General features: G+C 38.7%; 1 protein-coding gene across 2 annotated transcripts; it reads right to left on the bottom strand.

Moving 5' to 3' along the window:
- Positions 1-15,509: 15,509 nt before the first annotated feature.
- Positions 15,510-104,788, bottom strand: LGR5 (leucine rich repeat containing G protein-coupled receptor 5). Of its 2 annotated transcripts, XM_068999047.1 has the most exons (18): positions 104,384-104,788; positions 68,086-68,157; positions 54,086-54,157; positions 52,437-52,508; positions 41,402-41,617; positions 38,971-39,042; positions 36,526-36,594; positions 34,206-34,277; positions 33,317-33,388; positions 33,140-33,208; positions 32,936-33,007; positions 29,976-30,041; positions 29,709-29,780; positions 28,764-28,835; positions 26,752-26,877; positions 21,756-21,901; positions 20,000-20,083; positions 15,510-19,478 (listed from the first exon to the last, which is right to left on the bottom strand). In XM_068999047.1, exons 1-18 carry the CDS (start codon positions 104,596-104,598, stop codon positions 18,388-18,390), a joined length of 2,730 nt encoding a protein of 909 aa, XP_068855148.1. In that variant the 5' UTR covers positions 104,599-104,788; the 3' UTR covers positions 15,510-18,387. The 2 variants fall into 2 exon arrangements, with proteins under 2 accessions (XP_068855148.1, XP_068855155.1); XM_068999054.1 differs by lacking the exon at positions 26,752-26,877.
- Between the last annotated feature and the right edge of the window lie 9,779 nt (positions 104,789-114,567).

Here is a 114,567-nt window from a genome sequence, read left to right as displayed (position 1 = left end):
GACACATCAGGATGAGCAAAACATTCAGCTGCATTTATGAGGAAGAATAAATGGAAATCTGTGTTTGTTTTGTTTATCTTCATCTAGGTCTACATTGAATCTACTAGTCTCACTTGGTGTTGGTTATTTTAGTGCTCACTAGTGCATGTGGGACAGCTCTTAACATGTTATGTTGGTGCTCTTATACTGTGCTGTGGCAAAGGCCATTGTCCCCCTCCTCTTCTCCATTAGGAAAGACATCTCCAGCAGGTCCAGCAAGGTGATCCTTCTCATCAGCACTGATGAAGCCATTCCTGCAGTCAGGCACCCTAGTCTGGCTTCCCAGTTCAAAAGAGATATGGAGGTACTGAAGAGAGCCCACTGAGTGGCCACAAAGACGAATAAGGGATGAGCATCCCATATATATGGACAGGCTGCAAGAGCTGGGACTCCTCAGCCTGAAGAAAGCTCGGGGGAAGAGCTTATCAATGTGTACAAAAGGAGGATGTAAAGAGCCAAGCTCTTAGTGGTGCCCAGTAGTAGGGCTAAAACCATTTGGCATAAACTGAAATGTGGGAGGTTTTGGGTGAAGGTCAGGAGACACTTTTTTACTGTGAAAGTGAGTGAGTACTGGCACAGGTGCCAAGAGAGGTTGTGGAGACATGAAAAAGCTTGCCTGGATGTGTTTCTGGACAACTGGCTCTAGATGTCCCTGCTTGAGCAGGGAGTTGGAGCAGGTGATTTCCAGAGATCCCTTCCAGCTTCAGTGATTTCATGATGCTGTCATGTTCCTGGTGTACGTAAACCTGTGCTTTCACCACCTTTGTCTTACCAACCTCACCTTCCACCCTAGTTGTCTCTATGCTCCTTTAGTCAAGGGCAAAAAGCACAGGGCCAGGCCAGCAGTGTTGGTCCTTTCTGACCATCTCTGGCCAAGGCTGAGCTATGAGTATGTGGTCTTTTGCACTTACCTAACTTTGTGAATACTCTTGCTGTAGTATATCCAGGAGCTGAAGAGCTAGCTATGGACTTCATAGTGTCTTTAATGTTTTTATTGAGGTCTTCCCCCACTGCACCTTTTGTTTTATATAGTGAGTGCACTGATTGCAGTTAGTGGTAGAGACTTCCCGCCTGGCTTTATTAATTCTGGATGAAAGTTGTATTTTAGGGTGGTTTTTTTTTATTTTTTTGTTAGTTTTTGTTAAGATGATTGTCAGAAACAATAAATGGACGCTTTAAATTGAGAAGATTAAGGAGGTGTTGATCTTGTACAGCAGGTGTCTGAGACCTTACCTCATCTCTGGGAGGGGAAGGTGTAGAACAGGCTTACTTTCAAAATCCTTCAGGCATATTCCTTGTGCACCTGTACTGCTGATGCTGTGCTCAGTAACTACTCAAAGGAGTAGCTAACTTCTCAAAGTGGCAATATCCCACCAAACATTAGAAATACACATCATCTTCAGAGGAGCTAAGTGAAAAGGGGCTGTGAAAACTTCCACATCCTGCAGCTTCCCTGAAGAGCCCAGTACTGCTCAAACCGCCATACATTGACCAGTCTGTGGTGCTGTCCTGCATTTGTACCATGTCCAACTGGATGCTTGGATCCAGTTTCACAGTATACCACGGTCAAGATTGTGCTCATAATGAAGACAGGGTGTTTTTCCTTAGCTCCCTTTTCTCCTGGATTTTAGTATAAATGTTCTGTGAGATGAGTTTGTGTCCCTGAGGATCCAGAGCACTCACATTGACTTGTTAAGGTTGGAAAAGACCTGCAAGATCATCAAGATCAACCTTTGCCCTCGTACTAGCATGCCCACTAAACCATTACCACAAAGTGCCAAGTCCACTCATTTCTTCCAGGGATGGTGACTCCACCACTTCCCTGGGGAGCCTGAATCTCTCCTTATGCTGGTCAGACCTTGACTAAGCCCATTCCTCCTCACAGGGAATTTCAGTTGACATCCCATTAAATGTCATTTGGAATTACAGGGCAGTGAGCTGCATCTTACCTGCGGAATCTAGACTGTGTCCTTACATGACCTCCCATTCACCTGAGACTGGGAAGCATCCTACCGCTTATTTTAGGGAGCAGTCAGAAAGGAGGTGAGAGCAGAAAAGGTTTGTTTTCCAGAGCAGAGCAGAAGTGTTAGCTTATCCTTATCTGTGAGGTGGCTTAATGTTTGCAAGGAGCCCAAGATCAAAATTTGGCTTAAAAGTGGATATAAACGTTAACTGCTACTTTTCTTTTTTATTGCATGCAACTATTTGTTGTTGTCCTACCAGAGTAGCAGATAATAAAGCAGAGTATGGCCCGTAACTGAAACTTAAACCTTGTAAAGCTGTTGGCAATGAATTATCAATGTGTCTGTTTGTTCTCTGTTAATGGGAGCGTAAAATGCCACCGTAAAGTTTGCACTGCTGCACCTGGGGTACTGGCAGCAGTGACTGTATCATGGCTCAGTAAAATGTTGACAAAGATTAAATGGGAAGAAGCCTTTCAGTGCAGTCAGGAGGGCCTGGTCTAGCAGAAAATAGCACAGAAAACGCACTCATGTTGTTCTGTAAGTGACTTGCTTCAAAGAGCCTGAGCAGGGAAAAACTCTGTGTCTTTGGAAAAGGTAATGATTTTTAATTTCACACTGTTGCCACAACATGTGATGGCCACAGGTGATCTGTGAGGAACTGCTCTTTTAGATAATGCTCATTGATTTCTCTATTTTCATGACAGCTGTCAATCCGGCTCTCATTTGTGACCCTTGGAGTTAGATTTTCTGGTCAGTTTGGGAAAACTGTGGCTGAGGAAAGGTTCTTGGGGAACTTTTAAGAATGAGTCTTGAGGGCAGTGATGTTTTTGCTTGTGTTGACCAGAGTTAATACAGCATTAATGGGAAGACAGAACTGCTTCTACTAGCTTCTATGAGGAAGTTTTAGTTGTGATTTTATGTGATGTGGAAATAGCCCATATTTTTTCAGCACCTACTTTCTGTAATCATAGTAGCTCTCACCTTTCCCTCCTGAGGCTTTCTTCTTCCTCTGTGTTATGGTTTAACCCCAGTCAGCAACCAAGTACCACACAGCCACTTGCTAATACTGCTCCCTTTCCCATTGGGTCGGGGAGAAAAATGGGAAAGAAGGTAAAATCCAGGGGTTGAGATAAGAAAAGTCTAATAATATATAATAGTTTTTAGTATTTTCCTTCCTTTCTCAAAAGATTCCGCTGCTTAGTGCTCCACATGATGACATCATCAATGTCATCAATGCAGGTGTTCCAGAGTTTGGAAGGTGATCCCAGCTGCTCTAATTCCTATCCTTTAATTCCATGGTACTAGCCCTGTTACTCAGCATTTGGGCAGTCAGGTGATCACATGCTCACCCCTTCTGCCTCTTCCTCCTGTTCTTGTGATGGCCCTGCTTTGTTCTCCTTCACTAAACAAGCTCTCTCGCGTCCATTTCTTCTGGTGGAAAGGGGTGACTGATATCAGCAGGGGTTGGTGCTCTGGTTCAGCCACAGGGCCTGGGGACAGGGTTGGAGTAGCTGCAGCGCCTGTCACTTTGTCATCAAATCCAGGGAGATTCTTTTCCCTTGAGGATCCTCAGTAGTGTTGAATAGGGCTTGGTAGGCCTGGGCCAGGACCCAGCATGTTGCAGTGATTTGTGTCACTCACTCTGGAACTGCCAGGCTGATGGCATCCTTTTCCCAAATATTTTCCTTTTTTTTTGGACCCTGCACTTGTTCAGGGGAAGTTCCAAAATGCTGGAGGTACCCACTGTCCTAGCCATTTGTCCATACTATCCCACACACCCATCCACTCAGAGCTGCCCAATCTCAGTGCAGATTTCTGGGTGGTTTTCTTAAGCAGTTGTTCAACAAGACCTGGAACACAGTCAGAAGACAGCAATAAAACCGTGCTGGTTTGCACATCCCAAAGATATTTGAAATTTGCAAGAGCTGTAGTATTAGCCTGGAGGAGAAGAGAAAGATGAATGGAGGTGTCTCTCCCACGGATTGGGTCTCACAAAGAGAAAAGGTAAAAGATACCATTAAAAATAATTTCCAATAATTGGCTCACACAGTATGAAGATGACAGCAGTGCTGAGTACAAATAACAGATTAGTTTCACAACCAGCAATTCTGTCATATCATAAGCCAGCATTAAAGTACAACGATGCAACTCAGATAACAAGCACAACAGCTCTGAGAGCAAGTAAATCAACATTGTGATCAGTGACTATTAGTAATGAATGTTTATAACAGGTTTGTTCTAACATGTTGTAATCATATTTGTCGTTATCTCAACCCTTCATTGCCACATGTTGGGCAAAAAAAAAAGGACTGTTGTGGTTTAACACCAGCCAGCAACTCAGTACCACATAACTGCTCAGTCACGCCCCCTCCCTCCCTGGTGTGAAGGGGAGGAGAATCAGGAAGAAGGTAAAACCATGGGCTGGTGTAAGAACAGCTTGAGAACAAATTGACTTTAATAATTGAAATAAAATATAGTATGCTAACAATAACAGTGACATGTTATAATAAAAAGGGAGAAAACGAGAAATAGCCCACTCCCCCCCCGCCCCCCACCCAAACTCCCAAGTGATGTACAATGCAGTTGCTCATCACCCACTGATGGATGGCCAGCCTGCCCCTGAGCAGGGATCCCCCCATCCCGACCAGTTACAGTTTTATTGTTCAGCACGACACCATACAGTCTGGAATATCCATTTGGCCAGTTTGGGTCAGCTGTCCTGGCTGACCAGGAGAAGCTGAAAAGTCCTTGACTTTGTATAGGCATTACCGGGCAACAACCAAAACACCAATGTGTTACCAATATTATTCTCATACTACATCCAAAACCATACCACCATACCAGCTAGTAAGAAGAAAATTAACTCTACCCCAGCCAAAACCAGGACTTTGAAACATTCTGTGAACTTCATTTTTCTTCTAGAAGACATCTTAAGGCACCTTTCTCTGACAGGATAGATTAGGTAGATTTCAATAGGAAGATTAACACCATGAGCTGCACTGTTCAAGCCTCTGTAGAGTCAAGAAAAGTCAAACTTCATCTGAAAACTCTTGTTGGGACAGCAGGAAAGAGTGGCAGTACATTCCTTACATCACTGTACGTAGACCAAGAAGACTGAAGCACGCTTTCAAAAGAGCAGTGGCTCCAAACAGTGCAATTTTAAGTGTGATACCATCATTTCTAAAGTGATTGTGAGAGGATCAACTAAAAATCTCTACCCAGAGGACAAACTCCACAGTTAAAAAGTTATTATCACAGTAGTCTTAAGGCAGCTGAGGCTATGCCTAAAGACAGCCATGCAGTCTGTGCTGAGGGTTTAATGATGGATGGAGGAGACAGCGAATAGCAAGACCAAGTCCTGTAACAGGTGCATCCTACAGTGCTATGTTGTCAGAAGCCAAATGTAGGAGACTTGGATAAAGCTAAAGCCTGAATTGTGGGTAACAACCTTGTTCAGACTGCAAAGAACTTGGTTTTAGAGTTCATCTGTTTGCTTCAGCTGAGAAATGCCAAGGACTGGCATGTGGTGCTTGTGCACCAGCTCAGTGGAGTAGTTTTGACTCTGTAAGTAGGAAGTCCTGCTTCCACATGTTTTCTGGCTGTGAAGCCACAGCATAATCTGATGGATTGTCTGGAGATTACTGTGGAGAGAAAAAGATACCACACCATATATAATATAAGTGGATTTATAATTACATGGTGGGAGGCAAGAAAATGACCAGTGGAATTCATCTTGGAGGCAAAAAATAAATGGTTTTTGTCTGAAATCAGCACATGAGAGGGTCAGGGTCTGTAAAGTGCCAATGAACATAAATGCTTTTATGCTTTAATACGAAAGTGCTTTTATCACTTGTTCAGCATAATCCTTCCAGTTCTATATTGAGTTACTTTTGAAAGCCTTGTGCCAGCGCTTTATCAGATGAACTGAGATCAAAGGTTAGGCTTGATTATTATTTTTGTGTGTCTTTCTGCCTTTTTTTCTGCCCAATTCTACTAGGCAGTCCAGAGGCTTCAAGTAATGAAAAGGTTTTGTAGAAATGGAGCAATGAAAACTGTTTCAGCCTGACCTTCTCAACTAGCACTTAGCACAGAACATGCAGGTACAACGCCAGGACCTGAGCTCACTCCATGTATTGAAAACTGATTTTTGATGAAGTGGAAGTTGTAAGTTGTAATATGTAGAAATGGTGGCGTAGAGAATCATCCATAGAAACCTGGAGTCAAGAAGCCTTGATCCAGTCACATAGCATCCACTGATGAGGTGGCTACTGGGCCTTATCCAGCACTGGGTTTTGTGTTTCCTAGATTGCAGGCAACTGGACAATGGAGTGGGCTGGAAAGTCTCTAAGCCAAGTCAAGAAATACACCCAGTACCCTTGGATATCCTGCATCCAGTTCTGCTGGACACACTGATAAAATACTAAGCCTACACCCTGGACTCTAGTCCTCTGAACCATTGGATTTGTGCCAGAAACTCCAGACACATCGGTTGTGGTAATGGGATTGGGCAAGATACAGACTTAAGCTGAGGCTAATAGTTCAACCTGCTGTTAGCAGGCTCCCTGACATGGTTTTGGGCCATACAGCATCTGTCCCAGTTTGGTGAATTAATGTGTATATCAGACACTGTTCCTGAGATTGTTTTTGGAGAAGACCATTCTATTTTGGGATAAAGAGGGATTGGAGTGAGCATGTGTAGACCTGGATAATGCTTTGAGGGCAGACAATAACCCCAGACAGTTTAATTCACAGTACAGAAGTAGCCACTGTGTCTAGAGGCAAGTGGCAGGTTGTGTGGTGGGACACCAGAGCCAGAGGAGCTCACAGAACCAAGCACACTGACTGAAGCCTCCTGGCTTTTTGCTGAACAGAGCTGGGATCCTGGAAGTCCTGAGTGCCCAAAGTGCTGAAGATGGGATCCTGATGCCTTTTCCTGGAGGCAGCAGCTGGGCCATTGGCACTGCCTGAGTGTTCTTTCAGCTGAAGCTCTCCAGTGCAGCTCACATCTCTTTTCCTCTGAGCTAGCATGACATGTCAACCTTCCCAGGACTGTATATTAAGAACAAGTATATTAACAGTTATACAGGGTGAAAGAGGGGATGCTTTCCTAATAAAATGATTGGTTTTCTGTAAGGCCTATAGAAACTGTGGTGGTGGTGATGGCAATAAGATTCCAGTTTGACTGAGCAGTCAAATATGTGCAGATTGAGCTCTTTTCTAGGACATTTCTGCTTTTGAGGAGTGTAGGAGTCTCTGGTCATACATCCTTACTGTAATTTGCCCACCTGCACATTTGCTGGGCTGACAGTATTTAGGTTGTGCACATGGGATATCAAAGTCAGCTGCAGTATTGACCACCTCCTTGGCTTCTCCAACATACTTTCTAATGTCCCACCTGCTGTATGCTTTTGGAATTGTGACTGTAACACATCAATAGATTCAGGACATCCCTGTCCTACCTTCAGCCCTCCAAATACTCTGGATTTACAGCTTACCTTTTTAGATAGCTGAAGAAAGTAGGAATGTGTGCCTTTTATAGAATAATAAATACGTAGATAAGAATAACAGTGTCAATACATTTAGTTTCCTTGATTTCCTGACCATTCTTCTGTATGGACATGGGAGTCCTCTGCACATGATTTCCTAGCCACTGCTTTCCCAGATCTGCTTGGTTGGGGTCTGTTTTCTGTGCCTTTGACTTTCCTGATGTAATTTTCCTTGTGCTGCTTATGAGATCCTTTTCTCTTATAATGCTGGAGCCCTTTGATCAGTTTATCAGTTGATCTATTCTTTGATTGTTTCCCTTCTGCATGTAAAAGGTTTTGCTGTGATTTGAAACCACCTTGCCGATCAAGGATGCTCTGTTTCAGATTGGAAAATCATTGAAGCGGAAGGGCTCCCATTGCCAGCCTTTTGTCCGTCTCCACCACCACCAAGGCAGGAGAGGCTGGGAGCCTGCCTTCTCCCAGAATTCCTCAAATTTGCACGGGGAGTTTTCTCAAACTGTCCCTCTGAACCCTTCAGAAAAGGGAGGACTCGCTGAATCAGAAACTGAAAAGAAGTGTTTCCCAGCGGCAGTGAGGCACACTTGGGCACATGGTGGCACTAAGTGCCTGGCAAAAAAAGGCTGACTGTCTCCATCCAGCCCTGACTGCCTGCGACCTCAGAGCTACACCCCTGATGGAAGAGGCAAAAGGCTGAGTATTGCAGGGCAAGACAAAGTAAGAAATCTAAGCTTCCAATAGGATGTCTGGGAATACTCTCTTAGCAAGTGTCTTCCTCTGTCTGTCATCTGTCTTGCGAATTCTGCTTCTGGTCATATTACACCCTCAAATCCCTTGGGGCAAGCTTTTCCTGGAGTGTTTTCTCATGTCTCCCTTGAAAATAAAGCCAGGACACATTTCTGCTCCCTTATTAAATGATCTATGACATTTATTGAAAATCTCGCTCACATTTTAAAAATACATTATTTTTAAAAGGTGATGGCTTACTTTTTAGTTTGAGTCCTTCTTCTGAACTTTTAATGGCTGGTTAACATCACATTGGCAGCCTAAACTTCTGAGCCATAAAATGTGAAACTTTCAAATTTTTTCCTTATGACAGAGGTATTTGGGCTAGAAAATCTGAATGACACAAAAGGAGAAATTTGCCAGGGAGCTCTAAGAGGGAAATAGAGCTGAACAATCTTTTTCTAATTATTGTAATAAGAGTGCCATTATCAGAAATGCTCTGTGCTCTGTCGGGAAAGAGAGCTATGTTAATAGGAAACAAAGATATTTGATCCTTCGTAGATCAAAGCACTTTTAAGATGCTGCTGTCATTATGAAAGGTTCTTGGTGTAAGAATGGTACTTAGCGGACAATAGCTCTATTGTTTGTCACTTATTTAAAAAAAAAAAAATTAAAAATCTAGACCTAATGTTTTATTTCTGAGGTCCAACGTTTGATGAGAAATGCTTCACTCTACCATAAAGCAACAGTTTTTAGGAGTATGGTGTAGTTAACTGCCTATAAAAGTGAGAAATTTTACTGTGCAAATAGGAATATTTGGCGTGGGAATAAATACTTGCTGAAATCCACTGAAGGGAAGAAGGTCCTTGGAAAGCTTCTGAATTCTACACTGCAAAGGTCTGTGGACTTTTTACCCATTTTTCTCCTTTCTCTTTATGCTCACGTGTGTTCAGGATATAGCTCTGAGAGCTTCCAAACAGGCTTTTTCTTTTTGTGTTTTTGCAGTGCTTAGAACAGTCAGATTCTGGTCTGAGACCAAAGCTCCAAAGTGCTCTCCTAACACAGATAATAATAAAAGTAGAGAAAAATTGATACTGATTCACCTATGGATCACAAAATGGATTTCTTACAGTTGTAAAATTCTTGGGGGGGGCGGGGTGGGAAATTGCTTAAAGACCCAGAAAGACCTACATACACCCACAGTCTTGTGTAAAGAATAGTGTCAAGAGAATGGGAAAAGGAGAGAGATGTTTTTCAAGGTAGAGCAAATCAGTTTCTGTAGGTAGAAAAGCAGTATTCAGGGATAGAAACTAAATTATAAATACTGATATTTTACTTTGATGTGTATTTAATTTCTGTCCAAGCTAGCATTACCTATTCCTATTTAAGTGGAGTGAATAGAAGAGTAAAGCTATTTGAATTTTGAATAGTCTGTCAGTTCACCAAACTTAACACTTGATGAACCCAGTAAAACACAATTATTTATTGTTTTGTTTGCTTTCTACCATTTCTGTAATACCAATAAAAGGTATTGTTACAATCCTCCCGTGTCCAGCACATGGGGCCAATACATGGTTTGCCCACTGTTATTTTGGTTTCTCTTTGCTGCTTTTTTTGAATGAGGAACTTGATGATGATGATATTTTTAAAGTGCTTTTGCTCCACCATCTTCAAAGCGTGTCTTCTCTTGTGGTTTTTTCCCACAAAAAGAAAATCTCTATACAACCTCTCTATGTTTGCTCTCTTAGAGATGGGAAAACTTAGTTAAATGATCTGCTTGTGGTACTTTTAAACCTAGAGCAAGGAGGGCTCAGAACTTTCAGTTGCAAAGCAGCTTTTTTCAGGATGCCACAGAGGCTTCTTTCAATTCCAGAGGTGGCATTTCTGGAGGCAGATATTTTGGCATCACTCACTGCACAAACAAAAGCCTCCTACATGAGAGCTTGGGCTGGAGAGCTGGGGCACTTGCTCTGAAGAAAACTCCAAAAGAATATTTTTCTGATATGCAGTCTCTTTTTTTCTAAGGTAATTGCAAAAGCTTTCTGGCCCATGGTGATCCTAGAGAGTTTCCAGTCTGCCCTGACTTTACCTCTCTGCCAAGTGAAAGTATTTTTCTCTGACAGAGCTCATTGACTCCTTGTCTTTGTGATAATGAACATATGCCAAACTCTGCTGTCCATCCTGTGTGCTTTATTGCCTTATTTCAGCTCAGCAAGAACGTCATTGTCCCTTAGAGACATATTCCTCAATGTCTTAGGACTTGGTGTCTTTAGCTCTCCAAGTCCTCCAGAATAGGATGGAGAAGCCCACCTGGGTGGCCAGGTTGAGCAGGACTGGGTATCCGGGGGAGTAGTTTTTCTAGAATATGTCCTGTTGTCCAAACCTACCAAAAAACCGAGAAAAAACACAAACCCCAGCAAAACCCCCCTAACAAAAAACCCATGGGAAATTCCAACAATTTTGGGAATTATCTGCATACTGGGACAAATATATATCAAATTAAGCAAAACTCCTCATACTTTGCATTCACAGTAAGGCATTCAATTATGTCAGGAAACTGTTTTCCCACTTTGGGTATTAAGATGTTGTTGTGTCCCAATCCATTCCATGGGTTTAGGGGAACATTTTTGATTCACTCTGGATGGTGCACAGGAGAAACAACAAAATTCTCAGGAGGTTCAATAACAAGCATTTGCTTGCAAACTTCAGAACATTAAGGTGGACTAAGGTACTTGTTACATTTTAAAACAAAATCCAGACAAAGTAAGGAACTTCACAAACTTTAGCTTCGCAAACTTAAAGGTAGCCACCTTTAACTTATCCAGACAAAACAAGGCACTTACTAAAGCATTGATTCGAATTTTTTAGTCTGGCTTACAGTATGTTTTCAGAAGAAGTTAGGAGAAGAAAGGGAAAGAAAAAGAAAGAAAAAGTAGAGAGGAAGAAAAAGAAGGGAGAAAGGTATACAGTCACCATCCTCAGATGCAGCAATGAGACTTGTTTGCTGCAATTTAGACATCTGTTGGTTGAATTGATGGTGGCAGTCTTGATCTGCCAGGGGTGGGGGAAGCCCATGAAACACAAAGGCCAATGTGTTAATATACACTCAGGCTCAGTGGCAACGCCCAGGTACCTCCCCTGGGGGTGGCAGTTTTACAATGTCTGATGCAACACTGTGGGTCATGTGGCACTTGAGGGGTCTTTGATGGTTTATGACACCTTCTAAGACATGACAGCTGCCTCTCACATCAGCACAATTGAGCCAATTATGCCCCATCACAAGGGATGAACCTTCAGACCTACCTGTGAATGTCCCATTATCTCTCTCAGAGGGAAGTTTTACACCTGAGCCACTTATGTAATGTAGGATATTGGCATGATAAAAAGCACTATCCCATCTCCCAGGATCTGCTTCTTACAAGCCTCTTCCCCTATGTGGCTCAAAACCCTGTTTGTAGCCTCTGGTGGAGGGTGTGCACTCCCTCTGCACCTGGGTTGTTCCCTTGCATGTCATTGTCAGCAAATCGCCCACTACTTTTGCAAGTGGCCAATTGTTTGAGCCATTCACCATCAGTATTTCAGTGTCTCACACTGAAGCACTGATTTCATATTCTAGAATTCATTCTCTGGCCACACAAACCTCTCTGGAATTCATTTTCATAGTCAACCAGAAAAGAGACCTAGAAGGACTTCCCAGAAGGCTATGGTACTTCATATGGGAGATGAAACACCTGTTTTGAGTAGAAAAATCTCCCCTATTACTTTTTTCTTGGAAGACTGGGAGAACTCCTTCCTCCAGGAATAGGTTAGATCATAAATGGGAAATGCTGATAATAACTGCAGTGACCTCTATAGATAGTCCTGAGAAGCTGTTGTTATGCATGGAACCAAATTAATAACTGCAGACACCTGTCAAAACACTGATTGCATATAGAGAATGATACCAGATGCAGAAGGAGATGTTTGAAACTTCCTTCAAGAATTAGTTTTGGAGTCCTGAGACCTTCAGGGCTGACTGCAGAAGACTCTGGTATGTGCATGCATAAAACTTAGTGGAAGTATTTAGATTCACAGATGGACAGTCTTCCTGTTGTAAACAAAGCATATTTTTTACTTGACAAGTGGAAATGTTGCCACCTGTGAAAAAATTAAGTAGGGATTTTGAGCGGACTCTTTGTGACTAAGAATTTTAGAAATCCTGGCTGAAGGCCAGCTCTCAAGAGGAATATTCTTAGTGTTTTTTTTTTTCTTATGACTGAGATTGGACTTTAGATAATTTTGACAATGCCACAACAGATTTTTTTTATGGAGAGAACATACTCATGTTTCCTATGTCTCCAGAGTCACTGGAGCACAAGTCTGTGATTCTCATTATATGAACAAGATGTTCTTAATGTTGATAATGCCTTTTCTTCCCAGTATACTTGTAAGGGTTGGGTATAACACATGGAGTCTCTTCTGCTTTACTTATTAGCATGGGTAAATTTGCATTTTTCTTTAAAATTTCTAATCTAATGTAGCTGGCATTCGGTTCAAGCAAAGACATATAAAGAGTTCAGTCAGTGTTCTAGGCTTAGCTTCACATTATTTTTTACAATAACATTGTGGCAGAAGGACAGACTAGTCCCTTACTTGGCACATGTTAATGAAAGAGAACATGAGGTGGTTATTATGGCTGGTGGAGATACTGCCCTCCCTTGCTGGTGGAAGCAGTACAGCTCTCCTGGAGTTTGAGAGCTGTCTTCTGCAGCACCTGAGCATCTGCACAATTACTATGCATCATGGATCTGGAAAGAATTTTCTGACACTACTACTGCTGCTAGTGTGATCTTACTTCTGTTTTTATATTGTTAGCTTTTCATATCCATGTTCTTACTCCTCTGTCTCCACTTTCTTGTCTTCCAGTGTCTTCCTAAGGAAGACATTACTTTTGCTACATTTTTAAATTATTTGAGCCCTTCTTAAAGTGATTGATCAGTGAAATTTTCAGCACCTTAACTTTCATATAGCAACCTTAACTGATGACAGAGAAATGTCTCATTATGATATTGTACTTCATACAATAGTCAGAGGAAATAAGTGGTGCCCCTGTTAAGCTGAAATTCCTATTACAGATGAATTGGATAGGAGATAGTTTGATACTTTATATGGTAGTAGCTCTCTCACTGTCTAGTATATATAGGTCACTGCTGTCTAGTGTATATAGATCATGGAGACAGGAAGCAGATATGGAGCAGCAGCAACAGCAAGGACTGCACAAGTGGCTGGTCTCCATTTGAGTTCAATTATGACCACCAGATTAGTCAGGGATGTTCTCCCCTCTTTTAGGGGTGGAGACTGAAGCTGCACACCTACCTGATACAGCATTACTTGTGTGGTGTCATTCTCTGTGCTTCTCTGCTAGTGTCTGCTAAGGCTTGGCCTTTATCCCCATCCATTATTTTACAGGTGATCCCATGTTCTTTATGGCTTTCACTGTATCTCTTACTAGCTCTTTTTTCTTGGCCATCTGAAACTTCTCTGAGGACAGAGCTCCCAAATAAAACTCAGTAATGTATCTAGTGAGCCAGAGTAATGGCATGCTCTGGCTTCTTTCCCTAAATAACCCGTTGTATGAGCCTGCAGTAAACTCTCCTTCAGTTGTTACTGCAGAGAGCACTACATGTCTGTGGCACGAGTGCTTTCAGGGAGAAATCCCCTGTGTATGCGTGACAGCACATTGCCCAGAACACTGAAGTTGTGACCTCAAGCACTACTGCTCACTATTTGGTACATAAATTAATAAGAGTCTTTCTTCCATGTATCAAGATGTATAACCTTGGTGCCTGTTTTTTCCTTCTGCACTGAAGCTCTCATCAACCAGCTCATTCTTCCTTTGTAGGTATTCTCTTTCCCTTCATTATTCAAGTTGTAATATTTTCCTCCTAAAATAACACAATTTCATTCTTCTTCCTTATGGTTCCTGGCTCTAATATTGCTTACCCTGTGGTGCACACATGCATGTGAAATCATCTTTACTTGTTTGTTTTCTCACCATTTCAATGTCCCAGCTATCACAATGCTTCCATCTTTTTGTATCCACTTTGAGCTCTCCAACCTTCACAAAACTCCATCATGCTTCTTAGTATCTCATAAAACTCAACCCATTTGCATCCTGTCTCTTGAAGCCCTCTGTTCTCCCTGATTTATGCACTCCCCTATGCTTTGTCACGCTTCTGTTTTTTTCTCCTAAAGATAATTAATGGCTTTCTTATTCCTGTTCTCTGCTGGTCCTGTCCTATCTCAATAAGACTATTCTAAAACTCACCCAACAAACTTACTTCTTCTCCACAGGCCCTTCTGGCAGAAATGAGCTTCTCCAAACTAGCCTCCTCATCTACTCTGGGAACCTGAATGCTCCTTGCTAAAATCCATTTACATATAGGACAATTTTACTTTCTTTTTAAAAAATCTTTGTAATTTGTTACTTGCCATATGAAGTCCTGACTAAACAATTGCTTTCTCTAACTGTCCTGTGCTGCAGAGCCTCTTAACAAGAATGCATGCACTGTTTCACCTCTCCCTGCTGCCTACAAAATGACACGGCTGTGCTTAGCTGCTGCCTGCCTTTAATTCAACTGAGCTGGAAATTCTGGTGCAGCCTGAGCAACCTGGCTCTTGCCAAGTCCTGTGTTTTAAGCCCCACCTTTCATTTGCCCTTAGCAACTGCATCCACTTCAAACCTGATGGTGCTACTGCCTCTCTGCCAAGATGAACTTTGCCAGCTCTTTGGTTTTCCCCTCACCTGCTTCACCTGCCAGATTAGGGGTCAGAGAGAAAATAAAGGAGGATGCAGGAGAATTTGCTGTCTCATTAGAAGCAGCAGCCTAATGCAGTTGAATTGCACCTCTCATGTCTGTGGTCTGAAGGTTGTGGGTAACTTGTGCCTGACCTGATGCACACCCTTGTCACACAGCTGGAGATGCTGGTCTCACCTGTGGCAATTTTGAGACGTCATCAGAGAGACACGGCAGCATGCACAGGGAGCAGGATCTGTTCGTAAGGGTCTGCGAGTGAAGTTTTGGTAAAAGATTCAGTATGTGTTGAAATGAAACACTATTATTCTTTTTTTTTTTTTGTTTTGTTTTGTTTTGTTTTGTTTTTTTACAGCACACAACCTGTAACTTATACTTCGTCAAGAATTTCAGACACCTGGGGAGGTTAGTGTAAGTATTACAATAACTCAGGAAGGATTAATTGAGAATGCACACCATTTTGTGAGGTGTTAGGTCAGGATTAAATGCTCTTTACTGTGGAGTCACATTTTATTACAACTTTCTTATGTTCAGAACACATAGAAAAGAAAGCATGTCACCTATTTACAATCACTACACATTTACATTATATTATTTACAGATAATGAATTTAGTAACATATATGAGCAGAAAATATAGCAAATATCAATAAGAAACTGTACAGGGCTTAATCTCATGTCCTTTACTGTAGTTGCATTTCACTGTAATAATAAATACAGTTCTATATTTACACATTTTACTTTAAAAATCTATTAAATGAATTTTAACAATTTCAAGTTTAAAATATCTGATCAAAATATTTCAAACGTGCTTATAAAAATAAGACACAAAGCCTTTAGGACCTTCTGCAAGCTATAAAAGTTCTGATAAAAGAAGCTTTCTTTAACTAGTCTTTAGAATTATAACATTATTTTGCTTCTCAAATTTCTTTACAAACTTCTTAAATATAGCAAGCTGAAAGGAACTTCACTGACATCCAGCAGAGCAGCACAGATGGACCCCAGTTAAATTAAAGCTAAGTAAACATGGTAATAGGTATTGTGCAATGGTTGACTGATCCTCTGTTTAACCCAAAGTGGTTTCAGGCATCATTTCTGCAGCTGTGTGCTGCACTGCTTCAAAAGCCACAACAGATAAGGATTAAGATAAGTACCCAGCTGACTTTATCATACACAATTCCAGAACTGGTTCATTTCTTTTCCCTGAAGGATGAATATGTCAGCCAAAGTCAACTGATGCCATCTGTAACTGCAAAACTAAAAATACGCCAGTGTGAATGGACAAGAAAATCAAGGCATATGCATTGTTGGCAGCAAATTCTTCATTGTGAAAATCCATCCTTGGAGTCCCAGGAATTTTTATATACAGGAACAGATGAACAACAGAGATCATCTGTAACTGATTACCTTAATTGCTGGGCCTAGCCTAACCTTCGTGATGTTAAAAAATTAGTCTCATTCACCTGGAGGCTGAGTGGTCATTAACTGAGCAGTGAGTACTGGGTTATTAAATGTTACTCCTCAGGGAGCTCTTTCTAACAACAACAAAAGCTAAATTTGTGCATTTTTCTGTCTTAAATGATCAGCTTACTTAAGCAAAAGGTGCCAGCTCTGAGAAAAGAATACTGGAATATTCCCTGATGACTTGGACAAGGTCAAAGAATTATATTCTAGGTGGCTCTGTTTGAGATATTTAAACAGTAGACTTGGCAAGGACGTGAAGTCTCTTCTTTCTAACTGGGATGCTTCTGATGTGTAAACATACATGCCTTGATTCAGCAAAGTATTAACAGATTCAAAGTCAGAGAACTCTGTTAATCTAATCAAGCCTTTTCCTAAACTGAAGCCATCAGAAGTCCCTGAATTTCAACAGCTGCTCCAGTATCTTTTTTGGCCATATATCCAATATGAATTTAGAGATTTTTGGTGACAGATAATTTCACTAGCTAATGACCATCTCTATCAACAACTTGCACCTTTATTTCTATGATGCTTATCCCTAATGTCAATTTCCAGTTGACCTTACCAGATTCTTCTCCTCTCAGATGAGTAGTCCTCTGCCTTCAAACTTCTGTATCCCAGAAGCAGCTACTTATAAACTGTGATGAAATCACTTATTTTTTAAGTTCCTTTAAATTTGATATTCATATCCTTTTCAATTTCACAATGTTCTTTCCAGCATGCAAATGTAATAAGTGTTTGAAATATCCCAGGAGTGCTTGCATCAGTGCTAAGACAGATCACACAACCTCTTCACTCCTACTTGATATTGCCTTAGCTAAGGATGTTGGCTATCCTTATCCAAAAGGACCCAGTGACCTCTAAATCTTCAACTGACTAGTGACTATGAACTAGCAGCTTTCTAGAATCACTGTTTCATGAGACAGACCTCATTCCATGAGCAGGACTACAGTTTTTATTCCTGTACAAACTACCTTAAATGAATGTTTCTGTCTGAGTGCCTTTGGTATCCTTTAATAGTTCTCAGCATGCCAATTTTTTTATATCAATGACTTTCTATTTAGTATTTTCCACCTTCAAATTATATGAGTCATCTGCCAATTTTATCGTCAGTAAATCTGGAAGTAATTCTACCAGCATGAAAGCAATTCAGGACCAAACTGTGCAGAACCTCATTAGAAAAATACCCATGTGACAATGCCTTGCCATTTACAATTACATTTTAAATGCTTAACAGGATTTTGACTACCTTCTTTCACATCATGCTAATTTTTAGCTTTCGCTGACAATTAAAAATGCTTTGTCAAGTTAGATGACTTCCAAAATCCAAACCCAATGCCAGTTAAACCATTTAATCGGCTTTATCAAACATGGAACTTCATCAAAGGGTATTCTGCAGAAACCTTTAGGACTTCAACAGGATTACTCTTCCATTTAGATACATTGCTGAACAAAGGCCATACACAGATGCTTATAAAAACAACCATGGCACTGAAAAATTATTATTAAAACCAAATTGCAATAAACACGAAAAAAAAATAACCCAACCCCTGAAAACATCAGGTGATGCTTTGAAAAAATGTTACAAATTTAATATGCTATTTTTGCTCTTGACCAACTGATGCCCTTTCTGAGTAGTGCTACTTTAAAAGAGAACAGCCGATACAACTGCACAAACTTCAACAGCTTTCATTTCCTCTCTTCATCCCAGCATTCTGGGAGCAGGCTGAGCAGTCTCAAGTATTGGATTTTCAGCCTGTTGCAAGTTTTGTCATTGTCTGTTTTCTGATGCGTGTAACAATAATTTAGAGGCAGTCTCTAAACTCGTATGCACACATCCACGCTTACTTTTGGGATTAAACTTCTGTAAACAAAGATATTTTCTGTACTGCTACTGCAACTAGCGACAGGGAACAAATGCAACTGACGAAAGATTGCAGCCTTCTGTCATTTGATAAGATGGTGGCATTAATGAACTGCTGGTGGGCATGTCATATGATATGCTGGCACTCGTGAAGGTTACCAATGCTTGTGTTGAGTCACAAGACTGTTTTTCTATGTCTTCTGAATTCACAGAGATCAGACTAGCATGTTTTGATCTCCTCCACATCAAAGTTTGCTTTCGCAGACTTCCCAAATCCTCCTTAAAATGTGGATTGAAAAGTATATAGAGCAGTGGGTTTAGACATGCTGGCAATGGGACAATCACTAGAAGTACTGACTTAATCACTTCTGGGCTGATAAAAGTGAGGTTTAGTAAGGAGGAAAAAGATAAGAAGGCCACAGGGCAATACAGAATGCAATTAGTAAAAAGTAGCAGGGCTATATGTTTGACCATGGAGCAATCCCAAATGTTGTCTAGTTCTCCCTTTTCTAAACTACAGTAGAGCTTTGTATAAGCAACAGTCATTACCAGAAAACAAAGGGAGTTGAGCAGTACCAGTGCTACCATGTAGCCCATAGCAGTGGACTCTCCAAATGGGAGTGGCAAACAAAGCGGAGAAACCCCATACTCGCTTCCAGTGAGGAGGGGTATCACTGCAATGATTAGTGCCAACATAAAGCAAAAGGAAATGGCAATTTTTACACTGGCAATGGAGGATTTTGTTTCAAATTTTGAAGCATGCTTTACAGAGAATGCTCGTTCGAGTGCAGCTAGGGTGAGGAGGAATATGGAAGCCTCTGAAGCAAAAATGGAGAGAAGGCCTGTTATTTGGCAACCAATTCCACTTTCCCACTGTGCTCCGTACCGAGCAAAGCTACCAAAAGTGGATGCATCCACGCTAGCCAGCACTCCGCTGGCCACACCCATTAAGGCATTTACAATAGCTATTAAACCAATCAGAAGTTTTATGGAGGACATATACAATGAAGATCTGAAAACTGTAGCAGACACCAGTGCATTGCAAGTAAAGGTCAAACCCACTATGGTCCACACTCCAATTCTGATCAGCCAGCTACCAAACAGATGCTCACATGGTTTGAAGGGACCTGAAATGACAAAATAAAAGGGTAAGGGGAACCTAAGTAAACCAAAAAAACCTCGTGCTTTCTAAGACACTAAGTTCATGCTTCTTGCAGATTCTCAGCACAGCCAAACAGTGGATGTTAGTCTAAAAAGTGAGCTGGAAATCTGCTCTTTCTTTGGAGTAATCTGAGACTTTGATAACATGCTGCTAAATGTGTGATGCATGTTGCATTACTGGTGCATGTAAGTCTTTGTCCTTCATCATGAGTAGTCTGTGAGTTTCTTTTTGTGCCTGGCAGTACTGCTGTGAGTGTCAACTCCTGTAGTTTCAAGAAATCCTGTGATGTTTGTCAGCATGTGAAAAAAGCTGAGAACGTTGCCTCTCACTAAATGAGAACAGGTTCCTAATGAGTCCTAGTGAAGTGTGATGGAATGAGTACAAACAGATGTACTTTGGCTACCTTATAACATGTCATTACACAGTCCAAGAAAATTGTGTCTCTCTTTGCATCTCTCTTAGGGTTGCTGTCTGGCAGTTTCATACCTGGAGAAGGTGAGCATTGCACTGAATGATGGGATTTCAAATCTTCTTCAAAGTCAAGAAAAAAGTCCTCAAAATCACGTTCATCTATAGGGGAGAAAATACCCAGAATTGTTACTGCAATGTTCAGAAGAGTTTTCTTAGTAAAAGTTGCAAAAACGCCTGTGGTATTTAAGGCCTGGTCTTGTCCCTTTGCCTGCCAAACTGTGAGCAGAAGCAGACATATGCCTACTCAGTTTTAAATTAGTGTACTTGGGATTATTTTAAAAGTTGTCATCTTTACTTCTCTGAAAATAATCACTTACAGGTACATTCTCTATTGCCTAATTTGCAGTGTGATGATTGCCTAGGAAGGAGTTTAAAATATGCATTCTGCTGTTGTGCCATGCTACTAAGAATTAATAAAGTTTTCTGTGTTTTTTATGTCATGACTCTACCACGTATTCTTGGCTCAATTCTTGCTGAACTCTGAGACTGGTTTGCAAGAGCAGAGATAGCACAGAAAGCAACAGGGTCGTATAAATGTATGTGTGCTCCTACACAGCAGATCAAGTAACAGATCTAGTGCTGAAGGGGAAGAAAAATATAGTCTTGTGTCCTAGAGAACAAATGCGCTCTCTGGAAACCCTGGTTATGTGCATAGACTGGGGAATAAGATGCTGAAGAGCAGCCCTGCAGAAAGGGACCTGGGGGTCCTGGTTGATGGCAAGTTGAACATGAATCAGCGGTGCCCTGGCAGCCAGGAGGGCCTCTGTGTCCTGGGGGGCTTCAGGCACAGCATCACCATCTGGGCAAGGGAGGGGATTGTCCCCTCTGCTCTGCACTGGGGAGGCCTCACCTCGAGTGCTGGCGGCAGTTTTGGGTGTCACAATATAAGAAAGATATACATCTATTGGAGACTGTCCAAAGGAGGGCTATGAGGATGATGAAGGGTCTGGAGGAGAAGGTGTATGAGAAGCAGCTGAGGTTACTTGGTTTGTTCAGCCTGAAGAAGAGGAGACTGAGAGGAGACCTCATTCGAGTCTTCAACATCCTCATGAGGGGAAGCAGAGGGGCAGGTAAAAAACTCTTCCTCTCATGATCAAGACTCAAGGAAATGTCATGAAGCTGAGTCAGGGGAGGTTTGGGCTGGATATCAAGAAAAGGTTCTTCACCCAGAGGGTGGTTGGGCACTGGAACAAGCTCCCCAGGGAAGCGGTCACAGCACCAAGGCTGTCAAGAGTTCAAGAAGTGCTTGGACAATGCACATGGCGTGACTGTTGGGGCTGTCCTGTGCAGGGTCAGGAGATGAATTTGATGATCCTTGTGGGTCCCTTCCAACTCAGCATATTCCATGATTCTATGAAAAAATATGCCAAAGTAGCCACATACTTTGGCTATGACTCATCCTGAAGTGTGTGGGTAAGCCAAGGATGTGTTCCATTCTGAGGCTGGCAAGAAACTACATCTCTGCTGGCCTGCTCTCATATGGAGTTACATACCAGCTGAACTACCCTGTCTCTCATATAAAGGCAAGATTTAATTTACCCCATTACTATAGCTATTATTTGGATGAAAAGATGAGTGCATGAGTGACTGAGATTTTTGAATGGCAGACCTAAAATAATGAGTTTGCTAAGCACAGGAATGCTTAAATAACATTACTGGGCAAGAGGGAGGGAGAGGCCACCTCTGTGACTGTAAAGAGTATTGGATTTATTTAACATCACAGGTTGCTCCCAGCCTTCAGGCAGACCTAAAAGCCTAAGATGATGGTTACCTTGAATTTGTAACAGTCCAGCATCCTTTCTATGAAAGTCATCAATGCTGCTATTCTCATCTTTGCTCCACTGGCTGGAGATTCTGTAGTGGTTCTCACAAGCTCCAAAGGCACAGCACTGATAAGCATAAGGCATTTCCATAACCCTGCAGAAGAATAAGGAAGCATGCCATGATACTGGTTAAGCACCAGAGTTACTGGATTGTACCGCTCCTCTACAGTTAGCACAAAGGAAAGTAAAACTATCTCCGGGTAAAAATCCATCATGATAATACAAAATGAGGATTCACAAATAAAAATTCCTCATCAGAAATGCCGATGGTTTTTAGGAAAGACACAATGAAGTTTTCTTACGTGTTTTCATAGGAGACATGAAAGTGGGAGATCTGTGTCTTGCTGTTGAGTGAATGTTACTCAGAGTTGTATTTCTATTTTTATGATTATCAATGACTTTACTGTGTAAATCAACAGTTTCTCCAACAGTTACTTTCTACTTTCATAATGGTTTGTTTAAAAAAAAAAAAAAAAAACACATCCAAAGATAACAACCTGTCTACCGGGCAAAACCAAAACACTTCCCAAATTGAATTTCTCCACTTTAGGGAGAATGAGATCTTTTGGAAGTCAAGCTTTATTCACCTCTTTCCACATTCAAATCTTTTCACAGTAAGATGGCAAAAAGGAGATTGTTTCTTTGCAGAAGATCAAGACAGCAGTGTTCTAAACCAAAAGGTGAGTGAATCAGGCACTGTATGTGAAAATGGATGTCACTGAGAGAAAGGTTTTACTTTATTAATTGTCTTAAAAATGAGAACAGTCATTGCAGGACACAGGATACTAATTCTTAATTCTTTTTAGATCATGGTTATTCCTAACATAACATTGACATAACAATATATGTCAGTCAGTTCCAATCATTATGAAGGCTTCTGTTGTCAAAAAATTGCATATTTCTGGTATGCTGTGAATTTAATTCCTTTGGGAATGTGCAAGTTCTGGGGGAGCATAGAAGAGCTACTATCTGAGTTCTACAGACTACTTCTATTCCATAGATATATTTTATGCTTCGGAAGCAGAGAGATTTAATTTGCACAGTTCACCAATAGCACACAGTAAAACCTAACTACTCACCTTAATTCTGAAAGCCCAATAAACCAAAAAGTTCAAAGATAAAGAAGTGATTAGAAGTTATTCTGAGTTAACTTAAAAGGAATAAAGTAGAACTAGATCCTCCTATCAGATTACTTTCAACAGGTTAATGATGTAAATTAACATAATGAGTGTAATAAGCAACCTCTAACCCCCAGGAAATCAGAGAAACCAAGCTGAATCAGGCCCAGTGCCAACAAGACTTAAACTTGTGCACTAGCCAAAAGCTTGGTACAAAAGGAAACAAATGGAATGTTAAGTTCTAAAGTGATGTTTAAATTAGTGCATTTGGGGGCATTTAGATTCCATGCCCTTACACTTCTGTTGGAAATCAGCCACAATAATCTGTACCCTTGTACCCAATACAAAATTTTTATGGTGTTCAATAACAGTTCAAGAGAACCAAGATCTAGCTGTCAAGCAACCTCAGGCCAGCAGATTTAAGTATTTAATTTCTAACTCATTCATCTGCATGCCATCTTTTAACATGAGATTATCTTGATTAAACATTTTTGAACGCATTTCCCAGAAGCCCTTCTTAAATAAACTACTATTAAACCCACCGATTACTAGACTAACCCATAGCTAATCATCTGGGATAAACCCAATCCCAATCCCCAAATAGAAATTTCCTTTTTATGGAAAAAAATTATCAAAAGTAACACTGACAGTTCTGTGAGGTGATCCCTGCAACTTGTGGCTTCAGACCTTTGGAAGGACATTGATATAGCTGGGGGAATGAACAGTTAATGGATATTTTAGGCACAAGAGACTAACAGAAATATATTCTATTCTCTGGTTATTCAAACAGCTCTATGTACTTAATAATGACAGATTTCCAGATGCTCTTGTGCTTCTACCAACCTGCTGGTCCGTCATACACTGGAAATGTGGATGTCCCACATTGTACTGGTCCACTACTTTGATGATGTAGCAAAAAACATTCATGGCTTTTAAATGATCTTTAAAGAGCAAGACTCCAATTCCTTATCCTTTCTGTAGGTATTTCTAGCATCCATTCTTAAATCTGAACAGTTTTTGTTTGTTTTTCCCCCTAGCCTGTGTTATTAGGATATACACATAATCCTTAAATTAGCAAATTGCTTAATCTGTGTGCAAAGCCCAACTGCACACAATGGCTGCAACCCAGAACACAGAGGACAAACCATACTTTGTGAAGTGGCTAATAAGTATCAGATCTTCTTGGTGACAGAGGAGCTTTTTGTCGCAAAAGCTACATTGAACACAAAAAAAAAAGAAAAAAAGAAGGAGCTCTCAGGCGTACAGTGCTGGAGGCAGTCCTTTTTATGGCTGGTGCTTATTTGATGTGGGTGATTAGATTTGGACTTTGTCAAATTAAACTCTTAGAAATACTGGCTAACTTTATTTTTATATACTCCTTATCTTACTAATGATATCTGTATCCTTGATAGTTTTTTTCCTCTATCAAGGAATGCCTCTTTTTTCTGTTTTTAGATTAAGCAGCAGAGAACACAAGGTCGTGTTTTCCCTCACAAAGGTGTGGAGTTAATGGTGAACAGGAAGGCACAGTTATGATGAATGGAGCCAAGCACTGAGTTCTTTTCAGCGCTGAATCAAAGCATCAGATAAAGAAGGAAGGAGTGGCTGGCAGCCTGACTTTGCTTCCTCAAGGCTTGCTGTAACAGGCTGGGCTCAGCTTTGTAGAGTGTCCTAGTGCTATTGCTGATGATGGGGAAAGGGATGCTCAGCTCTTTGATGTGTCTGTATTGATGAATTTAGATGAGTAGGAAGTTTTTATACAGGAATTTGTCTTTAATGTTGTAACCATTGGCTAGTTACAACAATTGCAAAAGGTGAAATTTCATTTTGTTTTAGATCTCTGTTCAAGTTTGGGGCTTTGTGCATTATCTGTGCAGTGATCCTGTGTGAAATCCCAACCTCATTTTGATTTATGGTAAAAGTCACACAGACTGTAGGTCAGGATTTTACCCTATTCTCTGCTGACTGGATATAATTTGTTCTTACAGATGTAATTGACTCTAGATATATTAATCATACTTTGAATACATTTTTTAAAAGAATTTAGTTTGACACATCCTTGTTAACAATTGTTACACCGAAATACACTGTACTTTCATTTGAGCAATGTACACCATTTTGCTGATGGGAAATTCATATAAAGTATAATTTGGAGAAAAGAATTTAAAAAATCTTAGTTATACATAATTCAGTTGAATAATGGATTTTTCTAGGATTACTGCAGCACCTCTTATGCCTCTAGGTCATGGTATATACATCATTACATACTTGCCAGGTTGGAAGTAATCCATTTTCTTGTGTGTACATTCTTTTAAAGAAACTTCAATTATTTTAGAATTGTCACCTGCATTTGGGCAAAGCCAGTGAGAGAAGAAAAAGTATGATATAAGCCCAGTCTCAACCAATCATGATTTTTATGGTACTTGTTCCTTGGCCTCTGAGACCTATCTCAAGATCTCCAATGTAAAAGAGACCACTAGTACTTTGAATGTTAACGTTATAGTTAACATAACGTGCAACATTTTCTTGCACTTGATGAAGTCATTGCCTAATCTCCTCTGAGACAAACTATCAATTTTGGGTTTATTAAGACTTTTAAGGCATTGTTTCCTAACCTTGGTACCATTTTTTGCAGCTCTTATCTCAGTTTGTATTAAAGAGCCATCACAGAATTGTTCTAGGGTGGATCCCTCCAGTGCTGTACACAGAGCTTTAATCAGCTCCACACTTCTATTCATCATTCCCTTATTGATAACTCCAAACACTTCAGTCCTTGTCATTACTGGTCACATATTGAACTGTCTGCCTGCTAAGACTCTTGGGCCTTTTCCAGAGCAAAAGGAAAATCCAGTGAAAACATAAGGATGGACTCTCTATCTTTGGAGATACTCAAAAGCTGTCTGGATGTGGTCCTGACCAACGGGCTCCAGGTGCCCCTGCCTGAGCAGGTGGTTGGACAAGACAGCCTCAAAGGTCCCTTGCAACCTCAACCACTCTGTGATTTTGTAACTATGTGCACACTGTTTAGTTGTTTCATATTTTCTGATACCAAACTTTTTACAGTAAAATGTAATAAAATATATGTTGCACTTAGCATCTTCTAATTAAAATATAAAAATGAAAGGCGAGTTAGGGGACACTCCCAAATACCCTGAAGTTAGAGACAAAATCCTCTTTGCTGTGACCCTGAAGTTAGTTCAGTTGGTTATAGCATGGTGCTAACAATGCCAAGGTCTTGGGTTCAATCCCCACATGGGCCATGGTCACCCAGTGACTGGCAGAGCTGCAAATGATCTTTAGAGGACGCTTCCTTCCCGTATTGCAGAGGACCCGCAGAAATTATTAGTATCAAAGTGTGTTAGTAATACTGGCAAAGTATTATCTGAATTTTAATCAAAAGATTACAGAAAAATCATGTTCAAACAAAAGAGGTCAAATCTTTTGGTCTTTCAGGTGTATATTCTTCCCTTGTATTTGCTGTGTTCTCATTACATATAATGGGAGTTCTGTAAGCACAGTCCAGTAGAAGAAGGACATATCACTAAGCTGCCAGTGATATTGTTTTAACAGCTTTTGAAACATATCACCAGGAAGCAGATGTGGCTCGTACTAAGCAAGTACTGGGGTTAATATTTCAAAACCTTCACAGTTTCTTCAGTTGAAAGTGAGCATAATAAAATAAGTCTATCATTTTTATCATATTTGCTTTACTTTTAATGGCACAGATCAAAGACTGACAGTACGAAGTAACATGCGTTACACACTGACACACCTTCCATTGCACATGAACACAAATGTGGCTTATTAGTTTTAATGATATACTCACTTGAGTTCTGGAAAATTTTCAGATGTTATCAAACTTTGTAGGGCATGATTTCCTGTTAATTTTAAATGAGTTAAACCATGTAGCCCAGTCACAGGAAAAGATGACAAAAGGTTGGATGACACATCCCTGCGTAACAGCAAATAAAAATCAGCTTATGGTTTTCATTTTTTTTTTAGCACTAGAAGTGTCACATTGGAAAAACAGGTTAAAGTTTTCTAACTCAATAAAAAATGCCTGTATTAAACAGAGGTCCAGTGAACGCAGCAAAGCTGCAGCACTGCTCAGGAGTACTCACCTTTATGTCTAGCAGAAAGCTAACAGTAACATCTAGCAGTTGGTTGGGACTCTGTTCCCAGATTTTGACTCCAAACATTCATACTGCCAGTTTTGAGACCAGCAAGTGAATTTAAAATCTTCTCACTTGACTGAATTCAAAGGAGCCAGAACAGCTTCCCACAATTTAAAAGGTTTAGTGGGATGCTACAGGGCATGGCTGCCCTGAAAGCTCCCCAAAGAGCAGGTCAGGTGTATGGGGAAGATGTGCATTTCAGGAAAGGACAGGTTTGGGCTGGAGGAGAGGGAGATGACATTTCCAAGCTGAGGTTTGTCTGACTGGCTGAGGGAAGACAGAGCAGATGAACACAGATACATAACTTGGGAAAAGTAAAACAGGTGAATGAAAAAGTGGTAAGTGATCAAGGAGATATTGCAAAGCTGTGAAAGAAGGGGAGTCCAGAGGTACTGTTTTCTACTTTGCGCTCTCTCTCCCCCATTTATTCAATGAGTCTTTTCAGTCCTCCTCAGAATTATCTACTCTGCAATATTCTAGATGGTCAACAGTCAAGGAGAAAGAAGTGGAATCTGATGCAGTTGAAATGCTTTTATGTCCAAGGCTGAACAGCAAAGTCTGGACTATACACTGAAATCTAAGGCCTAGGCATAAAATAAGGTAAATAAGGTATGTTGATGGACTGGGCTTCTACCTATCTGATTTAGTGTGTGTCTTGCACATAGCACCATTAAACACCAAAGGTGAAATTCAGGTCCTGCTGCAATGGTAAAAATGATTGAGTCGGACCAAGGTTAGAGACCAGCATTTCAGGAAACACTGGTACACTGTGTTACTGTCTGTGTGTTTGAGGGCTTTTTTCTTTAACCCCCTCTGACTGTCATATGTTATTGTCCAAAGCTACAATTTACTGCTCACCTCACAAGGTAGGTAAGCTCTCAGGAGGGCCCCAAAAGGGATATTATAGACAAAATTGTCTGTGTGGACATTTGTCAGTGCACCATTCAGAGAGCTTTGCACATCAACAGAAATGAATACTTCTCCGAATTTAGGCTTTTTAGCAGCTACCAAATTATCTGAGAGCAAATGCCCAGCATCATATCTTTGTGACAACCATACAGCACAATGACTCCAGGGGAATTTCTTTTCACATCTTCCCCATACAGCCAAAGCCTCAGGGATTCATATTAAAAAAGCATTACAGTGACAGTTGGAAGAATGAAAAAAATTAATAAGCACTGAGAAGTGCTTGTGAACAAAGCCTGCAAAAATGGCTGCTGATGTTTTGACCACTAACTGCTCTGGCTGCACTAACTAAAGAAGGAAAACTATTTCATCAGATGAGGAACAATGAAATAAAGACACATTCTGGAAAAAGTTATTTAATTTTTAATTCAATTCCTGAGGCCTGAAACACAACTAACAGGAAATATTTCCCACTGCTAAAACAGACTAAACTGCTAACAAATTGAATGAAAAGAGGCAGATGCACTGATAATCTTCATGGACCCCAAATCACACAGTGTTGGATGCAGCTTTGCTGTTATACCTACATGAATTGGGGAAGTACAAGAAAGCAGACATTTAGATATGGATTCAACAGACCAGATGATTAGAACAGAGAAACCCTTCATTTCTGCTGGGGCACCCAAGTTACTAGATTTTTGTATACTCTTGCAAGAAAAATGGTAAATTTGAATGTATAAGATATACAAATACTTACAGTTTGATCAGAGATGGTAAAGAGGAGAAGGCATTGGGGTGAATAATTTTAATTTTGTTCCAAGCTAAATCCCTACAAGAAAAGTGAGTAGAAAATTACATACCCACTGAGTGAATATGGAAGTTTTCAAACACTTGATTAGGAGGCCTAAATATAAAAAAGGTATTAATTACATGCCAATATTTTCAATAAGCTCCTGCATACCTCACAGTGCAAAGTATTTTTTTCATTTTTTAATTGTTAGTCAGCTGTGGTGCTATTAAACTGACAATTTAAAATGTCTTAATGCTCACCACAGCCCAAGGCTTTTCAATCTCCTTTACTGCCTCTTAAGACAGCAGAAAGAAGGGTGGGTTATATGGACTAAGTCTTCTAAAATATTCTCATGTGACTAAGAACAGCAAACCCATGGTCAATAGGCTTAACTTCCTAATCTCAATTTTCACCGCCCCTGAAAAGTCAAAAAGACTGAGAGCAACTCTTAAAAAAATGTATGGGTTCAATTCTGCAAAAAGTTACAACCATGAGTAATTTCTTGACAAAATTACTCCTCTAGCACGTGTCTGTGTGAAAACTGGAAACCTGCACGTGACTGGACTCTATGTCTTAAGATGATGTTCTCTGTATAAAGATTTCCCACTCTCTAGAGCTGATTATAACGTGAACCTGCCAACAGATACCAGCTCTGGCTCAGTAACTTTCTCCACCTCCATTAGAAACATTTAGAAATAACAGTTTTTATGGCTGTAAGCTTAAATATTTTAATTTGTTGCTGCAGATGCTAAACTTCACAATGTTTGCTCTCCTTTCACAGTTAAGAACTCAGGGCAAAAGACCATAGCAAGGAAAAACTGAAATAAGGATCTTTTGGGGTACATCATGAGCAGACATTGTATACCCCATATTTTTGAGAACCTGTGTGAATGTCTGCTAGGGGGTACTCACAGAGACCGAAGAGCAGCCAGCTGCCGAAACGTGTCTGCTTTAATTTCAGCGATTTCATTGTGATGCAAGTCACTGAAACAGCAATAAGAAACTCCTCAGTTTCAAAGATACTTGGAGGCACTTTGAGGTGTTTTAGATTGTGTTCATGATCCACTTCAGTAAAGTGTATCTGGGGTATGTCAAATCAGCCAGCAATAACCAAGTTAATTATACTCAAACACACATAGATGCTTCTTTTTAAGCTTCTTAGGGTGATTTGACACTTACATTTTCTGGAGTTTTTTACATGCAGTAAAACAGGGTAAATCTTCCAGCAGGTTATAAGACAGATCCCTGAATTATATGAGAAACAAACAGATTAACATCAAAGGCATGTTAAAAGAGAAATAGCTTTCATTGTGTACTTTCATGGTCAATTAAAAATAATTTGTTTTTATCCACAGTCACAGAAGAATAGAAGTGTACAAACTCACTTATTTCTCATCTGTCACATTTTGATTTCTAACTGAAGAGGAGAGAGGAGGTGAAAAGGCAAGATACATTAACTCCATATCCACATTTGCAATAATTCCTTGCATTGTCTGAAGATTTCCTGCCTGAATTGTAGAGTTCTGCTGAGTGTTTTACAGTAATGATATTGGCCACCTGGATTTATATCACAGACTTCATATTTATAATGTTTACATTCTGATAAATATTTAAACCATTTAAAATAATCTACTAAGCATATATACTCATATTTTTTCAGAGAAGATCCTGTATTTTTCTGGTAAGAATCACAATCAGCTTCGCACTCTACACTTTTAATTAAGCAGTATTGCCTCTGATCCTTAGACTGCTACATCTTAGAACTGAGGGAAATGGTCAAAAAAATATTGGAACTAACTTTGAAATCAATCACTACATGGGGGCAAAAAAAACCTTAAAAAGACTTGAGCCAAAACACAACAAATTACAGAATAACTGAAACATCTGGACTGATTTATAGTATAATATAACTAATCAAAACCAACTTCAGGCAATTTGCAGAAACTGAAGGGAAAAAAAAAAAAAGGAACCAAACACCAGCCCCCACCACCCAAGAGTCTCATCCAATATATATGTGTGTGTGTGTTGCTCAGGGAAACCTAAATGGGAAATTTGCTTGTGAAAAGAATAGAGAAAAAAAGCTTATGCCTAGAATTAGAAAAAAATGTCCTTTTTCACAGTTATCCAGTACTATCACATGAAAGAGTAATCACTTTTCACTTCTGAAATTCTTCTCACTTCTCCAATTCTCTAAAACTGGTTCATCACCACCTATTTAAATCCTTGGTAAAACTGCATTTTCACTGTTATTGTTCCAACAGGGGCATTTGGACTATTTTATATTTGATTTGTGGAAGGAGTGCAAGTACTGACTGTGTGTGCCTTTAAGGTATTCTACTCTGATTTTACTCTGTACAAAGGCAAACATTAACATGGTTGTGTTTTGGGAGGTTTTTTGTGTACAAAAAAAGGAGCACTGTGGTCCAAATCAGACATTACAGATGAGGATTCAAGTGAGGTAGAGGCTTTCAGGCCAAGGTAAAGGATGTTTTGTATGTCTGGCAGACAGTGGCTATTCTGTCATCCACAGGTTTATCACTTATTTCTTCTTAAAAATATGTTAACCAGCTTGAATGTTGTACATACTGACACTCCCTCCTCACACACTGAAAAAAAACCCTGAACTTGAGAGCAATCTCCCCTCAGTTTCTGTCAGAGTGCCAGGAAATATTTTACTTGTTTATTTTTAAGGTCTTTTTTTCCCACTTTCTTAATACATGAGGCTCCTGGCAGCAGCAGAGGGCAAGTGCTTTTGTTTCCTGTGTTGAGGTGCATTCCCAGATGTGCTGAGGGCAGCCTTTGGAGGACTGCTGGGACAGTGTTCTCACACACACCTTTACTGCAGGTGTGCTCACATCCAGGAAGCCTCTGTGTACATTAATCCACACTTGGAAGTGCTGGTGGCTGGGTAGGATGCACACATTGCCTTTCAAAGCAGTGTTTGCACTTGTGTTTGAGAGTGTATCTGAGCCAGGGAGCCCCTGCAAGGTCCTGGTCTCCAAGTAACTCGTGGGTTCAGTGCACCATTATCCTCCATGGCACAGCCAAAACTGATGTGCAAACCGAAATGGGACTTGGCAAGCTTGTTCCAATCTGGCAGCAATGGGGAAAGAGCAGCTCCTGAGTACTTGAAACTGATAAATCAGTTCCCTGCTCTTTTAAGAATCAGCTGTAATAATATAGGGTAATACTCAAAAATAAAAAATGTGAATTTCCATTGCACAGTCCTACTCTACTATGAACTCTGTAAGTTATTAATTGCTATATTATTTGTTTGTCCTCTGTTTTGAGGTTATTTATTGTTTTTGAATGATACAGGACATACTTAAACTTAATTCTGTGTGTAGACTTCTGGCAGCAGACTCTGTGTTTTATCATTCTGGAAATGATTATATTGAGTCCATTAACTAAAACTTAATTTTTTCTGGAAATGTTCTTGACATTCACTCTGGTATTCAAATAATGCATTATAATTAGTGCTATTTCAATGTTGGCCAGAGAATTAATACCAAATACATTCCTAGTGATGTAATACATAGAGGAAAGTGCTCTTGGCTCATTCTCAAAGAAGTGGACACAATGATTACTTTCCTTAGTGATTAAGCAAACTCCAAGGAAATTTCCAAGTTAAAATAATATTGAATATTTAGCATATTGAATATGCCCAACTATGTCAAGGAATAGTTTATTAAAATTTCAGTCAGCTACTTATGTCTGGTTGGGAAAGAAACTAAAAGAGGAGCGTAACTCATAACTGCAGTCCTTAGTTATATTTTCTATTCACTTCAATGAATTATTTGCCTTAGTGAGAAAAAAATTCCCAAAGTACTGTATGAGAGACAGAATGCATGAAAATAAGGTAGTTCTGTGTTTTTTCAAACAAAATCAAGAACCTTTTTATCCTTTCCTAAAAATATGCTAAGTAATCATCTTTCTCAACAATGTATGGGAAATCCTGATTGCTAAGTGGGTTGTAAAGTTTTTAAATAATGCAGTGGCCGGCTCCCTGAGGTGAATTCCTAGGAAGTAATGTGATACACAGAAATAGCAGTAATCAGGTAATTTTGAAATCACAATAGTTTCATTTGTCTTTTAATCTATTGCATTAATGTCATGTTAATAATCTTACTGAAACTTACAGCACTTGGAGATTAGGCAACTGGTCACAAGCCGATTTGGGGAGAGAGGTGATCTGTGCTCCTGTGAGTGTCCTGTTGAAAGAATTTATGAAAAAAAAGAACTTTATAAAGATTGAAAAACAAAAAAAATTGTTAGGACTTTTTTTACAATAAGTCAGCATAGAAGGAAATAAAACAAATCAAAAATACATCTCTAGCACTTACAAACTCTCCAGACTTGTAGTCCCTGTCAGATCAGGAAACTCTGTTAACTGTGAAGCACCATTTAAGGTCCTAGAATTAAAAACAAATAATTTCAATAAAATTATGGTGATGGATGTGTGGGACAACTCTAGTATTGCAATATAAAAAGACAACTAAAATAAAAAAGTAAACACATACAGAGTTCTTAGTTCTGGTAAGTGTTGAAAAGCAGATTTTCCAACGAGCTGGATGGGGTTATCATAAAAATGTCTGAAAAAAGAGGATAAAAAAACATTTAATGAAAAATATTTTAAAAGATTCTAAATATATTATATTGTTATACTATAAACAAATGAGTAAACTCTCTGTGATGAATCACAGACTCTGCCCCTCTGGTTGTAGCAGAGGTGAACTTCTGGGCTTTTCTCATCCTCTAATCTATATTCACCAGCTACATTTCACATTTTGAACATTCAAGTAGTCACTGTCTTCCTGTTTTAAAGCCAGAAGCTAGTCAACAAAATATTCCCTCTTCCTCACAGGTTTGCAAAGATAGAAATTCACATATGCAGAATTTTCCTATGATCTGAGACAAATTTAAGGATAGCACATGAAGAAGTCAGTACTTCCCCTATTAGGAAGAGGTTCCTTTGCCCTTTTGAAGTCATGCTGCTTTTGCTCATAGAATATTACTCGAGATGAGTCATTATTTTTCTCACACTTACTTTGCAATTTCTTAATTTGAAGTTGTCCATTAAGTGCATTTTCATGTAAGATGATTGGAATTCAGACCGGAGTCCACCAAGAACAATTTTTGCCAGCTTTTACGTGGCCAGTAATGCTAAGAGATTTAGAAGAAACCATTTGAATAAAAGGTCAAAGGCCAGAGACCACTACTTGTTTCCCTTAAACAGGGCACGCAAACTGCCATTCTTTCCATGAAGCTGGAAAGGTACGAGCTTGTATGCTTGTATGGTGCTACAAAGTGTACTCACAAGAGAAGCTATTTGACAATTAGCTGCAAATATGATACTTAGTTCCATGTTCTCTAATACAAAGAGTCATTGAAAAGATTCTTATCACTTACATTGTAATAAGTGATGGATTACCCACAAATGCACGCTCAGGTATTGACTTGATGTTATTGCTATGAAATCCCCTAAAAAAGAAAAAATCGTTCATATGGTAAGGAAAAAAAAAAGAAGAAGAAAAGCAGCAAAATTGCTGAAATTCTGCACTTTTCTAAATGAACAAAACCATTCAGATGAAGCAAACTTCAAAATGGCATTTTAAAATTCAGAGTATATGCATGTATGTATATAGATATAATGTAAATATACACATGTATATAAACTAACAATATTAATAGTTAGATATTAATAATTAAGTAGCTAACAATATATTTCCCCCTGTGCTTGTTAAACTGCAACTACTTCTTTTGCTGGATGGCCCAAGTTTATCAAGTAAATTATTTATACACCATATTGTAATGTTGATCCCTGCACAACCACCTTCTTGTTGAGATATTTTAAATGCGGACACAAACAAAATGTAGTTGTGCCTGCTGCATAGGAAGCCAAATCTTTGTCTCATCATTAATTACTGGATTTCATTCATATGAGTAGTTCTCCACTGTGAAAAACAAAAGGAACAACTAAGATTTCAAAAGAACAATGATGATTTGTGTGGGAAACTCCCATTAGTTCAGTCGGGTATGAAAAATGCTTCCCAGCTTAAATTTATGCATTGCTAAGCCTCCAATTGTTCACTGATGCAAGCACGCTTGGCCATTACTTGAACAGGTCCCACACTATTGGTTTTACTTGTTTAGGCATTGAGCTACAGAGCAAGGCTTTACATCCCTACTTGCTCTGCATGCAGTAACAAGATGCAGATGCAGACTCTAAGCAGTAACAGCATCTCATGTAGAACCAGCAAACTGACTGGTTTTGAGTGGGATTCCTTGCAAGGCAGAAAAACAAGGAAATGCCATGACTAGCTCAGAGAGCACTATCTGCTACTATCTGTGGACAAAAAGGTCACAGTTTGTGTTTTCAGCCCAGGCAGAAACTCTGAGAGAGACATGAGGTCCCATGCAGAAACACCCTTACTAAGGTGACCCTGCAATGAGCTGAGCCTCTATGGGGCTGGGCTCCCACGTGGATCTGTGGAAGACATCCCATCCTTACAAGATCAGCTCCCAGGGCCCACACAAAGCACAGAACCACATGGTCTCATGATCTGTGCTGGATTTGGGATGTCAGGTTGCAATTTCAGCCCCCAAATGTTTCTTGCACATAAGAGCTTGGGTGGAACAGTTTGATCCTTGGAGGTGAAATCCTGTGGGGGCCAACATGTAACCTCAGGCACATCAGGCACTTTGCTGGACCAAGTGTATTTGCTGCAAACTGAGTTATCCATTTGTGGCTACTGACTCCAGAGGTCATCAAAAAGGCAATCCCTTGAGGTCACTGCATTTCACATCAATTACTTTATGGCATAAACAGCAGTTGAGAACGTTTGGGCTGAGAGACTCACAGTCCCGCTGCCACTTCCAGAGCTGCATTCTGGCAACACTGGAGGCGCTGAGCAGGAGTCCACAGTGGCCAGGGGTCCCTGCTCTGGAAAAAATCTCAGGTAGCTACTTAAAATTGGTTTTTACATCAGTTTGTGATGTAGCAGGAGTACAACCGTGTCCAAGTAGAATGTGATTATTTATTTTTGTCAAAAATCTACGCTGATAGTACCACCAACTTGGTAAATAAGTCAAATGGAAAGAATTCTGAACACATGCATTGATGTATACATTATGTGTATGATGTATAAATATAATTTAATTACTTTTAATTTTTAATAATTCAACTGTTTTTCAAAATAAATTTGATTAATTTCATTTAATTGTTGATTTTCTTAATGCACACTATACCTGCGCATACAAAAGTGTTTTATTCACAACATTACAAAGAAGTGACTATACATATTGAAAAGAAATTGCTTTAATTTAATGGAGATGAGGGAGGGAAGTTAGTAAAATTTAATTAAACCTGATGGACTGGTTTAATAAGGATGCCATGCCTTCTTAGCTAGAAGACTATTGGTTTGTTTGCAAAATCTAACTGTTGTGTTTGGCACTAAAAGTGAATTAATTGTGTTTATTATTTATTGAATTCCAAAGAGGAAGTTCCTGGAAAAAACCTGCTGTACAAGGCAGTATAAAAATAAAAGTTGTCAGAACTTGAATGGTCTAAGTTGAACATGGAAAATTATTTTTTATGTATGTTGGCATGTTTATTAGTTTTTCCTAGGGTATCAGTTTTTAAGGATTGCTGATAAAATCACCAGCATTAAAAAAAAAAATCACATACTAGACAAAACATCCTTCTTCCTAATATGAGCTCTGTACTTACAGTTCTTTTAGGTTTGTTAGTGTCCTGATAGCAGTGGGGAACTCGTCCAGACCGTTGTAATTTAAATCTCTGTGTGAAAATAAATTTTATTATTTCGGTTATGCACTGCATAACAGATAACATAGCATTGTTGGCATTTGTAATGAACTACCATCTTCTATGCATTGAGTAAATACATACAGCAAAAAGACAGGAAATCCTCAAAAGCGTATGGATATTTTACAAAAACCTCTATTTTAGAGCACATTATCATTCCTATTTTTTATCAGCGTTCTATTTTTAGTCCCATTTTAGCTATTCTGTAATAAAGACAATGTATGTGAATTCAAGTACTACTAAGGGATTTTCTGTTTTATAAATCACCCAAACTTTTCATTACATTAAAGTATTAACAGGGAAAAAGTCTTTCAAAAGAATATTCAAGTACTTTGGTGAGCTGTGCTTTGCATGCCTAATACATCTCTCTATAAAGATTTCTAACTGAATTGTTAATTTTAAGACTTGTCAGTAGTCAAGAGAATACTTCTAACCACACGAATTGTAAAAAGGTAGTGACCTCTGCTTTAACAAGTGCTCATCCTGCGGCAGAAATTAGATTTTATTCTGGTAGGCTGAATGGATTATAATCCTGCTTCTGCCCTCAGCATGACATGTGTATCCTTTAGCATTTAGGAGATGGCTGAAACTAAAACTGAGGTGCCAGTTTACTGTGGTGCTCTCTGGCAATGCTTTGTGAGGAAAACAGTCTGAAAAACTGGTGCAAAAGTCTTTTTAAACAGGCAAAACCCAAGCCACAGTTTACAATAGATTGAAATTGAAATAGTATCAGGCTGAAGTAATGCAGGCAGGAAACTGCTGTCTGAACTCAACAAGGCTTTCCTTCCTGCTTGTAAATCTCTCCTGCTTATTGACAAAAAGAGATTACAGGCATGTACAGTTTGGTTTTGCCCTCCAGTGATATGTGATTTCCAGACCTACGCCTCAATGCAAACAAATGATCTTAAAGCTGGCGTCCGTCATTTACACCAAGATCTCTTCAGATTATCTTGAGACTATCTGGGAACTGGTCTATACATTATGCAATTACTGTGCTTGAGGCAAGTGCTACACTGTCCTGTTGCAGGGAAGTGGCTGCACCTACATTCATTCCCAGGTTTGTGACTGTCCTCTGTATTTTCATCTTGCTCATGCCAGGTGGCTGAGGCTGGGCTTGCAATTATTTATTCCATTGTTCTGTTTTTCTCCATTTGTGACCAAGTGCCATGTGAATATCACTTAAATAAACAAACCAAACCATTAAATTTTCCTTCTTCCTTTCCTGTCCCCCTTGCCGGTGCTACACTAAGGGACTTCCTCTCAACTCACAGACCGCTAAAAGTCCAAATTGTAAAATTGCAATTCAGTGGCAAGGGATCAATGCAATCAAAAGTGGTGATAAAAAAAACCAAGAAGCCCAAACCTTCTTGCTTCCTGATCTTAATAAAAGATGAAAGTGGGCAGTACACAGGTTTGTGGATGAGAAAGCAAATAGTCACCTTTAGACTAGCAATATCCATGTCTGAAACTATTTTTTTCTCCTAACTGCGTTAGAGTTTTTAACCTCTGTCCTGGTTGGGTAAAACATCCAAAATCTCTAGAAATGATGCAGCTGACTGCAGCAGGTGCTGGGGGAAGCACACACAAAGTTTTACTGTCCCTGTAGCATTTCTGGGGTCTGTGGGTGACTCTAGCAGACAACATCTGTATTTGACTAACTGTAGCAAAATACTTTCTGCTAACCATCAACACTGCGTTCCTGTTCGGCATTTTATGGAGAATATTTTTTGCTAGAAAACTCAAGAAATTCTGAATTGGTATAAAAAGAATTACAGCAAAAACTTGAGGAAGTTTCAGTCTTTACCAGCACTATTCTTTATCAGAGCTCTCTAAAGACAAAAACTTGTATACAACTGAAACATTTCTCTTCTCTCACTTGTAAAGCACATGCATAATTTGACTACCTAGAACTTTTGCTTTTTCCAGGTATAAAAAAATAAACCCATCTAATTTTCTAACTCTCCTCTATGATAAGAGAGTTTCTTAATGTTAAAGCTTTTCACTGTGACAATTTCCCAATCTCGCTATTAGCTTTATTGATTGAACAAGACAAATAGTACTAAACTAGGCAATCGTAAGTTCATGAATAGTCACTTCTTTTTCAATGCTCAACACAGTTGAAAACTGTCTTTCAAACAATTTATCAATTGACAATGCTTATTAAAAAGGCAAACTAATTTTATAGTCAAAAATAGGATTTACTACATAGAGTCATTGTGAACTATCACTTAGATCCTGTAGCGATTAGGCAAGCCAAACCCTGCATTTGGCTTTTGGGCTATTTTTATTCTTTCAGAATATTAATGAAAACACTCTAAAAAAGAAGAAACAAATAAGAGGTCAACTCACAATGTCTCTAGGCTGTGGAGCCCATCAAAGCATTTCTTTCCCAGGGAATAGATTCTATTGTTATGGAGATGTCTGCAGGGGAACATTAAGTACGCAGTCAGGAAAGCACACTGCACAAAGTGGACTAAAGCAAAACATTTTGATGGTTAAATCAAAAGAAACTTATTTTCAGGCATGCATCGATTATATGCAATCATGCTTTTGCAAGAGCATGTATAGAAGGCACCTCTACCACCCTCCACCCTTTCTCCCAATACCTCTCCACCCTTCGGTTTGGTTTCACAGAGGGGATCTGTTTTAAAACCACCTAGATAGTTCAAAAGTGTTATACCCTGGAGTTCCAGGCTGGGGTTTGCATAATGAGTAGACATATTCAATGATAGCTAATTAGTTAATTAACATGTCTTAAAAACCGCATGTGGGGTGTGAGGTATATATTTGGAAGATGTATATTTAGGGGGTGTTAAGGGTATGGCCCAAAAGAGCAGCCATTGAGGAGGTGGATCACACAGCAGACAGGTAAAGGAGCATTAGGTGTGCAGAATGCAGCAGAATGCAAAAAGACAAGAAGCCATAACACAAAAAGTTGTAGCTTCCCCATGACGAGTAAACTAAGTAATCTTAGAAGCACTGTAACTTGCCTTTCTTTGAAATTATAAAAGTTAGTAATGACTTCCTAAAATATTTAGCAATTGAAAGTAATTTTGTATATTTTAACCAATTCTGCCCCCTTACTCCCCATGACTCTGAGTTCTGCCCATTTTTGTCTTTTAGACTGACATGGAAAAAACACTCTGAGTAAAGCTCATTAATGTGAGTAGATTCAACTTGTAGCCACTTTAGGTCATTTAATTTAAAAAGAATGCCTTGTTCTCAGATTTTTTCCTTTTATTTTGTCCTCAAAATCCTACACCTATAGTGGAGGGAAACCAAGGGAGTAGCTTTAAGAGAAAAGAAAGGCTGTGAATGAGTGGCTGCCAGGCCCCTTCAATATTTCATTCTACTCTGAAAATATTGTTAAAGATCAGAGGCTCTCTGACTGCTCTGCAGAACCTACAGAAATCAAGTCTACCTGTCCAGCAAAGGCAGGGATTCTGACAGCAAAATAAAAATGTTCTGTGGGGTTTTCCTTCCCTAGGAAGAAACCTAATCAACTCTATTTTTAATGATTACTCTGACCTTTAATGCTTTAGTTAGCATGAAGAGTGCATCTTCAAATTCCAATTACATTTGGATCTTTAATTATGAAGATTTTAACCTGCTCCAACTGACCATGCACTTTTGCACTGTGTTGAAAATTTGCCAGACTGTATAGAGCAGCAACCCAATGAAAGTGGAACCACACACAAAGATTTTGATGAGCCAAAAAGATCAGATGTTGCAGGTCATGAGGAATGATTCAATTATTAATCATTATAAAGCCCAGAAGATTAGAAATAAGCAAGGCAGACCTCAAATAAAGAAACCTAACTGAGCAGAAGCAAGCATGGCATGAAAGAAAATTATTTTCTCCTGCATTTCTTCACTGTCCTCTTACCACTACATTTCTGGTAGGGATCTAGAGAACAATGTTCAAGACAGCCTTTGTCTTTTCCATTGTTGACATAAGCCTAGAAGGTCAATCAAATGACAAGTCCATCCATTCTTTAACTTGAATGGGTTGATACTTAATGTAAAGAGAAGGCAAAGGTTTTGCAGCACAAGTCAGCTGTTAACCCCCATTTTTGGGGCTCCGTGTAAGCAGAGACAGTGACTGTAACTGTCAATAAAGAACCCTGATGTGTGCCTGGTTCAGTGCTTACATGGGGCTAGAGTATGCTAAAACATGTTAAGTGTCTTACATAAGACTATGGTTTCTGACAGCCAGTAAACCTCAAATATATAATTCTCTCCTTAATAATGCTAACATTTTCCAAAGCATCCTGAAGTTACTTCTCCAGCCAGTCTAGATTTTTTCCACTTGGTACATTCCCAGAAGATAAAAAGCTGAAACCATGTGCTTCATAGTATACCTTCCAGATTTTGGTGCCAGCTGTGCATGTTTCAGTTAGTTGAACTGGTATGCAAACATAACCAAATACAAAACTACATATACTTTCTATGAAGGGAAATGCATATTTTTTCTACTGGATGGCATTCTTTCCACGTCCCCCAGAAAGATTTCCGTTCATTTCCTGTTTCTAATCTTCCCTCATTCAATCTTAGAGAGCACACAATTCATCCCTTCCTGTCTGTTTTACTGACCAGATAAGGTGATTTTTTAATTCCCTTGAATATTTTTTTATTAAGATGGAAAATTTTAAGCTAGATCAAAACAAGTCATTTAGCAAATGTTAGTCAAACTGTAGGAAGGTGCAATAAAATCTGTTTCTCCAAGAGGCCAAGCCCTGAAAAAAGACATTGTGTCTAAAAAGCAATCAATAAAACTTACAGAACTACCAAACTGGAGAGGTTTCCAAAGGCATAGTCTGGTATGTAATGAATTTTATTCAGTGCCAATGTCATTGCTTGAAGTGCTGGTAAACTTCTAAAAGCTTGGACGGGAATTTCTGTCAAGGAATTATCGTCTAGCCACAGGTGTCTAAGGGAGACCAAGCCATTGAAGCAGTTGGGGGGTACATAGTTGATGTGGTTGGCATCCAGACGTCTAGGAGAAAAAGAAACAGAGAAAACTGACTTCAAGAAAAGAACAGTGGCTTTGCACAATGGCTATCAGAAGTTATCACCATAAACATAACCCCAAAGGATGGACATGGGTTACCACTTCCAGTTTTCATTTCCTGGAGATTCTACATTTCCATCTTGCTTGCAGCCTCACCCCTGAGGTCTCGAATCATGTTTACATGTCTGCTTTTCAGCTGAGTCTGCACAGACACCTCTCCTTTGGGGCCATCAATTCACTGAGAGCACACACTGATAATTTTTGAGCAGTCCCTCTAAACCCTGGGTATGACTTTGTTTCCCTTCCCAACTGTTTGAATGTATGGAACAAAAAAGTGCAAGAAACTCATCCAGAGATTCTCTTTCAGAATCTATAAATCAACGAGCTGCAAGATAATTTGGATTTCTATATGCTAAACATCCATTCCAAGACCCATAAATAGAACTCACTTCTGAGTCTCTGGAAGTTCCTGCTTTACCTTTTCTTAAATATTACAGAGTTACAGAATCACAGAATAAGCTGTGTTGGAAGGGACCCACAAGGATCATTGAGTCCCACTCCTGGCCCTGCACAGGACCATTCCCAAGAGTGACCCCATGTGCCTGAGAGCATTGTCCAAACGCTTCTTGAACTCGGTCAGGCTTGCTGCAGTGAACACTTCACTGGGGAGCCTGTTCCAGTGCAAATATTTTTTATTCTAATGATTCTAATGAGAACTGAAGTTCACATTTTTTTAGTAGTGGAACATAATGTTTTTTACGTTAGAGATTAGTGTTGCCAATGTGATGTATTTGTGTTGAAAAAGAAGTTACTGAATGCACTTTAGCTGCTGCAGAGCCAACAGGGGGAGCTCAACTGCATGCTGTACCTTTGCAGAATCTGCAGGTGATGCTTTGTTCTCACACTTGGGTAAGTAAGGATTAAATCTGCTGAAACTTTTTCAGATGTGGTGCTTCAAATATAATGCCATTTATTCACTGGCTTTTGCTTTTGCTGTGTTTTGCTTTTTCATTGTGATACTTTCAGGGAAAGATTTAAGAGTGCACTTCAGATTTCTGAAACTTCGTGAAATATCCAGTTGGGGATATGGGCCCTGATACACTTTTTCTCTTTTTAATGTGTTGCAGTGACTTGTACCTTTTCCATAACATGAAAGCTGTGCTCTAAAAATTTTCATGAAATGTGTAGAGAGGAATAATCAAGTGAATGTTAAAACAGAAATAAATTTAAATAAATGTTTGAAAACACTACAGAACAAACAGCTGCACCCAGGGTACAAAGAAGTTCTGTACAACCTAAATTTGGTCTGTTTGAGAGAAATGCAATACTCTTTGTGGTGGGCATACTAATCTCTTTATTTAAAGCTGCTTCCTCATTTACAGTCATGTAAAATGTCAGGTCCATTCTATCTCCTGTTCCATGCTGGCCCTACCTACTGCATGAGAACAAATAATGACTGCTAAGGCTCCATGCCAGGCTGGCAAATAACTGAGACAAGGTCAGTTGGAACAAATTTATAAGGTTCAGTGTCAAAGCCCTTGTACAATTAAATTTTCAGTATAATAACTGACATGTCAGGCAGCAGAGACAGAGCTTCCAAAATAACTCAATGGTCTGTCAACAAATGGGTAAGGCTGGAAATGTTTAGAAATACTCATGTTGTTCCTCCCCCTTTCCCCAGGCAACAACCATGTTATGCCTGTGTTTTCAAATAAGGTATAATTTGAATGAGTAGATGAGGTTTCTTTGTGTTCAGTCAGAAGTAAATTTCTTCCCTGGGTGATGCTGGTATGTAAACTAAGAAGTTACAGTTGCCTTAGTTTGACAGTTTCACTGATTAAAGAATGGAGGCTTTATTCAAACTACATGTGTTGCAGTATTGCAGTCAACATCTTGTTCCATAGGAAGCCTGCCTGTGCAGCCCTGATGTCCCCACTGACTCCACAGGAGTTACTCACAGGATGCCTGGCTGTGTGGAGAAGCCAACAGTCACTTGTTTGTATGTGACCCTGTGGCTGAAATGGCAATATTTCTGCTGTCGTCAGGGAGACCAGGAATTTTATCTTACCAATATTTTGTAGCAAATCAAGGGACCGATTTTTTTTTTAGTAGCTGAAGTTTCCAAATATAAACCCACCACTGGCTATGTAAACAAAACACACAGAACAGAAAGAAAAATAGAACTGCTGTACTGTAAATGAAATTCTAGATAGTTGAATTATTGTTTAAATAAAGCTTGGAAGAAACAAAAAAGCTGCAATGATTTGTGCTTCAGGTTCTGTAACTGGATTACGTATCCTGCAAGTACTTATAAGAAGTACTGCCTCAAGTGCTCTTTTGTTATCTAATCTTTTTTAAATTTCCAAGCACCGTTTTCTCTCTTGCAGATATTAAAAGGTTTCAGTAGTGGTTATATTTCCTGTCATACTGCAGGTAATGCACACTGATGTATAAAACACCGATCAAAATCACCCTTTCCAGCCAATTGTTTTACATGTGTTGATCAAAGTTTTGGCACTTTCAGAACTAAACCCATTAACTCACACACATGACCCTATTTATAACTGAAAATATATATAGATAACATGTGGTGAGTTTGAAAGCTGCTATTATATTCCAGGGAGGGCTAATTTAGGGAAACAGAAATTCTTGATCTCTTCTGATAGGCGGCATGTAAATAAAGCAGCCACTATGAAATTCACCATGAGCTCACTTAAAATGTCTAAACCTTTCAAAGCAAATGCTTGAGCCGTGTGGACTGCAACCCACTAGTGCTTCCTGTAACACACTGTGAATACTGTGACCATGTGCACAAATCATGAAAAGATATTGTTTTTTATCAATTTATTATGAATGGATCTAAGTTTCATGCCAGTAGTAGGTTTCTAAGGGAATATATATGTACTTCCCCCCCCTTTTGGTATCTTCTCAAAAACAGCTACAACCTGGGTGTATCTCAAGACCAAGAAATTCCTTAATGTCTTGTTGGAGTGCCTTGCTCATTCATTCAGGTTTAAATCAAATGCTAGATATGGGATCAGGAAGGAGATTTCTCCCAGGTTGTTTTTCCCTCTGAAATAAACAGTTATTACATGGATTGCCTCATCTTGAATGGATGAGGGCCAGAATATGAAAGGTCTGGAAAGGAGGGAAGCCACAAAGATGGATAGAGAAGCCAAGGATAAAATGTTTCTTCTGATGTTGAAAGCAGGACAGGTAAAATCAAAGGCAAATGGACTGTACGTAACAGGTAGGGGAGGCAGAGAAGTGGGAGCACAGGAGGACTGATTTTAGACATGGTGGATTAAAGAAGCTGTGCACTGCTCCCTCTCTTATCACCTTCCTCTTCTGACTCAGCTCTGTCATTCAGGGAGCCTCAGTCAAGTTTCTCCACGAAGTATGGAGCACTGATGGACAGGGGTTGTGGACAGGGCCTGTCTGGGGAGGGCATAAAGGGCAGGAGAGGGTCACTTACAGCCCACCATCTTTGTTAGTGTGTGGGCACACAGACCCTCTTAAAGGTTTGTTCACAGAGGGTTAACTAAAGTCTCATTTAAGTAATGGCAAGTGACATCTAAACTAGCTCTGAAAAGTGGATGTAATGAAAATATTGCTGGCTATTGTAAGCCATGTTTTTCAAACCTGGTCTTCTAGGCAGGATATCCCCTTCAGTCCACAGGGGAAAACGCTAGGACTATTGTAAAAAGCTTAATTACAACACACCAGCCCAGCAGTTCTCACATCTCACTTTTACAGTATTGATACAAAGAATCCTGTATGGCAACAAGAAGACCAAAAAAGACAAATCACAAGTCACAGTTTAGGAGCACTTGTTTCTGTCCCAGTGCTCTGTTTAACATGAGGAGGTTTCTGCAGCCCTGGGAATTTCAATCTGTAGTGTTTCTCTTGACATCCAGATGTGCTGCTCAGGGGTTTTGTTAAACCTGCATTCAAGACGATGGATGCTAGCCCACTACATACAGACAAGAAGCCAACAGCACTGCTGGGTTTATACAAAGACTGACTCTGATACCGGGTACTTTCAATCCCCACAACTGGGAAAAACTGGGGACTAGCAGGAGTTGTTGGGTTCTCCCAGGAGTCTGGCTGCAGACTCACATCATGACCCCACAGCTAGGCAGGCATGTTTGGTGTGTCTGGGAACACTCACAGGTCCTCAGCCAACTGGCTCGGAGTGACCTCTCCTAGCCTCCCAAGAAAGGTGTCACCTGCTGGAGACAGTCCCAGGGGCATGTGATCTACCAGATGAACCCCAGGAATACATTTCCCAGTTCAGGGGAATTTGGCATGGGTCAAACGTGTGCCAAGGACCCTGCCAACAGTGCAGCTGGGCGGGCGGCCATGGCCAGAGCCCGGGAGTGCTCTGAAGCACTGCCTGCTGTGCTCGGCTGGGTGCGATCACCGCAGAGTGTCACTGCATGGCCCCCAGGACCTGACTGGAAATCTGCTGTAAAACACTGCCAAATATTGCCAAATATTGCCAAACACTCCAACAGCAGCTTCTTGGCCTCCCAGATGTGCTGTATGCTCTGGTGGGCTTCAGCCATGCAGAATGATTTCTGGCTAGCAGTTCTGAGGTTGAGAAATTTGTCTGTGTTAGAGATGAGATAAATCCCTCCTCTTTTGAGGTTACTCATAAGACAGGAAAAAGTCAGATGCCTAGTACCTTCTATTGGATGAAAGAAAACATCACCTGGTGGCCTGGAATTGCTAATCTAATAGTAGTCTCTTTGCACCCCACTTTGAGAGCAACTGGCTGGTTGAGTTAGGCACATGAAAAAAATGGTAGCAAATGCATTTTAGGGAACCTTGCACCTCTACCTTCCTCCCCTTGGTTATCAATCCAGAAAAATATCTGTGACAGAGAGGGGTGGTCTGATACTGTACTACTGCTTCATGTTTCAGTCACTCTTCTGTTGCCCAGTGCCCTGGGGCTGTAGCAGCTCAGATGGTGAAGGTGTGCAATAAAACAAGGAGACTGCAACAGCGACTTTTGAGACGTCTTTGTGTATGTGTACAGACATCTGCATGGGTACAACCAACCTCAATTTAAAATGTGGGAAACTCCTCCTCTGGGAGTTTGTGGGTACCTGCTGAGGTACCAGCTTTTTTAAGAAGGATAATACCTTCTGTAGCCTTCATTATCATGGGTGTGACATGGAAAACCACAACTAAGGTTCCTGTCTTTTCATGAAAACAATTCTCTGGAGAGAAAGTAATTTAATCAAAGTTGTTTGGTCTTTCAACTAAAAATCAGGATTATTAACAGAAGCATCAAATTGGAAAATAATTGTTCAAAGTTAACATTTCTGGGGGAAAAAGAAAAGTGGCTTTTTAATTTCAAGCCTGAACTGGACGCATTTTAGAACCATGTGCCCATTCCTTTTTAGGCCAAGCATGGAAACTTCCCTTGAAATGTCAAATATTTGGGGGAGTAGGGGGCCAATGAAAAATCCATTTGCTGACCTGTTCCAGCCAAGCAACTACTGAGGACATCTGAGATGAATTCTAGATAAAATTTAGTGTAAAACCTTGTGTCACCATCAGGTGGTCTATAAATACTGAAATACCTTATAAATAAAATTTAAGAAATCTACAAATTATGTTGAAAAATTCTAAAAAATTTAATTGATACTACTTTGCTGTTACTTGTAAAGTCCAATAAATTTGCTTAACTAGATTGAAATTTTGCAAGTTGTTAAGGGAGAAGAGATGGTTTTATTTTTTCCCTCTGTCAACTGTTTAAAGTGCTTTGGAAAATGGGCTATATTGCATTCTGCCCTGTCTTTCGCTATTAAAGTAGAAGTTCTTTAAATGTCACATGAATGAGAGCAGGTGATACAGTAAATAATGCTTGCATTTAAATGTCCTTCATGACTGGTTTGACATGGGCAGTGAGATAGATTAAGAATCCAACCTGTTCTTAATTCTGACTACTTCTGTGTGTGACAATGCAGCAGTAAGAGCTGCTTATTAACAATGATGTCTAAACAAGAAAATAAACAGGGAATGAAGTTTCATCTGTACTATTCACTGCAAAGGGTGGTGTTACAATAGTCCCAGTAAAAGAATAGCAGAAGCTTTGCTTTTCCATCTGCAATGCCAATTACCCTTTCCTCCTTTATTTAGCAATATTTGCAAATGGAGATTTGCAACTTTTCAGTGGCTAGTAATATAATATATATATTAATATGTTCAGGAAAAAACTAAAAATATTATTGGTATGTCATTGCCAGTTTTTGACCTATCCCTGATTCTTCAAAAATACTGAAATTATATGTCAATTCTGGTATATAAGGGGTGTAATTAAAAACAAGATGATTACACTAGAGAAACAAAGATACCTATTTAAACAAATACATGCATGAAATGAAAAAAGTTTGACAGAAAATAAGCTGCTCATTAAAAGTGACACTTGAAAAACAAATCAATATTCATACGTAAAAATTTTTTGAACTATACATATATATTAAAAATCACTAAAAGTTTTCTTGATTTAAACACAGAATGGAGATATTGGTGATGTGGGAAACACAAAATCCAGAGATTTCCTACTTATAGTCTGTTGTAAAGAAATACATTTGCTTAAGGTGACTAACAGGGATGAGAGCATTCGAGTGACTCTTTGAACCCTGCTGCCAAGTACTGAGTTGTGACACATCAGAGACTGTGTGTTCCTCCCTTTCAATCAAGGTATCTGCACACTCTTTTGTGCTTGACAGAAATAAATGCCATTTGAATTGTTAGGACTAGTAATCTGGATAATTTGTGCTCACACAAATTCAGAGGAAAATTATAGCCTATACAATAATACAGACACCCTTCTGCTCCAAACCACATCTCAAAATCAACATGTGCCGGTAACTTCCTTGCTCCTCCTGCCACCAAGGGAGCTAGAGTCCTATGCAAACATTGTCCAAGCTCTGGTAGCTGAACGCATTTATTAATCAAAGCAGCACATTCCTGGTTTTGACTATTGAACTACAAAGACTTTTATAAAATTGTAGAATATTTTAACATTGTTCAATGTTATTTTTTTTGCTTCAGTGACAGACAAAAATTGTCATTCATTTGTTAAGGTTTTCTCAGATTTTTCCTATCAAAGGTGAAATTCTTACATCTTTTTGGTTAACTTTTGTGCCTATTTCTCATTTTATAGTAATTATTGAGTAATATCTGCTGTCTGAAGAAGACTGATCTGTTCTAGAGGTAGGTCAAGCCTTAAGAAATTTAGGAATATTTGTCACTCAAACTTATCATACCATTCTGCATACTGGCAATAGTACAACTTGGGCAATAAAGTGGAATAAATTGTTGCTTGTTCCTGCAATACATCAGTCCATTTAACATCAATTAATGGTTCTATTAATATTGACAGCTTTACTGTAATTTTTTAGCCTGGAACTAGATAATAGCAAGAGCATATCATCCAGAAATACCCTGGATGCAAAAATTTGTGGGGAATTTGCATTATGAGTGAACATGGAATATTAGTGTGTGCATATGTATATATTGTGTATACATGCACAATTAGATATGGATACTTCCCTAAAAACAATTTTAACATAATCCTCTTCACATTGATTAAGGTATCAAGGCAGCTGCTATGGTTTGCCCCTTTGCATGAATGCCTTTCTTGAGTAAAACCACAAAAGGCAGAGATCTGAGTCCTGTCACCAGCTTTTTTTTTCCCCGCATATATGCTAACCTAAAGCAAAGGGTTAATGAGGCTTTGAGAAATCATGCCACCTGCAGACCTAAACATAATAAATAGAATAAGTTGTTATCTTATAGAAACTGCTTTTGAGAAGGCTTTTAACCTCTTAATTACACTCTTGAAAAGACTCCTGCTATTTCAAAGGCTTCAAGAAATAATTCCTATTGTAAATCAGAAACCAATGCAAAACAACCTTGTGAACAGAAAATTCCTAGACTATACGAAACAAGAAACTGAATCTGTGCACACCTTTATCTGACAGGCACAACCCCTTTTAAGCAAACAAAAGAATAATAGTTTTCTTTTTCTCAAAGAGGTCTCTTTTGCCAGTGATCAGGTGATAGTACAAACCCATATCATTCCATCTTGGGTCTGCTAGACAGCTGTCTAAAGGTTTCTACTGACCATTCCTATTCTCCCTCTGTTTTAATTCAGTCCTTTACATGGACTGCACAAACTCTGGTTTACTACTTCAACTTCTTCACCCAAGGAAAAAAAAATAGTTGCAACAAAGCCTGAGTGAGACTGTCATTTTGTTTAGAAACTGTACTGAAAATTCAACAATCTCTTTCAGAGCAACAAAGGAACTCTTGTTGGCTTGGCTTATCATGTTTTGGTCCAGAATGTGTATAGAGTGATGTGATCTGAGCAAGATTTTTTTTATTTGTTTAGTAAAAAGAAAATCTAATATAGTCACTAGATCAGCATTTTCTCATGACTTTTTCAAAGATCAAAGGAAAGAACTGTAACCTCAAAAGCATATGGCTGAGATATTTCTGTCTGTGTCTGGTCAATAAAGAAAAAAGGCACTGACCAAATAACAATTATAAGATAATTAATTCTTAGGGCTGTTTCACCTTTAGAAACCTTAACAAATGCTTTGTATATTAAGGAGGTAAATGTAGTTCAAGACAGACATAAGAACATGGGAGCTATTACAGTATAATGTGTGTCTGTGTAGTGCTAAGTTATACACAGATGACATGATTTTTCTGAAAATAAATGAATTTCATTAATTTTGGTCTTCAGATTGCGGCTGAACAAAATGTATGCAAAATATGTTAACCTTCTGGTGAAACTTCTTTACCTACACAAAAAAGAACAGTATATTCAACATAGCTCATTTTTCAACCAACACACCTTAACTCTAACCAGATTGGTACAGATGCTCATTCTATCCTTGTCATTGTTAGACTTTTACCTGTGATGTTGGTGATCAGTGCACACTGTAGCAACATTTCTTGTGAAAGCTATTTGAACTTCTGGCTTGAGCTCCCTATTTGGATCTTGTAACATTTTAGGAAAATAATTTTATCTGAGAGTAATTCTGTGACAATATAAGGTGGGCACTAAAGCATAGAGAAGAGTCAGCTGACATTTTGACATCTCTGACCATAGAACTGCTCCTCTGTTTTCAATCATCAAGATATTTTATGCTGCAGATTCAAAATCAGTAGATCCTTTAGAAAATTTAGTGATTTTTTGTATCATGTGACAATAAAATTTTGTGGATAATTCAGAAACTAACTCAATTTTTACTGCATCATGTGTTTAGACAGCAAAAATGTCTTTGTAGTTTCAAAATATGAACTGCAAGTGCAGCAGAAGAAACTCCTGACACCAAATTGCCTGAACAAGAGCATGGCCAATGAAGTTCAATATAGATCAGTGCCAAGAGAGGTACTTAGGGAAAAGGCAATTCAAACTTTACAGGACAAGTTCTTGAGTAGCTACTAACATGCTAGAAAGAGGTCCTGCAGTTGCAGTAAGTATGAAAATAACAGCTCAGCATTCAGTAAAGGTTAAAAAATTAAACAAAATAGAGTTTTGAATTAGTAGGAAAGCAAAAAACAAAGCATCCATTTTTGCCCTCTATAAGCCCATGGTGAGCAAGCACTTTAACCATGCTGTGTAAGACTTATCCCTCCTTCACTTGTCTCAGATCAAACACATGAGAACTGAAAAAAAGTTCAGTAACATGACAAGGATGACCAGAAGAATGGAATAGCTTCCACAGGAGAAACAATCCTAACAGACTACATCTGAAAAATTGACTAATGGAGATAAAAGAGCAGTATATAAATCTGGTGTACATGAATACAGAACTGCTGCTTCCACTTTCTTCTGATGCTGCAGAGAACATCAAATGTGGTGAGAAGTTCCAAGTAAATATCAGGAGGTACCTCACCATGCTGCACAGGCTAGCTGATCACCAGACATGCTGCCACAAAAAAATCATGACTGTTTCACTGGCTCAAAAGGGAATTGTACAAACTCATAGAAAAAGACCCTTTAGCTATATAGACTCAGTGACTCCCTGAGTGCAAATCTCTGGCAGCTGGAACAGTTTACCAAAGCAGTATTAAACTCTTTGCTGGACCTTCTAGTTTTCCTTTGCCATGTGTTGTTGCAGGTTGGATGCTGGGCTAGGTCAGCTTTTAGCACAACCTGGTACAACCATTCTTATAGGGTAGAAGCACATAAAATAATTTTATTCATACCACGAAAACAGCCAATCTTCACTCTTGGTCTAGCAGTTCTGGCAGGAGGTCTGTTAAAACTGAAGCTTGTGGACTGAGTCAGCATGGACAGTCAAGAATTCTAAATACAGAGGCCTGCCTGAAGCACAGAATATAATTAAGCATCCTCTAGTACACTTTGCTTCAGGAGTTATTAGTGTTTTCCATACTGCTTAAAAAGAAAAAATTACACCAAATGAAAAAAAAAGAAGGGAGTAATTTGGGGTTCTCTCTCTTCCCTGGTAAAGAATACTAACAAGAAACCATGTTTTTGACAGAAAGCATTGCAGGCCAAGGAGTGTCTTCTCAGATGCTGAACCAGCCTGTAACGCTGCAAAGAAGCTGCCAGTGTCATGAAATTACTGGAATGAAATCGGCCACTTTTGATGTTTAATTGAGAGTACAATTCTCTCCAAAAGCAGCTCAAAGACAATTAAAAGAAAAAGTTGATTCAGCACATTACAAAGTGATATTAACAGATAATTATTAGGTAGTCGTACATTGCTGTTCATGCAAGGTTGCAAATTGATTAATCAGGTATACTCACAGAGACTGCAGGCTGCGCAAGTTCTGGAGTGCTTCGGTAGGAACCTGGCGTAGCTGGTTATTCTGCAGCATCCTACATTTTGAGTAGCACAAAACCCAGAATCAACACAGTAAAGATAATTTCTTTCTACTGCAAATTTTCTTCCAAGTTTACCTTCTTTGTACTGGCTGTGCTTCAAGATTACAAAGAAAGTTACACAAACACTCCATCCCCCTGCCCCTGTCAAAAGCCCACTCTCTTCAAAGCAAACAAATACCTGTAGCATATTAGCTTTGTTAACAGCTAGACATCAGCTTTGAGCAGGATTTTCAAAGCAGCCAAGGAAGTTAAAAGAATAAATCCGATTTGCTTTCAATAGGGCTTATAACCTCCTAATTGCCTCCAGTGATTCTGAAATTTTCATTCTCGTGTACTGATTTTGTTTTCCTTCTGAAGTGATTCTATTCTGATAAAGCTGTGGAGGACTGACTCTTGAAATTCTTACTCAGGAAAATGAAACAATGGCAAATATAACTTTGACCTGTGTGAGGCATTTATGATTTAGTTTGAACAAAATTTTGTCTTTATAAATAAACTGCTATTTTTTTTCAATGAAATAAATTTTCTCAAACCAAAGGTTGTTAGCAATGACTTGACTAAACTTTTTTCTGAAATATCACATCATTTAGCTTGCAAAGATTGAAAAATCACTTTCTATTCCTAAAGAATTTTTTTCCTCATTTTGAATATGGTTTCATTCATACTACCTAACATCCTTGTTTGAACCAGCTTCTACATATATAAATATTCTATGTAGATAAATCTGAAGTAGTACATGCTGCCTTCAAAAGGAGGCATATTTAATGGGACACTGTAAATGAAATAATTTCTGGCAGGCCTGAATCTGCTTGGGCCAACAAGAGCTAGAGCTTGCCAATTTAAAAGCAGATGGAGTGGGAATCCCTTCATACTTCTTTTCCAGCTCAGTATTTTTTCAGTAGAGATTTGTAGAGTAGCGTCAGGCCTGGCTTGATTGGAGGTTGGTGTTCTTGCTAATAATACAGTTTCTGTGAACTTTACATGGGCAAAGATCCCCTCTAGTGTAAACACTGTGAGATGTGGCCTGTTAATAATTTTAGTAACTGTATGTAATGTCTTATTACTCCAAATAATACAGGGTTTTGTAATATTTTTATAATACATGTAATAGTCATTACATTGCAAAGAACAAGATAGGAAATGTGACCAGTGTTTTAAACTACATTGTGTTGTATACAATGATGTTTTTTCCCCCATGTCTCTCAAGAAAAGGAAAAGGCAATTTCCCCCCAGTTTTGTGTGATCATGAAAAGTTCAGCTGAAATCAGGATTTCTGAGATAATAAAGAAACTATTAACTGAACCAATTTTTACCTTTGATATTGTACAGAGACATCTACTTGATGAGCAAGTTGTTTTTAGAATGCCATTAATGTTTTCCAACTTTTTTTAGGATACTTTCTATGTGAAAAAAAAAAAGATTTAATGATGTTCATATGTATCTTCAATTGAATTGTTCAAAATGAGCTGATCAAAATATGTAATTTACTTGATCAAAACTTCACTGGATAATTAGTTCCCTAGAGCTTTTAGGAAATTAGAAATATATCAAACAACACACAGTTTACTTACAGCACTTTAAGACTGAAAAGGCCAGCAAATGCTCCCTTAGGAATGTATGTCAAGCCATTTCCTGCAAGACGTCTGCAAAGTTTGAAAAAGGAAAAGAGTGAATACTTTTTCTCTTCATGTGGAATTAATTTGGTTGCTAAAAAGTGCAACACAGCTATGTTTGAGCAACTGATGCAAGAGGCACTAGTTTAAGAGCCTAACTTTGTCACTAATACACTTTTAAAAGTAAGAAAAAGAGAGAAGCCTGTAACTGCACAGTTGATCCACTGACAGCTGGACTGCAGAGAAAAAAATTCAATTTCACTGCAAATTTGGTTTATGGTTTAGAATGTACATTGAATTCTTCATATTCTTTTCAGGGGTTAGACCAATCCCAGCAACTAAAATACAGACATACCAACAACTATTAGCATCATAGGATTTACAGGCATGCAGTTTTGGAATTGTGCATGTATGATGTCTGTGAATATTTAATTCATTTGCACTAATATAAAAATATATCCACATAGCGATGATTACAGTTTATTTTGAAATAACTACACATAAAACTGCTGTATTGCTGGAATAATAGTTTTCCCTGTGAGCAGATATGGAACAGGTTGATAGAAAGTGTATTTGTTAAAATTTGTAGGGCTTGCATCTTGCTCTCAGGTTGCCTGAAGGCATTTTACAGACCTAGGTAAGTACACCAAACACCTCTGTAAAGCATGTTACTCTGACCAAAAAAACCCAACCAAACAAAAAACAAAACAACCCCCCCCAAACAAACAAATAAACAAACAAACAAAAACCCCAAAACCAAACCAAAAAACAACTGCATCATTCTGTAAGGTTTGTGTCTAGGAAAGAAAGAATCTATTTGATATGAAATAATGGCATTTCCATGTTCCCCATCAGTGTGACTCCAGATGATCCTGGAAATGCTCAAGGCCAAGTTGGATGGGGCTTTGAGCAACCTGATTTAATGGAAGGTGTCCCTGCCCATGGCAGGGGGTTGGAATTAGATTGTCTTTAAAGTCCCTTCCAACCCAACCCACTCTGATCTTGCATTTAGCCTTCTGACATGGCAACTCAGCCTGAATTTGCTGTGATACCTGTACCCTACCTGGAAAACTGACTGGTAAGGGAGAGCTTCCCAGTCAAGTTACTTTGAGTCAGCAGGGCCACAGTGTGTGCTCCTAGCTGACAAAAAATGCAAATTGGTATGATGTAACCCCCTTTGCAGAACAAGTTAAGCCAAGTGGAATTGCATGTCCCATCAGCCAAGATATTGCACACCAGAACTGCAGAGCCCATACCCCAGCTGATGTGGTAACAGAGCTGACATTTGATCCGGCCTCTGGCCCCTTAGGAAAGAACACAGGGCTAGTTCCATGGAATTCCTTAGGTGCCATGCTGCCACAGAGGAACCTAGAGCACTGAAATAGGCACCAGATTTGCCAATAGTGATCATGGAAAAGGCCAAGTACTTTTGATTGGAGTCCCAGAGATCCAGCACGGACTGGCCCTTAAATGCTGTCTTCTTTTGGGGTTGAGTTTTCCCTGAGCTAACTGCAGGGTCTGTGCACACCTTGTTTTTAGTCACCATTTTCATACAGAAAATAACAAGATAAATTTGGTTACATATTAAAAAAAAAAGAAAAAGGAAAAGGAAAAGAAAGAGAAAAAGAAAAAAAGAGAAAGAGAAAGAGAAAGAGAAAAAGAAAAAGAAAAAGAAAAAGAAAAAGAAAAAGAAAAAGAAAAAGAAAAAGAAAAAGAAAAAGAAAAAGAAAAAGAAAAAGAAAAAGAAAAAGAAAAAAGAAAAAGGAAAAGGAAAAGGAAAAGGAAAAGAAAAAGAAAAAGAAAAAGAAAAAGAAAAAGAAAAAGAAAAAGAAAAAGAAAAAGAAAAAGAAAAAGAAAAAGAAAAAGAAAAAGAAAAAGAAAAAGAAAAAGAAAAGAAAAAGAAAAAAAAGAAAAAGAAAGGAAAAGGAAAAGAAAGAGAAAAAGAAAAAAAGAGAAAAAGAGAAAGAAAAAGAGAAAGAAAAAGAAAAAAAAGAAAGAAAAAGAAAAAAAGAAAGAAAAAAAGGATGAATCTAGATCCTAGCTCCAAAGACTTTTCAGAAGTTTTCAGTTAGTGGAAAAGATTCTTTCCTGTACAGACATCCCTGCTGAGCTAGGCAACCCGTAACACTGAGCTACGTCTCTCTGTTACATGTAATTGAATTACATGAATGCAATTGTACTCTGCAATGACAATCAGCTTCAGACAGAGCTGCTGGGCTTGTCTCTCACTGCAGAGTGTACTGGAGTCTGATCTCCAGGCATCTGAGAATTGGGCACATGCAGCTGAATTCCTACAGGCAGATGTGCAAACCAAACCTGGTTCACTCTTGTTGCAAGATGAGACACTCACAGGCTCAGATGTGAGGGCCTTTTTTCAGATGTGTGAGGGCCTTCTGCAAGCTTCAGCTTTCATTCTGAACACAAATGGCATTGACTTCTGGGCTGTTACTGGATCAAGCAGGCAAGTGCTAGGTTAGGCACAACAGATTGTGTTCCTGAAAGTAAATGCCTTTTGTGAATCACTGACCAGAAGGGGCTGAGAACCTGTCTAATTCTGATTTCAGTTTTTATGATATAATTTTTTAAAAGAAAACCTAAAGATTGCTTCACCCCCACAACACCCTTTTGCTCTGCCACTTTAATGACATGACTGGACACAATTCTGGACATGAGCTTGTCATGAACCAGGAAGCAATGAGTTTGCAAAACCTTACTGGAAAAAAAAGAAGGTGCAGGTATTGGGATTTTCACTTCAGTTACTGCACTAAGTGTCATATGGAAAAACTGATGAAGAGCAGAGCACTAAACCCACACGTCTGAAGACTCAAGAGAGTGCTCTTTCAGGCTGCTGTCCCTTCTTCATTCATGGTTGAGGCAATGCAAACTGCTGAATGCACTACATGTTAATACCCCCTGTTGGAACTGTAATACTCTTTATAAAGTGGGCTAGCTGAGAAAATCAGATGTATTTAAGAGCTCCTGGAGAAGGGCTGTGGCAATTACCAAGCATGCACCACCTGGCTGCAAATGCAGGACAGCAACAATATGACTGGGACACTGTGCAGATTTGAAGTTTCATTTCAATGTCTAAATACTCACTTTCCCCAGATTTGGAGCATCTTTGTGGCTCTTTGTGGCAAGCCTAATGTTTGGAATTTTTTGAAAATGTACAGCCATGTCCCTAAGCTGTTCTGAGTGGTAGTTACCTGAACTGTTAAACTGAAATGTGACTTTTAATTCTTGGGTTTTTTTCAGATTCCAACCCTTTTTAAAAAATTTTGCTTCTTTTCCTTTTAGATCACAACTTCTTAATTATTAAAATTGTCTTGTAAAAACACTTAAGATAGATCTAGAAACAACATGTTAAACTTTTTCGTAGGCACAACTTCTGTATTTACTCCTTATGAGCTTTTGTTCAATCTCAGGTAATTCTTGAAGTTCTGCTTTGACTATTTTTCAGTTTGGAAAGAGCTCTCACTACTTTTACAGACAGTGCTTAGAACTATCTTATATGATATTCCTCTGCTGATGCAGCAGCAGATCATGCTCTTCATGTACAGCCCTACATATTTCAGCACAGGGCTACATCAAGTATATCACAAATGCCAAAACACATGTATGTCCTTGTAGCTCTCTCACCAAGCAACCTGACAATGTCAGGAAAAGGCAGACATCTGGCAACAATTATTTTTGATGTAATTACGTTGTCTGACTTTCATTTACCATACTAAATTCTTTCTCATGATGCACTTCTCATGATTTTCTTTGGAACAAGCTCAGCAAAAGCACCTACCTATTCCCAAGATGCTCTCTGAAACCACTTCTGGCACACTAGTAGCATCTTCCCAGCCCTTTAGAATTCCCCAGCACTGTAGTACTTGGTAAAAATCAGCAAAAATAATTCATTCAGATGGTTGTCTAATTCTTTTAACATTCTTGGATAAAAGTTAGCACATCAGTCCTTTATGGCATGCTGCAAAGCTCAGGAAATTCAGCTTATTTATTCCTGATAATTTTTAATGTTTTCTTTGCAATGTTTTTTTGCTATTACTGTGTTTCTATTCTCAGCCTTAGCATAAGGGAAAATTTATCCCTTTGTTGACACTATAGTTTGTATCAAGTGTCTACCAGGGTTCACTCCTCCACTTCGGGGATTTTGTTTTCCATTACCCAAATTATTTGAGGGAAGCTGCCCAGTATTTTATTGAATTTTGGAGGTACTCTGGATAGTAATTTTAGTCTGAATGGGTAAGTATAATTTTCCCTGAAAAAATGAAAATGGACACAGTACCTGTCTCGATAGCTGAGCATTTAGTTTCTGATTTCTGAGAGCAGGAATGAAATTGCTTGTTTATAGCACTTACATAACCAAATGGCTGACTTTTATTGTTTGAACAATTTTGAATCTCCATTTTTAAAAGTACTTTTATCTTACGCATTTCTGACATTATTTTAAAAATCTCTGATATTAGAGGTATCTCATTAAGTACATTCAGGCTTATATGTATCACATCTCTTTAATGAAAAACTAATCAGAAAGGATCCTTTTTCTGTGCTATATTATTTTAGATTTAGATTTTAATTCCACTGTTTTGAATAATCTTGCAAATAAATGGAGTCGGGAAAAGTTTACAGAGAAGTGCCACCACACATCTCCTTCAGTATGCCTGGTGTCAACATACTTTTGGCTTAGGCATAGTTTTTATACTACTGCAAGTTTCTTTCTAAAAGATGTAAAATAAATGAGCTGCGAGAAAAACAAGTGGCCTCCATACTTTAAGTGGCAGCAATTTATAAAATATCTTTCCATGCCATTAAGCCCCACTGGCAATCACTGCTCACTGCTGGAATAGGGTGTTGTGCTGCAGGTCAGGTTCATGGCCTATGGTCAGATCTAGGAAAAAAGGTGTCTGGATTGTCCTTTGAGTGTTTCCCATCTGTTGACTCCTTTGACATATTCTGACCTCTCCTGCAGTATCATAGTTCTGAGAAATAGTGGTTAGCCAGTCAAAAGAACATTCCCAGACAAGAGAACTAAAGCTCCAAAAATTATCAGAAACATTTTTGCTGTTTTCCTTTGATTGTCTGAAAAGAAAAACTTCATTCATCAGAAAGAAACAAATAAACATCAGTTGTGACTGAGAACAGTCAACTATTTCCTTTACATTTCTAGTACAATAATTTTTCTTTGCCAACTCAAACAGCTTTTTTGTGTGGATGTTTTCTGCATCAGGACAAACCTTATCTCGTACCAAGCATCTCCTCTGTATCTGCTGGGATGGAAGGTGAACTTCAAACACTAAAAAGTCTTCTCTACAGACCAAAAACTGTGGCATTTAAGAAAGTAAACACATTTCCACTACTAACCCAGCTACTTCTCAGTCTGCAGCAGACAGTACAACATGGGTAGTGGCTGCTTTCCTTCTCTGCTTAAGTAAGATCTAGTCCAGTAAAAGCTGATCAAGCATCTGTGAAATGTATTTCCAAATCTGGTAGTATCAAAACTAAAGAAAAGACATGAAAGGGAGGTATTTGTATCCTTGGAAAGAAGCATATGTTTACACTGATCAATACTCATGCTGTGATATAACAAGATTGGCACAATGGAATTTTCTGGAACAAGTTACTTATCAAATCTTGCAAGGTGCTAAAATGTTGGAGAATAGATGACACTCTGGATCTCAGTGTAGCTCAACATATAATGGGAATAAACAATGTGAAAGGAGTCAAGCTTCACTATTACAAAGTGAAAATACAGTGAAAGTGTTGTATTTCAGAACAGATACAATTAAGTAGAAATTAATTACACTCAAATTTCTGATAAATATATTGGACTCAGTATTTGCTAGTAAACTATGATATGAATACCAGACTGTTTCAATGTTTCTAGACTAATGCCAGTGCATGCCCTTTAATACAGATTAGGCTATATATCATTGCAGCACTTGTGTTGCATTATATTTAATCAGTTCCCATGTAGTGCAATATCCTATACAGAATGAAATTGTGAGGGCCATCTGAAATCATCCTTCCACTGTGCAAAGATACAGAGGGATTTCTACAAGAATAATTCTGTGAATTAATAGCCTTTCTTTACATCTCCTTGACTCTGCATTTTACTTCTGTTCACTAACTGGTGTGCTGATTTTATTTAAGGAACGAGAGAAAAGACTGCACATGCTGAGACAATGTTATGGATATGTTTATATCTATATATCTATATTTATATATATGAGTAGGTTAATACCAACAAAGTCACAATCCAGTCAGTTTTATATTTGTCTGTTTCCTTGGAAAAGATGTTCTAGTCATCATTTGCTACATTATATGCTACAGCTGACAAACTCTCCAGACAGAAAGTGAAAAGAAATTGTGTAGAAGAACCTAAAGACTGTAGAAAAAAAAAATCTGTTTTTGTAAATAGAAACTGAAGCCTGAGACAGTGAAAAACCCCACCAACTGGGACTGTTCTGCCGTGTGTGGTACCTTCCTGAATTTGGTGCTAAAACACTAGCATGCAATGCAGAAAGTTCCATTAAAAATAATGTAATCATGGACTGTGTCTTTTATACCATGTGTACAGATAAGAGACTCTCTTTGGTAATTTGAAACTTCTTTTTTTAAAAGCCTGATCCGCCTCCTCCAACTGCCATAATTGTTCTGAATGCCTGATAAAGATCCATGGTGAAATATCAGTCTCATTGAAGTCTGGGGAAAAATTTGTGCTGACACAAGTAAAAAGGGGGCTCTTATTTACATCCTACCACAGTATCACATTTGCCAGTAATTTACTTCTCTCTGAGGAGTGGCACAAATAACACTACTACCAATCCTAAACCTACTACCCCAATTTCTAATGGAGGAAATAGCTATTTGGGGAGGAACAACATGGAAGTATAACAAGAAAACATAAGTTTACAAATTTTTTTCTAAAACAACTTGTTCTGGTATAAAAAATTGCCTTTGTTCAAGGAAGAATTTACCAATCTTGGATCTTGCCTCCATTTTGTTTCCTGTCAAACTTTGTTAAAGGTACACAAGCACACAACTACACACATATTTACTCCACTCATATAAATATATAGCCAATATGTAATTCATATATTTTTATTTCTAATTTTCTTCAGCTTATGTGTACATCAATAAAAAGGTAACATGAAATGTTCTGGCTTCTTACATCAAAAAAGCTTTGACAATATGGATACTTATACAGCACTTAACCAAAGTCAACTAAAATTTTGAGATAAGAGTTTAATTTTATATTTATTAATGATTATTCTCAGGCTAATGCAATAGAAAAGTATGAATTAATGGGTGATTAATTACAATGTTAATAATTCACGGATGACATCAACACATATTTCAAAATGTTTTTTAAGAATTGCTTTGCTAGCCTAGGAATTTAAATATTAGTCTGTATTTTAATTATCTTTCTATATTTCAATCTGTCATGTTAATTAAAACTATAAAATTACAGTAATATGAAAAGAAATGTGAGTCAAATGATCTATTAAAAAATCTGATGTTCAGAGAGATCAAAGAAGAAAATGTAAAGATACTCTCTTTAAATAAGGGGAGGGGAGTGTGCAAATCATAATTGTGCTGTATGTTATATTTATTGCTACTTATAGTTTAGTTGGAAATTCAAATATAACACAGTCTGCTCTTGCTTTAGGGCCTAATTGCCTTTTAAAATGCTTGTGCCAAATTCTCATAGGGTGTAAACTGGACTAACTCCAAGTGACCTAAAGCGGTTGGAATGAAATCAGTGTGTATTTGATCTTGAACTGGCTTTGATGAAACAGATCATAGATTTTTGTCAGTTAAGAATATGGTCTAAAACGTACTGTTTTTTTCTCCACTTATAAAAGGCAGAGACTCTTTCTGCATCTGGCATGGTTGTGATCCAGTAACTGCTAAAGACAACTGATCTCTTCCTTTGTGAAGCTGTCCCTAGCCAGCGCTGACAACAAGTGGGTCCTTCTGTTGAACAGGTATCCAAGTACCTGCCTTCCAGTTGCAGCAAGGACAGCTTCAGGAGGGACTCCAGCATCAGCCAGGACATCCCACACTGATTCCCAGCAGTGGATCCCATGGATACAACCATTAAGAGGCACTGCTTCTGCGTTTGAAGAATGCTGCCACCAAATCACAACTCCCAGACCAATATTAACATTGTTAAAATTTCTTTCTCAGTATTTAAATGTTACAGCAAGATGAAACAATAAATGGATCATATACATAATACTTCCTAGGCTGGGTCTCCCAAGTATCATTTAGATTTCTGATGCTGGTTTTGGTTTTATCCTAGTAGTATCAGTATCATCAGAAAAGGCAGAAATTAATAATCATTAATAGCAGGAACTTGCTGAAGTGTACTGCAACACCACACACTATGATCAAACTGAAAATAATGAAAAATGTGTTAACTGTTTAGTCATTTCAGTGTGATAGGCAAAGAACACAAATTGTATAGATCCAAGTTTTGAGGCAGCTGCTGTTTTCTGAGTGGTACAACGAGGCAACAGCAATGAATTACTGGAGGAATTATGGCTACTCCTCCTTGGAAATTCAAAAAAACCAGAGGGAAGACGTTGGTTCTACTGTGCTCGAGAACCTATTAGATATAAATCTGATGTGGTCTGAATTCCTTACCCATAATCCTAAGCAAGTGAAAAAAATTGACCCATGTAGGTACCAAAAGTTCTCACCACACTGAAATCAAGCAGTCTACAAACAGACTGAACTTCCACTGACAAAAAAAGGAAATTATTTCTGCATACTTGCTACTGTAGTATGCACAGAATGTGTAAGCCTTAAATTAAAATCCTGCCTCAGGATCTACAGATACATAGCATGCTTCACCCTAGTTTAATTAAGTGTAATGTCACTATCTGTATTGATCGCAAAACACAAAAAGCACTTCCAATGACTCTTTTTGATGTGCTAAACTAGTTCCTAATGAACATTGCTGGAAAATAAATTACAAGTTCCAGAAAGCATTTATAAGCTACAAGCCACAAGCAAACTTCAACAGACACTCATAAGAGTAACATAGCAGCACTGACAATATTTCTTGGATATCAACCTGGAACATTTATTGCTTCTACTTGCAAGCATATCTGAACGTTTTCACTTCTCTTTTATCTTTTTCCTACCCCATCATCTCCTGTTCTTCCCCTTTACCCCACAGATGCACAGCAGTCCCAGTGTCAAGGCTGCTCCATGCAATTTGCATTAATATTTCCAGAATAGTTATCTGTCAGCACAAGCTATTCAACAAGCAATGCAAGCAGCTCTGGTTTAATAAGGCATTTGCTCTGTTGTTTCTCTCTCTTTTTTTTTTTTTCTGTTTCTCATCTTGTTATTCTTGATAAGATGGCAAAAAGGGCAGTTTGGAGGATGTCAGGCTGACACATCCACATGGGCGAGTTCTTTGTTGTTACTCGCTTTGGTGGCATCAAAGGGATAGCATCAAAGGCAGTGACAGCTCCAGAACACCAGGGCCCTTGTTTTGTGGATGTAAAGGTTACAAGTTGTTAGCTCATAGAGTAGGAATCTTCTGTGCTTGGGTTTGTTCTTTTCTAGTAAACCTGAACTGTGCATGTAAAAACTAGGGGAGGAAAGTGTCATCGTTTCCAACTGATTAACTAGGTAAACATCTTCTTACTGTTTTTACCAAGGTATTTCAAGACAACTGGTGCACTTCCCTCTGTCAGGACTTTGAGTGCAGCCCTATATTAAAGCAAAGTTGGGAAACTACAGTCCTCAGATATCAACAAAGTCTGTCTTACAGCAACAGAATTCACAATGTGCCATGGGCCACTTGCTGGGCTGGTGACAGGTAATTCTGGCTGACAAACACCATGTATTAAACACAATGACACAGTCTGATCCACATGGATGCGCACACGAAGTGAAGAAACCAAATTTGCAATTTATATGAAGAAACTGAACTCACAACTTAGGTGTTAGATTGTGCACTGCTCTGAAATTATCTAGGGGATCACAAGACATTTAGCAGTGACGGTTCTTGAAACTTTAGCTAATGGAGGTGACACAAACCCATTTCCACCAGGACCAGCTAAACCCTGCTGTGCAGGAACTGTAAAACTGGTATTGAAGTGACATAGGAATGTGTGGGCAGTTTGAGACCACTAGATAATACTCTATTTTTATTTTAGTTCTGCTTGTCAGCTGCCAGCATTTTTACTTTATTGCTTTAGCGGTTTTTAAATTTATGCAGATTAACCTTTAAGAAATATTTTAGTATTTAACGCTAATGTTCCAAGATTGTTGAAATAAATTACAAGATTCCCCCACTTTCTCAAAAAAGTTTTGGACTATGGTTGCAGCACTTTCATGTTTTCTACCAACTTACTTTATAGTTAAAAATCCATTTTCAGTGCTAGTCACAATGTGCCTGCACCAGCACAAAAATAAAGACTCTACAGGACCCCAAGAGCAAATGCTCTCAGTTTTCAAAAATGTACATGACCAGAGATCTCAGTCCCACAACTCAGAGTCAGTGGGGAAAAGAACACCCAATTCCCATTAACACTTTGAAAACCTCTTTGCAGGGAGAAAAGCAAACAGAGAGAGAAATAAAAAGAAAATAAATAAATAAGAACAGCTGATAATGGATCATGCCTGGTAATTTAGGACCTCATTTTCACATATACAGTGGCCTCTTGACCACTTTTGCAGTGTAGAGGGATTTCAACAGATATAATGGTAAGATCCATATAATACATCACTTATGTATTGTATCTGCAATTCTGCACTTCTGTACTACAGTAAAATATGCTTTGAAAGGCACTTTTGCCTGAGAGACTACTGTAATAATGTTGAATCTGACAAGATCTGTAGATATATTTATTTGATTTTAGGATTGTTTTAAAATTATCATGCATGTCAGAAAACATTCTTGCACTTGTATGTAGATTGCAAATAACTTAGGGTGACTTCATTGCTTGATTTTGTAGCAAAGAGATTATTTAGGACTGTCCTGCTCTGTAGTAAAGTAATTGCAATACAGCAGTCTTTTGTTGCTGTTTTACTAAAACACTCAATTTAAGTTGCTGAAAAATAGCAATTTACTAAAAATCACTTGAAGCTTCACTTATCGGTGGAATGTTCCTATGTTTAAAATTAAAATGAAAGCCTTATATGTGTGCATGCGTGGGTGTCTGTGCATATATTTATGCATATGTATGGATATGTGGATATATATCTAGTTGGAGTGATTTTGTAGGTAGGTCTGATTCAAATAGTTTTAAATTATTATTGGCTTTCTTCCTCACTTTTCATTGAGACATTAATTTATAAAATAAAATAGTTTCAGGCACTGCTTTGAAGTGTATCTAATCACAAAATGTAAAGTCTGCACTCAGATGTAGTTGCCTCTAAAACTCTTAAGAGTCCCACCCTGAGTAAGTCTTTAGATTTTTTTAAAAAACCTTTTTTCCATGCATTACTCTAATTCACTTCTCCATTAGAACAGGCATTCTACACATCCTGTATAACGACAAATGTCTAGAAATAATCAAAATGAGAGTGAGTTTTGGACTCGGTCAGACCGATAAATATCTGCAGTTATTTTGAATTTATAATGAAGAATTTAACTTAATAGTGTTGTACAAGTTCATGCAGAGCAACTTGCTGATAATCAAGCAGCTGAAACATACTTTCTTGGTGGGAGTTCTGTCTTACATGCTTTAAGAGAAAATTAAATCTGAAAAGCCCATAATTTTTACAAATAAAAGATTTTGCTCAGAATTAATTTTTTTGACAGTTAGAAAGTTCCAAGTATTTCAGTTTTCCAAAATTTTCAGAGGAACATGCACCTCAAAAACACTTTCAATGTATTTTACTTCAGTGATCATAGTCTTTGGTTAAGAATAAAACCAGGAATGATCATCAGGTTTGCAAGAATGCTGCATGTAGAGGTGTCTAACCTTGGCTGTAAAAGTTGATCAGATTCAGTCTGGAAGGTCAGAACTGGCTGAACAGACCTGTCTTACACACTTCTGCTTTGGAGACAAAACAATTAGTTTAACTGTTTTAATAAAATCTCAGTTCTTTCAGGGTAATCACTTACTAGTATTGCCAAACCAGGCATCAAGTACGTAACATCTAAGCTAAAATTCAGTGATTCAGTCATGAGCTTTTATCAGATGTTTGAACCAGATCTCTAATAAAGGGATTAGTAACAGTTTGTATGCTAATTAGTTTTTTCAACACTAAAAACCCCTAAAAGCTGCATTTCAAGCTCCTGCTGTTGTACTTCAAAGACCAGACAGACATTTCTAAGGTGGATTTCATTTTTATGAAACATTGCAAAGATCTCATAAGATTCTGTAATCTAACCATGAAATGAAAAAGTGAAGGTAACCTGGTTGTATTAGAATTTCCAGGAAAAGCCCAAACTTTAAAAAAAAATTCTTTTTTTTAATGGCTGGAGAGCAATTGGGTTGGCCAGTTTTAGAAGGGTTATTACAATTGACAGGAGATTGGACAAGAGAACATGAACATGACGAAGAACTTCACAAGCAGTGGCTTTGTGGCATGATTCACTCCATATGCACTCGATACTGTTAACACTCGGTGTGTGACATCTCTCCATGTTATGTTCCTATCTGTTACATTATTTGGAAGTTGCACTAATGGCAAGACAGGTATTGATAATCAAAGAAAAGGGGTAAGTAAAGGAAGAGAGAGAGAAGAAAATGAAAGAAAGCTTTCTAAATAGAAGTGCTGAGAGTAATAAAAATAATACAGGAAAATAAAAACCTGCCTCCAAATAGGGTACTGTCCAAAGTTAGCATACAAAATGGTTTCAATTTATTTCTTTTGTTTTGTTTGTTTGTCTGCTTTTGTAGATGCTGGCTGGAAAGGCCGGGTGGCAAAATTCAAATGAGCATTAGCAAGGACACCTAAAGTTGTCAGCACAATACACACCTAAATTGCAGAGGACTGTACACATTTCATAGCTTAAAACAGACCATGTCTTTGCAAGAGGGGTAGGAACATAACTTTGTATGTCTTACATGGATTTTATGGTGTGTTAGCAGCCAAGCATGCTAAAAAAACCCCAGGTTTTCACTTCTAAAAACTTAAAAGCCACATGTCATAAAAGGCTTTTAATCAATATTCAGAGGTACTCATGCAAATACAGGCACCAGCTTTTTTCCACAAGATCTATGGTGCATCAGTTATAGAGTCTCCATCACTCCTCAGAAACATAAATTTTCTTTTAAGCCTGGGCCATTATAACTAGAGTCACTGCCAAATCCAGGTCTCATGAATGCACAATACTTTTCACTTTTGGTTAGTCACCATCACTTCAAGCCAACATTCCTCTTTTGATGTTGTGCTTGATCAGCTAGTTTCCACAAGGCACCTTTTCCCCCCAGTGAATGTAGTAGATAGCGTAACTAAGCTTTTTGCAGGATTCTGCATTCTACAGTCAGCCTTCAGGGATGTTAAGTTTAAGAGTAAGGAAACAGTAATTAAAAGTGATTAGGACAAGAAGCCTCGATACTATGAAATGTGGACTCAATTGTCCTTGACACAGGCAGAACAAGGCAGCAGGTTTTGGTTTTGATTACAGCTTTACTTGGGATTTTAATAAACATGAGCCGGTATTCAAACTTTTAATATCCTGCTGCTTAACTATTTCCAAAAGAGCAATCCAGTTCTTTTAAACAAAAATTTTAATTTGTTTGGCTCTGTCTCTGCTTAGAGAACTTGTAGCCTCATGGTAACTCTTTTATAAGTTCATTTCCAGAATCACAAGCAATTGTTTTTTTTTAACTAAGTGTTTCCGCATGTGCCAAAAGTGTCAGGCTGACAGCTTTCCTGCACCGTTTTATCTGGTTCCCACAGTAAGCATGAGAGACAAACACAGGAATGTGTCTAGAGCTGACTATGCCCATCAAGGATACAATGATACTTACAGCTCTTCCAGGAAGCGGAGATTGTGTACAGGGTTTGAGGGCAGCTTAGTGATGTTGTTCATACTGAGATCACTGTAGGGGAAAAGAGACAGAGACTTAATATGGCATGCCACAACTGTGGCATCCAGCTGTTCATTCCACACATTTTTAAGCACTACATTAATAAAAATTAGTTCCTCTGCCAGAATTGATAAATCATTATCTAGTTAGCACGTTCAACATTCCTCTTTCGTATGAGCACAGCTTTGTTAAACCAAATACAGGCTTGTAGCATGTTCCTCATTTCCAGAGATTTTGAAATGTTTTATCACTCTCTATAAATCAGCTGGAACACTAAACAACACTTCTAGTTGACACAATTTTAATAAACCACTGTACTGTATTAAAATTTACTTGGAGTAGTAAAGAAAACTACTATGATATTTGCTGTTGTAGCACTGTAGTACACTTGGTTTACTAAAGCAGACAGGCAAAAGCAAACAGATACAAAGTATCTGCATCATCCTTAAAATTTCATGAACATGGAAACACTTTGCTTTTGCCGTACAGCCTGTTGCATGGTCATACTGATCTGCCTTGCCTCACACAGGCACATCAGGTGTCCCCAAAACCCTACCTGATTTATAGAAATGACGTATTTTCAAATAATAAACATTCCCTTTTTGAGTGCTCTTTTGTTACAGGTACTCAAATTGCATTAAATAAGTGAAATGAACCATAAAACAAGGGTGTAATGCGATCCTGCTCTGTAGCACACTTCCTGGTGGGGTTCCACAGTAGTTCCTGGTACAGGAAACTACCAGCCATATCAGCTCTGTCAGAGCTCATTCAAGCTATGTTTTAGACTAAATTTCATATAATACCCTTTTATTCTTAACTTGCCTTTTCGTGGTTTTCCATTGTCTTCCCCATGCCCCACAGTATCATTATAATTGCTTTTCCTTAAGTACCAAGACTGTAAACAAATTGCATAATAAAATTCTGTGTGGAAGATACAACTGTATAAAAATTTCTGTAGATTCTTAAAATAAAATTAAGAGCTGCATATTTTATGCAAGTGTTATACAGTAACTTAAAACTCCCCACTATTTAAACGTATCTTTGCATTTGTAGCAGCACTTATAGTTTCCAGCTACTTTGGGTACTATTTAGATAACTTTATTTCTTCCAGCTGTCGAGAGCTTACAAGGTAAATAAGTTATCTGTACTTTGGTGGGTAGGCATCCTATTCCTACTCCATCTAGTTCTTATTACTCACAGTCTGTTTCATATTACAGAATATATGCTTGTAGTCAGCACAGTTAATTTAGATGTTTGATCTTTTGGTGAATTTTAAAATGTATAATTTAAAAACATACTTCACATAGAGATTTTGAAATAAAGGAAATGTGTTAATACTTTACAACAATTATCAAATCACTGTTGAATAACGTTTCTGCATTCACTTCAAAATCAAAGTATAATTTGAGAAATGTGTACTTATTAAATTAATTTTTTACTGTAATACTTTATCACCTAATTCTTTCATACTGTTTAGCAGGTTATTGCCCTTTCACTTTGATAAAGGCTCAAAGGATTTATTCTGGCAAAGGAACAAGAACGTGGATTTATTTGGCAAAAGAAAAACTCATCCAGGTAGTGAATTATATACTACTGAATATTAAGATAAGCCCAATATTTTAACAAGATCATTCTGATTATGATATTTTCAACACATGTCTTAATGGGTTTTTGGAAACATGCCAAATCACGTTTTAGACTTAAAAAGCTAGCCCTGGTGGAAGATGGCAATGATTTATCTTCAGATACACACATATTTAGGGCATTCTACAAACCCAGAATTAACCAGTGCTCTGGCTGACCAGAAAAACCTGAAGTCTGCTTTTCTAGCCTACTAACTTCTGTTACTAGTAGGCAGTACTTGTCTGCTTGTATCACCCACAGGATCCCATGATGAACCAGTCAGAAGCAGTCTACTGACCAAACCCTAATATCTTAAGAGGATTAGAATAAGAGAAGGTGGCTTTCATTAAGTGCTTTGATGCCCAAGGAAAAAATCAAAAATAAGTGCATTTTCCTTAATAACATCTTTAGACCCCAGAGGTGGATTTGCCAACAGTGACCTGCTATGTCCTAGTCTCCTTTTTGGACTCCGCTCATGTGGTAAAGTATGTGTACCACATCATATGACAGAGGAGAACCTCTCCTTTTTCCCAGTACACCACAGCAATTTCTAACTCTTTTTAAACCTACCAGTTAAATAATTTCCTTCTGTTAGATTGGTTGCTTTTTTTTCCAGACAATTCTCTTCTTGGAACGTAACATATAAAGGTGTTTTTGTGCAACAGAACTACTAAACATTATCTATGCATATTTCACAGAATCATGGAATTTTTTGGGTTGGAAAAGACCCTTCAGATCATCCAGTCCAATCGTTAACCCAGCACTGCCACATGTTCATCACTAAACCATGTCCCTAAGTGCCACATCTACGCATCTTTTAAATACTTCCAGGGATGGTGCAGGTAACAGAAAGTATTTCCCAAGCTCTGTCTCAATAACGTCTTTTTAAATTAGCTTTTAACATACCAGCAACTAATACACAGGATGTTCCAGTCTATGTTGGCAATGTGCTATTCTTGTAGCTGTAAGGGTTTAAGAATATAAGGCAGACAACGGCAGGGAGAGGTAATATATTTGATGAGGCTAGCTGATACAGCTGGAAAAACTGAGAAACTTTCAGGCACAAAAATCAAAACTCCCTATTTCTTCCAGCTGAACCAGTTGGCTAAATAGGTGACATTATTTCTGCCTAAAAAACCACACATCCCTTACATTGGCAAAGCAGTAGCTTGTCTGTGCTCTCAGTTTTTAGATTTAGAATATTCTTTTGTTTCAGAATTACCATGGATGCATTGAATCAAATTTTTGCTCACTGGAATGACTAAGGGAGAGAAGTGCCATGACCCAAAGCTACTTCAGGGGGAATGTTCAGAGAGGTGAGACAAACAAAAGGAGTTAATGTAATGCAATCAGTCACTGGGTCTCGTGTGAACAATACCGCAAAATTTGGGCTTCTGAACAGAAATTCCTCACAGAGCTCTAGAGACAAATAAAGCAGCTTCTCAGCATCTTGGTTTGCTAGCATTTTGAACCATGCTGCCAAGACGACATGGCTAGGATGAGATTTACAGCCATCAGCTAGAACAAGCACAGCTAACAGCAAGAAACAGCTAGGTGGCAAACTCTAGGGTTACATATTATTACTATGAAAACCAATAACAATTGCAGTGGGTGTGTCTTATGTCCTTCACCTATGATGGTTTCTTTCCTTCAAATGGGTTTTCTGATTTCTCCTTTCAGTGCTAGCCTGTCAAAATTAGCAATTTTCTTTGTCTAGGAAAGAGAAGGGGATGAAAGATGGCTTGCGCATTTGCAATGAAATGATAAAAAAAATTAAAATCAAGGTACTGGGTCTTTAACTATCCTCAGTGGAATGGTTCTGATTTTGTATCAAATCTTGGTAGACTTTTAAAAACTACAGTGATGAAAAACTTTGAATTATTTGAATACCGAAACCCTTTAAATAACTCGGCATAACAGAACTACTCCCATCTCCCAGCATCACAGCACATACAAAGCCCACTGATGTCAGTAGGAACAACATGGTATGAGTATACCCTGAGTATACCAATGCTCCTAATAGAGACAGCGATAGTACCAGATCTACCCTGGTGAAAACCACCATGAGCTGCCATATTGTACTGAGAAGGTAATATGTTATTTTGAACAGTGAGATGAACACATTACATTGTCCCTTCTCCCATCAGCATTCCTGCAGCCTGTTTCCAGCTGCTGACTATAAAAGCAACATACCAGCAAATGAAACTTTCATCTTTTCAAAAGATAAGAAGCTTTGCTTCAGCGACTGCATTGGCAACATGGCTCACTATAAGAATATCTTAATTATACTCTGCGCCAATCAATCACCATGCTGTGCCTCTGGTGACTTGTTAAAGGAATCCTATCTCTGATGAAATCTTTGAAGACCAGAAAATATTGAAAATTGCACCACGCATCTGTTTTTTTATCGGTGAGTAGATGAGCAAATTCTGAGCATTTGCAAAACAGCATCCAAGAAGGCAAATGTGACAGGCCTTTGTTCCCCCCAGTTTTATTGTCCATGCATATACACACTGAAAAAATATCCAGTTACCATCTTAAAATGGAGTAGGTCACAATGAATTCCAGAAAGCCAGTAAAACAAGTTAAGTGAATTAGTTCTTAACATATAATAGATGAGTCTGCAGGCCACATTACTAACCTTCTATTAACTGTTATTACAAAAGATGTTTCAGTTATTACAAGTGATGTTTCATTACAAGATGATGGTTCATCTTGGAAGATCAGGTTTTCACATTATATTTATGTCTTTTAAAGGAGAACAAAGGTATGCCTAGGGATACATGCAAAACTTCTACTAGGCTAAATGTCTATTATACTGAATGGTACCAACTTGTCTACTCATTCCAGGTCTAATACAATAATCCAATATTGAAGATAATTTTGTAGTCTCTTTTTTTAAACAGTTGCAACCTGTTTGATTTTTAGAAAATTATCAAGACATTATTAGGATCATTAATTTTGATTCTTCTCAGCTTGTCTTATCCGAACAAGATGTATTAACAACACTTTTTAATGAAAGTCTTTGAAAGATAAAGCACTTGCATAAAATACTGACAATAGACTTAATGTAGTCCCTTAGCTCTTACCAGCTGAGAATAGTTTCTAAACTAAGACAATTTCCTTAATTCATTTACAGCAAAATTTGACACTAGTTTCCATGTAGCAACACAAAATAACAGAAACAGGTGAATCCTACTTCTGCTTTTTCCTTGCTCTGCCTATCTTTTTAACACAGCACTCTTGTTTCTAGTACTGGCAGAATACTCCACTGCATGGTGGAAGAATACATTGCCTATTAACTGCATGTCATCTATTAATGCAAATGCTTCATCTTTTATGGAAAACATCTTCATCTGCTACAGCTGCTTTAAGGAGATAAGTCTATTTGCCAACACTGTAGTAATAGTAGCTCATATTTCTTACAAATAAATAGCTATAGATGTTTTCATTTGAGGGTATCAATAAATAAATACAGTAAGAATTACCATCATTTTGCAGAAATGAAACTAAGACACCTAATGGCTAAGTGACATGTTCATGGTCAAACAGATGTTTATACAACAGAGAGGAAAATGACACTAATGATGATTTGTCCAACACTCTTTTCATTAGATCACACTGTCCAACCATGGAATTTACACCAATTTACCAAAGTACAATGCATAAGCTGTCAACAGACTCAGAAAAAAAGACCGTATTTCCATTTTAATGTTCCTAGATTACATTATCTTTCAACGTCAACATGAAAATTGCTAGTCATGTATTTGCATGTTTAATACACCCATGCAGAGCAGCACAGGGCAAAGTATGAGCATGAATAAATAAGCATTGTAAGTGCTTTCTGACAATTAAACCGTAGCACTTCTTGTCATAATTAGCTTCAAACTTTATCTGTGGTTCTTTGAATGATCCTGTAATAAACTATGATTAAGATACGAATTTCCACTAAATGATTCACATTTGAAGAGTACATCTTTGATATTGGAAAAATCTTCTGAAGAAGAAGTAGTAGATTAGCAGGAAGAAGCAGTAGAGAGAGCTATTATAGACATTACACAGAGTAGGAAATCTCACCATCAAGGTATTCAAGGTAAACAACAAGTGGCAACAGCATGGACATTTCTGCCCTTCTTCATATTGAAAATGACAAATGCTAATATTAAGTATTTAAAAATTCATTATCCTATGTAATATTATTTGCAATAGCAGATGAACAGCACCAGATCCTGTGCTACAGGTTTACATGGAAGGGGTGTAAGGCTAAAAGAGGATTGCTTGTTACACATTTGTTACAGAAAATTTCTGTTACTTGACATTGAAGCTCACTCTTTCCAGAGACCCAGCTCCTTTGTATTAAAACATGCCTTGCAAAAAGCAAATGACGGTGTGTGGTCATGTGAGAACAGCCCCTGCAGTGGGTCTGCGTGCCTGCACACCTCACAGTAAATGGACAGTACTCCCTCTGCCCCTCTCACACCTTTCCTTGGCACACCAGTGGTGCTTGTTCCAGCCACTGCAGTTGTAAATAGATATTTATGGTAAGGATCAAGCACCTTGAACTTAGGGACACCTCAAAGGTGATCCAGTAAGGTCAGGAGGGCTCTGTCTACATCTCTTCTGTGCTGTTGTGTATTGGCCCGTAACATTGGATCCTGGCAAATCAGGCTGCTAAGTCACATCTGGATTCAACACAAAGTAACAAAATGCTTTGGCCAGACTTTTGCACTCCCAACACCTGTCACTGACTTCCTCTGATGTCACAGACAGCAAAATTTGGCTTATTACTGCACAAGCTCTGTAACAGAGTCATTTTAAACACCACGCATTATTCCTGAACATAGGCAATTCTGCCATATAAACAACCATCAAAGTCTTACTTATATCTAGACTGCAGAACATTTGTAAAGCAAACAGTATGTGCATGATTAATCTTTTCAGGAAACAGTTTTGCCATTCAGTTTATCCAAGACTCCAGCAGAGGGAGCAGGGCAGAGCAAACAATTAGGGTCAAAAAAAGTAAGTAAAGATCAAAGATCAGATCAAACACACACAGTGATGAATTAATCTGACAAGTATCTGACATTTCATTTTAGGTACAAAGATTCTGGCTGTCTGCTTTTTTTTTTATATCAAATTCATGTTGCTCACTAGATGAAATTAACCATTTACTTTCAAAGCTGATTCATGGCTATTCATTTGAGGCTGAAGACTCAATTTGCTAAGGAGCAATTACCAGGCTAAGTTACAAAAACATTCCAACATGTCAATCATTTGCTGTACTTAACTCACATATTAAAAAACTTAAATAACTAAAGGAGCATTTTATAACACAGAAGCCAGCAGAAGCAGTTAAAAGAGGACTGAATGGAATTCCTCTTTCACCCATGCCCACAAACTGTATTAGTACATTTTTACTTTGTGAGTTACTGCTTGTTTCTGCCGCACTAGTTCAAACGGATTGTATGAGTACTGCACACATGATTAATCTTATTCAAATACTGAAACAATATACAACAGGAATATAATATCAGTTTTTATTGTAATTTATGAAGACAACTACCAGCATGTTTATTGTGTTTTTCATCATTAGCTGTTTGTTTATCAAGTACTGTTTATCTTATTTTGATGACGAACAGCACAATTAAATTGACAAAAGATATTTATTAGATGTGACGAAGTCTTGGAAGAAGAAACCCTTGGTTTCAGAATATTTTCTGCCACCCCAGATGTTGCTTATTTTTATAATTATTTGCTACCTAAATTACAAAAATGTCTTCCCCCCCCCCCGAATGACTGGACACATTCATCCATTTTAGAAACTGGGGGTCCAATTTTCTTCTAATTCCCTGTCTATAATTTCATCCTTCTGGTTTCAATGAGGCTTTTCCTAAATTATGGTTATTTATATGAGAGGGGAGCATGTACAAAAAGCACAGCACAGTTTGTTTATTGACATACAACATCTTGTCTACAGCAGAAAGTAAATCAAAATATATCTGAGTGTAAATGAAGATTCAAGATATAACCCTAAAGTTATAAAGTGCAAATTTCTAGATTAGGTATTATGGGTCACCAGCCAGTTGGTCTGAATACCTAACCACAAATTATGTGCAGCACAGATTATATGGTACACAAACCAATTTTAAAACTCATCTTCACCAAAATACCCAAGATTACTTCTGCAAGGCTGCTAAGGGTGAAAATTAATCATGATTAGCCTGATTTTGTTCATAACAAGATACAGTGTAAGTAATTTATTTTGTGCATCCTAATTTGCCTCAACTCAATTCCACAGCATGGATTTGAAGAATTTAAACTCAAACAGCTTTGAGAGCATCTGGTGCAGACACATTTCAACGGTGATGGTGTAAGCATGAGTATCTGGAAATCTGGGCACAACAGACCTGTATTCAGGGCAGGAAATACATGTCCTACATTGCACAGTGCAAAGGTCCCAGAGGTACAGATGAGTGAGCTGGGTCCAGAGCTGGAAGATACATTACCATGTTAGGTGCCCCCAGAGAGACTAATTATCCCAGGTACAGCAGGATGATGCTATGACTGTTCCAATTTCACAACACAGGGTCTCTGCACAATGCTACTCTGTGTGACATAATGTAGCAGGTGTTCTGAATATTCACATTTGGTATTCCTAAAATCGTTCACTGCAAAATACACATACTCTGGGTGAAATTCTGGTTTGGTAAGGAGATGGCAAAAATATAAGTCAGCAAAGACAGGAGTCCATCCCTTTGATTTCCACTGATCTTCTAATCTTTTTTTTTCTCTTTTTTTTTTTCCAGTGATTTTTTGCTACTCTTATCCTATAAGTTTCCATTTTCCTATGCATGGGTGTTGAATCATAGCCTCAGAATCAAAGAACTGTTTAGGCTGGAATAGACCATTAATATTATCATGTCCAATCATTTTAGCAGAGCACTGTCACTACTGCTTTCATTACCATTTAATTGTACCTTGTGTTGTTGAACAGTAATCGAAGAGTTTCATCAAAGACAATGATGTTATGCCACATTACACCTACTAGGATTCTACTTTGAAGTACCAATTTGATCATTTTTGTGCTGTTGCTTAGCTGAAATAATTATTTACAGAATCTTCTCTTTATTATGTGGACAACCCAACGGCTGTCATATTATCAACACACTCAGTTTCATTCAATGTTGCTACTAAAAGAATTTCTCCTTATCTGCCCCCTAATCCAGAACTGCTCATTACTTGTGAGGATGCTATTGAACCAGAGTTGGCAACTGATATGTATTTAAAAAAATATCCATAATGAAAAAAATTTGGTTTTAATAGAAATCAGTTCCCTGAATTGGTACCTTGGTGTTTGTGCCTCCACAAGCCCAAATACAGTGGAGAAACACTAAGGAAGGTGAAGCAGAACTGATTTATTTCAGCTGGCAGTTTTGGCTTGGACTAACGCAGGCTGATCTTATACCTAGGATGTAAATATTGTAAATATTCTTCAGATATAGGAAGTTTAAGATTTTTTTTTTATATGCACATCTTCCCTTTATGTCTGACAGAGCTTGTTTGCTGAAACACAACAGATATGCCAGCTCCTGGCTGGCTGACAGCCTCTTCCAACACTTCCTACAGAGCTCAGAGAATGACAAAGCTGTCAGATCTTTCCTGACAGATTGAACACCCAAATTTCTGCAACAGCAAGTGCCAAGAAATATGTAGCTTGGTTCTTACAAAGATAACGCACTTGAAAACACCGTATTTCCCCATCAGGTAATGATTTCTTTTTTATTAAGCACTCAAAATTCACTTTCATAATGAGATACCTTCACATGGACTGGTATAAAACAGTCTTAATATACACAAATACCAGGTCCTTAATCTTATACTGGCATCACTTAGACCCAGTATCCACACATTTTCTGCGCTTGTAACTGATCAGCTGCCCTTCAGATAGGCAGACTACTGAAATACCTGAGCTAACTTTAAACAATTCAGGTCAAGGAGCAGGGTTGAGATGCTCTAAGTCCCCTTACCAAGGAGAAATCTCCAGTAAAGAGACCTCATGTGTTGTATTGGGCTGGCACATATTTTTCATGTGCTTATATCAGCATAATCATCAGGGAAAAGAGTTGCACTCCCTCTAGTACAAAAATGCCTTCTTTTGAGAAATTATTTTCTTTTACAACTTAAATTGATGGGATCAGAGCTCTACAATTAATATGTGGAGGCAAAATACTACAGAATTATTTCCACTGAGCTCAGCTGGGCTGTTCAGAGGATAAGCCAGTATTTAGTAGGAGTAGAGGCAGCACTGATCCAGAAAAAATGATTCCTGTTTCCTTCCCTTTATTCACAGAGTTTACATAGTCCACTGTTTGGCAACCTCATTTTGAGGCCAATGACCCATACTTCTTGTGATTGTTATGATGATCAACAGAAAATCTCTTCAGGGCAAGCAATTAACTGGTGCTGTTCAGCCAAATCCGTTGCCCTGTCGCTGATTCAGGCTTCAAATATGAATTTTGGATCTTCCTGGAGACAATACTGAACAATATCACAAAACATCAGTAGCCAAAACAAACCTTCACCAAATGTAAACTGTTGCTGCCAAATCTATTGCACCTGTGTGCACATGTGAAATAGTGTGTCCTTATGCTGCACCTGTCTGGTCTGCCTATGTTGCTCAAAAATGAACTTTCCAAGATCTCTTTTTTTTGGCTATTCCAAATGCTATAAAAATGTTGGGAACAATCAGCTGCCCTATTATTTACATATCTTAAAACCTCTAATACAGCAAGCCAGTGTCAGCACGAGAACAGTGCCTGGGGGTAAACACCTGGCTCCACTGATGCTTGTAGCAAAACTCCCAGTGACTCCCATGGATGGCAGACATCATCCCAGGCCTACGAGCTCCTAATGCCAGGTTCTATCCAATAGGCAGTATTTCATGGTTGTGGAAATTATGCAACAGCACATTGGTGTGCCTGCAGTAGAGCATGTTGTACTGAGAGGTTCACGGGGAAGTTTTCTACATATATTTTCAGCCCTTTTATAATTTCTAAAATCTGTTGAGTTAAAGGCAAGATGTCACGTGGGTCACTAAGGAGTGGAAATTTTGTGCTGTTACAGCCTTTCTTTGTTTTCTGTTTCGTTGTCACATCTGATCCAATTTATTCAGTACTTAAGTTTTCATTCCTGGTGTTTTTTCAAAGTGATGAGCTGATTCTGCTAATTTTTCCTTTGTCACCCTCTCTTTTCCATAGCCTTTGATCAATTTTTCTCCAACATCAAGTTCAGGTTTCCAGTCAGCTCCATCAGAAAACCAGAAGGATTACTCAAAATAATGTACAGTCTGATGGAGTGAGAGACTGAAATGTTAATGGTTAGTGACTCAAACAATCAGCCATTTGCAAAAGCAGTGGGTGCTTTGCTGACAATGTGCAAGCAAACAGCCCAGGTGCAGAGGGTGTGAGCACCAGGGGATGACCACTAGAAATCACCCTCTGTTTAGCAAGAAGCTGGGATTTGAGCCAGGTAAGGGAAGAGGTTGATAAGAAGCAGATCCTGGGAGGTGGGGTACTGTTTTGATCATGTCCTCGCTCACACAACTGGCTCAGGTGTAACACTTCCCTCTGGGGGAGATACTGGGACATTCATATGTAGGTCTGAAGGTGTTCATCTCTTCTGATGGGACATAATTGGCTCAACTACTCTAACGAGAAGAAGCTGTCATGTCTTAGGCATCATAAACCATCAAAGACTCCTGAAGCACCCCCCCCTCATTTCTAGGTCTTTTCACCAGAAGACTGCACATGATCCACAGTGTTGCATCTGACAGTGTAAAATTACACACCCCACATCCCTCCCCAACCAGAGGAGGTACCTGGGCATTCCCACTTTTCCCACTTGAACCTCACCGTACCTTAACCCATTGAATTTTGTGTTTTGTGGGCTTCCCCCACCCCTGGCAGATCAAGCCTATGACCATCACTTGGATCAGCAGACATCTAAATTGGAACAATCAAGTTTCGTTGCTGGATCTACGGGTATCTTTCTACTCTTATCCTTTCTTTCTCTCTTTCTTCTTCTAACTTCTTCTCAAAATATACTGCAAGCTAGACAAAAAAAATTCAGTCAATGCCTTGTAAGTGCCTTTTTATGTCTGGATAAGTTAAAGTTGCCTAAGTTTATCTAAAATTTGCCAAGTACCTAATTCTACCTTAATGTTCTAAAGTTTGCAAGTAAAAGTTTGGTACTGAATGTCCTGAGAATTCTGTTTACGCCCGTGCATTACCCAGAGCGAATCAAACAACATTCCCCCAAACCTGTGGAATGGAGTGGGGCTTAACAGATGGTTTTTTCTGAGTGAAGATGCACCATCCTTTTTTAGGAATTAGAAACCTTAGACAATCTGGGAATTCTCCTACAGGGTTCATTTGCTTTGTGATGAACAAGTAGCACAGTTGAACACCACAACACCCAACTGCTACATGACAGCAGCTCCTTATGACCACCAGTCACCTTGCACAAGACAGTACCTGCCACACGCTGTTACTGCTGCTCTTCTTCCCCAAATGGTGGCAAAATGGATGCCAGCCTGAAAATGGTGCAGATAGAAATGAGATAAAGTCAAAGTCAATAAAGAAGTAAAGTCAAAGCCGTCACTAAGCAGAAGCAAGTCTTCTGCTAAGAGGTGTTGGCCTATTTTCTACATTCTGCAGAATGCTGTCAGCCTTCCTCTCCCTTCATGAGGAGTTTGGAGTTTGTGGGATGTACAATGATGTTCTTCTCCACACCCCACACCGAGTATAAAGACACTACAGAAGCTGACATCCAGGCTTTGTTCTCCTGTCCCATGTGGGGAGTGATGTGAAGATTAGAGGTAAGGATGCCCCCTCAGTCATGGCCTTGGCTTTTGAATCTCAACTTTCACATACTTGTGACAGACTGAAGAAGACAGCACCACATGGTTTTACATGCATAAATACTGTTCCTATTAAAAGGACCACAGTGGGCATTTGTTCTGACTGAAAACCACAAATCTCTCAGGAACTTAATGAATAAAGCCCCAGTATATCCTTGCATAATCCATCAGATTCGAGAGATCCCTTTTTCCAGAACTGTGCAGCAGGTTCTGCCACTTTTTCATTTGTACAATTTTATTGAGCTCTTCAGAATTTTCATCTTGAATCCTGCTGATACAGAACAGCATGAGCAAAAGCAAGGACTTCAAGCCACCCTGACCTTAAATTAAAACCCCTTTAACTAAAACATGATCATCTAAGATTCATGATCTTTTTTTCCTAACTGAATCCCATAATGGACATCTTTTAATAAAAGCATATGGTTTGAAAATGAGTTTTTAAAGAACCAAAGAAAAGAAATAACATAGAAACAGGTTTTAAAATGTCTGTAGAATAAAGGCCACTATTTCAAAAAATTAAACTCAGGTGATTTGTGTTGTCACATGTGTAATGTATGAAGTTCCTTTTCTCTGAAAGCCAGTGTTAGAGAAGGAAATGGTAGCATTGTTAACAAATGCTATAGGGCACAGAGTCTTTCTCGGGCAATTTTTCAATTCACCAGAATTTTCAAACTTGTATTTTGCCATTTCCAGCTCCTATATTAAAAATCTATTAGCAGAAAGCCCATTGAAAAACTGACCATGAGCACAAGAGACTTCTTCTGGAAACACTTGCATTCAGTTCTCATGCCTGAACAAAAGCAGATTGGCACATTCAGTTATACACAAATGCCTTTCAAAGGGGCCACCCCCCCTTCCCAAAGCCACACGTTTCAGGGCTCTGTATGCTGAAGGAAGCCAGTGAAAGGTTTGAAGGGGTGGGGAGACCAAGGGCTTCCACCAAGATCCTTCAAAGTCCTCGTCTTCTATAGTGGGAGGATTTCCCTCTAAATCCCTTTCAATAGCATATTGATGGCTTTGAAAGCTTAAATGGCATTTGTCAACCATCAGTAAATCTTGAAAACTGTTTCTGCAAATAGCCCAACTCCAAGTCTCAGATTTTCTCATTAATCTGTACGTAAGGCCACTGAAGACTTTTTCAGAGCCTAGATAATGCCTAGATTAAAAGATCCATTCAGAAGGGAAAACTTTAGCATTCACCTTGTGTACATAGCCATTTCACCAGTGGTATTCATGGGTTGTTATTTCAACTCTGCATTTGTCCTGCAAACAAGACATTTTGCCACAAAGACTTGGTAGAGACATTCTTCAGTGAATTACTGAAACCTAGCCCCACTATTTGTCATGGTTTGTTATTTTTATCAAGTGTAATCAGTTCAAACAGAAACCCTAGACTGACAACTTTACAATCATGTTACTATTTTAAGACTGGAAGGTATGTTTCTTCTAATTCAACAAAGAAATTGATTACAACACAACCTGATTGCTTTATCTAATGAAACAGTCTAAAATTTCCCTTAATCAGATGTCAAAAGTTTTTTGTTTGTTTTATATTTAAAGCACAGACAAGAAATTGATATTAATCCTTATTCAACATTTATAATTTATGATATTTTATAAAAACTTTAAATACTTAATAATTTCTCATATGTCACATACTGCTTTGTGTTTGTCTTTCAGGACAATACAGTTTTAATTTAACTTTCTCCAAATAAAGCTAATGGACAGGCTTTAAACCCTGAAAACCTGTGCCCCTTACACACACAAACACTTTTTTTAAGCTGTTCTTGCATCCCAAGGACATTTATATTCTCTTCTTTCTTTTTTTTTTTTTTTCATTTTATATCCAATGGCTTAAACCAGAGTCAAGGTATGAGATACTTTGACAGGCAGAAGGCATTATTATTATTATTATTATTATTATTATTATTATTATTATTATTATTATTACTACTGTTATTGAAATAATATGGTCAAAATGTTTATGCACCACAGAAAAGAAGAAAAACAGAACAACATCACCCAGGCAAAGTCTGAGATGCCAGTGATGCAATGTTAGTAAAATTTTTCAATATTAAAAAAAAAAAATTCAGACCCCATCAAATTTCCCCCAATCCAGATGGGTCTCGTTGTTTGAACAAGTCAACCTTTCGACCACATTGGAAAATTTACTGTGTATGTCAAGGGCACATAGCCTGGGGATCAACAAAGTTCACTGGACAACCTTCACCAGGATACACAAAGATTATCCTTCCCTCTAGGGCTTTTGAAAGGGAAAACCTTAGTCAAATCTCTCCTCTCCTCTCCTCTCCTCTCCTCTCCTCTCCTCTCCTCTCCTCTCCTCTCCTCTCCTCTCCTCTCCTCTCCTCTCCTCTCCTCTCCTCTCCTCTCCTCTCCTCTCCTCTCCTCTCCTCTCCTCTCCTCTCCTCTCCTCGCCCTTCCCCTCCCCTCCCCTCCCCTCCCCTCCCCTCCCCTCCCCTCCCCTCCCCTCCCCTCCCCTCCCCTCCCCTCCCCTCCCCTCCCCTCCCCTTTGGGACTAGAAATGAGTGATACTGCAAAACTGTCAAACTTGTAAAACTGTTTTTCTGCACCATTTTGACAACTGTGTATTTCCATATTACCACAAGAAAGCAGTAGTAGCTCAGCCTCATAATGAACAGAACACTATGGAAGAAGGACAACATTCATAATTAGAGTCAGTGTTTTACAGGGTTTATCCGTAAGAATTACAGATAGTCAGATTTCCTCATGGTTTTCATCTGGAAAAACTCTAAGGATTTAGGAAACTAATTTCTGTGCAACTCAAAAAGAGGCACAAAAGTAATCTCCAGTCCTTCCTCAGGTCTGTGAATAACAGTTGTAGGAATCTAAACTCTAGCTCACATCCTACAGAAAAAGTGATGTCATTCCAAAATCTGAAACAGAATTGCTGTGTCTTCTCTTGAGAGGGCCAAGGGAGCAACTTCTGCCCACCCATATCCAAGAAGGATGTTTATTGCCAACAGGTGGGGGAATTACAGGCTTGCTGTCTTTTCCCTCCTGCACTTTTTGTACAGCAATATTCAATTACGCAATACTTTTCAAGGAACAACATAAAGAGTTAACTGCTAAGTAGGAGTTGAGGAGACGGTAGAGTGGGAGACAATTTTGCTGTGGCACTAAGCAATGCAATAAGGAAATAAAGAAAATATAGGTTTGAATATCAAATCAGTGCGTTATCTATGAGGTGGTGCTGCCTTCTTAAGCAAAACGGATAAATATTCCCAGGCTAAACACAACTCTCAGTGGTATTTCAATAAATGCTTCCACTTTTTTTATAACTCTTACATCAGTTTTTATTTTTGTTACCATGTTCTCACATTCAAACTAACATAGCTTTTGCCATCACATGGGTTGGAATACAAACACTGCAGATGACCACAATGTCAGCATATTTTAGGACACTGAAAGACAACTGAAAAAAATTTTATGTACTTCAGTTTTAGACTGCTATCATACAGGAACAGAGCTTTTTTTCCCCCTCCAAATACTATTCAATGCATCTTGCTGGCAGGGGAAATTAATTTTCCAAACTTTATCTTTAAAGGATATTATTTTTTTAATAGGAGCGTCTTTGAGATAGAACACATGCCCCTGTTTCTCTATCCACACCATAAAATGTTTTTCCCATTCATCACCAATAACTGCTTTTTTTTTCCTATGAAAGCTTTTAGAGATCCTGCCCCTATATTTTAGCTGTTCCTGACATAGTGAATCCACAATCCCAATTATGGTTGTGGACTGCCATACAACTGTACCATTAATGATAAACAGAGTCCTTAAGCCTATCTGACTTTTTAAATAAAACTTTGAAAGTACAAAGAGGTAGGTGGACAGAATTATTAAGCAACCTGGTTGTAACTGCCTGTTGAACTAATCAATTCATATAAAGATGAGGAAATGTAGGGGAAGACATTAAAAATTAGGTATTCTGCAGCCTATGGAATTCAGTAAGATCTGAATGAACAGTTTGCCTAGATAAAGATGACATTCCATTATGTTTGCATATTAAGGGTTATACTGTGAAACTTAGCATTTTGCAAGACATTTTGATTTATACTGAAGTAGAATGGCCAAAGCCAAGGAGGAGTGACAGCTCCCAGGAAACTCAGCTGAGGCATACTACACCATAGTGCATCTATGAGGCTAACAGTCACAATTCAGGGACACAGAACCACACAATTATTACCTAATAGAATCAGGAGACTGGGATATCCAGTAATTTGCTTTTGGCTATGGCTACAGTTTTTCATTTCACTATTATGGCCTCAGAAACCCTCCTCTTGAAGCCTTATGGTAGCAGCAGATCCGAATGTTAACTAACCACTGAATTATTCTAATGCAATTGTGGAAAAAGATATTAAAACGCCTTGTGAAATCAAACAGCAACCTCTCAGAATGGCAGACATACTGTTTACATGGGATATGCTTTTTCCATAAAAGAGAACAGAATCTAAATATACTAAAACTCATGTGAAATTAGTCTTCAGAAATATTTAGCTGTGTAACATCATAGACCATGGTGAACTGATATCCCAGCCCCAAAAAGCACCTTAATCAGGGCCTCTCTCCTATGGCACCATCCTATTTTCAATTAACAATGCTTTCAGATGAGCCAAAAAGGGTACTTTGTTCCCACCATTACAATTTCTGCTATTCTTTTATTTACCCTTCACAAAAGCATGAAAGCATTGGATTGCTAATTACTTTTATCTAGCCTATAGGAAAATTAGTTTATCTTTCTGATCAAAGCAAATTAGGCAGATCATGGCTGATTAGAATGCAACAGTAAAATCTCCATACTTTCTATTCCACCCCCTTTTCTCTCAGAAATGGGGCCTGTGTCAAATATGTAGGTATTTCCCACGGCCAGTCTGGACTTGGTTTCCAACGGGCTCGGGGGCTGGGACAATGGTTCTTACACAGACACTGAAGTTCTTTAGTTCAGTCATTGTGCAAGGAAAGAACTGGTAACCCCTTAGCTAGCATTTGATGAAACATCTAGATTTACATATTTCCCTAATTGCATTTTTTGAATGTGAGAGAGATTTATCTGACCAGAGTTAAATGCCTCCTTTATTATACTACTGAAAATACAAACCTATGCTCTTCAGGCAGAGTTGCACTTGGTTCTAATCCCAGCACTAAAACACTGGTTTCCTCTACACTGGGACAAAGTGGTGTCTACCTTTACTTCTCAAAGCACTATCTAAAGAAGGCTTGACTACTTGCTCCCAAGGTGGCTGCTGCATTACATTACAAAACTGAATACCATTATTCCTTCTAAGTAACTGCATTTTCTATCACTCTACTATTTTACCCTTCATAACTCATTCCCTCTCAATTTGTGTTCTATGGCTTTAATAGATTAAAGCCAAGCTACACTGCTACTTTATTTATAACCAATTACTATAAATTAACAGTAAATCTCACATTTAGCTCCATTTAAACATCACTATGCAGCTGCCCATTTGAAAATAAAATGGTTGCCTTCTTTCACTTCAGTGGGCACAATACAAAACATCCATTGAGCTTTTCCTTTATTGCAGCTGCCAATGCCCAGCCGACTTTTAACAAACCAACCAAGCGGAATAACAATGCAGCTGCAACATTTTATGGTATTTCTGTTAGTTCTCTTTTGAGACTGAAGGTGTTAATTAGGAATCAAAGAATACAACCCTGCCAGCTTTCTTTCACAAACTATACTCTGGCCATTCCAGTTTTCAGAAGGAAAATAAATCTAATAAAGGGACAAAAATGTTGTTTGTCACACCAGTAACGTGTATTTAAGATCCTTTGATCACAAGCTTTTTATGTAGTCTTGTCAGACAGGCTGAAAATATTTTTTCCTCTCTTTTCTCCTTTCTTCAGGCTTTTCTGAATACTGATTCTAGTATTGTCTGGAAGGGTGAAAAAAACGATAGAAACTGGAATGCTTGATGGGTTAAAACTGGTTAGCTGGGCAAACCAGCTTTAGATCAAATAAAATAATATTTGTTCATTTTTCTATTCAGGTGTAAGTTATTTTGAAATACTAATGATCTGTTCCTGTTACAGAGTTTAGTAATTCTGTAATTAAAAAGTATCATTTAATATTTCAAGCATTTAAATATATGCAAGTGTTTTAATATTAGTACATCGATAGTTTTGTGGAATCTACTTTAAACCCCAAAATGTTGAAAAATATCTGTAACATACATATATTCGTGTGTACCATACAATATAAATTTGATGTCTTAGTTACACTTAATAACCATGATCATGTTAGATATATTCAAATGCAGCAGCACGTGTCACTATCTTTAATCTTTAGCCAAAGTTAAAACCTTAAAATAGGTTTATGAAGTTAGCACAACTGAGAATTAGTCAAGCTTGCTAGCTTACCCAGCAAGATCTTTCACTGTTAAATACACAAATCACGCCAAAATCCATTAATCCTGCCAGGGAACAGCAGAGAGAAGATCTGGTTGTTGATTTAATGATAATGAATCGAGCAGGCTCTTAAGGCTACCTGCAGAGTTTTCTAAACTGTAAAACAAAGTCCATTTTAATAAACACTTTTTACAGAAGTATATATAAGTTTTCTTTGCCTTAAACAACACATAAGAGAAATGAGAGTCTAAAATACAGCCCTACTTACCTGCTTATACATTTAATATAGTTTCTTAAAATGTTAAGGGTGATACTAAAATGTATCTGAGGGTTTAGATACTTGATAATCTGGAAATACAGAACAGCCTTGAAAATGTTGAAATACAAATCTTAGCAAAAAAAAGCAGTTCTGATGAATGTTGTCATGCTGTATGTCTCATGTAAAGTGCAGTTTCTGGCTACTGTAAGAGACTCACAATGAGATGATTCAGTTATAAAGGTACATTTCTTTAGGGCCCCAAGTGTACCATTTCTCACATTCCTGAATTTTAGAAAAGCAAAACACAAAATTGGAAGATTTATGTGGTTTTTTTTAAAAGGCAAACATGTTTGCCTTTTTTTTTTTTTTTTTTGGTAAAGTGATAATATGAGATGATAACCTATTAATTCGGCTGATTGTGGTATTTTTACTTGTTGAGCATTGGTTGTGGATGCAGAATTTGGTTGATTTTCACAGCAAGCAATGGCACCTGGAAGAAAGAAGAGAATATTCCCTTTCTGCATATGGAATTTGGTAAAACCAGCAAATATATTTGAATCTGGCTGCTGCAATCACTTCTTAAAATGCTTTTGTTCTGTTATTGTATCATAATAGTGCTATGGTATCCAAAGGAATGAAATTATTTTTGTAGCAAGATGTCGAGCATATACACACAAGCCATGCTTCTTTCTATAGGGTTAATAATTATTATCACGTTAATAATTTGTTCTGGATGATATATTTCATGGCTTTTTCAGAGCAAGATGACATTTTCAACTGTAAGGTCATATCTGATGAATCTTTCACTTTCTTAGACATGGCCTTGTGTGCTCTTTAGGCTAATTATATATAGCTGGGGTGAAGTTTGCCATTAGGGTGACAAAAATGTTTTTCCCATACTTCAATATGGAATAAAGAGGATTTTTTTTCTTATTTAGGAAAGTTTTTTCCCCAGTCATTATTTTGGAATTATCTGTGTGTATATATATGAAATTTGGTGTATATACTTCACAATTTCTAGACTCACAAATTCAAGAGCTGTGACTTATAGAGCTAAGTCTGCATGAAAATATTTCTCTCGGTTGACTACTAAATTGAAGCACTGTAAATGAACTCAGATTCTCTACAAATGTTTAGCTGCTCAGTTTTCCTGAATTCTAGATTCATCTGCAATACTCTAAAGAATTTATACTGTGTCTGTTATAAGCATTGCCAATGAAATTTTTACAAAATACTGTTCATCAACTATACGAAATTAATCAAGGGAAAAGACTTTTGCTAACGGGCACATGACTACAACTAAACCAAAGATAAGAAAATCCCATCCTTATGGTTTTCTGTAGGATCATTTTTGCACAGGAATCTGCAGTGGTGCAAGGGCACTTGAAAAGCTTTCTGATCCCCTTATCTGCTCACTGAACTCCCAATCTGTTGTCCCTGTCCCTTCAGCCTTGCTGGTTTGGCTGCTTCTGTGGCTACATTCTAAAGCATATCAGTGAAATGAGATACATACTTTTCAACCAGAAATGTGTTTCTTTTTAAACTAGATTATTTCACAGCACTGATTAGGAGCACAGTCCAACAGAGCTGAGTCAGCGCAGCTGAAAGACATGGAGCCTAGAGCAGGAGGGTGGGAACAACTGACTCCAAGGGGAAGGAAAGGCCAGTATGGACATCTAAACACATCTCTGTTTCAGAGGGACTCTTAATATGGAAGCACATTTTTTCCTGAGTTTCCTATTCCAACTCCAATCTTCCAGAAAATTTTGAGCACTATCTTCTACCACTTCTGTGAATTCAGAAACTTAACTAGCAAAGACAAGCAACTCGTACACAGGGAATTCTGCTGCAGAAAGCAAGTTCTTTTCCCAGTGCCCTGCCCTGCTAAGCAATATCATCAACTGTGCTTGAGCCAGGGCTCTCAGGAGTCAGCACACATGCTGGCACCTTGGAAGTTCACTTTTGGTGCTCTACTTTTTCTAAGTTGTTTTTCCTCACAGATCTAGCCAGTCCTAAATCTGTTTCCTTTCCCAGCTTGGAGAAAGAGCCTATTTTGGTTTCTTCTGCTTTTGAATGATGAAATTCTGTGCTCATGGGACTGAAAGTGTATAGATTAAACCTATTAGAAAATAAAGCATACAAATCAAGCTATTCCTGCCCTCTTTCACTAAAGCACTAATGTTGTAAGATTTCATTACATACCCTCAAGTACAATCCTTGGACTGAACCCTACATGTCCACGGTGTCTTCATTCTGCTGTCCTTTCAGGCAGAGTAATTAGAGCAGAGAACAAATTGGCTCTCAAAGGCAGCTTCTGCAATGGTGACACTGATTTCAACTACTCTGTATTTTTTTCATTTTGGTAAGTAAATAATTTTTTAAAAAAATTGTATTCACTAGACATTCACTATTTATTTCGAGAACTTTAATTTAAAGGCATTTTAAAAATCCCAAACAACTTACCATAAGAGCATACAACACAAAAAATATTATAAGGCTCAAACATATGCCAAGAAGCTCTTTCCCAGCCTGTATACAGGCACATACAATACCTCTATGTATTGCAACAAGCACAACTTAGAAAAGAAATAGTCTTCTTTACCTTATCAGGTAATGTCTGAAAAAAAATGAGACGTAATTCAGATTCAATAGCTACAAAAATCTTAGGAAAAGTCTCTTCCTAGATCTGGAATAGTAATCTAAGAAGCTTGAAAAAGCTTTGTTTTCTGGTGCAGGGCAATAAAGATGGATGGATAAAGGTCTTAAAAGCTGTGTCGGCACTTAGAGATGCAGATGGCAAACACAGACATACTAGGAAGGGACCAGGCACTGAGCAGAAGATATGGAGGTAATAGTCTCCACAGCTGATTGCCTGATGTCACCCCAGTCACAGCACAATACGTCTTTCCTTCTGATGCCTTTTCCTGGTCTTAAAATCAAGAGTCAAACACGGTTAGAAGGGGAAAAGGGATTTTACCTTGGTATTTATTTAAGGATCCTTAGGGTCACACGTCCAGGCTGAATGCACTGAAATGCACCCCACAAAATGCCCCCCCAAAAGATCTGGTATAACGTTATAGGTTTTACTAATTAGCAGATCTATCAAAGATTCCCCAATGAGAGGCTCAAGTGAGCCCCCCTCCCCAAGGAACCTTCCCCTGGATGGTTCTATCTTAGTTTACAGAATGTGTTCTGGAGAGGACCTTGGGGTCTGGGGCACACTGATCCCTAGCTATGAAGCTTCTAAAATGTTTAGTCTCTCAGCTTGACAAACAAGTCCAAGAATGTAGGCAAAAAGCACTAGGAATACAGAAGCTGGAAAAAAGGTATAACAGGTATAAAAGAAAAGACAAAAAATCTTCATGGCATCACTTCCAGACACAAACCAGCTAGGTCAATAGCTGTATCCAAAATAATGTAACTGCCAGACTCCCATGAACACAGGATATCTTGGCATCCAAGGAAAAATTTAATGTACAGTTGAGTAGTATTTCCCCTTTGACAGAATGAAGGATTCAGATAATGAGAAAAAGATACACTAAGTTTTATATCTTAACATATTTAACACTTGAAAGATAGGATTTAAAGGCCATGTGGAGGCACTGCACTATAGAGAAGCACTGTGGCTGAAATAATTACCCTGAAGATGCACACATTGGCATTAGCCTACAACTGGTTATGTCCCCAGAAAACATAATATGTAAAATAAATAATTTTACTGGCAAGCTTTTCTTAGAACTAGCAAAGCTTGTAGTTACATTGTCATGCCTTCTTCATGTGAAAGTTTAAGAACATAAATGTAATTTCTTTAAAGATCCAAGAAAAGCCAATGATTTGAACTACTAAACTAAACTCACAGTTCTGAAAGACCATAATTTTTAACAGAACTGAGGAAGAGTGGATCAGTCTGAACAGTCCTCATTCACCTCTAAGTAGCTCTCTTGGGACAAGACAGTGGTATATGGCAAACCTCCTCAGAAGCCAGACAAAGACATTTTACATTCTCTGCTTGACAGTTCCAACTAGCGGAACAATTCCCTATATATACATGAGCTGACCGCTTTTCTAAGAAGCCTTTCTTTGTGAGCTGTATTGCTGTCTTAAGTAACCTACAAAGGAAAATATTTTAAAATAGAAAAATATACCTCTAGTTACCCCTGCTCCTGAATTTTAGAAGCAGCATGAACTCTACTCCAATATCCCTTACTGAATTCCTCTTAGTGATTAGCGCAGTCAGCGGCATCACGTGTTCTGTGAAATACTGATAGAGCAGCATGAGGGACAGAACAGGTATTCAAACTGGTAATCAACCTTTTATTCATTTTAATATCACTCAGCCTTATGTATATACTTACCCAGTGACATCCCAGACTTGTTTCTCTCCAGCAGCAATCTATTCATAGAAAACTGCAGGTCTATTTAATGTCATATGTTTAAAGATATTATTCCATTGCTCTAATGTGCCCTTTCATTTGCCCAGTTTGAATTTTTATCCATCAATATTGTGTCTCATGTTAATTAATGTTAATACTTGAAATATTATGTCAATACAATTTATCCTCCGAGTGCTTGATAATAATTTTAAAGTTAGTTTATGATGCCATGCCATCAGCAAACCTAACCATCAGCTTGCCTACCAAAACATTTAATTATGTATTTTTACTAAAACTGGCAGTCAGAGACAACTGCATGAACAAGATTATTATGATGAAGAAAGAAATAAAACCAATATTCACAGGAAATAACTCTTGATTTTACATGACCTGCATTATCTATTTTGGTGGATGATGACATTAAAAGGAACATAAATATCTGAATGTTGCTGGGGTTTCTTTCTCTACTTTTAAAACTCTGTGTTACTGAAATCAATCTCTGTGCATAGTTCTTTCACTATACTTCCCCCAACATGGAACAAAATACTCAAAACACATCCTTTTTAACTAGAAGTGAAAACATATATATATATAGTACATCATTTAAATACTAACTCAAGAATTAAATGCTCTGAAGCAACACTGCAGAATCATCTTATGATGCAATTTCAAAGCTTCTATCTCATACTTTAACTGCTGAGAAATTCCACTTCATTTTTGTCTTCATCAATAATTGTGCCATAGTGTATAAAGAAAAAATTTGAACTCCCTTAGTCCTCTGTCATTCTTCCACTTGGTGCCAGCCCTGTTTGTTTCAGGTCATCTTGCACAGCCTCGGACTGTGCGTTCCCAAAGTGCATCCAGGGTCACCGCAGGAGTGACAGGCCTTGCACCTGAGGAGACTGACTTGGGCATTTGCTTCTCACTCTGCTTGAAGACTTCAGTTTGCCCAATGAGCCAGGAGCTGCTCCAAGAGTTAAACAGCATACAGATAAACCAGTTGCTTGGTCCACTTCTTAGACCCATCTTCTAGTGTCCCATGGGTTAGTTCTGGCCCAAGGCATTTTATTGTAAACAGACTCAGCAGCATAGAGGAACACTCAGTTAATGTCTAAACCTGCTAATTAACGTTAAATTACTAAGCCTTTTAATTTCTGGATTTTTTTCTGATAAGCAACACCATTTTACAGATAGAGAAAAAACATTTATCTTTAATACTAGTAGTGATATTACTAACTGAAAGAACACAGATATAATGTTTTGCTGGTAGGGTGTATTTTTTTTCCTTTATGTCTTTCTGTTATAATTCTCCTGTGGCTGGGACATCCATCCATTTACCAAATTCATAGTTACATGATGATACACAGATTTCTTATTTTCATTTGGTCATTATTGAACAACCACCTTAATACTGCTTTATAAAAACGGTGAACACAACTTTAATGGAAGCTCTTCATGCTAAGATAATCCAAACCACTAATGAATGTCATTAACAATTAATTACTATCATTGCTACTTAGGTAATTACTCATTCACCAAATACTAAAAAAATATCTGCTTGTGTATTCAACATACGAAGATATTTGGATAAAGAGTGAGTAATTTCCCTTAGATTAGACTCATCACGTCCCAACAGAATCCTCTACAATAAAACTAACTCTGACATACCAGGGGTCCAACCCACATGACTGAAAGGAGTTTCAGTTCTAGCTTCATTGGGAACTAAACTGCCTCATAATTAGTTTTCACAAACCCTTATCAGAAGGGATTAAACTAGCAGCATATTGAGAGCAGGCAGCATTTCCTTAGAGACTTCCCACACAGAGGTACAACACTGCAAATAATACCATCCAGTAAATCTGGATATTACAAATTCCTTGTGAAATCTGATGCTCTTCCCGCACTGCATTATGGAAAGACAGGCAGGAACATAGAGCTGCATGACTACAAGATGCCGTGTCCATGATTGATGACAAATGTAGAAAACAGACCACATCTGGCTTCAGGTTTACAGGATTCTTCACAAATTGACCAGAGACAGCCATTGAAGGCAGAACAGCTGAGGCACCAGTATGTTCAGAAATGTGATTTTGATAACTCTATTTGGTAAGACAGTTGTTTCTGCCTATGATAAGTGGAATGAATGTACCACAGTGCTGTGTAAGCATCCTCCAAAAAAACTGTTCTCTGTTCACTGAATGCTATCAACAGTGGCCACAAAAGGACTGAAAACCAAAAGAAATTCCTTCCTTCCTCAAACTCCTGCAAAATACAAAACCAAAAAAAAATACAGTTGACACAACTCCCTGACACAACACAACTCACCTGCCAGAGTCTGCATCCTGATGCAAACAAGGCAATAATAATGATCACTTGTTTGTATGCCTAAAATCTTTTTTCTAAAGAAAAAATTGACTTTTATTTATTTCAAAAAGACAGACACTGTGCATACTAATGACATAATAGAAGCTTTTCTGTCAAGTGTTGGCACTTTAAAACCAAAGCAAATGCCTAGATTGAATTATATTCACTGATATTTTTCAAAAATCTTCAAATTTTTCAAACTCAATTTTTTTTAACAGTACCAATTCCACACAATTAAGTTAGTTCCATTAGTATAAGCACAGCAGAACCTACGTGAAGTCTTCCTTGGCATAAATCTACAAATTTACATACACGGAATAGCACGCAGAGATGGACCTGTGGGTGTCTTAGGTTGCTCAAAGAATCACTGGCAAAAGCAGTTTTAATATTAAATTGAAAGTGTGACAAAGCTCATTGGCAAGGTTCACTCTACTAACACACAGAGATTAAAGCACACAGAGAAAAATCAGACTGAAATCTAACTGAGCCCTAGACTCGATCAATGGCTTATGCCTAAAGATTTTAACCACATTTAAACTTAGCAACACTTAACCAGTAACCTAATTTAGACAATTTATCAAAAGATTCAACAGAATTTACTAAAAGTGCAATAGCAACTCTGTTATAGAGCTACCTTATGAATCTAACCTACTTAAAAATCTAAGAGAGAAACATTCGCAGCACATTTGCTACAGCATAGTCACACTCACACACACGAACACCTAAAGGAGCATGTACAAGGTATCGGTCTGTGAAAAATTCCCCTTTAAGTGCAGTACTCACATCAGATGCCATTGCATCTTCTCTATGGGTGAAGGTTTGAGTCTCAAGGAGTGGGGATATTGACCCAGGTTCCATGGGCAGCATTTGGCAGTGATCCTACAAGTATAGCAAACTTGAGAGTTTGCTGGCTCTGAGAGGTGTCCGACTCGGAGGGAGACTCCTGGTGAACCAGGAGAGCTCAAAAGGTCTCACTTAGGACTGCTGTTTATAGGGTCGCAAGGAGTTGGCTTTAGTCACAGTAATTTTCCATCGTGGTCACAATTCGAGTTGGTAACTTCCTTTGAAAGTTTGATAACAAAAATGTTGTTCCACTTGGATTGTCATTCAAGCAAGAAAAATAAATTTCCATGGCTGTTCATTAAAAAACAGGAGTCATTAGACAGAACTAGTTCCTGGGAGCAGACAGGGTTTCTGATAAGAACAAAATGAGATTAGCCCGGGTGCTGTTCATCAAGGCTGAGGGCTAACAAGCATTTCTGAGATCATAGTGCATATTCAGTAAATATTTTTTTATTCTAAAAACATGTACATCAAGATATCAAGAATGTGTTTAGCTATGTTCTGTACTGTCTCTGGCCTTCAGGCAGGTAGGATTTTCCAAAGTGCTTGTCCTGGTCTTTCTTCTCACATCTTCTGTCTTGGCCAGAAGGAAGTAAAGTTTCGGCACTTGACAGTTCACGCTACTTTACATATGTGCAGGCAACAGGTAAGAGGCAACGTGAAGCCTCCATATGTTGGGGAACTCACAGTCTTCCCAGATGCTATTCTCTGATCAAGAGCTTTCACATTGTCCCTTTTCAGTGCTAGGCTTAAAAAAGACCACATGAAACCCCTTTTCCTGCTACCAATTACTCTTCCACAGTGCCTCATGCTCAAGTTTTAAAAACACCTATCAGGAGTACTGCACATCCTTACTCTCCACCAACACCACACCTATATCCTCAGGTCTTATCTCCACTAAAGAAACAAATGTTTCTGATAATAACTCTACCACAGTAACTACGCTACAAAGTCTTACTGCATACACATGGCACAAATGTGAATTTAGAATTTAGTGCTAGACTAGAGTGCCACTTCTCCTGAGGGTTTAAAATGTTTAAAGTTGGTTAAGCTGCCTGATGAGAGGTACATTTCACTACTCTATGGCACCGATATAGGCAGATTCCCAAGCAACCTGCTTTCTCTTAGCTCTCAAAGTACTTTCTGTTGCTCTGTTAACCTTCCTGTAATTGTGTGTGCCTGTTGCAGGTTACAGTCAATACAGCAAGGCTTTATTGCAGGGACACTCTAGGACAGGAATGTTCTCTCTGAGACCCTTGTCAGGTCACCTCTTTTGGATTGCTTCCAAATCCTTGTCTTTGCACAACTTCACCACAAGCGCAGGCAATACTTCCATTTAGTACCAAGCATATGGATCCTGTATTTTCTTGTCAGCAGGTCAAATATTACTCTCAGATGCCTGCAGAGACTTTAGTCATTCCAATAAGAATCTTATGTATCACAGAGTTCAGCTCACATAGACAGCCAGGAGCAAAACAGCAAGGCAAACATACATCCTTGTGAAGAGAAGAAAATTCCTTGGCACTTCCCCTATTTTACCATGTCATACTCATAATTAGCATCTAATTAAGTACTCTTAATCTGCCAATCTCCAGCTTTTTTCAGCTACTACCAAATTAGTCAAATTCAGACGTAGGTAGCTGTCCCAGCCACCACATATGTAGAATAAGACTAGGGAAAAGCTGCATGATTTACTTGAATTCGTAAATTACTATATCCAGGAGCAGAACTTAAAGGTCTCTCTACCTGAATCCCAGTTATGGCTAACTGGTAATAGTCCCTGTTCTCAGAAGCAGTTTCTGCCCTTTTCTCATGCTTCCAAAATGACAATCTCGGTGAATCAGGGTGTTTAAGAAACTTTGGTTTCTATGCCTTCAGAAGGATGAATATTATTTCTGGACACTGGAGAACTTGGTCTTGCCCTCCACCACAAACGTAAATGCAACCTCATCATATGCGAGACCAACAGGAGAAATATTTGATTTCTGAGGCAGCCTCCACACCAAGTTGATTAAGGATCAAGCTCAAAGGCAAGTTACTCATCAAGGTGGTTCAGAAAAGATAACTTTCAATTGTGGATGAGAGAGAGCTTTGTCTCATCTTATTGCTTCCTTTGCCAGCTGTGACCTACTCCTCCCCTCAGGGTACACAGAGACTCATTTACAAACTCAGTGAATGCCAAATCAGTGCAGCTACACTTCCCTTGATGCTGACATCACCTCACATCTGTTCTTTCATTCACTTACACTAGCATTTTTATTATCACAGGATGCAGAAGACATGGTTTAATTGGCATCATAAGATGCCTACTGCTGCAGAAACAAGGGCTAGGAAAAGTCCTATTTCTGTGTAATATCAGTGTGTTAACTGTTCTATCCTCAAACAAAGCAGGCTGAAGTGTTAGGTAAAGAAACTAACAGCAAAAAAAAAAAAAAAAAAAAAAAAACAAACAAAAAACCCAAGAGAAGTAGTACCAAACATCAGGTTTACTCTTCTACCTCCCACTCCCCCTTCATAAATATCACTATCAAATTATTGTACACTTTTCATGGGAAAATCTGTATGACACAAGCACAAAAAAAAGGGTTAAGTTTATTCACAATCATACACATTAAGTCCCAATCCAAAAACTACCTTCTGCATTACTTAAGTAATTAATGCTTAAGTATAATAATTTCACAAAGCATGGTTACTCTCAATAAAAAGGAAATAATTTAATCAATCATCAAAAGAGGGGAGAGATTTTATGTGGTGGGAGGTATAGTTGTTTGTGCTGCTTTAGATGGATAGATTCTTTCTTTAATTTGTCTATACACACACATCTACATGCACACCATATCATATCACCTGTACAAAACTGACTATACTTCTAAAATATAATGCAAAATGTTTTAGCAATTTTTAACCAAAATATGTCCTTAAAGTTATTTCACTGCAACTACATAACTTAATACTGTTGGAAGACAGTGCGGTCCAGATAAAAATAAATTCAAATCAGTGTAAGATTTTGAAAATTTTTGAAAAAAAATTGTATTAAATTATTTATGACATACATGATGCTTTAGGCTGTGCAATGAGACAGTGGAGCAGAACAGCTTAATGAAACTACTCCCCACAAATGAACTGATACTTGGGAAATGGATAATTGTTTTAGAATTACTAAAGGCCTTGATCAACAAACATTTGCACATGTGATTTCCGTGGAACCATTCCTGACACTAGAGTTAAGTATCTGGATAAGTATTTGCAGGACTGAAGCCAAATCATACAATTGGACCCAAACTAAGAGCCCATTTGTTACCAATAAAATCCCAATTTGGGAGTGGCTGATTATTATAATTATCATTGTTGGATAACACTGCACTTCAGATTAATTATTTTTTACACTAGACATGAAAATATAACTTGTCCTTTCAGGGAATGATCTCAGTGCCGTGGCCACGGCCTCCAAAACCCAAAGCTCATAGATAAAAATTAATAAAACACAGCAAAATAATAAAACTGGAAGGTGATACAGAATGTACTGTCCAAGCAAAGCCATATAAAACTGCACCAGTTCCTGGGGACTTGCACTGTAATCCCATTGCATTCCTGCTTAGAGTTCCAGGAATTGCTGGTGCTTAGTATACTATGAGCTGGCTGGGGGTCTTTTTCATCTAAATGGCAAAGACATCCCAGGACAGTATTTTATTTGGGCATTGCTGCTTTAATATTCATTCTAAGGCCTCCAATTAAAAAATTACAAGCTATTCCATGTAGACTTTCAGGGAAAAAAGCACAAGGACTATGTCAGGGTACCATGAGCTGCTGTCCTATACAGCTGAAACAGTTCACTATCTTAGTTTTGTACATTTCGTATTTAAACCTCAATTCCGAAAGATAGAAGGAGGTAGCGCTCCTTCAACAAGTGTCAACAGCATCATTTCAGGCCCTACCCCTCCCCAACCACACTTATTTCTTTTATAATTCTCCAGGCAATAAATTTCTCTCATCTGATCAGTAAAATTGTACAGGAGATTCTCAAGTTTTCTCAGCAAACAGTACAGAGCATATAGCATATGGATTTGCCACATGAATTGCTAAATCTCTGAGGAGTAAGCATGCTTTGATCACATCTTACTTTTTTTAAAGATGTTAGGGTATTTTCTTCTAACTGAAGTCTAAAGCTGTTCTGGTATGTCAAAAACACCACATCACGTCCTGCCTTCAATCAGTTTACTCGAAGCCAAAGTAACCAAACCTTATTTACCATGATTTTTACTGGGAAAAGAATCAGATCTGCTAGACAGTTCAAGTAAGGAAGTCAGGGAAAACACCATAAATTGTCTTAATCATGACCATTTAAATAGCCAACAGAGAATTAAGAAAGCAGTACATGCAGATGAAATATTAGTTTGCCCAACAAACAGAATAAAAGAAAGTGATCTGGACTACTGAAAAATTGGTAGCAATTTTAAGCATTTGAAAGACAAATGGTATCGCAGGAAAGACTGGGTTAACAAGGGAGCACTTGAGGAAAGTCTAATCTCCACTGGCATGCTGACTGGGAAGGTCAGCCCGGTGCACGCGTTCTCAGCTGGAGTCAGGCTCCCTCTGCCCAGCCAATTGTCCTATGCACTTGAGATACCAACCAAATTGAAGGTGCCTTCACTCTGTCAGCGCTTTATATTCTACCAGTTTAAAGACAGCTTCCTTTTCCCTGTCAATATATGCAGTGTTTCCACAGAGCAAATGCTAAAGGAAAGAGGTAATGTGTGAGAGACTTTTTTTTTCTCCTCTGAGCAGCAAGAGGCTCTTTAGGAAGCAGTGTAAAGAGTTATTTTTAGCACTGTATTCTCAAGTGAGAAGAATGACACTTCAAAATACATTTTCAATCCAAATTTTTCTCAAAGAAACTAACTTTGACTTGACACACTATGTTTTGAAATTTAAAGCAAATCTCTTGAAAACTGGCAAATGTGAACTTTACATAGTTTGTTACTTCTTCAGTTTTTGTTTACCTCTAATTTATCTCTGTGTATATTTCACCTTTGCATATGTGCTATCCCCACAAGTAGAGAGGAAATGATATGTTTCCTTTTCAAAAGGGAGATTTAGCACTGAATTCTAAATCCAGAACCTGGATGCATCTCCATCCTCAATCGGGACAAGATTCAGATTACTAACTGAAACCACATGACAATCAGTTAATTTAAGGTCTATAAAGTTTGTAGCTATGCAAAGAAGAACTTTCTAAGAAAAGACACACATTTTATGAAATACCTAACTCCTAAATCTTGTCAGGGGGTCTGGAAGGTGTGAGAGACTTTATAAATCTCACTTCTTTGTAAGAAGATACACTGCTGTTTGATTGCTTTGAAAAACCATGGTCATTCCTAAAATACCTCTGATGAAGACACAGACAAGACTTGAGCTTGCACTGTGAGATCAGAATGACTAAAAGGGTGCAAATTTACCCCAAAGGATTGGCCTTAATGATTTTGGGTATTCCTGTCACAGAAATTACTATATTTCTTATTTCAGAAGCTTTGTCAATTTCTGGGAACATAGTTCTTTACCTTTAAAATAGTAAGTATTTTTTTCTCTCAGGTTCATTGTATTTTTTTTTCTTTTCATTTTTTATGCTTAGTAGTCTTAAACACTTTCAGATATCCTAAAGGCTTTTGACTGTGCTCTACAGGAACAGTAATCATCAAATACAATAGTATAGCAATGAATAAAGTGGAAGGTCAAAATTTACTTGAAGACTGATAAGTTTGGAACCTTATAATATGCACTGATTTCTTCTTTATAGGTTCTACTGTAATAATATCAATGTTAATAATTTTTTGATAAATAATTTTTCCTTAAATTATTTCTATGAAAAAATCAAAAATTATATGGATCATATTTCATGAAGTGTTAGCATACATATTTAAAATGTACTTAAATTTAAACCTTTAAAGTAAACTATAATGTAAAAGGCAATATGCTGCAATATTTATATTTGTATTCATGCATGACTCTGTCAGTCTATGATGACAATATTTTGCAAACATTGTGCTTATCATTGACAGGTTTTGATCACAAACACAGCATATGAATTTTTAGACAGCCCTAATATTTATAATAAATTTACTTTTTTGTATTGTCCAGGCCCACAACAAAGAACCTCAAAATCTGTAACTGCTGTCTTCTATATTGTCACCACACAAGACTGAAAAGAAAATCTGTTTTCATCACTTGTAATACTAAATATTCTTGAACAGGAGATTCCAGATTTTACACAATTTTTAACGAGTAATTATTTAGGTTAAGTAGGACAAGCCTGTGGTTAAACAATGGAGTTAGGATAAGGCATTTTTTCTTTAATGACTGGCTTTACCTCTAACTTCGAGCAGGTCCTGCTCCACTTCAGTTTTCTGCATCTCAGCAAATAGTAACAATATTTCACTTACTCATGGGCTTGGTTTGAGAATTAATGAGGGTCCCATGTGCAAAAGACCTGTAGATTCTGGCTGCTTCTTTCCACTCTGAACTGATAGGAAAGTGACCTGTTCTTAATTTGAGAAAGAGACTCAGTGCTGCCCTTCATCAGCACATGGAATTCTCATTTATGTCAACAGGAGTTGCCTTGAATACACTGAATACATTACTTAGCCTAAAAGTAAATGAAGAAAAAGGAACGGAAAGAAACTCATGGACTCTCCTTGCCTGTTCTTAAAAAGTCTAACAGTTCATGGCAGAAGACACATAATCATAAATAAAAATATTTTTGATGGGAGGCAAGAATTGCTGCCTGGGATTATAAATGACAATGGAGAAAATTGTAGCAGGTCCATCTGTAGAGTACATTTAGCTCTGCTGCAAAAGCACCATCATAAAAATAAATGATGGTACATGCAAAATTCAGTCACCATAATATATCATCTTCTGTAGACATTTGTCCCAAAATAAAACAAACCTTTAATGGCCTCAGCATTTCAGCTTTTCACACCATCTCCAGTACACACCAAGAAAACAGTTACCTTTTTCTCCTATGCAAGTGTTAAATTAAGGTAAAAATGGCAGAAATTTAGAAAAAATTCTCAAAGCTTTAAAAGCTCAAACTTAATACAAGGTAGTACTACACACTGGTTTTGGTCAGATATATCTATGGTGCAAGAACAGAATTGACTAAAGAAGATTTTTTTTTTTTTTCTGGAAAGAGATTAAATGTGAGTACATAATTTTAATCTCCTGCTTTGATCAGGGGTAAAAATTTTCACAGCAGAAAAAGACATTTTTGGTTTTTGGGGGAAAAAAAGCCCAAAACAGAAAGGAGAATAATCAAGCAGCAGCTGGTTGGCCATTACCAAGCTCAGGGAGGCAAACATGCCTGTAACAAGCAGGCATGTTTAAAAATTTGCCATTGCTTAGCCATCTACAGACAATGAGACTTGACAGTTCTTTATGGAAGGCAGGCAGGAGCTACAATTCTGCATAATTAGGCAATAATTAATCAATCCGAGGATAGCAACCTTGTGAATTTGGAAACGGTAAGTGTAGCTGCCTATGTGTATGAACTAGTGTTTTATACTTTATACTGCCTGCACGCAGTCTTGGTCTTTTAAAAGTCTGCCTGTCCAAATAACATTTTTTCACTTCAGGGTGTATGTTTCTGAACAACAGAGGATTTTTGACTGGAGAAAGACATTCCTTCTGAAGGACAGAAGGATTTAAAAACAAAAGGGCAGACTAGATCACAATCCTCCTAAGAAGCAGGTTACTGGAGGCAGAAGAACCCCAGCAATGGTATTTTGACATCATCATGCGTATGCTGTCTTCTTCTTCATAAATAGTCAAACAGTAGATTATCTCATGTTGTTCATTGTAGCATTTCTCCAAACAATGAAGAATTTAGGGTCTCTACTCCTTAACACAGGATATGTGCAGCTTAAGTATACCTTTATACCATCACTATCTACCTTTCTGCTTATGGCTTTCCAAAGCACCAGAAAACATAGTATCTTATGTATACCCAAAATCCTGACCTGCTACTTTTGGAACTAGTGGCAGACCTTGTATGTCTCTTAAGGATTGTATCTTTATTACACATAGCCAAAGTTTTGCTCTACTGTAAGTGGTTGTTCAGGAATGCTGACTGCTGACTCCTGCCTCCTAACATTATTAATAGCTTTGACTTTGAAATGCTTCTGACAAAATAAGCTAAAACTGATCTTAAGAAAAATTTCAGAATAGTGTTTACATGCATAATATATAAAAAAAGTCTTTCAGCTGCTCATCTTCTTTATAAATTAATGCTATTTTCATTAATTTAGGGTTTCCCCTAATATATACTTAGATTTGGTTGGTTGCATTTAATTTCCACCTTGTCTATGTTGTCATGTTTATACTTCTCTTAGAAGTCCATTTATAGCTTACTTTATTTTTTCAGGTGTAAGATATGTTTTATATCATTTGAAGTATGGTATTAACAGAGAAGTGTGCTCAGAATGATCACTGTAGTACCCCACACACATAACGCTATGAAAGCATCTTCACAGTAACTATAGCAGCAAGCATGTTAACAGCATGTCAAAATACGGAGACTGGACAAACACGTTCAAAAACAGACATACTTTATGCTAGATATGAAAATAAGCAGTAAATTAACAACCTAGTGGTCATGCAACCACAAAAAACTATGGAATCAGTAAGGAGAACACCAAAGGAACACTTAGAGCACCAGCACTTTCAACACACGAAATCACGAGACGCTAAACGACGAACACTGAGCCAAAAATAAGGAAACAAAGAACGTTTCACCACAGTTTTGGGTGGGTTTTTTTGCTAATACAAAGCTTCTCCGTTCTCGCCGGCTCTGTCCTTACACGCTGTAACTCAGCGCGCCCGAGATCCAGCGCAGTCCGCAAGCCCCGCAGCCCGTCCCGGCGGGCATGCCCCGTCAGACGGGCACTGCGAGGCCCGGGGGAGCCTCCGGAGGGGCGGGGTGCGCCGGCCCGAGCCCGGATCTGGACACAGGCACCTGTATCTGAGCACAGGCACTCCGGTCCCCGAGCGCTGCCCGCCTCCCGGGAGCGCGCTTTATTCACTGCCTTTGCTCCACCCGAGGGGAGATCTGTTAACGATTAAATCAGCAGCGGCCGCAGTTCAAAGCCCTGTCCCGGGAAGCAAAGGTGAAGATAACGACCCCGCGGATCGCATCGAGTTTCTGCTGTTGCAATCCCTTTTAATTACCCTTCAAACGGCACATCACACAGCGATCGTCCGGACGCCGGACCGGGCACCGCGATAGCCAGATACCTATAAACGCTTTACAACGCGCCCGCTGATTAAAAAGCGATTAGAAACTTATTTGAAGTCGGCTGCTCTCTCCGGGCATGGAGCGCCGCCTGTCAGCGCCGGGGGCCGGCCCGAGCCCTCCCGCCGCCGCCGGCGCGCCCTGCCCGGGCCGCCCGCACTTACAGGTAGGAGGTGAAGACGCTGAGGTTGGCGGGCACGGCGGTGAGCCCGCGGTCGGAGCAGTCGGCGCGGAGCAGCACTCCGTCCAGCTCGCAGCGGCACGGCGCCGGACAGCCCCGCGGGCGCTGCGCACCGCCCCGCGCCCCCCGCCGCAGCCCCGGCGGGCACAGCAGCAGCAGCAGCAGCGGGAGGGCGCGGGCAGCGCGGGACGTCGCCATGGGGCCCGGGGGTACCTAGAGCCGCGGGGCGGCCGCTCTCATGCCCCGCGGCGCGGCGGGGGCGAAAGGCGGGCGCCCGTCTGGGCTCGAGGAGCTCCTGCGGCCGCCGCCGCCGCGCCGCTGTCTGTGGTAGCATCTCAGCTTACACGCTGCTTTAAAGCCCTGGAGCCGGCACCGCGCGCCCGCTGACGCCGCCCCAGCCTTGCCCGCTGTAGCGCGCCGGGCCCTGCCCGCGCCGCCGTGCGAGAGAGCGGGCGGGCGGGCGGGCGGGGGCGGCCGCGGGCCCGGCGGGCAGGAGGGAGGAGGGAGCGGGGGAACACCGCCTTCCGCCGGCCCTCCGTGCGGGCGGCGGCCGCGCCTCGGCCCTCGCCCGGGCCGTGATCTCACACATTCACACAGTGGGTCAGGCTGGAGGGGACGGCAGTGGGGCATCTGGTCCAACCTCCCTGCTCAAGCAGTCATCGCGGAGCACACTGCACAGGATGGCATCCAGGCAGTTCCTGAATACCTCCAGTGAGGGAGACTCCACAACCTGTTCCATTGCGTGGTCACCCGCTCAGTAAAGAATAATCAGGTGGAACTTCTGTGCATCATACAGCCAAAGCACCATAGAATAAGCTGAGTCGGAAGGGACTCATCAGGAACATCGAGGCCAAATCCTGGCTCTGCACAGGACACCCCAAGAATCTCACCATGAGCAAGAGCATTGTCCAACTTCTGCGCGTGTCCTTGTGTCCTAGTGGCTGGCACCACTGAGAAAAGCCCGGCTTCACCTTCTTGCCACTCCCTCCCCCGCGTTGGGGTATTTATACACATTAATGAGGTCCCCTGTCAGTCCTTTCTTCTTGAGGGGGAATGTCCCCTCGGGGCAGGGATGCATGTGGTGGATGTTTCTGGAAAGTGGGAGAACAGGCAGTTGTGGAAGTGAGGGTAAGGTCCTGAGGCCATGGGGTGAGGGGTGGATCTCTGGGGAGATGGGACAAAGGCTTGGGTGCTCCAGTGGGCTGTTAGGGAGATAACTCTAAGGCCTTATTTAGTTGGACAGCGGTCCAGCTGCAGACCATGCTCCTCGTCAATGATGGGGATCCACTCACTTCCTTCACCACAGGGTCAAATCACAGGCTTGCCAACAGGCAACAGTTTTCTAAAGGAGACTGGCTGCTGAGGGAAACTGAGTTCACAGTGAGGCTGTCACTGAAAGCTCTTGAGATGTTCCTCACCCATCTTCTTGCCAGAGGTTTTCCTTAGGTAGTGCACAAAGTTACCTCTGTGCTACTCTTCTGTGACTGAGTGAGGAAAAGGTGAGGATGGCAAGTTTTTTTAAAACCTTTTTCCTCCAAATCAATTTTCAGAGTGAACAAAGTTGGCCACAAGCTGCAGATTTGAGACTAGCTGAGAGTTTAAGAACCCAGTCCCAGCCCAATTCCTGTTTAGACTGGTTACTAAATTGTTGGTCCGGCTACTCAATTTGCATTGGAGAGCATTAGTTAAAGGTTTTCTGGTACACTCTCTTTGAATCGACAATTAAGTCTGAAATGAGAGCCTAATGAAAAGGCCAGCAAAATACGTGCTTTTATATTCTATCCAGTTTATAACACCTGTTTTCACCTCTGGACCACATTCTGGTATAATCTGAACTACAGACTTGAACTCAAGATTTTTATCTGAAATAATAAAAGAAGAATTTGCTTTCTGGCTAGTTAGACAGGCCAGAATGTTTAGGCATACTGGGCTGCTGTGAAACTTTCCCCAAGCATCACCTTGTCCTAACCTAATAACAACAGTGGTTGAAAGCATAAGGCGTCCTTGAGAAATGCCCAAAGAGAAAAATTCTCGAGGAAGAGGATTTTTCATTCTGTGCCATGATATGTGTCCAGGAGACCTCTTTCCCCAAAAGTTCTGGCTGTCTTTTGCCCATGTCTATAAGTTTATATTTTTCATAAGTGTAGTGAAACAGTTTTTATGTAACCTGAGGCTTTTATACACTTCTTTTTTTTTATGTTCTAGAAAGCCAGGAGTATATTGTTTCTTCATTTTCTGTTGAGGGTTTATCAGCTTGCACAAGATACTTGAAGTTAGACAGATATAGATTAATTAGTAGTGAGGGTTCAACTCTAAAAGTCCTTCTCTGTGTGTTGTTTATTTTGCATAAATACATTTGTTGAGCTAGTGACTTTCTTTAAAATGTTTAATGTACTTCTATGCAATTATACTAAAAGATTTTTTGAAAGAAAAGTAGCTTGAAGATTAAAAGAAGGATTTTGTAGGAATGGATATGGGTAATTCCTACCTTTGTACTTTTAAACTAGGCTGTACAGTTTTTTCCTTTTCATATTTCTTGTAGGTCTCTGGTTCTCCATAAAGGGAAAAGGAAAAACAACAGTCTGTTTGGCAACGTCTCTGGGAGGTGCTATTACTGTTCCAAAAGGCCATTGGGAATGTCAGATTTCCTGCAGATTCTAACATCTCACCATAATGTCCTGGTCACTTGAAGTGACATCCATGGTACAGCCATCAATGGTCTTCGGCTTTCATTGAGGCAATAAATAAAATCCCTCAGGGATCTCATCAGAATGCTCTCTTGAATCTGTCTTCCTGATACTCAGGGAAAACCCCCGATCTTTTGAATATGATATATGATATATGATGTGATGATGCTCCAGCCTAAGGTCTAACAGTATCAAAGGTATCTTTATGAAATGTTACCTACAAGTAAAGAAAATTGTATGTTGTGTTATCTATTCTTAGCACACAATTCATATGTCACAGCAGATATATATATATATATAATGTATATATATTTAACATGAATCTTTTAGATCATTACAGCATGGCAGATTTCAGACTTTATGGGAAATTTGTGTTTAAAATATTGGACTGTAAAAAGAAAACTGTCTATCTAAAATATTCACTGCTATTTCTGTTTTGTAAACTTAAACTGAATAGAATTATTTTTAAAAAGTGTGGCTAAGACATTTGACAATGGAAAATTATGCTTAATCCTGAAATGATCAGTTGTCCCAGCCAAAATGGAGTTTAAAGCAGAAGTGTTAACAGATCCTGGACTAGCAAAGGTAGCAGCTAGTTTAAATATTAAGGCAAGTCCAGTACAGAGCCAAAGTAAAAAGCACAGCAGCAGAGGTCAAGATAGTTTATAGTTGACTGTAGCATGTCTTTTCCTTTCCTGCCTATGGATGAAGGGTAGTTTCCTAGAAGGCAGTAAGTACAACTGTGTGTTTAGACTGTGGAGAAAACAAAGATCCTGTGCACAGTGGGAATTATTTTTTTGCCTATTGGGATAAGAAATTAATTCTTCAGTAGATGTGTTGAAGTCCTTACATTGCAAGGGTTCAGTGGGCAAGTGTGCAGCTCTACAGCCCTAAGGCTGTTCTGCTGGAGAGCAGTACAGCAACTGCCCAGTGACGTGAGCAGAAGGATCCTTTCCTCCTTGCATGACACCTGATTTGTCCTTTTATTCCAGCTAGCCTTGGAGAATGGGTCATGCCTTAAGATTTATCATATACAGGCTTTTTATAGATAGAACAGAAGGCTATTGATATGCTGGGTTCATTTGCCTATTGGTGTATATTCGCATTCATTTGCATCATGTTATCTGTCCCGTTTTGCGGAGGACCTTGAGCTAACGTGAGTATTTACATCCCTTTATTAAGCCATAGAGTGTTCTTCAAACCAAGGCAGATTGCACTGTTTCTGTTTTACATAGTGATAGGAGCTGGTACCTGAAATGGAGGATGGTCAGGGTAGAGTCACTCTTTGAACCAGAATGAAATAGAAGATTTTTCAGTGCCCTGGCTCAATTTCCCACCTGGCTACAGCTTTTCAGTGCAAATGATATTATGGAAGGTTTTATTTTATCATTATGGATTTGATTTTTTTGGTTTTCGTGCTATTTAAGGCATGCTATGTCACACATTATTAGAAATAGTCAATTTCATATTGATTCTTTAGTTTGGCACACTGCCATCTAGCTGCAGGCTCCCTCCGCAGTTCTGTAGTCAGTGTGACGGTAGAACTGAGGTGAAACCTCTGACAGCTAAGATTTACTTGGATTCTTTTTGAAATATGCTTCAATAGTCAAGTTTCTGCTGGGAAGAAGGGACAAAAATAGAAAAAAAAGTATTATTACTGTTACAATTCATGAGGTGACAGTTGGCTTATACATATAATTTTGAAGCAAAGATGGCATGAACATTATTTTTAGTCTGAAAATATCTGATTGTAAAGTTGGCAACATTACTGCAAAAGTCAGGATTACCCAGGCATATTTTAATAGTTAGAAATTTGGGAAAGAAACAAGGGAAAAATGTAAATATGTGGGCTGCAGATTTACTGAACTTTTTTTGGAGGAAATGAAAGCTGATTGTTACAGTAATTCTCTGTTTAGGAAATAAAATCCATGTGTTAGGGTGAAAATAAGGTATATGAAGAGAACCTCCTATTATTTTGAGTTGAGGTGGATGTGACATCATCCAGAGAATCACAGCCAGGCTGCAAAAGCGTTAAGTGAGTATTTCACCAACACGGAAACAATGTGCTTTAAACTTTACATTAAATGAAACTTTCAGACGCTAACATTTACTGGCCTGTTACCTTATCCTTGCATGTCTCAGGTAAAGACAGAAAAAGAAAGAGGAGAACATGTAAGTTATGTCTAAAGATGCATGAAGAATGGTAAGGCATTAAATGAGGAACAAAATTTTTATCAGAACAGCTAAACTTTGAAAACAGACAAGAGCTTTCTTTTTGGCTCACTAAGTCTTATTTTCTCAAGATACATCTAACTGCACATTCGAAGTTTGTCTCACTTGTAGCCCCAGACATTCACATCCACAGCTAAGATACAGTTTCTTCAGAAAGGTGCAGAACTGGGAGTGTGGCAGCAAGGCAGGTCAAATCAGCTGTTGCCTTCCTCTAGTCAGGTGTTTATATCATAGCCTTAACCGTGCCTTCTTATAGTCAGTAAATTGTTGCAGCAGGTCTCTGAACTGATTTGTCCTGTTTTTTCATGGACAGAAGAACACCTAGTAGGTTTGAATCCCAACGCTGAGTGGGCTCAAATATTTCTCTGGAAGGACTGAAAGAAGGATGTGAATTTTGGAAGGGTATGCTGTGGTGGAGGAAATCCCATTGACAATTTCTTGAATTGCATAGTCTTGGGTCTCTACTTTCTCACTCCACAAAAGTAATCAGCAACTACCACATAATAGCAGGTGTCAGAACCAAACGTTTAGAAATGCACTACTGTGCATTTTAGCACTATAGCTATGTTCAGAGACCTCTGCATTCTGTGGTGTTTGTCAGTGGGACTTTGAAGGAGGTCTTCAAAATATTATTTACTTAATGCAACAAAAGTTCATCACTCCCATGGAAAGTCAGTACCTCCACTTCTGTGAGGAAGTTAACTCCAGTTCACAGAGGGTTGCAGGGTTGTTTTTGTTTTCCTTAAACTCTTGTAAGATGTCAAATCTTTGAATATGTATGCGTGTGGAAAGGCATGATGTATTTCTGTGTCTGGTATGGGCTGTGTTAATCTGCATTCTGCTCTGGGTAGAAGACAAGAGCTTATACCTACCATGCACATGAATAGAGTAATTTCTTAATTTAGAAATTCTGTCCTATTCTTTCCTCCTTCTCCCACTGTGTCTGTGTGGCAAACACCCTGGGGTTCCTGTGGTTTTGAAGTATATTTGCATGATACTGTATAATGAGTGATTACAGTGTTTTTGTAGTTGTTTGAAGGAGGTCACAATAATATTTTTTGTACTTCTTTTTCTTTTTGGTGGTGGTTGTAATAGCTTTAGTCATTCTGGGATTAGCTGCCATGCAAAAGGAAGAAATGTATGTAAGAAAGAATCACCTAATTGTGACAAATTGTCAGAAGGCTTTATGTGTGGTGTAATACCTTGTTTTCCTGTAAATTCCCCTCCAGAAGGAGGGAGAGGCCTGTATTTTTATTTCTTTCTCTGTGTATTTGTCATCTGAGGTGTAAGCACAGAAAAAGCAAATTTCTTTGCAGGGAGGGAAGTCAAGATTTTTTTATTGATGAGTAAGATCAAAATATTTCAAATATCTCTGTCCTCTTGACAGCAGAGCTTTTCCTCTTATCGATTAGAATTTTGGAAAAAAATCAGATGGGAAATGCCTTATGGGACTTAATTTTCTAAGAAGGTCTTGAGAACTATTTGCATACTGGCCGGTGCAAAATTAATTCCCAAAGCTTTATAGTTAATCAGAACAGTCACTGAAGTGTCCTTGTAGCTGTGCTTCATCCACACTTTGTACCATTGTGATAAGCTGTCAGGATACACCTCTGTTGAGTCTCTGAAGTTGATACAGTCCCATCTGCAGTAATGTAAAATTACACAAAGGGAGGGAAGGAGCAAAATATAGATCTCTGACCTTCAACATATCCACAAAGCTTCCACAAGTGCCTGCCAGAGATATGTGGATGTACAAGAAATGCTATTTCTTCTGTATGGCTGGCAATCATGCAAGCCCTTGCTGTAGGTGGAGGAAGGTCAAGAATTTGGGTAGAGCAACCATCAGAAAGGAAAACTGGAATCTCTTCAGCTGCCAAGGAGCTGAAGAGAGAAGGAGCCTTATGCAGAGGGGCATAAAGCAAAAGGAGGAAGAATGATTGCAGCACACATTTATAGGAAGATGAGAGTGAGTTGGATGATCCCTTGTGTTTGGAAAAAGAGAATGGGGACACTCAGTGAAAATAGAAGTTTTAGGGCAGGGGAATGATAGGGAGATCTTTACAGAGAAGAGGAGAGAAGGTGTCCCACAAAACACTTGCGAGAGAAAGAGGCAAGAGGTCTTGGTACATGCAGTAAATTCAGTCAGCTGAAATACACAACTCTCGAGTTTCTATGCTCTTTCTTCTACAAACACTGCCCTGATAGTGTTAATACTCTGTGAATTGCCAAGTATTTGTGCTAAATTTTTTTGAAAGATGTAGAGATATATTTCTGGACTGAATGCCAGAATCGAGGCCTTACATAACATTAACATGTTTATAAGATGCATTGCGTTGCGTTGCTCTTCTGTTCCTTGGCAAGGCTGGTTAGCTGACTTTAGGGCAGGCACATTTGTTTGCGATGTGTTTGTCTTTGGAGCAAGCTACTTATTTGAGAGAGTTTTATATTTATAAATCCCATCTCAACAGAGTCCCAGCACAGACCCGTGACACTAACCTCTCTACAAAACAGGGAGCAGGGTGTTGCTTCATTTAGCTTCATCTATCATGATCAAAGACAGAGTGGTACCTGCTCAAGGCAGTTTCTGGCTTCTGACTTCAAGCTGGGAGAACTCTTTTCTCTGTCCATTGAAATCTCCCAGGGAACCTTAGAGCCTCTTCGTCTAATACAGTTTCCCATGCTGGATGGTTGGGATATCCCTCCAATTGCTGTCATGAGAACTGAAATTTACAAATGCATAGTTGCTTCAGGAATTTTGTTTTAAAAGACAGCCTGAAAGAACTCCAAATTTATATGGACCTGGACCACAGAAGCCAGTGTATTTATTTCTGTTAACAACTTGCTCCTCTGAGGGTTTGGCTACATTTCTTTAGCAATTAATTGAGACAGTAGGATATGAGGAGAGCATGTTTATACCACCCAATTTAATCTCCCAGGCATCTTTCTGAAGCTGATTAAGTATAATACACTCCTCCAGAAGGTGGTTCAAAGCACCTACATTAAGGATTTCATGTATTTGTGGATAGTTAAATCAGAGCTGCTATGCAAAAGTATCCTGGCATTGATTAAAATTAGTGTTGCTGCTGCAATAGATCAGAACCCTGAGAAGTTACATACAGGAAATACTGGCAGACAAGGACTAATATGAAAAGGTCAGGTTTAGTATGTTCTGTTTATGTACATTTTTTGGTCTGCATTTGGCTCAATATATGAGCCCCTGAGACTGGTGAAACAGAAGATTGAAAGTAAATCGGTACTTATCATTTTGGTCTAATGCCTCTTGGAATCTGGCAGAAGCAGCAGTGGTATAGAAAGGGGCACTAGGTCAAGTTTAGTTTTTCTCTGAAATATTTCTGTGAACTATGGTAAAAACAGATGGAAATGAAAATTTAGAAAGAGAAAGAAAATGACAAAAGGAGAAAGCAATGCATCATATTGAAAAAGAACTACTTTTCAGTTTGGCCCCTTGGAATGGATTTCAAATGCAACGAGTAAAAAGCAATGTATTTGTATGTTTCCACTTTCATTTCCTTTCCTTTTCAGGGAACACTTCATCTGTAAAACAAACACACACTTAATGCACTTAATGATAATAATGATAATGATGATAACAACAACAACAACAACTACTACTACTACTACTACAACTAGTAGTAGTAGTAGTAGTAGTACTCCCCATCCAGAATTTTAGAAAATCCTATTACAGAAAAAGTAATAAATGGTAGGTCTGTTGGCTGATGATCTTAGGGAGTATTTCTTCAGACATGGGCACTTAACACAATTGAAATTATTTGGAAGGAGAGGAAGATCGCATAAGGGATGTTGTGTTGCTTGTGGCCATGCAACAGAATTCAACTGTCCTCTTATTTTGCTTCAGACTTCTACCCCCTTGACAACTTACAGCTTGACCCATTTGTAACAGAGAGCAAAATTTGCCCCTTCTATACAGTGTCAGAAGTCAAGGATGAGTTGTCAGATTGTGCATTATAATATGTGTATACATTAACATTGTATTAAATTTTATTTAGGGCAGAAGCATATTATTTACAGGTGAATTTCTGGGTGAATACAGGTGTCAAATCAGACACCGCTCTTTAGTAATGCTCATTTGTGCTCAGAAATCTTCAAAATGTGGTATTTCTATTTATTTGCACTTTCAAAATCTAACTGCTAATTTTGACACAAGCAGTTTTTACTTTCTAACTTTGAACAAGTTAATTAAATTAATGAGAACAACTTAAAAGGAGTTTCAAAAGTTAGACTACATAAGGGTATTTTGAAATCCTAAATTCAGATTTACTGTGCTGATTGAATTAGATTATTTATGATATATTTTACTTTGGAGCTTTAATGTTTAGAATTTCCTCCCATTTTAGAGTTGTCCAGCAGTATATCAGCAAAGTTTTTCCCACGCCATTTTAAAAGAGAAGCTTCTTCTATGTAGTAAGAACTCTTAATTTTTATTTTTTGAGAATAGGTATCTAAGGGACAGCATTAAATTTAACATTAAGTTAATTTTATCAAATTATTTTGATGTAGAGAAGTTAATGTGGTGAGACTGAGTTATTTAATCTCTTACAGCTGCCTTGGGTTGATAGATACAAAGAAAATGTTGTAACAGGTACATAGATATTTCTCAAATACAACCTACTGCTTACTGTGGTCTGTCTAAATTATAGAGGCTTTTGTGGTAGTGCCATCATATTTGGCATGCAAAGCTGTTCTTTCTATCTCAGTACCTTGCCAGAGTAAAACCTAGCAAGTTTAGAATTGTGTTTAAGTGAATTGAAACTGTTCAGAGAAATTTCTGTAAAAACATACCCATAATACATGAAAAGCATGTTTATTGTTGCTTTCACACAAAGACTGTGTTGCAAAAGAGCTATTTGAAAAAAAAAAACCAACAAACAAACTTAAAACCAAACACAAGCAATTAGATTTCACTAAGTCATTAAAAGGATGAACTAGTTTGTGGAAAAGTCACAGGTAAGTATTATAAATATGTTTCTTGTACATTGTATTACTTCTTTGGGAATCTTCATATGAACAAAATAAGTGCATAGATTTGCTTGTAGTACTGGAGTCTAAAGCTGTGGTTGAGCTGACAAAGATGAAGCAGTAGCTGAAGTTGTTAGTTAGTTTCACTTTTGAAAAGGAAGTGACAAATGAAAAGGCATATGAGGCCAAGGGCTAATTAGTAGATTCCAACCATATCTGCAAGCTTATCCATGAAGAAGTTGAATCGTTT

Source organism: Aphelocoma coerulescens, chromosome 1A (genome assembly GCF_041296385.1).
Source record: "Aphelocoma coerulescens isolate FSJ_1873_10779 chromosome 1A, UR_Acoe_1.0, whole genome shotgun sequence".
NCBI classification, from domain to species: domain Eukaryota; kingdom Metazoa; phylum Chordata; class Aves; order Passeriformes; family Corvidae; genus Aphelocoma; species Aphelocoma coerulescens.
Note: the sequence above shows the minus strand (reverse complement) of the source record. Positions and strands in the feature narration are given on the sequence as shown.

Coding starts and splice junctions, on each gene's coding strand:
- LGR5 (XM_068999047.1), bottom strand. CDS start 104,598: ATGGCGACGTCCCGCGCTGCCCGCGCCCTCCCGCTGCTGCTGCTGCTG. Junction 33,008..33,139: donor ACTACAAGTCTGGAGAGTTT/GTAAGTGCTAGA, acceptor TTCTTTCAACAG/GACACTCACAGGAGCACAGA. Junction 30,042..32,935: donor TTGCCTAATCTCCAAGTGCT/GTAAGTTTCAGT, acceptor CATATAATTCAG/GGATCTGTCTTATAACCTGC.